The sequence below is a fragment of the Sorex fumeus genome, unplaced genomic scaffold (assembly GCF_029834395.1).
Source record: "Sorex fumeus unplaced genomic scaffold, SorFum_2.1 ptg000063l, whole genome shotgun sequence".
NCBI classification, from domain to species: Eukaryota; Metazoa; Chordata; class Mammalia; order Eulipotyphla; family Soricidae; genus Sorex; species Sorex fumeus.
Genome location: NW_026606120.1, coordinates 4,630,042 through 4,774,220, shown reverse-complemented (window position 1 = coordinate 4,774,220; position 144,179 = coordinate 4,630,042). Strand labels below are relative to the sequence as shown.

Sequence of the window (144,179 nt, the reverse complement as noted above, 5' to 3'; positions counted from 1 at the left end):
CCAATTCGAGTAGGCTTGGAGGTCTCGGCCCCGGAACCCGCGTGGCTTTGTCCCTCTGCCAGTACCTTCAGGTGTGCGGAGAGTGGTCTCAGCATGGTGGTGGCTGGTCCTGGAGGTCTCCGGCTGCCGTAGCCCTGGCAGGGGCGGGGAGGAAAGCTCAACCCGCTCCCCTCCAAGGGACTCCGGGAAGGAACACCGAGGCGCGGGGGCAGAGACTGCACTGCTCTCGTCCGGGATCTGGATTTTATAGTCTCTGAGTCTTGGCCGCTGATGGGATTACACGGCGCCAGGGGGCCCGGTGGTGGGTGTGACCCCCGCCTACTGGAATTTGGAGGATCTGGGTGGAAGATGCTCGACTCCAATTCGAGTAGGCTTGGAGGTCTCGGCCCCGGAACCCGCGTGGCTTTGTCCCTCTGCCAGTACCTTCAGGTGTGCGGAGAGTGGTCTCAGCATGGTGGTGGCTGGTCCTGGAGGTCTCCGGCTGCCGTAGCCCTGGCAGGGGCGGGGAGGAAAGCTCAACCCGCTCCCCTCCAAGGGACTCCGGGAAGGAACACCGAGGCGCGGGGGCAGAGACTGCACTGCTCTCGTCCGGGATCTGGATTTTATAGTCTCTGAGTCTTGGCCGCTGATGGGATTACACGGCGCCAGGGGGCCCGGTGGTGGGTGTGACCCCCGCCTACTGGAATTTGGAGGATCTGGGTGGAAGATGCTCGACTCCAATTCGAGTAGGCTTGGAGGTCTCGGCCCCGGAACCCGCGTGGCTTTGTCCCTCTGCCAGTACCTTCAGGTGTGCGGAGAGTGGTCTCAGCATGGTGGTGGCTGGTCCTGGAGGTCTCCGGCTGCCGTAGCCCTGGCAGGGGCGGGGAGGAAAGCTCAACCCGCTCCCCTCCAAGGGACTCCGGGAAGGAACACCGAGGCGCGGGGGCAGAGACTGCACTGCTCTCGTCCGGGATCTGGATTTTATAGTCTCTGAGTCTTGGCCGCTGATGGGATTACACGGCGCCAGGGGGCCCGGTGGTGGGTGTGACCCCCGCCTACTGGAATTTGGAGGATCTGGGTGGAAGATGCTCGACTCCAATTCGAGTAGGCTTGGAGGTCTCGGCCCCGGAACCCGCGTGGCTTTGTCCCTCTGCCAGTACCTTCAGGTGTGCGGAGAGTGGTCTCAGCATGGTGGTGGCTGGTCCTGGAGGTCTCCGGCTGCCGTAGCCCTGGCAGGGGCGGGGAGGAAAGCTCAACCCGCTCCCCTCCAAGGGACTCCGGGAAGGAACACCGAGGCGCGGGGGCAGAGACTGCACTGCTCTCGTCCGGGATCTGGATTTTATAGTCTCTGAGTCTTGGCCGCTGATGGGATTACACGGCGCCAGGGGGCCCGGTGGTGGGTGTGACCCCCGCCTACTGGAATTTGGAGGATCTGGGTGGAAGATGCTCGACTCCAATTCGAGTAGGCTTGGAGGTCTCGGCCCCGGAACCCGCGTGGCTTTGTCCCTCTGCCAGTACCTTCAGGTGTGCGGAGAGTGGTCTCAGCATGGTGGTGGCTGGTCCTGGAGGTCTCCGGCTGCCGTAGCCCTGGCAGGGGCGGGGAGGAAAGCTCAACCCGCTCCCCTCCAAGGGACTCCGGGAAGGAACACCGAGGCGCGGGGGCAGAGACTGCACTGCTCTCGTCCGGGATCTGGATTTTATAGTCTCTGAGTCTTGGCCGCTGATGGGATTACACGGCGCCAGGGGGCCAGGTGGTGGGTGTGACCCCCGCCTACTGGAATTTGGAGGATCTGGGTGGAAGATGCTCGACTCCAATTCGAGTAGGCTTGGAGGTCTCGGCCCCGGAACCCGCGTGGCTTTGTCCCTCTGCCAGTACCTTCAGGTGTGCGGAGAGTGGTCTCAGCATGGTGGTGGCTGGTCCTGGAGGTCTCCGGCTGCCGTAGCCCTGGCAGGGGCGGGGAGGAAAGCTCAACCCGCTCCCCTCCAAGGGACTCCGGGAAGGAACACCGAGGCGCGGGGGCAGAGACTGCACTGCTCTCGTCCGGGATCTGGATTTTATAGTCTCTGAGTCTTGGCCGCTGATGGGATTACACGGCGCCAGGGGGCCCGGTGGTGGGTGTGACCCCCGCCTACTGGAATTTGGAGGATCTGGGTGGAAGATGCTCGACTCCAATTCGAGTAGGCTTGGAGGTCTCGGCCCCGGAACCCGCGTGGCTTTGTCCCTCTGCCAGTACCTTCAGGTGTGCGGAGAGTGGTCTCAGCATGGTGGTGGCTGGTCCTGGAGGTCTCCGGCTGCCGTAGCCCTGGCAGGGGCGGGGAGGAAAGCTCAACCCGCTCCCCTCCAAGGGACTCCGGGAAGGAACACCGAGGCGCGGGGGCAGAGACTGCACTGCTCTCGTCCGGGATCTGGATTTTATAGTCTCTGAGTCTTGGCCGCTGATGGGATTACACGGCGCCAGGGGGCCAGGTGGTGGGTGTGACCCCCGCCTACTGGAATTTGGAGGATCTGGGTGGAAGATGCTCGACTCCAATTCGAGTAGGCTTGGAGGTCTCGGCCCCGGAACCCGCGTGGCTTTGTCCCTCTGCCAGTACCTTCAGGTGTGCGGAGAGTGGTCTCAGCATGGTGGTGGCTGGTCCTGGAGGTCTCCGGCTGCCGTAGCCCTGGCAGGGGCGGGGAGGAAAGCTCAACCCGCTCCCCTCCAAGGGACTCCGGGAAGGAACACCGAGGCGCGGGGGCAGAGACTGCACTGCTCTCGTCCGGGATCTGGATTTTATAGTCTCTGAGTCTTGGCCGCTGATGGGATTACACGGCGCCAGGGGGCCCGGTGGTGGGTGTGACCCCCGCCTACTGGAATTTGGAGGATCTGGGTGGAAGATGCTCGACTCCAATTCGAGTAGGCTTGGAGGTCTCGGCCCCGGAACCCGCGTGGCTTTGTCCCTCTGCCAGTACCTTCAGGTGTGCGGAGAGTGGTCTCAGCATGGTGGTGGCTGGTCCTGGAGGTCTCCGGCTGCCGTAGCCCTGGCAGGGGCGGGGAGGAAAGCTCAACCCGCTCCCCTCCAAGGGACTCCGGGAAGGAACACCGAGGCGCGGGGGCAGAGACTGCACTGCTCTCGTCCGGGATCTGGATTTTATAGTCTCTGAGTCTTGGCCGCTGATGGGATTACACGGCGCCAGGGGGCCAGGTGGTGGGTGTGACCCCCGCCTACTGGAATTTGGAGGATCTGGGTGGAAGATGCTCGACTCCAATTCGAGTAGGCTTGGAGGTCTCGGCCCCGGAACCCGCGTGGCTTTGTCCCTCTGCCAGTACCTTCAGGTGTGCGGAGAGTGGTCTCAGCATGGTGGTGGCTGGTCCTGGAGGTCTCCGGCTGCCGTAGCCCTGGCAGGGGCGGGGAGGAAAGCTCAACCCGCTCCCCTCCAAGGGACTCCGGGAAGGAACACCGAGGCGCGGGGGCAGAGACTGCACTGCTCTCGTCCGGGATCTGGATTTTATAGTCTCTGAGTCTTGGCCGCTGATGGGATTACACGGCGCCAGGGGGCCCGGTGGTGGGTGTGACCCCCGCCTACTGGAATTTGGAGGATCTGGGTGGAAGATGCTCGACTCCAATTCGAGTAGGCTTGGAGGTCTCGGCCCCGGAACCCGCGTGGCTTTGTCCCTCTGCCAGTACCTTCAGGTGTGCGGAGAGTGGTCTCAGCATGGTGGTGGCTGGTCCTGGAGGTCTCCGGCTGCCGTAGCCCTGGCAGGGGCGGGGAGGAAAGCTCAACCCGCTCCCCTCCAAGGGACTCCGGGAAGGAACACCGAGGCGCGGGGGCAGAGACTGCACTGCTCTCGTCCGGGATCTGGATTTTATAGTCTCTGAGTCTTGGCCGCTGATGGGATTACACGGCGCCAGGGGGCCCGGTGGTGGGTGTGACCCCCGCCTACTGGAATTTGGAGGATCTGGGTGGAAGATGCTCGACTCCAATTCGAGTAGGCTTGGAGGTCTCGGCCCCGGAACCCGCGTGGCTTTGTCCCTCTGCCAGTACCTTCAGGTGTGCGGAGAGTGGTCTCAGCATGGTGGTGGCTGGTCCTGGAGGTCTCCGGCTGCCGTAGCCCTGGCAGGGGCGGGGAGGAAAGCTCAACCCGCTCCCCTCCAAGGGACTCCGGGAAGGAACACCGAGGCGCGGGGGCAGAGACTGCACTGCTCTCGTCCGGGATCTGGATTTTATAGTCTCTGAGTCTTGGCCGCTGATGGGATTACACGGCGCCAGGGGGCCAGGTGGTGGGTGTGACCCCCGCCTACTGGAATTTGGAGGATCTGGGTGGAAGATGCTCGACTCCAATTCGAGTAGGCTTGGAGGTCTCGGCCCCGGAACCCGCGTGGCTTTGTCCCTCTGCCAGTACCTTCAGGTGTGCGGAGAGTGGTCTCAGCATGGTGGTGGCTGGTCCTGGAGGTCTCCGGCTGCCGTAGCCCTGGCAGGGGCGGGGAGGAAAGCTCAACCCGCTCCCCTCCAAGGGACTCCGGGAAGGAACACCGAGGCGCGGGGGCAGAGACTGCACTGCTCTCGTCCGGGATCTGGATTTTATAGTCTCTGAGTCTTGGCCGCTGATGGGATTACACGGCGCCAGGGGGCCCGGTGGTGGGTGTGACCCCCGCCTACTGGAATTTGGAGGATCTGGGTGGAAGATGCTCGACTCCAATTCGAGTAGGCTTGGAGGTCTCGGCCCCGGAACCCGCGTGGCTTTGTCCCTCTGCCAGTACCTTCAGGTGTGCGGAGAGTGGTCTCAGCATGGTGGTGGCTGGTCCTGGAGGTCTCCGGCTGCCGTAGCCCTGGCAGGGGCGGGGAGGAAAGCTCAACCCGCTCCCCTCCAAGGGACTCCGGGAAGGAACACCGAGGCGCGGGGGCAGAGACTGCACTGCTCTCGTCCGGGATCTGGATTTTATAGTCTCTGAGTCTTGGCCGCTGATGGGATTACACGGCGCCAGGGGGCCCGGTGGTGGGTGTGACCCCCGCCTACTGGAATTTGGAGGATCTGGGTGGAAGATGCTCGACTCCAATTCGAGTAGGCTTGGAGGTCTCGGCCCCGGAACCCGCGTGGCTTTGTCCCTCTGCCAGTACCTTCAGGTGTGCGGAGAGTGGTCTCAGCATGGTGGTGGCTGGTCCTGGAGGTCTCCGGCTGCCGTAGCCCTGGCAGGGGCGGGGAGGAAAGCTCAACCCGCTCCCCTCCAAGGGACTCCGGGAAGGAACACCGAGGCGCGGGGGCAGAGACTGCACTGCTCTCGTCCGGGATCTGGATTTTATAGTCTCTGAGTCTTGGCCGCTGATGGGATTACACGGCGCCAGGGGGCCAGGTGGTGGGTGTGACCCCCGCCTACTGGAATTTGGAGGATCTGGGTGGAAGATGCTCGACTCCAATTCGAGTAGGCTTGGAGGTCTCGGCCCCGGAACCCGCGTGGCTTTGTCCCTCTGCCAGTACCTTCAGGTGTGCGGAGAGTGGTCTCAGCATGGTGGTGGCTGGTCCTGGAGGTCTCCGGCTGCCGTAGCCCTGGCAGGGGCGGGGAGGAAAGCTCAACCCGCTCCCCTCCAAGGGACTCCGGGAAGGAACACCGAGGCGCGGGGGCAGAGACTGCACTGCTCTCGTCCGGGATCTGGATTTTATAGTCTCTGAGTCTTGGCCGCTGATGGGATTACACGGCGCCAGGGGGCCAGGTGGTGGGTGTGACCCCCGCCTACTGGAATTTGGAGGATCTGGGTGGAAGATGCTCGACTCCAATTCGAGTAGGCTTGGAGGTCTCGGCCCCGGAACCCGCGTGGCTTTGTCCCTCTGCCAGTACCTTCAGGTGTGCGGAGAGTGGTCTCAGCATGGTGGTGGCTGGTCCTGGAGGTCTCCGGCTGCCGTAGCCCTGGCAGGGGCGGGGAGGAAAGCTCAACCCGCTCCCCTCCAAGGGACTCCGGGAAGGAACACCGAGGCGCGGGGGCAGAGACTGCACTGCTCTCGTCCGGGATCTGGATTTTATAGTCTCTGAGTCTTGGCCGCTGATGGGATTACACGGCGCCAGGGGGCCAGGTGGTGGGTGTGACCCCCGCCTACTGGAATTTGGAGGATCTGGGTGGAAGATGCTCGACTCCAATTCGAGTAGGCTTGGAGGTCTCGGCCCCGGAACCCGCGTGGCTTTGTCCCTCTGCCAGTACCTTCAGGTGTGCGGAGAGTGGTCTCAGCATGGTGGTGGCTGGTCCTGGAGGTCTCCGGCTGCCGTAGCCCTGGCAGGGGCGGGGAGGAAAGCTCAACCCGCTCCCCTCCAAGGGACTCCGGGAAGGAACACCGAGGCGCGGGGGCAGAGACTGCACTGCTCTCGTCCGGGATCTGGATTTTATAGTCTCTGAGTCTTGGCCGCTGATGGGATTACACGGCGCCAGGGGGCCAGGTGGTGGGTGTGACCCCCGCCTACTGGAATTTGGAGGATCTGGGTGGAAGATGCTCGACTCCAATTCGAGTAGGCTTGGAGGTCTCGGCCCCGGAACCCGCGTGGCTTTGTCCCTCTGCCAGTACCTTCAGGTGTGCGGAGAGTGGTCTCAGCATGGTGGTGGCTGGTCCTGGAGGTCTCCGGCTGCCGTAGCCCTGGCAGGGGCGGGGAGGAAAGCTCAACCCGCTCCCCTCCAAGGGACTCCGGGAAGGAACACCGAGGCGCGGGGGCAGAGACTGCACTGCTCTCGTCCGGGATCTGGATTTTATAGTCTCTGAGTCTTGGCCGCTGATGGGATTACACGGCGCCAGGGGGCCAGGTGGTGGGTGTGACCCCCGCCTACTGGAATTTGGAGGATCTGGGTGGAAGATGCTCGACTCCAATTCGAGTAGGCTTGGAGGTCTCGGCCCCGGAACCCGCGTGGCTTTGTCCCTCTGCCAGTACCTTCAGGTGTGCGGAGAGTGGTCTCAGCATGGTGGTGGCTGGTCCTGGAGGTCTCCGGCTGCCGTAGCCCTGGCAGGGGCGGGGAGGAAAGCTCAACCCGCTCCCCTCCAAGGGACTCCGGGAAGGAACACCGAGGCGCGGGGGCAGAGACTGCACTGCTCTCGTCCGGGATCTGGATTTTATAGTCTCTGAGTCTTGGCCGCTGATGGGATTACACGGCGCCAGGGGGCCAGGTGGTGGGTGTGACCCCCGCCTACTGGAATTTGGAGGATCTGGGTGGAAGATGCTCGACTCCAATTCGAGTAGGCTTGGAGGTCTCGGCCCCGGAACCCGCGTGGCTTTGTCCCTCTGCCAGTACCTTCAGGTGTGCGGAGAGTGGTCTCAGCATGGTGGTGGCTGGTCCTGGAGGTCTCCGGCTGCCGTAGCCCTGGCAGGGGCGGGGAGGAAAGCTCAACCCGCTCCCCTCCAAGGGACTCCGGGAAGGAACACCGAGGCGCGGGGGCAGAGACTGCACTGCTCTCGTCCGGGATCTGGATTTTATAGTCTCTGAGTCTTGGCCGCTGATGGGATTACACGGCGCCAGGGGGCCCGGTGGTGGGTGTGACCCCCGCCTACTGGAATTTGGAGGATCTGGGTGGAAGATGCTCGACTCCAATTCGAGTAGGCTTGGAGGTCTCGGCCCCGGAACCCGCGTGGCTTTGTCCCTCTGCCAGTACCTTCAGGTGTGCGGAGAGTGGTCTCAGCATGGTGGTGGCTGGTCCTGGAGGTCTCCGGCTGCCGTAGCCCTGGCAGGGGCGGGGAGGAAAGCTCAACCCGCTCCCCTCCAAGGGACTCCGGGAAGGAACACCGAGGCGCGGGGGCAGAGACTGCACTGCTCTCGTCCGGGATCTGGATTTTATAGTCTCTGAGTCTTGGCCGCTGATGGGATTACACGGCGCCAGGGGGCCAGGTGGTGGGTGTGACCCCCGCCTACTGGAATTTGGAGGATCTGGGTGGAAGATGCTCGACTCCAATTCGAGTAGGCTTGGAGGTCTCGGCCCCGGAACCCGCGTGGCTTTGTCCCTCTGCCAGTACCTTCAGGTGTGCGGAGAGTGGTCTCAGCATGGTGGTGGCTGGTCCTGGAGGTCTCCGGCTGCCGTAGCCCTGGCAGGGGCGGGGAGGAAAGCTCAACCCGCTCCCCTCCAAGGGACTCCGGGAAGGAACACCGAGGCGCGGGGGCAGAGACTGCACTGCTCTCGTCCGGGATCTGGATTTTATAGTCTCTGAGTCTTGGCCGCTGATGGGATTACACGGCGCCAGGGGGCCAGGTGGTGGGTGTGACCCCCGCCTACTGGAATTTGGAGGATCTGGGTGGAAGATGCTCGACTCCAATTCGAGTAGGCTTGGAGGTCTCGGCCCCGGAACCCGCGTGGCTTTGTCCCTCTGCCAGTACCTTCAGGTGTGCGGAGAGTGGTCTCAGCATGGTGGTGGCTGGTCCTGGAGGTCTCCGGCTGCCGTAGCCCTGGCAGGGGCGGGGAGGAAAGCTCAACCCGCTCCCCTCCAAGGGACTCCGGGAAGGAACACCGAGGCGCGGGGGCAGAGACTGCACTGCTCTCGTCCGGGATCTGGATTTTATAGTCTCTGAGTCTTGGCCGCTGATGGGATTACACGGCGCCAGGGGGCCCGGTGGTGGGTGTGACCCCCGCCTACTGGAATTTGGAGGATCTGGGTGGAAGATGCTCGACTCCAATTCGAGTAGGCTTGGAGGTCTCGGCCCCGGAACCCGCGTGGCTTTGTCCCTCTGCCAGTACCTTCAGGTGTGCGGAGAGTGGTCTCAGCATGGTGGTGGCTGGTCCTGGAGGTCTCCGGCTGCCGTAGCCCTGGCAGGGGCGGGGAGGAAAGCTCAACCCGCTCCCCTCCAAGGGACTCCGGGAAGGAACACCAAGGCGCGGGGGCAGAGACTGCACTGCTCTCGTCCGGGATCTGGATTTTATAGTCTCTGAGTCTTGGCCGCTGATGGGATTACACGGCGCCAGGGGGCCAGGTGGTGGGTGTGACCCCACCTACAGAGTTAAAGCCTGAAAATTATTTCAATTGGAATAATATGAACAACAAATTAATGCTAACAGGAAATCCTTTTTTGGTCAGGGGTCATACCCAGTGTTGCTCACTGGCTCTGTACTCTGGAATCACTCCTGGCAGTGCTCAGGGGAATATATGGGATGCAGGCAATAGAACCCCTTTCTGGCAAGGGGCAAGGCAAGTACCTTACCTGCTATACTATCTCACCGGCCCCTAGAAAGTCTTTTGAAGAAAAATCAAATTAGATTTTTGCCAAGGATCAGCCCCAGCTGATCAGACCTGAACCAGGGACGCCATGAGGACTAAAAAGAGACCGAAATAGGCGTAAAAAACATACAGTGAGGGGCTCACAGTCTATGCACTGAGCCCTGACTCTTCTCCATGAATCATATTTATTACTTAGAATCCATAATCATCAGAACATTTTTCAGGCAAATACCTTTTGAATTCAAAATCATCAGTACAACATTTTTAGGGCAAATACCTACAACCTTAATCTATGCAAGATTGACTTTTACACATCCAAGGAACTTGGTTCATTTGGGAAAAACATCTTTGTAATGGGATTTCTCAAGGGAAGATTCCTCCAGGAGAGGAAGCAGAGATAGAGCAAATACAGGAACCCCACTCCCCCCCTTTGAAAGTTCCCAAAAAAGACCTATCTTTTCCATCTCCTTTATTTATCTAGTACCCAACAGTTTTTTGGTCTTTAGCATAGAAATGGCCCAGTTCTTTGAGTAATCTTTTTTTCTTTTTCTTTTTTAATATTTATTATTTATTTATTTATTTATTGTATTAGTGAATCACTGTGAGGTACTATTACATACTTACAAACGTTTGTGTTTGCGTTTCAGTCATACAATGACCAATCCCTCCACCAGTGCCCATTCTCCACCGCCAATGATCAAAGTATCCATCCCACCCCCTCACGCCCCCCTCCCCACCCCAACTCTGTGGCAGGGCATTCCCTTTTGTTCTCTCTCTCCTTTTGGGTATTATGGTTTGCAATAGAGGTTTGAGTGGCCATCATGTTCTGTCTATAGTTTATTTTTGGCAGCTCCCAACCCTAATGGGTCCTCCCAGCACCCTTTACTTGATGTTCCCTTCTCTGTCTGAGCTGCCTTTTCCTCCAGCATGTGAGGCCAGCTATCAGGTCGTGGGGCAAACCTCCTGGTCTTTATCTCTACTATTCTTGGGTGTTAGTCTCCTATTCTGTTACTTTACATTCCACAGATAAGTGCAATCTTTCTATGTCTGTCCCTCTCTCTCTGACTCATTTCACTTAACATGATACTTTCCATGTTGATCCATTTATATGCAAATTTCATGACTTCATCTTTTCTAACAGCTGCATAGTATTCCATTGTGTAGATGTATCAGAGTTTCTTCAACCAGTCATCTGATCTTGGACATGCGGGTTTTTCCCAGATTTTGGATATCGTGAACAGTGAAGCAATGAACATACAAGTGCAGATCTCATTTCTTTTTTTTTTTATTTTTATTAGTGAAACTGCACAGCGGGTAGGGTGTTTGCCTTGCACGCTGCTGACCCAGGTTCGATTCCTCTGCCCCTCTCAGAGAGCCTGGCAAGCTACCAAGAGCATTTTGGCCACACGAGAAAGCCTGGCTAGCTACCCGTGACATATTCGATATACCAAAAACAGTAACAACAATCTCACAATTTGTTGTGAGACATTACTGGTGCCTGCTCGAACAAATCGATGAACAATGGGAGGACAGTGCTACAGTGAAAGACCATGAGGTAGTGTTGTAGATTTACAAATTTTTGTGCTTGGGTTTTAATTAGACAATGATCAACCAGTGCTATCTCTTCACCAGTGCCCATTTTCCACCACCACTGATCCCAGTATCCCTCCCACCACCCCACCCCCCATCCCACTCTGCCTCTGTGGCAGGGCATTCCCTTTTGTTCTCTCTCTCCTTATTGGTGCTGTGGTTTGCAAAAGAGGAATTGAGTGGCAATCATGTTTAGTCTATAGTCTACTTTCAGCATGCATCTCCCATCCTGGGAGGATCCTCCCAACACCATTTATTTGGTGTTCCCTTCTCTATCTGAGCTGCTTTTACCCCTAGCATGTGCGGCTGGCCTCCAAACCATGAAGTGAAACTCCTGGTACTTATCTCGACTATTTCTGGGTGTTAGTCTCCTATTTTGTTACTTTTTGTTCCCCAGATAAACGCAATCTTTCTGTGTCTGTCCTTCTCTTTCTGACTCATTTCGCTTAGCATGATACTTTCCATGTAGTACCACTTGTATGTAAATTTCATGACTTCATCTTTTCTAATAGCTACATAGTACTACATTGTGTAGATGTTCAAAGTTTCTTTAACCAGTCAGCAGATGTCATTTCTACTATACTTTTTTGCCTCTCCCGGGTATATTCCCAGAAGTGGTATTGCTCAGTCAAATGGGAGATCAATTTCTAATTTTTATGAGAAGGAACTATACTGTTTTCCAAAAACGGCTGAACCAGTCAGCATTCCCACCAGCAGTGAAGAGTCCCTTTTTCCCCACATCTGCGCCAAAATTGGTTGCTTTTGTTCTTTTGGATGTGGGCCAGCCTCTGTGGTGTGAGATGATATCTCTTTGAGCAATCTTGTAAAGATGTCAAGCTGCTAAATCTTCCATGCAGACCAGTCAGAGCTGAGTACTCTGGGCCCTCCTCAGAATGGGCTTGGGCAGTTTCCCCAAACACCCCAGCCACCCTCCCCTGCCAGGGGCCAACAGCTCCCACCCATACCCAAAATTGCAGGCATAGAAATGGTCCAGCTCCACAACTGAACCTCATCAAGCTGCCAAGCCACCAAATGGTTCCAACTTCTGGACAGATAGCACATTTCATACTTTGAGCCACTTGCTCCCAGCCAGTAGGAAAACAGCAGATTCGATTAAAAAAATTGTATAGAATATTGCAAACTACAATGCCTGAGAGAGAGAGAGCTAGAGAGACATGAGTGAGATAGAGAGCGAGAGAGAGAGAAAGAGAGAGAGAGAGAGAGAGAGAGAGAGAGAGAGAGAGAGAGAAGTAAAGTGTCTGCTATAGAGGCAGGAAGGGGATGAGGGGTAGGGAATGATGGGAGGGAACCTGGGGTCACTAGTGCTGGGAAATGTACACTGGTAAAGGGATGGGTGTTGAAATACTGTACAACTGAAATCCATTCATGAACAGCTTTGTAATTGTCTATCACACAGTGATTCAATAAAAGCACTAAAAAATTATAATGTTGGAAGCCCAACAATCTCAGTGAGCAAAAATAGTAGCACGGAAGGCTCAGTAGCAGAGAACAGTCCAGTAAACCATCAGACAGTGGCTTTAGTAACACCATTGTGAGATAGAACAATGATCACAGATTGATTTCTATTGATATTGATATTCTATTTCCCAACACTTCCCTATTGTAACAAGCAATATAAAGTAAATTATTTTGTGCCCACTAGGGGGTCAGGCTTGTGGGTGGGGAGGAAGTGCCAGTGTGTGCAACCAAAGTAATGATCAGTGCAGCCAAGTGTGTCGACACCACAGCTGACATGTGCAACCTCAGAGAGTCAGTCGACCTGTGTGATCTCAGAGAATTAGAGCGCATGTGTCACCCGGTTCATCCCAGCCAAAACTGTCGCTACAAAGGAAATTAATGCAGGAATAATTTATCTTTTAGCATGTGTTGCAACAAGCAATAGGAACTAAATTTCTTTGTACCTGCTAAGGGGGCAGGCTGAGAGGGTGGGTGGGAAACTAAGGACTTTGGTGAAGGGAAAGTCACACCGATAGTGGAACTGGCGTTGGAGCATGGACTTCCTGAAATAATTATATAATGAACAACTTGTAAATCATGCTAGTTACACAAACTCTTCTCTCAAAAAAGGTGTTTCAGGAGTTAAGAGGCACATGCAGTTGAGTTCTGTGTGGCACACATAGGCCTCAGAGAATCACAAGTGTTGTGCTGGAGACCCTAGAGCTCGCTCAAAGGTCTCCTGAGCACTGCTCAAGAGTCCCCCCCCCAAATAAGAGGGAAAAAGGACAAAACTAATTAATAACATTAATGATGTTCTGGAAGAGTGAATCCTTTACATTGTATGTATTCAAAGTGTTTTCTCTGTCTCATCAGAACTAGCTGTATTTTCATATTTTCTTTTGACTTGAATCTGTAGTTTTTATATGATGCATATGGAAAAATTAAGCTTTATACACATATGGAATGGTATTTTTGGTAATTCTGTCACGTAAATTTGGACAGTCAATTGGAGAACAATGAGAGTCACCTAAAAGGGAAAGCACTGGTTGCTTCAGGAAATGGGGAACATGAATATTGGGGACGTCAGTCTTAACAGATGTATAAGGCTTCTGAAACATGTTTTATATCCGTTTGTAAAAATAAAAAATGTCAATTTGGTAGGAAGATATGAACTCAAATGGGTTGTGTTAGTGAGGATCATAGGTGGATGTGGTCAGCGGGGATCCAGGCTCCCATAGGTGAGCCCTGGGCTCCCTCTTGGCACCCATATGGGAGACAAGAGACAGCAGATAGGAGAGGACATGGGGCTGACAGTGGGATAATTTGGAAGCTTTAAAAAATGTTTTTTTATTTAGTATCTTTTCCAGGCCCCAATCCTGTCCCAAGCTGAGGGGGCCCTTGGACAGGGTAAGACCATTGCTGTCCTGCCTCTTGCTGGGGGAAAAGAGCATCCAGGTCCTGATGAGAGAGTGGGGAGATGATGGAGCTGTTCTCTCCTCAGACTCTGTTTATACGGGGTGAAAGTGATATAGGGACCAGACAGACTGAATAAGGTGATTGCCTTGTTCAACACTGACCAAGGTTCTATCCTGAATCACATGGTCACCTGAACCCCACCAGGAGTGCTCCCTGATTACAGCGAAGAACCAGGAGTAATCTCTGAGTACCTCCAGGTGTGACCAAAACACTAAAACAGTGAATAGAATATCAGATAAACTCATCACTGAGCATGGCAATGGGGAGGAAACTGACTGGTTGGCAGACGGAGGAGGAAGTGGGGCAGCCCTGAGGAGGGGAGAGAGTGACCTGACTGGAAAATGGCCTGTGGGAGAGCAGGACTGGACTCTGCTGGGTTTAGAGACTCACATGGGGCAGCAGGAAAGGACATGTAATAGACCAGTGGAAAGTGCAACAAAGTGGGCAGAGGTGCTAGGGTGCAGTTACTGTCAGTAAGGACACACAGACCTTTCCCCCCTGTCTCAGGAGCTGTTATCTGTGGAGCTCCTGCAGGGTCTCTCCCTGTCTTGGTATCTGCTCATTTGGTGCAGTGTGGGGAACTACACCCTGCTATGCTCAGGATTATTCCAGGGTCTGTGCTGGGGGGCTGCTCCCAGGGCTGCTCAGGGGACCTCGCAGTCTGGGTGAGCCTGGGCTTGCTGCACCACAGACTAGGCCCCAGCCCTTTGAGCTAAGGTGTCTCACTGGCTCCTGGGTTTGGGTCATTATCTTGTAAGATCTGATGTTTGTAAGAAGGTGGTTTAAAAGATCTTTATTGCTGATTTATTTTGGTCCCTTTCCTTCCCTTTGTTGTCACTGCTTTTGGTGCCTTCACTAGTGCTCAAACACTCGGTTGTGGTGCTTGCTGGGGGTCACATACTTGCTCACAGTGCTCACACAATGTTCAGTTGTAATATAATTTCAGTAACATCATTTAGTTGTGGAGCTCCTGCACACTTGGTTGTAGTGTCAAAGACAGAACTATTTTTGTTGTGGGGCTGGGGATCACACAAGACAGCATCACCAGGATCACACGAGGCATGGGGGATGGTGCCAGGGGTCAAACTCATGCTCTCATATGTTCAGGGCAGATAGTCCACACTGAAAAACATTTCCAGGCATTCAATCTAGCCTCCTCTTTTAGTCAGGAAACCTAAGCTTGGTCAATGAGGTTGGGGATAAGGCTAGTGGTAGGGTACAGGCCTTCCACATAGGAAGGCAGGGGTCCATACTGGCTGTGCAGAAACAAGTAATACTTTAGTTCAGTGAGAAAATATTGGTCATAGACTAGAATGGAATTTTATATTTGGAGCATGATCTGACAAATATTTTATCAGTGTCATAAGGTTTAAAGTATTTAAAGTGGGGCTGGAGAGATAGCACAGCGGGTAGGGCGTTTGCCTTGCACGCAGCCAACCCGGGTTCGATTCCCAGCATCCCATATGGTCCCCTGAGCACCGCCAGGAGTAACTCCTGAGTGCAGAGCCAGGAGTAATCCCTGTGCATTGCCAGGTGTGACCCAAAAAGCAAAAAAAAAAATTTTTTTTAATTTTTAAAAAAATAAAGTATTTAAAGTAATGTTTTAAAGCTATTCACATCTGAAAAATTAAAAATATTCTTAAGGATAAGGCCAGAGTACAACAGGGAGGGTGCTTACCTTGTATGCAGCTGACTCAGGTTCAATCCCCGGCACCACATATGGTCTCCTGAGTCCCCCTAGGAGTTCCCCTGAGTACTGCCAGATGAGACCCAAAAATAAACAAAATTGAATTTTTCATACAACCTGAAGAGCAGTTCTTAGTGTGAGCATTACAGAGGGATTCATTCTAAAGAAATAATGTGAGAGCCCGACTCCACCATTTCAGGACAGACTTCACCATGATATAATCTGCTGAAAATCCTGGAGTGTGGGTTTTGTGAATGAAATCGCCAGGCTTTTTTTAGAGTCGGGATGGGCTACCTACCCCCTCTCCCCTGTATATTCGGAAGCCTCAGCAGTCACATCCACAACCCAAAGTGGCCACCCAATTTCAAAGCTACTCCAGCCTAACTGTCCTGATAAAAACACTGAATGCCCTGAACAAACACCCTGACCTCTTAGCATCCATATTGTAAACTATAATGCACAAAACGAAAAGGAGACAGACAGAGAGAGAGGGAGGGATAGAGAGAGAGAGAGAGCAAGAAGGAAAGTGCCTCCCATAGAGAGAGGCTGGGGGTAAGAATTGGTGAGTGTGGGGATGGTGGTAGGGAAACAGGAGACATTAGTGGTGGGAAATGTACGCTGGTCGAGGGATGGGTACTGGATCATTGTATGACTGAAACCCAATTATGAGCAGATTTGTAATGGTCTATCCCACGTATATCTGGCCCTCCCGTTGATCATCGATTTGCTCGAGCGGGCCCAGTAACATCTCCATTGGAGACTTTGTTGTTACTGTGTTTGGCATATCGAATACGTCTCGGGGAGCTTGCCAGGCTCTGCCGTGCGGGCGAGATACTCTCGGTAGCTTGCCAGGCTCTCCGAGAGGGGCGGAGGAATCGAACTCCAGTTGGCCATGTTGGCTACGTGCAAGGCAAACGCCCTACCCGCTGTGCTATCACTCCAGCCTGTATATCTAATTTTAAAAATTTTAAAATATGGAGTGTGGAGTTCATGACCAATTCGATCAGCTTAATCAATGACTGAATAAGTAGCAGTATTTATACATAAAAAAGAAAACTCCCAAAGTGTAGCATTTTCTGATAGTAAGTATTACAGTCTTGTTATCCTAAGTGAAACATGATATTCTTAGAAGTAGAATATTAGTGGAAAAATTGGTGACGTCCAAACAAAACTTGTAGTTTACAGCTTTGTATAAAATAACTTATACAAAGCTGGAGTGATAGCACAGCGGTAGGGTGTTTGCCTTGCAAGCAGCCAACATGGCCGACCCGAGTTCGATTCCTCCGCCCCTCTCGGAGAGCCCGGCAAGCTACCGAGAGTATCTCGCCCACACGGCAGAGCCTGGCAAGCTCCCCGTGATGTATTCGATATGCCAAACACAGTAACAACAAAAGTGTCCAATGGAGACGTTACTGGGCCCGCTTAAGCAACTCGATGAACAATGGGAGGACAGTGATACAGTGATACAATTTATTATTTTAAAATATATATCATGATTTTATGAGATATTAACATAGAAGAAACTTGGCAAAGGGTATATGGGAACTCTGCTATTTCCACACTCTTCTTTAAACTTAAAGTTATTTCAAAATAGAATGTTAAAATAATGTACATCTACACAAGTCGAAATAATATGAATACTACCTGTCAAAATAATTACCCTGAAGGACGAGGAATAGTACAATCGCAGAGGAGCACAAAGAGACTTGAAGTATTGACAATTTGCTGGGAGGTTTTTATATTTTACACTTGTTAAACCATATGTATTTTTTTTAATAAGTGTCATATTGCTGAATAAAAAAACTTAGAAAATATGTCATTTTTATTTAATAGAATTGCATATCAGTAGGTGAAAATATGTGTTCTCAATGCCTTCTATGCCTTAATTTAGATTTTGTAAACAATATTTTTTTGAAGTGGCAAATAGGTCTTAGCTATAAAATGCTGTGTCTCAGTTATGCTTTTGTGTAGTTTTTTAGAAAAAAAATAGTATGGGAAAGAGAACAAGAAAATATGTACTCCTTGGGAGTGGGTTAGGTGAATGAATAGAATTAATGTTAATAATATAAGTAACATAAGGACATGGTGGATGGTATTAGACACTTTAGTTGTGGTGAGGTGTAGAAACTACATCAACACTGTACATGTCAATTTAATTACAACAATAGATATATTTGTATGTATAAAATAAAACAAATGTCTTCAAAGGGATAAACTGAGGAATGTGTCTCATTTGGGGGTGAAGGTTACTATCATCAGTGATGACCAAGTGGCTCCTTCAGTCCCTGAAATGCAGCTGAGAGTGACACTGTGTGCCTTTGGGCTTCCCACACCTCAGCCTTGTCCACCACACCCAAACTGAGGTGCTTTCTCCGATGTATAGCAAAGCATCCTCCTTAAAATGCCACATATCCAAGATAAGGGGAGTCTGAGACCCGACTCAGTCGGAGGTGCCTTTGGCAGACATGACTGGGACTTCACTTGGGGTGCATGATCCTGGGGTAGGATCCTAGGAGAAAAAAGAAAACAGTAACATCCATATATAGTGTGGAATTTCGTGATACTGTCCTGACATGGATTTATTAGCTATGCAAATGTGGTAGTGATAAAAGATGAAGAATGTTCCTAAAAAAAGGAACAGGGAGTGAAAGGAAAGTTACCTTGTAGTTTCTAGGTTTGACATCAAGAGGTTCTGGGGACATGACGAAACCTCAGACACAGCACAAAATCCCAGAAGTTTCCCTTCTGCAACTCTCTGCCCGGCTCCAGATCCTGAACCCAGGACTACTCTGAAGACACCTTCATCCCATGGATGTCCTCCTCCAGGTCAGCCTCTCATCCTAAATCAGACCCCCTGCCACTTCAAAGTAGCACCGAGCAGAGCAGAGGCGCTCCCATGTGGCCATAGCGCTGAAAGACAACTCAGTCTGAATTGTGCTTCCTATCAAGGAACTCTCTCTTGATCACTTGATCTCTTGACATCCCATTACATTTCTAGTTGCTCGAGTGGGCGCCAGTAACGTCTTCATTCGTCCCTGTCACTTGCTAGTGTAGCCCAGTGGCATCTGCTCGCTCCAGGGAGATGAAGAGCCTCAAACCGATCATCAGGGTCTTGATGAAGAAGTCTGACCATCTCGTAGGTGGGCGGTCACGTGACCTTTTGACGTCCTGTGGAATCCAGTCAGTAACAGCCTTAGGCCAGCGGTCGTCTCCAAATCTCTATGTGTCCAGCCAATCTGATTTTTGACGCCTTGGCAAATGAGACAGCGTCCCTGATTCCTTTTTTTTTTTTTGTCGTGGTAATATAACATTTTCTTTTCTTTTCTTAGTTTTTATTACTGAAACACCATGTGAGCCACATCTATTCAAATGTAAACGTCCAATTCGGGTTGTTAGGCATTCGAATAAAACAATGCTCTTGGCCAAGTTTGTGTTGACAAGGACACCGACGCCTCCAACACCTCTTTTATCACATGTTCCGAGGAACAATTCTTCTCCAGTGTCGAAAACGGCATAGTGAGATTCGTGCCTTCTTGTCTCGGTCAGACCAATGATGTCGTACTTGATCATTCGCGCTTGTACCATCAGGTCCTCAATGGATGCTTCTGATGCTAGCGTACGTGCATTGAAAGCACAGACGATCATTTTTGTCTTCCTTCGTTGTGGCAGCCTAGGTCGGCCTTGAGATTTTGCCGGCCTCTCCTTTCTCATCCTTCTCAGTGCTGCCATGTCAGTGATGCCTTCAGGGTCAGGTGAATGAGACCAGTTGTAGTTACTGGTTTTGGCATATCGAATACACAACGGATAGCTTGCCAGGCTCTTCCATGCGGGCGGAATACTCTCGGTAGCTTGACAGTCTTTCTGAGAGGGATAGAGGCTTTTGGGGCGACCTCTAATCACCCTTGTAGGTGTTACCATATTTGAACCCTATCAAATACGATATGACAATTCCGGAAAATGGGTATTTAATGTCTTATGATGTGTCGCGCGGCTGCTTTGCGGCCACGCGGGTCCAGAAAGCATCCTGGAGTGTGGCGACGGCTGGGTAGTGGGAGTAGTGTCGATAGTGGAAGTCTGCCAGTGGGGTATTTATCTGGGTAGGGTGGGTCTCCTGTGCACAATTCGATCCCTGGGTGGTTGATGGAAGCAGACAGGGCAGGGTAGGGTGGGGCTTCTGATTAGAATCCCTTTCTCACCTGTGGTTGGTGGGAGCAAGCAGAGAAGCTCTGTTCCTGGGTCCGCCAAGCCTGGAGTCCAAGGTCTCAGAGAGTTCCGCTTATCTTGTTCTGTGGGTCTTCAGTCGTGCGTGGGTCTCGGCCGGAGCTGCCACGCGGGTCCGGAAAGCGTCCTGGAGTGTGGCGACGGCTGGGTAGTGGGAGTAGTGCCTGCAGTTTCTATCTTCGTTGTCTACGCACCAACATCTCATTATGATGAAGGAGAAATCGAGAAGTTCTACATGGAGCTAGAGAAGTTCTATAAAGAAGACCACACCTTCTACAAGATCATTGTGGGTGATTTTAATGCCAAGATAGGACCTAGAAGATCGGCTGAAGAACTTCACATTGGGACCCATGGCCTAGGATGGAACGAACAGGGTGAGAGACTGTCTGAGTTCATCATGTCGACCAAGACCATTCGTGGTAACTCACAGTTCCAGAAGGCAGAATCTAAACGATGGACATGGGAGTCTCCCGGTGGACGATTCCACAACGAAATAGACCACATCATATTCAATCGACGGTTTTGCCTGACTGATGTCGCTGTTGTCCCAAAATTTCGAACGGGACCGGACCACCGTCTCCTTCGTGCAAAATTCTACTTCACAGAGCGGGGAGAAAGGGCTGCAAAGTTGAAAAAAGAGAACTCCCAGAATGACCACCAACTGGGAACTCTTTGGTACTATTGCGGCAACATGGGAAGATGCCATTGTTGACAACATTGACGAGGAATACAATCGACTGGTTCAGCACCTCCATGAATGTGCGAGGAACGCCAAGAGAGAGATAGCCACAAAAAATTGCCTATCTTTGAAAACTCTTGAGCTAATTCGCCAGCGTGGTTTGGCGCATGCCTCAGGCAACCGCAAGCTAACGTCCGAGCTCACAAAGCAGTGCAGAGATGCGATCAAGGAAGACCTCAAAGAGAGAAGAGCAGAAGTACTGGTAGATGCGGCAGAAGCCGGGAAAAGTATTCGGAACGCCCGACTGTCCTTCGCCAACTACAAGACAAAGATGACTGCCCTCCGACATCCTGATGGATCCATCACATCCCCCAGAAAGGCAATGGAGAAGATTATCCATGACTTCTACTCAAATCTCTTCGATAGCCATGTCCACTTGCCGACATACCAAATTCCACAGGATGGATATGTCGTTCCCAACATTCTCCCTTCCGAAATCCGACACGCCATTTCGTCGGTAAAGAAACAAACAGCACCCGGCCCAGACAAGGTCAGACCTGAACACCTGAAGAACCTGCCGTCAGTACTCATCAATACACTGGCTCGGCTCTTCACACGCTACCTGTCTGAATGCAAGGTTCCGTCCCAATGGAAAACCAGCAGGACCGTACTACTGTTCAAGAAGGGAGACATCCATGACATTGGCAACTATCGCCTGATCTGCCTATTGTCTGTCATCTACAAGTTGTTCACTCGAGTCATCCTAAACAGGATTGGCAGAACACTAGATGAAGGACGACCATGCGAGCAAGCAGGGTTCCGCAAAGGATTCAGCACCATCGACCATATCCACACGATAACCAGGCTCAGTGAGGTTTCTCGGGAGTTCAAGATGCCACTCTGTTTAACGTTCATTGATTTAAAGAAGGCCTTTGATTCTGTTGAGACAGAAGCGGTCATTGAAGCCCTAGCCAATCAGAGCATTCAAGCCCAATACATCAGGATCCTCCGTGAGCTGTATTGCGGATTCACTACCAGGATCTCACCATTCTACAAAGAAGTGATCGTTGATGTCAAGAGAGGGGTGCGGCAGGGTGATACCATTTCACCGAAACTCTTCAGTGCCACCCTCGAGAACATCATGCGACGACTAGAATGGGAAGGAATGGGAGTGAAGATAGATGGTCGGCAATTACACCACCTCCGCTTTGCTGATGACATTGTTTTAATAACACCAAACATCAGTCAAGCGGCACAAATGCTGGCCGACTTTGACCTGAGTGTGGAAAGGTAGGACTACAGCTGAATCTTACGAAGACAATGTTTATGAGAAACAGCCTCGTTCCTGACGCCCCATTCGCTCTCAATGGAACGACCATCTCCGAATGCAACAGCTATGTGTACCTAGGTCGAGAGGTCAATATGACAAATGACCTGGCACCCGAGCTGCACAGGAGGAAGAGAGCGGCTTGGAACGCCTTCAAGAACGTCGAAGAAATAGCTAAGAGGACGAAGAACCTCCGGCTCTGGGCACATCTCTTTGATTCCACTGTTCTTCCTGCATTAACATATGCCTCAGAGACCTGGGCCCTACGCAAACAAGATGAGAACACTATTCAAGTCTCCCAAAGAAGAATAGAAAGAGCTATGCTTGGAATATCACGTTTCACTCAAATGAGAGAAAGAATCCGGAGTTCTGACATCCGTTGACGATCAAGAATCAGGGATGCTGTCTCATTTGCCAAGGTGTCAAAAATCAGATGGGCTGGTCACGTAATGAGATTTAAAGACGACCGCTGGACTAGAGCCATTACCGACTGGATTCCACGGGACATCAAAAGACCGCATGGCCGCCCACCTACCAGATGGTCAGACTTCTTCATCAAGATCATGAACGATCGGTTTGAGGCTCTTCATGTTCCCTTGAGCGAACAGACGCCATTGGGCTACATTAGCACGCGATAGGGACAAATGGAGACGTTACTGGCGCCCACTCGAGCAAATCAACGATTAACGGGAAGTCAAGTGATCAATAATTGCTAAATCGAAAAAGAAAAGTTCCAGGAACAGGTAGTGAGACCCAGTTACCATCAATTGCCTCTTCTCCGCTGACAGGCGCACGGACAGCCTCAGCCCATGTCCTCACCGCCTCTCTCATACATACTCCACCACCTACCTGACGCTATGGCCACCTCAGTCTCTCCTTTCCTTCTTGTCTCAGTCACCCCAGACCCCCCCAGATATCCTGCACTCTCACCTCAACCAGCTCTGCTCACCCCATTCTGTCTCCTCTCACCCCTCCCCACCTCCTAAAGCTTCCCCTGAGCCCCCCAGACCCTAAGTTTGTGGTTCACACAACTGACTCAGTAGACTGCACACCTCCAAGCTCTGAAAAGACCCAATTGAGGCTCCTCTGAAGTCCTTCCTCAGGATGCTGAACCCCTGAACCTAGAGGTGGGGTGCAGCCTCACCACTCCCTTCTCCCCCATTCCCATTCCCACTAATCACCTTGTTTCCTACTTCCATGAGGAAAGAGAAGGACATTGGAGACACACACATGCCTACCCTTACCTTCCCTTGTTAGCTCCTGTGGCCTCAGGAGGAGTCTAAGTCCCGGCTCAGTCAGCAAGTCACTGTCCCCCACGGCCATAGACCCTGACCCTCTTCTGCTGCACCTCCCCTTACAGTCCCTCCCAGCAGGGATGTCATATCCTTCTTTATGAACATTTTTCTCTCAGTCAGATTAATTTGGGGATCCTGAAAATAACTGCATCAGATGCTCCCGTTTAGGGTATAATTCCTGTGCACAGATGTGTCTCACCACTGGCCTGGACCCAAGTTTCCATGGACTTCTTCCAGGTACTGCCCAAGAATACAGAGAAGCCGGAGCAGTCAGTAACCCTTGCAGACTGCAGGGGACCCTGATACACTTGACCCCCTTTTACTCTGTGCTGGTGTAGGATGATCTGAGCGCTTTCCTTTCTGGTCTCCTTATACACACTCAGATTTTCCTTTACTTTGGTGGATCTTCCAACCTTGTCCTGCTCACTGCCCATTCTATTATAAATCTCTGTGCAAGTTATTATAAATTACAACTATTGCTCTTGTTAATTATTTGCACACTTAATTTGCCAGTTTTCTTTCTTCCTTATGATGCTGTGGTCGTCATGCCTGAAGGGTCACACACAGGCTTGGCTGTGACACCTGCCCCTGTCGCTGTGCTCTGGGATCGCACTCCTGACCAAGGGGCCTGACAGCTTTTGTGGTGTTGCTCACACACTCCTGGCCACAGAACTCCCAGGAGGGCAACTCTGTGTGGCTCTGGACTCCAAAGAACACAGTTGCAAGGACCGTGCTTGAGCTCTGGTGAAGACTCGGGATGAAACTCACAGCCTCACATTAGCACAGCAGGTGCATTTTGCCTCTTTAATACTGTGCTGGCGTCCACTCTTCATGGTTGTCAGGAGAGGCCCAAATACAGGGCAAGGGTGGGGTTTAAAACTAGTTGACCCTCCGCCTGGCACATCTGGAGAGTGCTAGCCAGGTTAGTAGGGGGCCAGCAACTGAAATGTCACCAGTATCACTGGGCGTCACCTGAGTCACGACCCTGGATAGGGAAGAAGCTGTGGGAAGTGCGATGTTGATGATTTGAATATGGTGCCAGGAATGGGTGCCTGCAAAGACAGTAGATTTCCTTGTGACTGACAGGAATCATGTCTGGAGAAGGATTCTGTAACCTGAGAGTTGTTCACAGTAGACTGTGGCTAAGGTTGAGACCCTGGGCAGTATTTCCTGGGGACTTACCCAGCAGTGCTCAGTGGTCCCGGGTTATTCCCTAGCAGTGCAGGTCTAACCATTCAGAGCTTGGGCCCAACGATGAGAGACTGATTGGGCCTTAGGGGTTCTGGTTGGCCACCGGTCCTACCCCTGCTCTTGCATTATGCAGTTCTGGGGAAGAAAGTTTGAGGCTGCCATTGTGCATGCAAAACATGATCTCCAGCCTTTGCACCATCTCTCTCAGCAGAACTGTACAGAGAGAAGCTCTTTAGGGGAAGGCAGAGAGAGTAAGTTGGCAGCTGAACACCAAATTATGAAGGTTACAAAACAGCAGAGATGTTTGGACACTCAGCTAACAAGCAGTTATGGGCAAGATAGAGCGACAGTGGGAAATGTGAGGTTCTGTGAACTAGGGCAGGTTATTCCAATGGATGCCCCCCTCCATCCTCTGAGCATATAGAAGCTTCATTCTTCTCTAGTTTTCTCTTCATGGGAGCTGTGCGAGCTTTCCAGAGTGCTCAGGGGTTAGCCTGGGGGCACTTCTGATACTTCACCTACTGGAGCAGATTGTTCCACACTTAGGTTTAAAGTTCAGGGTAGATGGGCACTAGTAGCCCTGGCAATGAGTTTTCTAGAAGTAATATAGTTGAGATGGTATTTTTTTCTTTATTTTTAATTAGATGATGATTTACAAAGTTGTGATATTTGACTTAACCAAAAGCCCAACACTCAGAGCACCACCACTTTCCCCATTATAATGGGGTTGACAGTGGGACTCCTGTTCCATAAGTCTATCTTGACTACCCCAGTCTCTGCTGTGTAATTGTCGTTGCTACTTCTGGCAGCTGACATGATGCTACATGGTTCTCAGTCTGTAGAGGAAGGGTCTCACTGTGCTCAAGACCGAAGGAAAAACCTGTAAAACTGCTTATCTCATGCCAGATCAGAGGTTCTGTGACCCAGGAACATGTGTTGTGGAGATGATGCCAACCTGTAGTTGGCATCACCCCCACCTGTTGTGTTGGCATCACCATGAGGACCAGATGAATTAGGTGGTACCTTCATTTAGTTCAGTGCTATAACCCCCTTGAGACATAACAGAGCCTGAGAGTGCAAGGTATTATTTCTGATTAACCAATACAATCCTGCCTGTTGCTGCTAAACTGATGTGCTGTCAATGCAGGCGCAGTTCATAAGGCCCAGGCATATGGCTTGTGGCTGTTAATTTGAGGAGGGCATTCTTTTTACTCTCGGTAGAAACTGGAGGTGGTGTGATTAATGTGCATATGGAGGAATCACAGGGCTTGTTTGTAGTATGTGTCTATTGATTTAACACTCTACTCTCTATAATAGTCTTCCCTCCCACCCCACTTCTGAAATTCATGTGGTTCCATCATTTTTCTCCATAGTCTAAAATATAAATGACCCGAAGTCAGAGATTTATTTAAAGCAACTAATGTTTTATCCTTTTTAGATGTCTACTTTTTCTTTTTTAACACCTTCCTCCCATTTTAAATTTCCCTACCTCCACTTCCTCCCATAATCTTAATTCTAAAATGACATTAGATTCACTGCTTTGTTTTTCTATGTTTTGTCTGCCTATCAAAGTTTTTCATCCTTACGTGTGTAAAGGGAATTATCCAACACCTGTATTTTTTTCTATGACTTACTTTGCATAAAAAAATTCTCTTAATTTTCTGTCCTTTCGGCCAGAACCACCAATGTCCAGTAAATCGCAAAAATGACCAACACAAAGGGAAAGCAGAGGGGCACCCACTATATGTTCCCAGACCTTTCAGAAAACATGGAGTTGTTCCTCTGGCCACATACATGCGTATATACAAGAAAGGTGATATCGTAGACATAAAGAGCATGGGCACTATCCAAAAAGGAATGCCCCACAAATGTTATCATGGCAAAACTGGAAGAGTCTACAATGTTACCCAGCATGCTATTGGCATTGTTGTTAACAAACAGGTCAAGGGCAAGATTCTTGCCAAGAGAATTAATGTCCGCATTGAGCATATTAAGCAAAAGTCGAGACAGCTTCCTGAAGGAAGCCAAAGAGAAAGGAAATTGGGTTCAACTGAAGGTCCAGCCTGCTCCACCCAGAGAAGCACACTTTGTAAAAACCAATGGAAAAGAGCCTGAGCTGCTGGAGCCCATTCCCTATGAGTTCATGGCATGAGAAGTGTTTGTTTAAAATTTAAGAGACTTCTGGACTATAAAAAATGGTTCTCTTCAATACAAGTGTCATGTCTTTCCCACCCTCCAGCGCCCCAAATTATTTGAAGCAAACTTTGAGTAGTGTCCTAAAAAAATTCTCTTAATTTACTCCTATTTCATAGAGATTATTATAACAGGTGCACTGGGTTTTTATTCTACTCAATTCCAAATCTCTGAAATGGGGAGAGAGGTGAGTTTGGAAATTCATTTCTAATAAAATATAGAAGCAATCACAAAATCCTAATGATATAAATGTATCAATATAATTGGATTTTGTATAAAGTTAATAAGTTGTCCATAGGGCAAATGACTCAGGTTTTTCTTCTAGTACCTCCAGATCTCTCTTTTCATAAAGATGTTGGTTTGTTAAGACTTGCTACCTGTCTCCCTCTGAGGGCAAGTGAGGCTTATGGTTTAACCATCTTCCCCAAACTGCCCTTTTCTTCCCTGAGAACCCTGCCGCTCAGACCAGGCTAGAACTCAGAGTCTTCACTGGTCCTCTTGACAGCTTAGGCAAACTTCCCCCACTGGGTGTTTGCTGTAAATGTTCTCTATCAAATGCACCTCTTCTTACACCAAGCCACTGAGATTCTGGAGTCCAGATAATTGACTTTGGAAGTGTCCAAGGCAATTTGTTTATTGTCTTCTTGATTTGTGACCTGAACTTCAGCCTTCATCAATTGTGCCTCCAGTCTCTACACATGCTTCTTCTCTGACTCTACCACCTTCTAGGTCTTTGCATCCTTCATGACCTGGGCATCCGCCATTGAATACTTCAGATCTCTCTGGGCATCTGCTAGCTGTTCTTTCTTAACATAGATCATAACAAATTCATCATGGACTTCTCAAAAGATTTATGTGGTGCCTCTGATGCTTACAAAAAATTTTAACAGCTCAAATGGCTCAGTTCTAAGAAAGGTGCTTTGCTGGGATGTTCCCATTTGGAGCTGTAAGTTCTTTTAGTTACTACTGTAGCTCCACAGAGGCATTGTATATACAAACACCTTGACTGTTAAGCCCTCCATGAGATCCTGAAGATTCTTATTTATAATACCAGTATTGAGTCTATCAAAAAAGATTATTCTCACGCTGTTTGCTCTCCATAAATAGTTATAAGTTCTTAAAAACTCTTTTCTTCATTTATAACAAAGAAAAATTTTTATAGTATTTAACAGATTCCTTCACAAGGAAGTCAAATTATGCCACATATTCACATCCAAATCTTCCCACTAAAAAAAATGGGCCCAAGAGGCAGAGCCTTGCTCCCTTGAGTCACTCCTGCCAACATAATGTAGTTTGTTTGATCATCCTACACTGACACAGAGTCTTCCCATTCTTCTGTCACTGCCTCTACTGACACTTTGCCCCACCTCCTGACAGACACATTCAGTGTTACTGTGTCTGGGTGGTGGGGCTACTTGGTCTGCTTTTCTCTTTCCTAATTTCCTGATTTCTAGGAGCTGTTGTGTGGCAGAGGGTCCAGAGTGAGGCATCCCAGTTCCAGTCGTGCCTCAGTCAGAAAGTGCCTTACTGAGCTGGTTCTGCATTATTAATCCAGGAGCCATGACAGGAGGTATAAATACAATGCTATTTATTTTTTATAAGAACCCAATTCACAAACTTGGCCAAGAGCATTGATTCATTCGAATGCCTAACAACCCGAATCGGACGTTTACATTTGAATAGATGTGGCTCACTGCCTGCAGTTTCTATCTTCGTTGTCTATGCACCAACATCTCATTATGATGAAAGAGAAATCGAGAAGTTCTACATGGAGCTAGAGAAGTTCTATAAAGAAGACCACACCTTCTACAAGATCATTGTGGGTGATTTTAATGCCAAGATAGGACCGAGAAGATCAGCTGAAGAACTTCACATCGGGACCCATGGCCTAGAATGGAACGAACAGGGTGAGAGACTGTCTGAGTTCATCCTGTCGACCAAGACCATTCATGGTAACTCACAGTTCCAGAAGGCAGAATCTAAACGATGGACATGGGAGTCTCCCGGTGGACGATTCCACAACGAAATAGACCACATCATATTCAATCGACGGTTTTGCCTGACTGATGTCGCTGTTGTCCCAAAATTTCGAACGGGATCGGACCACCGTCTCCTTCGTGCAAAATTCTACTTCACAGAGCGGGGAGAAAGGGCTGCAAAGTTCAAAAAGAGAACTCCCAGAACGACCACCAACTGGGAACTCTTTGGTACTATTGCGGCAACATGGGAAGATGCCATTGTTGACAACATTGACGAGGAATACGATCGACTGGTTCAGCACCTCCATGAATGTGCGAGGAACGCCAAGAGAGAGATAGCCACAAAAAGTCGCCTATCTTCGAAAACTCTTGAGCTAATTCACCAGCGTGGTTTGGCGCATGCCTCAGGCAACCGCAAGCTAACGTCCGAGCTTGCAAAGCAGTGCAGAGATGCGATCAAGGAAGACCTCAAAGAGAGAAGAGCAGAAGTACTGGTAGATGCGGCAGAAGCCAGGAAAAGTATTCGTAACGCCCGCCTGTCCTTCGCCAACTATAAGACCAAGATGACTGCCCTCCGACGTCCTGATGGATCCATCACATCCTCCAGAACGGCAATGGAGAAGATTATCCATGACTTCTACTCAAATCTCTTCGATAGCCATGTCCACTTGCCGACATACCAAATTCCACAGGATGGGTATGTCGTTCCCAACGTTCTCCCTTCCGAAATCCAACACGCCATTTCGTCAGTAAAGAAGCAAACAGCACCCGGCCCAGACAAGGTCAGACCTGAACACCTGAAGAACCTGCCGTCAGTACTCATCAATACACTGGCTCGGCTCTTCACTCGCTACCTGTCTGAATGCAAGGTTCCATCTCAATGGAAAACCAGCAGGACCGTACTACTGTTCAAGAAGGGAGACATCCATGACATTGGCAACTATCGCCCGATCTGCCTATTGTCTGTCATCTACAAGTTGTTCACTCGAGTCATCCTGAATAGGATTGGCAGAACACTAGATGAAGGACAACCATGTGAGCAAGCAGGGTTCCGCAAAGGATTCAGCACCATCGACCATATCCACACGATAACCAAACTCATTGAGGTTTCTCGGGAGTTCAAGATGCCGCTCTGCTTAACGTTCATTGATTTAAAGAAGGCCTTTGATTCTGTTGAGACGGAAGTGGTCATTGAAGCCCTAGCCAATCAGGGCATTCAAGCCCAATACATCAGGATCCTCCGTGAGCTGTATTGCGGATTCACTACCAGGATCTCACCATTCTACAAAGAAGTGATCGTTGATGTCAAGAGAGGGGTGCGGCAGGGTGATACCATTTCACCAAAACTCTTCAGTGCCACCCTCGAGAACATCATGCGACGACTAGAATGGGAAGGAATGGGAGTGAAGATAGATGGTCGGCAACTACACCACCTCCGCTTTGCTGATGACATTGTTTTAATAACACCAAACATCAGCCAAGCGGCACAAATGCTGGCCGACTTTGACCGTGAGTGTGGAAAGGTAGGACTACAGCTGAATCTTATGAAGACAATGTTTATGAGAAACAGCCTTGTTCCTGACGCCCCATTCGCTCTCAATGGAACGACCATCTCCGAATGCAACAGCTATGTCTACCTAGGTCGAGAGGTCAACATGACAAATGACCTGGCACCCGAGCTGCGCAGGAGGAAGAGAGCGGCTTGGAACGCCTTCAAGAACGTCGAAGAAATAGCTAAGAGGACGAAGAACCTCCGGCTCCGGGCACATCTCTTTGATTCCACTGTTCTTCCTGCATTAACATATGCCTCAGAGACCTGGGCCCTACGCAAACAAGATGAGAACGCCATTCAGGTCTCCCAAAGAAGAATAGAAAGAGCTATGCTTGGAATATCACGTTTCACTCAAATGAGAGAACGAATCTGGAGTTCTGACATCCGTCGACGATCAAGGATCAGGGACGCTGTCTCATTTGCCAAGGTGTCGAAAATCAGATGGGCTGGTCACGTAATGAGATTTAAAGACGACCGTTGGACTAGAGCTGTTACTGATTGGATTCCACGGGATGTCAAGAGACCGCGTGGCCGCCCACCTACCAGATGGTCAGACTTCTTTGTCAAGGTCATGAACGATCGGTTTGAGGCCCTCCATGTTCCCGGAGCGAAGAGATGCCATTGGGCTACACTAGCACGCGACAGGGACAAATGGAGACGTTACTGGCGCCCGCTCGAGCAAATCGACGACTAACGGGAAGTTAAGTGATTAAGTGATTAAGTGAAGAACCCAATTCATTGAATTAAAAATGCCTACAATGGTAGTTACAGAGTTTTATTCAAAACTCACTTTGAATATTATGTTCCTTTTTACAAACTTCCTGTATCTCAAACAAATGTTTTTTCTTGTTTGTAGTATTTGCATCTTTCAGCACTTACCACAAATGATTTTGTTGTCTATATTTTCAGGTGTCCTGAAGCTCCAAATCTCATGGGTTGTTAGACCACATCCAGGAACAATGTCAAAACTGCCACACCACTCACCAGTTTACTCTGGGGCCATGTGTGGTTAAAAAGAAAGAGAAGTTATGGGCAGGATATGTGCCTGGACATAGGGACCCACCCTGCAGAGGCTGTTGAAGTCCCAACTGCAGATACCTCAGGTAGATGCAAGTGGTCTCCACCTGACCCTGGGAAGAGCTGAACCCCACTGACTGGAAGAGAGAGGCCTGGGAGCCATGAGCAGCAGAAGCTCCACCCTGCAGATAATGAAGTACTTGGAGCAATGGGGGAGGAGGCAGGAGAGAGAGAGAGAGAGAGAGAGAGAGAGAGAGAGAGAGAGAGATTCAGCTGTATCAAAGGATGACAACAAAATTCAGTAAGATCCTAAACTCTTTGAACCACTTGGAATAGACTGAAAACCATTCTCTTGACATTTAATGATCTGAAAAACAACAATTAAACAGAGAATCAATAACTTATTTTGCTTTGTTCTTTAGGACTCACTTGGCTGTTCTCAAGGCTTACTCTTGGCCTTGTGCTCAGGGATCACCCCAGGTGATGCTCAAGAGGCCATATGGGATCCCCCAGGTCAGTCTTAATTCGAACCCAGGACTTCGCTCTCGCTTTGTAAGCACCCCAGGCATCCTCTGGGCCACCCACCATCCCTGAGCCTCTTCATATTCCTCTTCCTCTTCCTGTCCCCAATGCTGCACCTGATCTCTCCATCCCTCAGGTCAGTCTTTATTTGAACCCAGGACTTCCCTCAGGTGTCCTCTAGGACCCTGGGCCACCCGCCACCCCTGAGCCTCTTCCTGTTCATCCCCAACGCTGTGCCTGATCTCTCCATCCCTCAGGTTGTACCCCCCACACACAACAGGTACCCGTAGGGGGCGTGGCCTCTGCAAAAGTGGGCGTGGCCTATATTGGGCGGGTGGTCGCTCACACAGCCACAGATAAATTATTCATACCCAGCAATTTCGTGTAACTCTCGGTCTCTATACCACCACACCAACGTGAAGGAACAGTGCAAATCCCCACCATGAGGAGAAGAGACAATGAAAAGAGTCCAGAAGACTCATTAGGTGTTACTCACCTAAGGGACCTCTCTTGTAAAGAATTCAGATATGAAGTAACTAAGATGTTCAATGAACTCAAAGAAACAGTGACACAGTTATCAAACAAATTAAAGGAGGACATGAAGAAACAATAGATCAGACAATCGAGAAATTACAGGAAGAAATGAGAGCAGAAATTGAAAAGCTATGCACAGAAGTGTCACGAATAAAGGATTCAGTAGATGAAATAAAAAAACCTCAGTCTGTGCCCTCAACAGTAGAATGGCTACAGCTGAAGACAGAATCAGTGAGCTGGAAGATCAGCTGCATCAAGCCTAAAGGCAACAACAAAAAATGGCAAGATACCTCAAAATAGCTCTAGAGCGAAACAGAGTCCTAGGAGATGATTCCAAGAGTAACAACTTTAGAATCATTAGAAGGTCAGGGAAACAATCCCAATGAAAAAGCCACGGTTAAAACAAATCATTGCTGAAAAATTCCCAGAGCTGGACAATGAAGCCATTCAGGTTCAAGGAGCCTGAAGGATGCCAGCTAAAAGACACTGTAACAAAAACACTCCAAGACATATCATAGTCAGAATGATCGATGCTGCTGATAAAAACACAATACTGCAGGCAGCAAGGTCAAAGAAGGAAATCACATACAAAGGAGCACCCCTTAGATTCACAGCAGACCTATCAGTGGAAACCTTTCAAGCCCGAAGGCAATGGTGGGATATAATGAAAAAACTCACTGAAATGAACGTTTCACCAAGAATACTCTATCCGGCTAAATTCTCACTCAAACTCGAAGGAATGGTACACTATTTTCTGCATAAACAACAGCTCAGGAACTTCAGAGACTCAAAACCAAACCTAAAAGAAGGACAAAAGGGGCTACTGTAAGACAAGACAAACCCTACAAGCACAACAAACCCTTACAGAAGATGACACAAAACCCCATAACAATAATCTCTCAGCGTCAGTGGTCTAAAGTCACCAATTAAGAGACACAGAGTGGCAAAATGGATTCAGAGACAGAACCCAACATTCTGCTGCCTACAAGAAACTCATCTTAACAATCAGAGAAAACACAGACTCAAAGTTAAAGGATGGAAAACAATCCTGCAATCAAACAGCTCCCTCAAAAAAGCTGGTGTGGCCATAATAGTATCTGACAACATACACTTCAGGTTGAAAAAGATTAGAAGGGACAGCGAAGGCCATTTTCTATTCATCAAGTGATACGTACAACAGGAAGAAATCACACTCTTAAATGTATACACACCTAATGAAGGAATAGCTAAATATTTAAAACAACTGCTAACGGATTTTAAGGAGGACATTGCTGGCTGTTGGAGTACAAGGAGCTTAGGTTTATCAGGTTGCACCCATCACAGTGCTCCCAAGTCACTCCCATTCCTTTGTCTGTAACCCACTTCTATGCTCTCTTCCCCAACCAATTTGTAAGGCCTCATCCTTCTTAGACACTGAAGCTGTACTGTAAGCTACAGTACAGCCTTTCTCCTCTCCTTCTGTCTTTTGAGCAGTTTACTTTAATGCAATGTCTTTTGTATAGATACAGGAAGACAATTAATTATTATGCTTTATAACAGGATTTAATTGGCCTTGAATATTATTCACTCCCAGGCATCTGCTTTCTCAACTTAAGCCTCAGTTGCCCTCACTTCCTAGCACCCCAAGGGCAGGGACTCGACATGGGACTGGATGGAACCAGGGCAAGCCGGTAAGTTATGTGCTATCCTGGCATTGAGATGGGCCAAGCCAAGGTGCCACGATTCTTTTTTTTTTTGTAGGAGTACTGCTATTTATTCAGCCACTGATTAGCTGATTGAATTGTGCATGAACTCCACCTTACTTTTTTTTCCATTTTTTATAATTTTATTTATTGCATCCCCGTGAGAGCAGTTACAAAGCTTTTGGGTCTAAGTCTCAGTCATACAATGAAACACCCGTACCTTCACCAGTGCCCATTCTCCACCACCAAAAATCCCAGTATACCCCATCCCACACCCTCCCCCTGCCTGTGGGGCAGATGATTTCCACATTACTCTCTCTCTACTTTGATCACATTCACTATTTCGACACCAGACCCACCATTATTTGAGATTTTACCCCAACACTCAGATCTGCTGAAAAGGCAACAATAGACCATTTGTGTTCTATTGCTGCTTATGAATAACATATGATGTCGTGTGGCTGCAGTAGGGCCATGTGGTTTTGAAATTCCGAAATTTTAACACTTAAATCTGGAGGGATTTCTGCCAAAAGCCTCTGGGTTTAGAGATCTGCTCCTGAGTCTCTGGGATCATGGCCGTTGAGCAGCTTGATGAGGAGCCAGAGAGGCTGTTCGTGGGCGATGACTTGGGGTCTCGTTGGGGTGGGGAGGACAGGCCCGGCTCCCCCCCCCATCCCGTGAGGCCCAACAAGGTTCATCACTGCGGGCCCAAGCCTGACTGTCCAATGGCCTCTGGAGGATGACAGCCACCAAGTCGCCAAGAGGGAGCAGGCGGAGGGACAGCACCCATTCCCCCCTGGGATGGCCCGGCGACAGTAATCTACTGCGGGGTCTGGACACATTTCTGCCAAAAGCTGCTGGGTTTCGAGATTTGTTTCTGAGTCTCTGTGATCAAGGCCGTTGAGCAGGTTGATGAGGAGCCAGAGAGGCCGTTCGTGGGCAATGACTTGGGTTCTCGTTGGGGTGGGGAGGACAAGCCCGGCTCCACCCCCATCCTGTGAGATCCTGTGTGTCTCGTCACTGGGGGCCCAAATGTGACTATCCAGTGGCCTCAGACAGATGGCCAAGGCACGAAACCTATTCCCACCTGGGTTGACCCAGCACCAGTAGCCTGCTGCAGAGACCAGACGCATTTCTACCTAAAGCCACTGGGTTCCGAGATTCGTTTCTGAGTCTCTGGGAACATGTCCATTAAGCAGTTCAATCAGGAACCAAAGAGGCCCTGCCTCCAATTCTATAGCTGAGCCGGTTGGTTTGTGGGTGTGTTTCCCACATACCTAACTTTTGGCTGTTTGCTTTCTTGGTAAACTTTGCCCCAAGTTTTTGGGGTGTGGCCAAAGGCACAGCAGCAATTTTGGGGTATCTGGAAGTCTGAAGGCGCCATGAGGCTGCTGATGCACTCGCCTCACAGGTACAGATTGACCTGCTGGTGGCACCATACCCCCCAGGTGCCACGATTCTTAACTATAGGTTAAGAGTTTGATCATAGGCACATGCTGTCATGATCCAAAAGTAACGACGAGACTAGGACCCTGCTGCTAGGAATAGGAAAGATATCTGACCTGAGCACTGCAGTCTGAGATTGAGATGACCCTAGGAGAGCAATTCTATAAGCTCAAAGTATTTCTTACTGTGTCCATACAAAATGATTTATATTATGTATGCTTATATGTTGGTCGGACAAGGAGAGGAGAAACACATCCAGAGAAATCTGTTCTAGGGTGGGTTAATCTGCTAAATGAAAGTCTGTCCTAGAAGCTGTTTTCCTGTGTGTCCTAACTAGTTTGGATAAGACTGAACCTTTCGGAAGAGAAGGACAACATGGAGGGCGGGATCCACAGATCCCGAAGGAAAAAAAAAAAAACAGGTTCCAAAAAGAGCCGAGATCATCGGGAAGTCCCAGATGGGGTAGGTACCGCATCCCGCCTCCCCCAGATGGAACCCCGGTGACCAGAAACCTCTACAAGCACAGCTCGAGTATGCGGGAACTAGGACTTTTCCTCAAAAATGCCGGGACTACACCTCCCAGGTAACCTCAGATTCCGGAAGTCACGCCCACAGCCCGCCCCCCAGCGCCATCTTGACAGCATTTAGCCGAAGAGAAGGACAACATGGAGGGCGGGATCCACAGATCCCGAAGGAAAAAAAAAAAAAACAGGTTCCAAAAAGAGCCGAGATCATCGGGAAGTCCCAGATGGGGTAGGTACCGCATCCCGCCTCCCCCAGATGGAACCCCGGTGACCAGAAACCTCTACAAGCACAGCTCGAGTATGCGGGAACTAGGACTTTTCCTCAAAACCGCGCAGCCGCTTATGCGGCCGTGCGACATCTCTCTATATACAAAGTGATCCATGGGAAGTAAACCACCTAACGTTTCTCTCTGAAAATCATAGTTAAGCTTTGAGCACGGCCACAGCCCCAGAAACACAAGTACTTAATGCATAACCCAGCAGCTTGGAGCAGAAAAGTGAACGGGTTATGTGTTAACCCAGGCCATCAAGTCTGCCAGAGGGGAAAAGGTGTTGGTCCCTTCCGCCCTCCCCCCTCTGGAAAGAAAGGTGGCGGCCACATGGGAGCCTTGTGGACAGCAGGTATGAGCCGGGGGTGTGGGGGCGACTAAAACCTCATGGGAAGGGGGGCGTTCCGGTCCGTCCTTCACGCCCTACCGAGGCCACCAGTTGCCCCCCACGAGCGGCTCTCCAGCACGCCCACAGCCCCAGAAGCACAAGGACTTAATGCAGAACCCAACAGCTTGGAGCAGAAAAGTGAACGGACTATGCGTTAATCCAGGCCATCAAATCTGCTGGAGGGGAAAGGGTGTTGCCCCATTCGCCCTCTCCTCTCTGGAAAGAAAGATGGCGGCCACATGGGAGCCTTGTGGACAGCAGGCATGAGCCGGGGGAGCGGGGGCGACTAGAACCTCATGGGAAGGGGGGCGTTCCGGTCCGCCCTTCACGCCCTACCGAGGCCACCAGTTGCCCCCCACGAGCGGCTCTCCAGCACGGCCACAGCCCCAGAAGCACAAGGACTTAATGCAGAACCCAACAGCTTGGAGCAGAAAAGTGAACGGACTATGCGTTAATCCAGGCCATCAAATCTGCTGGAGGGGAAAGGGTGTTGCCCCATTCGCCCTCTCCTCTCTGGAAAGAAAGATGGCGGCCACATGGGAGCCTTGTGGACAGCAGGCATGAGCCGGGGGAGCGGGGGCGACTAGAACCTCATGGGAAGGGGGGCGTTCCGGTCCGTCCTTCACGCCCTACCGAGGCCACCAGTTGCCCCCCACGAGCGGCTCTCCAGCACGGCCACAGCCCCAGAAGCACAAGGACTTAATGCAGAACCCAGCAGCTTGGAGCAGAAAAGTGAAAGGACTATGCGTTAATCCAGGCCATCATGTCTGCCCGGAGGGGAAAGGGTGTTGGTCCCTTCCGCCCTCCTCCCTCTGGAAAGAAAGGTGGCGGCCACATGGGAGCCTTGTGGACAGCAGGTATGAGCCGGGGGTGTGGGGGCGACTAAAACCTCATGGGAAAGGGGGCGTTCCGGTCCGTCCTTCACGCCCTACCGAGGCCACCAGTTGCCCCCCACGAGTGGCTCTCCAGCACGGCCGCAGCCCCAGAAACACAAGGATTTAATGCAGAACCCAAAAGCTTGGAGCAGAAAAGTGAACGGACTATGCGTTAATCCAGGCCATCAAATCTGCTGGAGGGGAAAGGGTGTTGCCCCATTCGCCCTCTCTTCTCTGGAAAGAAGGATGGCGGCCGCATGGGAGCCTTGTGGACAGCAGGTATGAGCCGGGGGTGTGGGGGCGACTAAACCCTCATGGGAAGGGGGGGCGTTCCGGTCCGTCCTTCACGCCCTACCGAGGTCACCAGTTGCCCCCCACGAACGGCTCTCCAGCACGGCCACAGCCCCAGAAGCACAAGGACTTAATGCAGAACCCAGCAGCTTGGAGCAGAAAAGTGAAAGGACTATGCGTTAATCCAGGCCATCATGTCTGCCCGGAGGGGAAAGGGTGTTGGTCCCTTCCGCCCTCCTCCCTCTGGAAAGAAAGGTGGCGGCCACATGGGAGCCTTGTGGACAGCAGGTATGAGCCGGGGGTGTGGGGGCGACTAAAACCTCATGGGAAGGGGGGCGTTCCGGTCCGTCCTTCACGCCCTACCGAGGTCACCAGTTGCCCCCCGCGAGCGGCTCTCCAGCACGGCCACAGCCCCAGAAGCACAGGGACTTAATGCAGAACCCGGCAGCTTGGAGCAGAAAAGTGAAAGGACTATGCGTTAATCCAGGCCATCATGTCTGTCCAGAGGGGAAAGGGTGTTGCCCAGTCGCCTTCTCCTCTCTGGAAAGAAAGATGGCGGCCGCATGGGAGCCTTGTGGACAGCAGGTATGAGCCGGGGGAGTGGGGGGCGACTAAAAACTCATGGGAAGGGGGCGTTTCGGTCCGCCCTTCACGCCCTACCGAGGCCACCAGTTGCCCCCCACTAGCGGCTCTCCAGCACGGCCACGACTCCAGAGCACAGAAACCAATTTCTTAACTATCTGACTTTCAGTATAAATACTTCCAGGGTCAATAAGTAAAATAGCAGAAATCCAAAACCAACATTTAATTCTTGAACCCAGCTGTAGAAAGCAAATCACGTCACAATGCTTTTTCAGCATGTCTGATTTGGGGGGGGGGGGTAAACTCTAAATAATAGTGGTGAATCTTTTATTGAAACAATGAATCTAATCAAAGCAGATAGAGTGTTAACTAGAATTCATCTGCCCCACAGGGACTGGGAGGGGTGGGGGGTGGGATTTTATTGGGGTTCTTCATGGTAAAAAAAAAGTATATGTAAGGGAAATGTGTTTGATATTTGCATGACTGAGACCTAAACCTGAAAGCTTTGTAACCTTTCCCAAGGTGATTCAATAAATAAAAAAAAATTTAAAAAAAAAAAAAAAGACTGAACCTTTCTCCCCTTCAAATTGCCTTCAGTAAATGATTTCAGTATATTGAGGAAGTTTCCCTTATCTCACAGGAATGTAGCTGGTCTTAGGTATGCAGATCCCAGGTGCTAAGCCAGGCCTGATCTTGGGGATGTAGATGCCTGGCTCCAGGCATGCTGATCTTTGAGATGTAGGCTCCAAGCTCTAGCAGACTGGTCTTTGATGTGTTAATCCAAGTAGCTTGTAAAAGGTGAGGCCAAAATAACTGGCCTGCAGATGTAAAGAAACAACGTGGATGTAAAGAAACTATGTATGTTTTGCTGCCTCAATGTTCTTTCTGAAACTCCTTTTGATGACATCACTATATTGGCCCTTTAGGGGTACCATGATGTATTATAAGGGGATTTTCGGGGTTCTCTGGGGGTGCTCTCTCGGGGTGCACGTGCTTGAGGACTCCTGAGGCCTCCATGACATACATTTCTTGCATGTAATAAACTGCTGCTAAGACCAACCAGCTTAGCCCTCATTTCTTTCCTTCGCCTGACCTTCGCCATCAACCTTCGTGGAGTGGGGAAACGGCCTGAGACTACCGAACGCGGTTCCCCTTGCCTGTCCTTTTTTGTGTATTTACACAGCTGGCAATACAATAGTAGGTGGAGATTTCAGTATTGCCTTATCACCTCTGGATAGATCAACAAGAGCAAAACTCAGCAAGGAAACATTGGCTTTGAAGGAAGAAATAGAAGAGAGAGGACTTATAGACCTACACAGTGCTTTATAACCCCAAAAGAAAGAATACACATTTTTCTCCAGTGCACACGGAACATTTTCCAAAATAGACCACGTGCTAGGCCACAAAATATACCTCAATAGAATCAGGAAGATAGAAATAGTATCAACAATTTTTTCAGACCACGATGCACTGAAGATAGAGGCGAATCACACACAGACACAAAAAACCAAATCAAACACCTGTAAATTATACAACTCAATGTTGAACAATGAGTGGGTCAGGAAGGAAGTCAAGGAAGAAATCAAAAGATACCTGGAAAACAAATGAGAATGAAGACATGAACTACCAGAACCTATGGGACACAGCTAAAGCTGTGTTAAGGGGAAAATTTATAGCTCTGCAATCAAAGGGCCCATATAAACAACTTGGCTTCACAGATCAAGATCTTAGAAAAGGACCAACAAAAGAAGTCCAAACCAGGCAAGAAGGAAAGAGATTATAAAACTTAGAGCAGAAATCAACGACATGGAAATCCAAAAAACAATCCGAAAGATCAATGAAATCAAAAGCTGGTTCTTCGAGAAAATAAACAAGATAGATAAATCACTAGCAAGACTCACAAGAGAGAGAGAGAACCCTAATAAAGCGAATCAGAAATGAGAAGGGGAATAAGTGGCAGGCTATAAAATCAATACCCAAAAATCCATGGCTTTCCTATATGCAAATAATAAGAGAGAAGAAAGTGACATGAAAAAACAATCCCGATCACAATTGTGCCCCCAGAAAATCAAGTACCTAGGAATCAACTTAAGTAAGGAAGTAAAAGACCTGCACAAAAAACTACAAAATGCTACTTCAGGAAATAAAAGAGGACAAGAGGAAATGGAAAGATATCCCCTGCTCATGGATCGGGAGAATTAACATTGTCAAAATGGCAATATTCCCCAAAGCATTGTACAAATTTAATGTGATCCCTATAACGATACCCATTTCTTTCTTCAAAGAAATGGAGCAAACACTCCTGAAATTCATATGGAACAAAAAGCACCCACGTATAGCTAAAGCAATTCTTGGGAAAAAGAAAATGGGAGGAATCAACCTCCCCATCTTCAAACTCTACTACAAAGCAGCAATAATTAAAACAGCATGGCACTGTAACAAAGGCAGAACCATAGACCAAGGGAACAGGGTTGAATATACTGACATCTCTCCCCAAACATATGAACATCTAATCTTTGATAAGGGAGCAAGAAATGTGAAGTGGAGCAAGGAAAGCCTCTTTAACAAATTGTGCTGGCAAGACTGGACAGCTACGTGCAAATATACGGGCTCAGATCTCTACTTAACACCATGTACAAAAGTAAGATCAAAATAGATTAAGGACCTCAACATCAGACCAGAATCCATAAGGTACATTGAAGACAAGGTTGGCAAAACCCACCATGACATTGAAGCTAATGGTATCTTCAAAGATGACATGCCACTGGCCAAGCAAGTGAAAACAGAGATAAACAAATGGGACTATCTTAAACTAAGAAGTTTCTGCACCTCAAAAGAAACAGTGACCAAAATACAAAGACAGTCTATGAAATGGTAAAGGATATTCGCCCAATACCCATCCAACAAGACGTTGATATCAAGGATATACAAAGCACTGGTTGAACTCTACAAGAAGAAAACATCCAACCCCACCAAAAGATGGGGGCATGAAATGAACAGAAACTTTCTCAAAGAAGAAATCCAAATGGCAAAAAGGCACATGAGAAAATGCTCTACATCACTAATCATCAGGGAGATGCAGATCAAAACAACAATGAGATACCATCTCACACCACAGAGACTGGCCCACGTGCAAAAGAACAAAAGCAACCGGTGTTGGCACAGATGTGGCGAGAAAGGGACCCTCCTTCACTGCTGGTGGGAATGCCGACTGCTTCAGCCCTTTTGGAAAACAATATGGACGGTTCTGAAAAAATTAGAAATTGAGCTCCCATTTAATCCAGCAATACCACTCCTGGGAATATATCTCAGAAAGGAAAAAAGTACAGTCAAAATGACATCTGCACTTCTATGTTCATTGCTGCACTGTTCACAGTAGCTGAAATTTGGAAAAAACCCGAGTGCCCAAGAACAGATGACTGGTTAAAGAAACTTTGGTACATCTTCACAATGAAATTCTATGCAGCTGTTAGAAAAGATGAAGTCATGAAATTTACATATAAGTGGACAAGTGGTACTACATGGAAAGTATCATGCTAAGTGAAATGAGTCAGAAAGGGAGGGACAGACATAGAAATATTGCATTCATCTGGGAAATATAAAGTAACAAAATAGGAGACTAACATCCAAGAATAGTCGAGGTAAGTACCAGGCGGTTCACTCCATGGCTTGAAGACCAGACTAACATGCTAGGAGAAAAGGCAGCTCAGGTAGAGAAAGGAACACCAAGTAAAGGGTGTTGGGAGGATCCTTCCAGGATGTGAGAGGCATGCTGAAAGTAGACCTTAGACCGAACATGATTGCCACTCAATGCCTCTTTTGCAAATCACAGCACCCAAAAGGAGAGAGAGAACAAAAGGGAATGCCCCACCACAGAAGCGGGATGGTATGGGGGAATGGGGAATGGGAGGTATACTGGGATTATTGGTGGTGTAGAATGGGCACTGGTGGAGGGATGGGTACTCAATCATTGTATAACTGAAACCCAAGCACAAAAACTTGTACATCTACAACTGTACCTCATGGTGTTTCACTAATAAAATTTTTAAAATAAAAAAGAGGCCATATGGAATGTCAGTGATCAAATTTAGGGTAGGTTGTGTGCAAGCAAGAGCTCTGTCCACTCTCCCACTATTTCTCTGGCCCCTATGACTCCCCCCAAAACTATAATGTTTATTCATCAAAAATGATATCAAGTACCATGAGACACCACAGTCTACAGCAGGAGCCCAGGAGTACTGTTCTGGGGGATCCCTGAGAGGGAAAGAGAAGATGCAGGAACTGCACCACATTCTCCAAGAAACCATTATCACCTCCTCCCAGTCCTGTGCATCTGCTGCCACAGACATGGACAGCCTGTTTGATTCTGATGCTTCTCCCTCAAGCAGGGATTCCATCTTCCTCCAAGTCGCACAGCCCATGGCCAAGATCTTCACCTGGATCTATCAGTGTCACCAATAGGCAGATTTTCTTGCTAGGAATTGGAGGGATGATCAAATGTGGGGGTAGGGTGTGGCTGCATGCATGACAAGTACTACCTCTCCAGTAACATGTTCTTTTTTTTAATGCATCAATTTTAAGACATTCTACTGCGCTCTCTCCCTACACAAACAAAATGTGGAGATGTAGCTTCATCAAGAGGAATTTTGGTCACTGACAGAGAAATGTTTAAAAATCAACTGTCATGTCTGTGCATTACACTCAGAGATTCTTCATCTATGTTCTATCGTCTATCATCTATGTTCATCTATTATTCTCTCTTTTCATTCAGTCACAGTGAAATTACAAAGTTACTTATGATTTGGTTTCAGGCATACGATATTCCAACACTGATCCCTTCATCTCTGCCAACACCCCCTGCCCTCCAGTCAATTTGCCTCCTACTCACCAGTCTGTGTTATGAAGGGAAGTTTTGCCAAGGGTTCTTTTTTTTCTTTTGCTTTTTGGCCAGAGTTACTCCTGGCTTTGCACTCTGGAATTACTCATGGAAGTGCTCAGAGAATCATCTGTGATATCTGGGCTCAAACTCTGGTCAGTTGCATGCAAGTAAAAATGTCCTACCTGCTGTACTAACACTCCGGGCGCAACATTTTTTTAAAGTTTTGCCCTGTTGTTTACAGTGTTGTTACTGATAGGTCTTCATAAACAACACAGTGCTGCCTTTCATAATGCTAGATTTTTAAAAATTCATCTCTCCAGCAAAAGTTTCCTGGTATCAATGCCATAGAATACAGATGTCGCTCTCACATACTGTGGAAATCTGGAAACTCAAAAATTAGTGCCCAGATTACTTATTATGTGTATTTTAAAATAATGTATATTTAAGACTCTGCATAACACATTGTCAGACAAAGGTATTTGTATTAAAATGTATTAAAGGTATTTGACTTAAAATGGAAAAAAAAAGAATTAGTGCCCAGGGCTGATGCCTCTAAATTACATGGACTTAGGTCCCCGTCTCTGGGTCCTTTCATTCTCCCACCAGCGTTAAAAGGTCTTATTCTAGATGGAAAAAAATCCTTAATACGTTTCTTCCTCTTTCCTTCCCTCCTGTTTCCTTCTCTTGCCTTCCCTCCCCTTCTCTAGTCTTCCCTTCTCTTTCCTACCTTTTCCTTTCCTAACCTTCTCTTCCCTTCCCCTATTCTCTACTCTTCCCTGAGTGTTACAGTTATGTCATACTTCAAAGTATGGAGAATTGCCTGAAAGCTAACTGTAGTTTACCAGTCAATTACAAGCTAACACCTGCTCTAATATTATCTTCCAGGTGACAAACACACTCTATTACCCAAGCACTTCCTTCCTCACCCACAGAGAACCCATCCCTCCCCCGCAGGTGCCCACTAGTTGGCCCTTCCCTGTCCCTTTCCTCTGCTTCTGCCCTCTCCACATTATTTAGCCGCCATTTACTAAAGTCACTATTTTTAAAAATTTATTTATTGAATCACCGTGAGAACAGTTTCAAAGCTTTCAGGTTTAAGTCTCGGTCTTACAGTGATCAAACACCCATTCCTTCACCAGTGCATATTTTCCAACACCAAAACCCCCACTGTACCCCCCATCCCACCTCTCCCCATTCCTGTGAGGCAGATGATTTCCACTTAACTCTCTCACTACTTTGATTACATTCATTATTTTGACAAAAGATGCAACATTATTATTTGGAATTTTATCCCAACAATCAGACCTGTTGAAAAGGAATCATGAAATAATTTGTTTTCTATTGCTGGTCATGAAGACCATATGATATCTGGATTTTGGATTTCTGATATTTTACTAATTAAGTCTGGAGGGATTTCTGCCCAAAGTCACATAGTTCCGAGGTTGGTTTGTGTGCCTCTGGGTCCATGGACATGCCGGAGAGCCACTCGTGGGGGGTCAACTCGTGGTCTGGGTGGGGCGGGAAGGACATGCCAGTTCTGCCCCCCATCCCATGAGGCTGCAGTTGCCCCGTCACTGCCAGCTCATACCTGTCTGCCCAATAAGCTCTGAGGCAGTGGCCACCATGCCGCTGGGGGAGAAAAAGGTGGAAGAGACAGACACCCTTTCCCTCCCGGGGCGGGGGGGTTGGGGGGGCACAGCACCATAGCTTAATGCATAGTCCATTCACATTTCTGCCAAAAGCTGCTGGGTTCCGAATTAGGTCCGTGGGCCTCTGGGGCTGTGGCCATGCCAGAGAGCTGCTCGTGGGGGGCAACTCGTGGTCTCGGTAGGGTGGAAAGACTAAAGTCACTATTACCTCCCTATTTCACTTGTTCATGAGATTCCCTGCCCCCCTTGGGTCATATTCCTGGTTGAGAGCATCGGGGCTTTTTCTTCCTTCCTGCAACCCCTTCTAGGGATGGAAACTTTAAAGTTGATTCTGATGGAATCAGCAACAGGAGTAAGTGACAGAGACGGGGGACAATATCTTATCTCAGCTCAGTGAGGGTTCCAGTATGCTTGTGGGCTCGGTCTGTCTCTGGGTAGCAGCAATCATGGCCTGGAGTAGTTCATGTTTATTTTTTATTTTTAAAAATGTTGTTGATTAAATTGGGGGGTTTATAATACTATTAACAAGAGTTTCTCATGTACTTGTTGTTTAATCAAACTGGGAGCTAGTGCTCATGGTTATGAATGAGGAGGAGCCTCTATGTTAGTATGTGTTAAGGGAAGCTATTCAGACACATCTTCCAAGATTACTGTACCATATTTAATAGGGTTCAAATATGGTTTGAACCATGGGAACACCTGCAAGGGCAATTAGAGGCCGCCCTAAAAGCCTCCATCCCTCTCGGAGAGCCTGGCAAGCTACTGAGAGTATCCCGCCCACACAGTAGAGTCTGGCAAGCTATCCGTGGCTTATTCTATATACCAAAATCAGTAAATACAATGGGTCTCATTCCCCTGATCCTGAAAGAGCCACCAGTACGGCAGCATTATGAAGGATGTGGAAGGAGAGGCTGATAAAATCTCAAGACCAAACTAGGCTGCCAAAACGAAGGACTAAAATGACTGTCTGTACTTTCAAGTCACGTATGCTGGCATCGGATACATCCATCGAGGACCTGATGGTGCAAGCGCGAAAGATCAAGTACGACATCATTGGTCTGACCAAGATGAGAAGGCATCAACCACATCACGCCATTTTCGACACTGGAAAAGAACTGTTCCTTGGAACATGCAACAAAAGAGGCATCGGTGGTGTCAGTGTCCTTGTCAACACAAACCTGTCCATGAGCATTGATTCATTTAAATGCCTAACAACCCTAATAGACGATTACACTTGAATAGATGTGGCTCTATGCCGTTTCTATTTTCGTTTTATAAGCACCAACATCCAATTATGACGAAGAAGAAATTGAGAAATTCTACATGGAGCTAGAGAAGTTCTATAAAGAAGACCACACCTTCTACAAGATCATTGTGGGTGATTTTAATGCCAAGATAGGACCGAGAAGATCAGTCTAAGAACTCCACATTGGGACCTATGGCCTAGAATGGAATGAACAGGGTGAGAGACTAAGTTCATCATGTCGACCAACACCATTAATGGCAATTCACAGTTCCAGAAGGCCGAACCTAAACGTTGGACATGGGAGTCTCCTGGTGGACGGTTCCACAATGAAATTGACCACATCATATTCAATTGACAGTTTTGCCTGACCGATGTTGCGGTTGTTCCAAAATTCCAAACGGGATCGAACCACTGTCTTCTTCATGCAAAATCCCACTTCACAGAGCAGGGACAAAGGGCTGCAAAGTTTAAGAAGAGAACTCCCAGAAAGACCACCAACTAGGAGCTCTTTGGCACTATTGTGGCAACATGTGAAGATGCTATCATTGAAAATATTGAAGAAGAATATGATCGACTGGTTCAGCACCTCCATGATTGTGCCAGGAGCACCAAGAAAGAGATAGCCACAAAAGAACACCTATCTTCGAAAATTCTCGAGCTCATTTGCCAATGTGACTTGGCGTGAGCCTCAGGCAACCTCAAGCAAACGTCTGAGCTCACAAAGCAGTGCAGAGAAGCAATAAAGGAAGACCTCAGAAAGAGAAGAGCAGCAGTGCTGGCCGATGCAGCAGAAGCTGGGAAAAGCATTCGTAATGCCTGCCTGTCCTTCACCAACTACAAGACCAAAATGGCTGCCCTCCGACATCCTGATGGATCTATCACATCTTCCAGAATGGCAATGGAGAAGATTATCCATGACTTCTACTCGGATCTCTTCGATAGCCACGTCCATCTGCCCACATAGAAAATTCCGCAGGATGGATATGTCATTCCCAACGTTCTCCCTTCCGAAATCCGACATGCCATTTCGTTGGTAAAGAACAGCACCCGACCAAGACAAGGTCAGACCCAAACACCTGAAGAACCTACCATCAGTACTCATCAATACACTGGCTCAGCTCTTCACACGCTACCTGTCTGAATGCAAGGTTCCGTCCCAATGGAAAACCAGCAGGACTATACTACTGTACAAGAAGGAAGACATACACGGCATTGGCAACTATCACCCAATCTGCCTATTTTCTGTCATCTACAAGCTGTTCACTCGAGTCATCCTGAATAGGATTGGCAGAACACTAGATGAAGGACAACCATGCGAGCAAGTCAGGTTCCGCAAAGGATTCAGCATATCGACCATATCCACATGGTAACCAGGCTCATTGAGTTTTCTCAGGAGTTCAAGATGCCACTCTGTCTAACATTCATTGATTTAAAGAAAGCCTTTGATTCTGTTGAGACTGAAGCGGTCATCAAAGTCCTAGCCAAACAGGGCATTCAAACTCAATACATCAGGATCCTCCGTGAGCTATATTACGGACTCACTACCAGGATCTCACCATTCTACAAGGAAGTGGTCATCCACGTCAAGAGAGGGGTTTGACTGGGCAACACCATTTCACCAAACCTTTTCAGTGCCACACTCAAGAACGTTATGGGATGACTAGAATGGGAAGGAATGGGAGTGAAGATAGACGTTCGGAAACTACACCACCTCCACTTTGCTGATGACATCGTTCTAATAACACCAAACATTAGCAAAGTGGCACAAATGCTGGCTGACTTCAACCTTGAGTGTAGAAAGGTCAGACTACAGCTGAATATCACAAAGACAATGTTTATGAGAAACGAACTCGTTCCTGACATTCCATTCACTCTCAAAGGAACGAACATTTCCGAATGCAACAGTTATGTGTACCTAGGTCGAGAAGTCAACATGATGAATGACCTGGCACCTGAGTTGCATAGGAGGAAGAGAGTGGCTTGGAATGCTTTCAAGAGCGTCAAAGAAATAACTACGAGGATGAAGAACCCCCGGTTCCGGGCACGTCTCTTCGATTCCACCGTTCTTCCTGCATTAACATACATCTCAGAGATATGGGCCCTAGGAAAACAGGATGAGAATGCTATTCGGGTCTCCCAAAGAGGAATTGAAAGAGCTATGCTTCGAGTATCACACTTCACTCAAGTGAGAGAAAGAATCCAGAGTTCCGATCTCCGTCGATGATCAAGAATCAGAGACACTATCTCATTTGCCAAGGTGTCGGAAATCAGATCGACTGGACACATAAAAAGATTTGGAGACAACCGCTGGAGTAGAGCTGTTACCGACTGGATTCCACAGGACGTCAAAAGATCACGTGGCTGCCCACCTACGAGATGGTCAGACTTCTTCGTCAAGACCCTGATGGTCGATCTGAGGCTCTTCATCTTCCTGAAGCGAGCAGATGCCATTGGGCTACACTAGCACGCAACAGGGACAGAAAGAGATGTTACTGGCGCCCACTCGAGCAAGTAAATGTGTAATGGGATGTCAAGAGACAGGAGTGATCAAGTGAGAGTTCCCTGTTAGGAAGCACAATTCAGACTGAGTTGTCTTTCAGTGTTATGGTCACACGAGGGCGCCGCTGCTCTGCTCGCTGCTACTTTGCAGTGGCAGAGGTCTGACTCAGGCTGAGAGGCTGACCTGGGAGGAGGACATGTATGGGATGAAGGTGTATTCTGAGTAGTCCTGGGTTCAGGATCTGGAGCTGGGCGGAGAGTTGCGGAAGGGAAACTTCTGGGGTTTTGTGCTGTGTCTGAGGTTTCGTCATGTCCCCAGAACCTCTTGATGCCAAACTAGAAACTACAAGGTAACTTTCCTTTCACTCCCTGTTCCTTTTCTTAGGAACATTCTTCATCTTTTATCACTACCACATTTGCATAGCTAATAAATCCATGTCAGGACAGTATCACGAAATTCCACACTATATATGGATGCTACTGTTTTCTTTTTTCTCCTAGGATCCCACCCCAGGATCATGCACCCCAAGTGAAGTCCCAGTCATGTCTCCCAAAGGCGCCTCCGACTGAGTCAGGTCTCAGACTTCCCTTATCTTGGATATGTGGCATTTTAAGGAGGATGCTTTGCTATACATCGGAGAAAGCACCTCAGTTTGGGTGTGGTGGACAAGGCTAGAGGTGTGGGAAGCCCACGGGCACACAGTGTCACTCTCAACTGAATTTCAGGGAGTGAAAGAGCCACTTGGTCATCACTGATGATAGTCACCCTCACCCCCTAATGAGAAACATTCCTCAGTTTATCCCTTTGAAGACATGTGTTTTATTTTATACATACAAATATATCTATTGTTGTAATTAAATTGTACAGTGTTGATGTAGTTTCTACATCTCACCACCACCAAAGTGTCTAATACCATCCACCATGTCCTTAGGTTACTTATATTATTAACATTAATTCTCTTCATTCACCTAACCCACTCCCAAGGAGTACATATTTTCTTGTTCTCTTTCCCATACTATTGTTTTTCTAAAAAATTACACAAAAGCATAACTGAGACACAGCATTTTATAGCTAAGACCTATTTGCCACTTCAAAAAAATATTATTTATAAAATCTAAATTACGGCATAGAAGGCATTGATAACACATTTTCACCTACTGATATGCAATTCTATTAAATAAAAGTGACATGTATTTTCCAACTTTTTTATTCTGCAATATGACACTTATTAAGAAAAATACATATGGTTTAACAAGTGTAAAAAATAATCACCTCCCAGCAAATTGTCAATACTTCAAGTCTCTTTGTGCTCCTCTCCAATTGTACTATTCCTTGCCCTTCAGGGTAATTATTTTGACAGGTAGTATTCATATCATTTCAACTTGTGTACATGTACATTATTTTAATATTCTATTTTGAAATAACTTTAAGTTTAAAGAAGAGTGTGGAAATAGCAGAGTTCCCATATACCCTTTGCCAAGTTTCTTCTATGTTAATATCTCATAAAATCATGATATATATTTAAAAATAATAAATTATTTTATACAAAGCTATAAACTACAGGTTTTGTTTGGACATCACCAATTTTTCCACTAATGTTCTACTTCTGAGAATATTATATTTCACTTAGGATAACAAGACTGTAATACTTACTATCAGAAAATGCTACACTTTGGGGATTTTTTTTATGAATAAATATTGCTACTTATTCAGTCATTGATTAAGCTGATTGAATTGGTTCTGAACTCCACACTCCATATTTTAAAATTTTTCAATTGAATATCCGTGGGATAGACCTTTACAAATCTGTTCCTAATTGGGTTTCAGTCATACAATGATCCAGTTCCCATCCCTCGACCAGTGTGCATTTCCCACCACCAATGTGTCCCCTGTTTCCCTACCACCATCCCCACACTCACCAACTCCTACCCCCAGCCTCTCTCTATGGGAAGCACTTTCCTTCTTGCTCTCTCTCTCTCTTTCTCTCTCTCTCCCTCTGTCTCCTTTTCCTTTTGTGCATTATAGTTTACAATATGGGTGCTAAGAGGTCAGGGTGTTTGTTCAGGGCATTCCGTGTTTTTATCGGGACAGTTAGGCTGGAGTAGCTTTGAAATAGGGTGGCCACTTTGGGTTGTGGATGTGACTGCTGAGGCTTCCGAATATACAGGGGAGAGGGGGTAGGTAGCCCATCCTGACTCTAAAAAAAGCCTGGCGATTTCATTCACAAAACCCACACTCGAGGATTTTTAGCAGATTATATCATGGTGAAGTCTGTCCTGAAATGGTGGAGTCGGGCTCTCACATTATTTCTTTAGAATGAATCCCTCTGTAATGCTCACACTAAGAACTGCTCTTCAGGTTGTATGAAAAATTCAATTTTGTTTATTTTTGGGTCTCATCTGGCAGTGCTCAGGGAAACTCCTAGGGGGACTCAGGAGACCATATGTGGTGCCAGGGATTGAACCTGAGTCAGATGCATACAAGGTAAGCATCCTCCCTGTTGTACTCTGGCCTTGTCCTTGAGAATATTTTTAGTGTTTCAGATGTGAGCAGTTTTAAAACATTACTTTAAATACTTTAAACCTTATGACACTGATAAAATATTTGTCAGATCATACTCAAAATATAAAATTCCATCCTAGTCTATGACTAATATTTTGTCACTGAACTAAACTATTACTTGTTTCTGCACAGCCAGGATGGACCCCTGCCTTCCTACCACTAGCCTTATCCCCAACCTCACTGAACTAGCTTAGGTTTCCTGACTAGTAGAGGAAGCTAGATTGAATGCCTGGGAATGTTTTTCAATGTGGACTATCTGCCCTGAAGAAATAAGAGCATGAGTTTGACTCCTGGCACCATCACCCATGCCTCATGTGATCCTGGTGATGCTGTCTTGTGTGATCCCCAGTCCCACAACAAAAATAGTTGTCTTTGACACTACAACCAAGTGTGCAGGAGCTCCACAACTAAATGATGTTAGCTAAATTATGTTACAATTGAACAGTGTGTGAGCACTGTGAGCAAGTGTGTGACCCCGGCAAGCACCACAACCAAGTGTTTGAGCACTAGTGAAGGCACCAACAGCAGTGACAACAAAGAGAAGGAAAGGGACCGAAATAAATCAGCAATAAAAGATCTTTTAAACCACTTTCTTACAAACATCAGATCTTACAAGATCTGATGACCCAAACCAGGGGCTAGTGAGACACCTTAGCTCAAAGGGTTGAAGCCTAGGCTGTGGTGCAGCAAGCCCAGGCTCACCCAGACTGTGAGGTCCCCTGACCAGCCCTGGGAGCAGCCCCCAAGCACAGAGCCTGGAATAATCCTGAGCATAGCGGGGTATAGTTCCCCCACCCTGTACCAAATGAGCAGATATAAAGAAAGGGAGAGATCCTGTAGGAGAACCACAGACAACCGCTCCTGAAATGGGGGGAAAGGTCTGTGTGTCCTTATTGACAGTAACTGCATCCTCACACCTCTGCCTACTTTGTTGCATTTTCACTGGTCTGTTACATGCCCTCTCCTGCTGCCCCATGTGGGTCTCTAAGCCCACCAGAGTTCAGCCCTGCTCTCCCACAGGCCATTTCCCAGTCAGGTCACTCTCTTCCCTCCTCGAAGCTGCCTCACTTCCTCCTCCCTCTGCCAACCAGTCAGGTCCCTCCCCATCGCCATGCTCAGTGATGAGTTTATCTGATATTCTATTCACTGTTTTGGTTTTTTGGTCACACCTAAATGTACTCAGGGATTACTCCTGGCTCTGTGCTGTACTCAGGGATCACTCCTGGTGGGGTTCAGGTGACCATGTGGGCTGTCAGGGATAGAACCCTGATCAGTGATGAACAAGGCAATCACCTTATTTAGTCTGTCTGGTCCCTATATCACTTTCACCCCGTATAAACAGTCTGAGGAGAGAACGGCTCCATCATCTCCCCACTCTCTCATCAGGACCTGGGTGCTCTTTCCCCCCAGGGAGGGGCAGGACAGCAATGGTCCTACCCTGCCCAAGGCCCCTCTCAACTTGGGACAGGATTGGGGCCTGGAAAAGATACTAAATAAAAAAACATTTTTTAAAGCTTCCAAATTACTCCAATGTCAGCCCCATGTCCTCTCCTACCTGCTGTCTCTTGTCTCCCATACGGGTGCCAAGAGGGAGCCCAGGGCTCACCCATGGGAGCCTAGGTCCCCACTGACCACATTCACCTATGATCCTCATTAACACAACACATTTGAGTTCATATCTTCCTACCAAATTGACATTTATTTTCACAAATGTATATAAAACATGTTTCAGAAGCCTAATAGATCTGTTAAGACTGACGTCCCCAATATTCATGTTCCCCATTTCCTGAAGCAACCAGTGCTTTCCTTTTTTAGGTGACTCTCATTGTTCTACAATTGACTGTCCAAATTTACGTAACAGAATTATCAGAAATACCATTTCCATATGTGTATAAAGCTTAATTTTTCCATATGCATCATATAAAACTACAGATTAAAGTCTGAAGAAAATATGAAAATCCAGCTAGTTCTGATAAGACAGAGAAGACACTTTGAACACATACAATGTAAAGGATTCACTCTTCCACAACATCATTTATCTTCTTAATTAGTTTTGTCCTTTTTCCCTTTTATTTAGGGAAGGGGCTCTCGAGCAGTGCTCAGGAGGCCTCTGGGCAAGCTCTAGGGTCTCGAGTACAACACCAGTGATTCTCTGAGGCCCATGTGTGCCGCACAGAACTCAACTGCATGCGCCTTTTAATCCCTGAAACACTTTTTTGAGAGAAGAGTTTGTGTAACCAACATGATTTACAAGTTGTTCATTATACAATTATTTCAGGAAATCCATGCTCCAATGCCAATTCCACGACCAGTGTGACTTTCCCTTCACCAAAGTCCTAGTTTCCCATCCACTCCCTCAGCCTGCCCCCTTAGCAGGCACAGAGAAATTCAATTCCTATTGCTTGTTGCAACACATGCTAAAAGATAAATTATTTCTGCATTAAATAATTTCCTTTGTAATGGAGGTTCTTGCTGGGATGAACGGGGTGACACATGCACTCTAATTCTCTGAGGTCACACAGGTGGACTGGCTCTCTGAGGTTTCACACACGCTCTGGCTCTGAAATTGCACATGTCAGCTGTGGTGTCGGCACCCTTGGCTGCACTGATCATTACTTTGGTCTCACACATTGGCATTTCCTCCCCATCCACAAGCCTGGCCCCCTAGTGGACACAAAATAATTTACTTTATATTGCTTGTTACAACAGGAACTGTCACTGTCACTGTCCTCTCGTTGTTCATCGATTTGCTCGAGCGAGCCCAGTAACGTCTTCACTGTGACAATTGTTACTGTGTTTGGCATTTCGAATACGTCACGGGGAGCTTGCCAGGCTTTGCCGTGCAGGCGAGATACTCTCGGTAGCTTGCCGTGTTCTCCGAGAGGGGCAGAGGAATCGAACTCAGGTCTGCCATGTTGGCTGCATGAAAGGCAAATGCCCTACCCGCTGTGCTATCGCTCCAGCCCTACAATAGGAAAGTGTTGGGAAATAGAATATCAATATCAATAGAAATCAATCTGTGATCATTGTTCTACCTCACAATGGTGTTACTAAAGCCACTGTCTAACGGTTTACTGGACTGTTCTCTGCAACTGAGCCTTCTGTGCTACTATTTTTGCTCACTGGGCTTGTTGGGCTTCCAACAACATTATAATTTTTTAGTGTTTTTATTGAATCACTGTATGGCAGACAATTACAAAGCTGTTCATGAATGAATTTCAGTCATACAGTATTCCAACACCCATCCCTCCACCATCCCATCCATCTCAGCACTAGTGACCCCAGGTTCCCTCCCATCACTCCCTACCCTTCATCCCCTTCCTGCCTCTATAGCAGACACTTCACTTTTCTCTCTCTCTCTCTTGCTCACCCTCCCTAGTCTCTCTCTCTCTCTCTAGCTCTCTCTCAGGCATTGTAGTTTGCAGTATTCTATACAACTTTTTATCAAATCTGCTGTTTTTCTACTGGATGGAATCAAGTAGCTCAAACTACTTTGAAATGTGCTATCGTTCCAGAAGATGGAACCATTTGGTGGCTTGGTAGCTTGATGAGGTTCAGTTGTTGACCTGGGCCATTTCTATGCCTGAAGTTTTGGGTGTGGGTGGGAGCTGTTGGCCTCAGTGCAGGGGAGGGTGGCTGGGGTGTTTGGGGAATCTGCCCAAGCCCATTCTGAGGAGGGCCCAGAGTACTCAGCACTGACTGGTCTACATGAAAGATTGAGCAGTTTGGCATTCTTTATAAGATTACTCAAAGAGATACCATCTGACACCACAGAGGCTGGCCCACATCCAAAAGAACAAAAGCAACCGGTGTTGGCGCAGATGTGGGGAAAAGGGGACTCTCCTTCACTGCTGGTGGGAATGCTGACTGGTTCAGCCCTTTTGGAAAACAGTATGGTCGCTTCTCAAAAAATTAGAAATTGATCTTCCTTTTGACCGAGCCATACCCCTTCTGGGAATATACCCCAGAGAGGGGAAAAAAGTATAGTAGAAATGACATCTGCACTTGTATGTTCATGGCTGCACTGTTTACAATAGCCAAAATCTGGGAAAAACCCGAATACCTAAGAGCAGACAACTGGTTGAAGAAACTCTGGTATATTTACACAATGGAATACTATGCAGCTGTTAGAAAAGATGAAGTCATGAAATTTGCATATAAGTGGATCAACATGGAAAGTATCATGCCAAGAGAAATGAGTCAGAAAGAGAGGGACAGACACAGAAAGACTGCACTTATCTGTGGAATGTAAAGGAACAGAATAGGAGACTAACACCCAAGAATAGTAGAGATAAAGACCAGGAGGTTTGCCCCACGGCCTGGAAGCCAGCTTCACATGCTGGAGGAAAAGGCAGCTCAGATAGTGAAGGAAACACTAAGTAAAGGGTGCTGTGAGGACCCTTTCTGGATGGGAGCTGCTGAAAATAGACTATTGACAGAACATGATGGTCACTCAAACCTCTATTGCAAACCACAATACCCAAAAGGAGAGAGAGAACAAAAGGGAATGCCCTGCCACAGAGTTCGGGTGGGGATGGGAAGAAAGTGGGGGGTGGGAGGGATACTGAGATCATTGGTGGTGGAGAATGGGCACTGGTGGAGGGGTGGGTAACCGATCATTGTATGACTGAAATGCAAACACGAACGTTTGTAAGTATGTAATAGTACCTCACAGTGATTCACTAATAAATAAATAATAAAAATTTTAAAAAGAAAAAGAAAAAAAGGATTACTCAAAGAACTGGACCATTTCTATGCTGAAGATATAAAAACTGTTGGGAACTAGATAATAAAGGATATGGACAAGATAGGTCCTTTATGGGAACTTTCAACCCAGAATGGTGGTGCTAGAAGTGGACTAATGCCCCAGTAGGGAAGGGGTGTAAATGTATTTGCTCTATCTCTGCTTCCTCTCCTGAAGGAATCTCCCCTTGAGAAAGCCCATTACAAAGATGTTTTTCCCCATGAACCAATTAATCACTTAATCACTTAACTTCCCGTTAGTCGTCGATTTGCTCGAGCGGGCGCCAGTAAAGTCTCCATTTGTCCCTGTCGCGTGCTAATGTAGCCCAATGGCATCTGTTCGCTCTGGGAACATGAGGAGCCTCAAACCGATCGTTCATGATCTTGATGAAGAAGTCTGACCATCTGGTAGGTGGGCGGCCACGCGGTCTTTTGACATCCCGTGGAATCCAGTCGGTAACAGCTCTAGTCCAGCGGTCGTCTTTAAATCTCATTACGTGACCAGCCCATCTGATTTTTGACACCTTGGCAAACGAGACAGCGTCCCTGATTCTTGATCGTCGACGGATGTCCGAACTCCGGATTCTTTCTCTCATTTGAGTGAAACGTGATATTCCAAGCATAGCTCTTTCAATGCTTCTTTGGGAGACCCGAAGAGCATTCTCATCCTGTTTGCGTAGGGCCCAGGTCTCAGAGGCATATGTTAATGCAGGAAGAATAGTGGAATCAAAGAGATGTGCCCAGAGCTGGAGGTTCTTCGTCCTCTTAGCTATTTCTTCAACGTTCTTGAAAGCGTTCCAAGCCGCTCTCTTCCTCCTGCGCAGCTCGGGTGCCAGGTCATTTGTCATGTTGACTTCTCGACCTAGGTACACATAGCTGTTGCATTTGGAGATGGTCGTTCCATTGAGAGCGAATAGGGCGTCAGGAACGAGGCTGTTTCTCATAAACATTGTCTTCGTAAGATTCAGCTGTAGTCCTACCTTTCCACACTCACGGTCAAAGTCGGCCAGCATTTGTGCCGCTTGGCTGATGTTTGGTGTTATTAAAACAATGTCATCAGCAAAGCGGAGGTGGTGTAGTTGTCGACCATCTATCTTCACTCCCATTCCTTCCCATTCCAGTCATCGCATGATGTTCTCGAGGGTGGCATTGAAGAGTTTTGGTGAAATGGTATCACCCTGCCGAACCCGTCTCTTGACATCAATGATTACTTCTTTGTAGAATGGTGAGATCCTGGTAGTGAATCCGCAATACAGCTCATGGAGGATCTTGATGTATTGGGCTTGAATGTCCTGATTGGCTAGGGCTTCAATGACCACTTCCGTCTCGACAGAATCAAAGGCCTTCTTTAAATCAATGAACGTTAGACAGAGCGGCATCTTGAACTCCCGAGAAACCTCAATGAGCTTGGTTATGGTGTGGATATGGTCGATGGTGCTGAATCCTTTGCGGAACCTGGCTTGCTCGCATGGTTGTCCTTCATCTAGTGTTCTGCCAATCCTATTTAGGATGACTCGAGTGAACAACTTGTAGATGACAGACAATAGGCAGATCAGGCGATAGTTGCCAATGTCATGGATGTCTCCCTTCTTGAACAGTAGTACAGTCCTGCTGGTTTTCCATTGGGATGGAAACTTGCATTCAGACAGGTAGCGTGTGAAGAGCCGAGTCAGCATATTGATGAGTACTGAAGGCAGGTTCTTCAGGTGTTCAGGTCTGATCTTGTCTGGGCCAGGTGCTGTTTGTTTTTTTTTTACTGATGAAATGGCGTGTCGGATTTCGGAAGGGAGAACGTTGGGAACGACATATCCATCCTGTGGAATTTGGTATGTCGGCAAGTGGACATGGCTATCGAAGAGATCTGAGTAGAAGTCATGGATAATCTCCTCCATTGCCATTCTGGAGGACGTGATGGATCCATCAGGACGTTGGAGGTCAGTCATCTTGGTCTTGTAGTTGGCGAAGGACAGGCGGGCGTTACGAATACTTTTCCCGGCTTCTGCCGCATCTACCAGCACTTCTGCTCTTCTCTCTTTGAGGTCTTCCTTGATCACATCAAGATGAACCAATTAAACCCCAAATTATAAAAGCATAATATTAACTGTCTTCCTGTATCTATACAAAAAGGACATTGCTTTAAAGTAAACTATTCAAAGACATAAGGAGAAAAGAAAGGCAATATTTCATTCATACGTATAAAATCAGATCTCTGAGGAATCTGACCTTACAAGTTAACAGAGTCTGATTAGGGGGAAAAGCTGATTAACTGATTGGGGAGGAGAGTGTAGGGAAGAGTTTACAGAAAAAACACAATGGAATAGAAGTGCCTCAGGAGCACTGTGATAAACCTGAGTTCCTTGTGGCAAGGGAAACAAGACATACCAATCTCATCCTAAAATGTTTAGAGCTACATTCCAATAAACACAGAGGAATGGAGGTGCTTCAGGAGCACTGTGATGGGTATCACCCTAAAAACCTGAGTTCCCTGTGACAGAGGAGAGTAGGCATACCACTGTTATCCTACAAGGGAGTAGGTGTGAGAGCAAAGTCCCAGGTCCCTGTTGCTCCCAGAGTCCCCAGGGTGGTGTGTTTGGGGCCTGATCAGGCCTATTCTCAGTTTCACTTTTACCTCAACAACCTGTGTCAGAGCCTTCTGCCCGGATACTCGTGACGTGTCCCCAGTCCTCACTCCCATTGGGTGTCGCTGTGTAGCCATCAGCGAAACTGATGGGGGATCTCAAACAGTATGAACTTTGGACTATGAGGGAGCCTCGACCCCTCCTGCTGCTGCTCTTGGGGGCCCTGACCCTGACCCAGACCTGGGCGGGTGAGTTCGGGGTCGGGAGGGGAGTTCGTTGAGGAGGGGGAAGGGCGGGGACTGCCAAGCATTGATGAGCAGGACCCCCGAGAAGGAGTTTCTCCGATTTCCTGCCCGGTTTGTCCCGGCCAAATGTATCTCCTTGTCCACCAAACCTTCAGCTACTCACACGTCCCTAAGTGTCGCCCTTCTCGGTCCCTCCCCCGCTTTACCGTCTCCCGAGCCCTGACCCTGACCCGGATCGTGCGCGGCTGCGGGTCTGGCAGGGTCTCACCCCTTCCCCTCCCCCAGGCCCCCACTCCCTGCGGTATTTCCAAACCGCCGTGTTCCGGCCCGGCCACGAGGAGCCCCGCGTCATCATTGTTGGCTATGTGGACGACACGCAGTTCGTGTGCTTCGACAGCGACTCGGCGAGTTCGAGGATGGAGCCGCGAGCGCCGTGGGTGGAGCACGAGGGACCCGAGTACTGGGAGGAGGAGACGCGGGTCGCCAAGATCAATGCGAAGAATTACCGAGTGAGCCTGAGCAACCTGCTCGGCTACTACAACCAGAGCGACGTGGGTGAGCGCAGCCGGGCAGGGACGAGCCAACACAGGGACGGGACGGGTCAGCCTGACGCGGGTCCGAGCGTCCCCGAGGCTGAGGGACCCGCCCCGGACCCTGGACCTGGAGGCGCCTGCGGGGACCGGGCTTAGTTTCGGTTTCGGTTCAGGATTAATCTGTGCGGGACGGGTCAGACTCTCACACCCTCCAGAGCTTGTACGGCTGCGACGTGGGGTCCAACGGGCGCCTCCTGCGCGGGTACTACCAATCCGCCTACGACGGCGCCGACTACCTCGCCCTGAACGAGGACCTGCGCTCCTGGACGGCGGCGGAGGGCACGCAGGCTTGGCGAACCCAGCAAAAGTGGGAGCAGGCGGGTCAGGCTGAGCACTGGAGTAGCTATGTGGAGGACACATGCGTGCAGGAGCTCCGCAGATACCTGGAGAACGGGAAGGACGCGCTGCTGCGCCCAGGTACCGGGTCCCCAGAGAGTGAGGAATCCTGGCCTGGGCGGGGGGGGGGGGGGGGTGGGGGGGGGTCGATTTCCCACAGGGGGTAAGATACTGGCGTTCACTGTCAGAACGCCCCCCCCTTCTTCAGTCAGGAGAGGGATGAATCCCCCTGGTTTCCATGTTCGGTACCATAGAGGCCCACCCTCCCGGCAGGCCCACCCTGTGTGCTCAGAAACAAGAGAGACCCCAGTGTCCCTGGGGGAGGGTCGACCTTCTCTGAAATAACGAATGTGGATTCCCAGGGACCCGACAGCCATCTATGAACTTTCTCAGATCTTAACTCTGACTCCTGCTTCTCTCAGTCACTCACCCTCCACCCAGGGCAGGAACAGAGTCAGGTCTCTTGAGAGACCTGAGCTTCCTACCCAAACCCTGTTGGAGAATTTTCTGAGGAATAGCATTTTATCCAGTTTCTCCAGCCAAGCTTGTCTACGGATTTTTGCCTCCTATTCCAAACCAATTATCTTGTTCAAGCTCATTGTGAAGTGACCCAAAGTGTGAATTTTCTCATTTTTTCTCCTCAGAAGCCCCCAGAAGACACATAACCCACCACCCCTTCTCTGACCATGAGGTCATCCTAAAGTGCTGGGCCCTGGGCTTCTACCCTGCCGAGATCACCATGACCTGGCAGCGTGATGGGGAGGACCTGACCCAGGACACAGAGCTGATGGATACAAGGCCTTCAGGGGATGGAACCTTCCAGAAGTGGGCGGCTGTGGTGGTTCCTTCTGGAGAGGAGCAGAGATACACGTGCCGTGTGCAGCACCAGGGGCTGCCAGAGCCTGTCACCCTGAGATGGGGTAAGGAGGGGGATGGGGCATAGAGCCTGTTCTCAGGGGAATCAAGGTTGGCCCCTTTGGGGAACTATTTATGAGGCTGGGGGTCAGACCCTCTCCTTCCTTCCTTCCCAGCACCCCCTTCTCAGTTCACCATCCTCATTGTGGGCATCATTGTTGGCCTGGCTCTCTTCGAGGCTGTGGTCATTGGAGCTATAGTGGCATTTGTGATCAACAGGAAGAAGCGCTTAGGTAAGATGGGGAAAACGGATGGTGGAAATCTGTTCAAGTCTTGAATCTTGTCCCACTTCGGGGGTCCCCCCGTATTAGTTCTTCTGCCTCATTAGCAAGAGCACCACCCGCCACTGTGCTGCTGCTCACACTCCCCCTGTGTGTGCCGCTCTCAGGTTTGCTCATGAAAGACACTTTCACCTCCATAAACTGGGGATCATCCTGGTTCTCAGGATCCCAGGTCACAGGGACTGTCCCTGCTGAGCACAGACCACCAGGAGGAGGCTGGTCAGTCAGGAGCTTCTCCTTCCTGCATGTTTTCTGGTCCTGCCCTCAGTCTTCAGAGTTCTGATGCTTCCCTGGAGTCCGGGCCTAGAGAGCTGCTCTGTGGCCTCAGGACCCAGTGCTCTCCCTGACCTTCCCTGGATGTTTCCTTCCCGCAGGTGAGAAAGAAAAACAGTACATTCAGGCTGCAAGTAAGTGTGGGCAGGGCTGGGGTCCTCGAATTCTGGGGACAGAGATCGGAGCCCCTGAGGAGCTCTCACACCCCTGGTACCTCCTCTAATCCCACCCCTGGGGCTCTGACTTGTCCTGTTTGTTCTTCCTCATAGATCGACAGTTCCCAGGGCTCTGAGGAGTCTCTCATGAACCCTAGAGGTGAGACTCTGGAGGCTGGAGTGGGCGGGATTGGACAGAGGGGACAGGACTGGGTTTGGGCGTTCTTGGAGAGGAATGCTGGGCGCTTGCTCAGGATGTCACCACATTTACGACTCACCTGAGTCTCTTTATTCTTTTCTCTCACAGAGCGAGACAGCTGCCCCTCTGGGTTTCCTCACATCTCAGTGTTGTGACTCAAGAACAGCTGATTCTCTTTCTGCCACGGGATCTGTACATGACTGTGTCTTCACATACTGTGAGGGGGGCAGCTAGTCACCCCTGCCCACCGGGCCTTCCCCAAACTGACCTGTGTTCTCTTCCCTGATGCTATTGGCTGTGCCAGCAGAGACAGGACTCAGCTGTCTCCCTCTGTGTTAGCTTCTTGTTTTCCTGAAAAAGTTTCTCCCTTACTGAAATCAGCATCTGATTTGCATTTTTCTAATCCCTGTTTTGTAGGATTGAGGGGTTAATAAAGGAAATCCCTGAAATTTGAGAAGGAACAAATAAAAATCCTGAGACCTTTCATGTGTTTTCTGTTTTGATTTGAGTCTGTCCCTGATGTGACAGGAGAGGCTGTGAGGGGATGGGCAGGGACAGACCTGTGCCCTGTCTGTCTCTCTCAGTCACTGTGGGCTTTGATGTGGTCACTCATCGGTCTGGGTCATTTCTCCTTCTCCTTGTCCTGGTCCCTCAGTAGCACCTCGTCCCACAGGCCCTTGCGCACAGAGACTCAATCACATCACACACAGCCTCATCCTGTCCCAGGACCATGGGCAGCGAGGGCTTCTGTGCTGGTCAGTCTAGGCTCAGGCCTGGGTCTGCTCCTCAGCCCCATCTGGGTGTTTCTTTGTTGCTTCTGTGCAGGAGGCTGCCTGTTCTCTTGTCCATACATTCATAGCTCATTCTCTCAGTGTGTGTCCCCATCTCTGAGCCTCAGGAGGCATTTGCCTGTCACTGTCTCCTCAAGGCCCAGCAGGACCACTGCACACAGGAGTCTCTGGTATCGAAATATGAGTGTTCATATGATCATAGAAAATGTGATCTGTGAGCCAAAGTTGCTCTCCTTTGGAGAAAGAAAGTGCTGTGTGCTGTGGGATGCCAGTGTGGGAGGGAAGTAAAGTGAGGGTGAGAAGCATTTGTGAGGAAAATGGAGGTGACATTGATGTGACTTGGAGTAGACATTGTAGCTGCCACAGCACAGCATGTCGGTTGAGGTTGCATGAATAAGTCAGTGTCTCTACTATGGTCTACACTGATTATCTACCCACTGTGCCAGATATGGGGATGATCAAAGAACAGAGAATGAAAATCAGGCGAAACTTACCAGCCTTGGAGATTTAGTAGGAAGGAACAGACTTACACTGAAAATATAATAATCAAGGCAAGTGTTCTGGTTTGAAATTGGTAATCTCTGGGTAAACAGGACCCACTTATAAGTGTGTGGGGACTGGGACAGTGACTGTTTTCCTTGCCCAGTCAGTATAGCTCCACGGGAAGGTGATGTTTGAGGAAATATGGAAGGATGTGAGGGACTATTTGTATAGGTGTCCAGTGTCAGGCAGGAAATCTCAGTTCAAATGCCAGGGCAGGCATGAGTCTGTCAGGGAAGAGGAGGCAGTGGTGTGGCTGGAGCAGTCACTGAGGTGAGGTCCTGGTGCCCACAGGTCACGAGGCTCCCATGACTCTGGAAGATTTGACTTTTATCTTAGAGGGGCAGCTCCAGACAGGTTTGAATGAAAGTTCAGACTGGTGCAATTGTGTCTGGGTCATTATTCTGGCTGCTGTGCAGATGGACAGGTGAGGGGAGAGTGAGCAGCAGGGAACTGGGAAACTGGTGCAGGTTCCAGGGTAGAGACTTTGGGGGCTTTGGGGTGTGAACAGGTGAAATAATGGAAGTGACTGGATTCTGCAGGCATTTGAAGTTGGACTTTACAGCATTTCCTAATATATGGAATCGAGGTTAGGAGACAGGAGTCAGAGAGAAACCTCAAATGTCAGGCTGTGCAAGTAGAAGTATGGGTGCTTTCACTGGACTAGAGAAAGATTCTGGAAGAAGCTCACTGAGGCAATGACACCAGAGGGTCCAGTCAGGAGGGTGACAACTGAGACCTGTCAGAAAGGCAGGAGAGGTGGGCACCTGTACAGACAAGTCTAGATTCAGGTAGGGTGTCTGGGCTGGGATAACTGTCTCCAACAGTGATATTTAAACCTTGGAGAGGCTGGAGAGATAGCATAGCGGGTAGGGCGTTTGCCTTGCACACGGCCGACCGGGGTTCTATTCCCAGCATCCCATATGGTCCCCTGAGCACCACCAGGAGTAATTCCTGAGTGCAGAACCAGGAGAAACCCCTGTGCATCGCCGGGTGTGACCCAAAAAGCAAAAAAAAAAAAAAAAAAAAAAAACTTGGAGAATGTATGAGGACACCGCAAGAATGATGACTAAAAAACAACAACAAAGATCAAATCCTGAACCCCCAGAGCTAGGCGATCTGACCAGACCTCACAGATGTGACACCGTGTGGAAGGTACAGAGATACGGAGCCACAAATGCCAGTGAGCTGATTGGTTTCTTAAATCTCAGATACTCTGACATGGAGGAAATTCTGTGTTTTAATATGTTTGGAGACTCAAATGAATCTCAGAACCAAGTAGTTCCATGAAGAGACTTTGGAGAGGCCTGAGTATTCAACAAGCCCAAAGCAGTCCTGAGGTTCAGGTATTTGGGGAACCCCTGAATCATTCACTAAAGAGCAGTGTGGGTCAGTGATGCTTAAACTCAGTGTTTCTGGGGCCCTTAGGTACCTCAGACCACTGGGATCACCTTGGGTACTACCAAGGCTACATCCTGGGCTCAGGGAACCAAGAGCTGCTGGGATTTAACCTGGTCCCAAGTGCAAAGCATGGACCTCTAACTCCTTTGTTGCTTTGGAGGGAGGGGGGCGTATGACTCTACAATCACAGATCACTCCTGGCATCCTCAGGAAACCATATGGGGATCAAATCCAGGTTGACCACATGCAAGGTAAGCGTCTCCCCTTGTCCTGTCCCTCAAGCTCCCTCTAACTCCTGTGTTATCTACCTGCTCCCCACATGCCATTTCCCAGTCAGGTCACTCTCTCACCTGTAGGGGCTGTCTCACTCCCTCTTCTCTGTGCCAACCAGTAAGGTACCTCCCCATTCCCCACATTCATGAGATGAGTTTATTTCATTTTTTATTTACTTTCTTGGTTTTTTGGCCACACCTGGCTGTGCTCAGGGATCACTCCTGGTGAGGCTCAGGTGACTATATGGAGTATCAGGGAAGGGATAGGTAAGTGGTGTGCAAGGCAAGTGCCTTACCTGTTTTCCTAACTGTCTGATCCCTGTATTTCACCAAGAATAAACTGTCTCTCAGGAAAGAACAGCTTCATCATCTCCCCACTCTCCACATCAGGACCTGGATGTTCTTTCTCCCCAACGATGTGGTAGGACTGTAGTCCTGCCCATCTACGGCACATCTCAGCTTGGGACAGAACTGGGACCTAATAAATAAACTAAGTAAGTCAAGGGCTGGAGTGATAGCACAGCGGTAGGGCGTTTGCCTTGCACGCAGCCAACATGGCCGACTCGAGTTCGATTCCTCCGCCCCTCTCGGAGAGCCCAACAAGCTACCAAGAGTATCTCGCAGAGAGCCTGGCAAGCTACCCATGACATATTCGATATGCCAAACACAGTAACAACAAAGTCTCCAATGGAGATGTTACTGGGCCCACTCGAGCAAATCGACAAACAACGGGAGGACAGTGACAGTGACAGTGACAAGTAAGTCAAAAGCTTCCAAGATACACCACTGTCAATCCATGTCCTCTTTCACCTGCTGTCTCATGTCTCCCATACTGGTGCCCAGATGGACCCCAGGGCCCACCTGTGAGAGCCAGGATCCTACTGTCCACCGTGCTATTCTCCTGAGACAGCCAGTTTTTAGTCCATCTCTCACTTACTTGACTTCTGATTTTTTCCAAAGTATGTAAAAAATGCTTTTAAAAGCCTAATACATCCACAAAGCTTGAGGTTCCAAATATTCATACACACTCCTCATTTCTTGAAACAGCCAGTTTTTTCCTTTTATGAGATCTCTCATTGTTATCCAAGTTGACTATTTACAATTATATGACACAATTATTAAAAATACCATTCATACATATTTTTCCTGTATATATCAAAACAAAAGATTAAAGGCAGAAGAAAGTATGAAAATCCTGCTAGTTTCTGATGAGACAGAGAAGGAAGATAGTTGGAAAATGTAGCATGGGGGGTATGGTGCCGCCTGCAGGTCAATCTGTAACTGTGAGGCGAGTGCATCAGCAGACTGATGGCACCATCAGACTTTCAGATACCCCAAAATTGCTGCTGTGCCTTTGGCCAGACCCAAAAAAGTTGGGGCAAAGTTTACCAAGAAAGTAAGTGGCCAAAAGTTAGGTATGTGGGAGACACACCCACAAACCGCCTCTGGCTCAGCTATATAATTGGAAGCATGGTCTTTCTGATTCCTGATCAAACTGCTTAATGGGGGGCTGGAGCAATAGTATAGCGGGTAGGGCGTTTGCCTTGCACGCAGCCAACATGGCCAACACAGGTTCGATTCCCAGCACCCCATATGGTCCCCTGAGCACCGCCAGGAGCAATTCCTGAGTGCATGAGCCAGGAGTAACCCCTGAGCATTGCCAGGTGTGACCCAAAATGCAAAAAAAAAAAAAAAAAAAAAAAAAAAAACTGCTTAATGGCCATGATCCCAGAGGCTCAGAAACGAATCTCGGAACCCAAAGGCTTTTGGCAGAAATGCTTCCTGTTTCTGCAATAGGTTACTGACACTGGGCCACTCCAGGTGGGAAGAGGTTTCATGCCTTGGCCTATTCTCCCTGGCGGCCTGGTGACCACCATCCTCCAGAGACCACTGGACAGTCAGGTTTGGGCCTGCAGTGACGAGACACACAGGGCCTCACCAGATGGGGGTGGAACTGGCCCTTTCCTCCCCATCCCAACGAGACCCCGAGCCACTGCCTATAAACGGCCTCTCTGGCTCCTGATCAAGCTGATTAATGGCCATGATGCGGAGACTGAGAAACAAATCTCTAAACCCAGCGGCTTTTGGCAGAAATGCATCTGGACCGCATACAAGATGGCCGCTGCCTCAGATTTTATAGGAAAGCCAGGTATGAGCCGGCAGTGACAGGGCAACTGCAGTCTCATGGGAAGCGGGGGCAGTACCGGTTCGTCCTTCACGCCCTACCAAGGTCACGAGTTGCCCCCCCACAAGTGGCTCTTCAGCACAGCCATAGCTCCAGAGGCAAAAGGACTTAATCCAGAATGCTGCAGGTTGCAGCAGAAAAGTGAATGGACCATGAGTTAAACTACGGCGCCATGCCTCCCTTCCGCCTTCCCCCCCCCCCCCCCCCAGCAGCAGGGTGGCCACCACCTCAGAGCTTATTGGAAAGCCAGGTATGAGCTGGTGGTGATGGGGCAACTGCAGTCTCATGGGAAGGGGGATGGTACCAGCTCGTCCTTCAAGCCCTACCGAGGTCACAAGTTGCCCCCCAACAAGTGGCTCTATGGCATAGCCATAACACAAGACACACAGAAACCAATCCCATAATTATCTGGCTCTTTGCAGAAATCCAAAATCATTATATGATTCCCATAACCAGCTATAGAAAACAAAGTATTTCACAATGCCTTTTCAGCAATTCTGATTGTTGGGGGGGAAATTCTAAACAATAATGGTGCATCTTTTGTCGAAATAATGAATGTAATCAATGTAGAGAAGAGTTAAGTAGAAATCATCTGCCTCACAGGCATTGGGAGGGGTGGGAGGGGGGTATATTGGGGATCTTGGTGGTGAAAAATGAGTATTGGTGAAGGGAAAGGTGTTTGATCATTGTATGACCAAGACTTGAACCTGAAAGCTTTGTAACTTTTCCCACAGTGATTCAATAAATAAAAAAATATAAAAAAATAATAATTCCCTTTGTAGTGGCAGTTCTTGCTGGGATTAACATGGTGGCTCTAGATCTCTGAGATTGCACACAGGTAGGACTGGCTCTCTGAGGTCACACATACTCTCTGGCTCTGAGGTTCCACATGTCAGCTGTGGTGTCAGCACACTTGATTGCACTGCTCATTACTCTAGTTGCACACACAGACATTTCCTCCCGACTCAGAAGCCTGACCCCCTAGTGGGCACAAAATAACTTACTTGATATTGCCGTTGCACGGCAGAGTCTGGTAAGCTCCCCGTGGAGTATTCGATATGCCAAAACCATAAACAACAAGTCTCACGATGGAGACGTTGCTGGTGCCCACTAGAGCAAATCGATGAACAATGGAGGACAGTGCTACGGTGCTACATATTGCTTATTACACTAAGAAAGTATCAGGGCACAAACCAATAGAAGTCAACCTGTGATCACTGTTCTTTCACACAATGATGTTACTAAACCACTGTCTGAGGGTTTGCTGGACAGTTTTGTGCCTCTGAGCCTTCTATGTTACTATTTTTGCTCACTGATCTTGATGGGCTTCTACACATTTTTTAAAAACTTTTTTATTGAATCACTGTGAGATAGACCATTACAAAGCTGTTAACAATTGGATTTCAGTCGTACAGTATTCCAACACCCATTTCTCTGCCAGTGTACATTTCCAGCACCAGTCCCCAGGTTCCCTTCCATCACCCCCGACCCCCTAGACCCCTGCATGCCTCTATGCCAGGTGCTTTTCTTCTCTCTCTCTCTCTCTCTCTCTCTCTCTCTCTCACACACACACACACACACACACACACTCACGCTCTCTCTCCCTGTCCCTTTGGGCATTGTTGTTTGCAATATTCTACAGAATATTTTATCAAATCTGCTGTTTTCCTACTGGGCTGGGGTCAGGTGACTCAAACCACTATGGAATGTGGTGTCGCTCCAGAAACTGGAACCATCTGGTGGCTTGGCAGCTTCATGAACTATCTGGTGGTTTGACAGTTCGGTTGTGGAGTTGGCCATTTCTATGCATGAAAATTTGGGGTGTAGTTGGGAGCTGTTGGCCCCTGGACAGGGGAGGATGCCTGGGGTGTTCCGGAAATCTACCAACCTCATTCTGAGGAGGGCCCAGAGCTCAGCCCTGACTGGTTTACATGGAAGATTTAGCAGCTTGGTGTTCTTCTCAAGATTACTCAAACAACTGGGCCATTGCTATACTTAAAAAAACAAAAACCAAGCCAAAAAATACTGTGGGTGACTAGATAAATAAATAAAAGAGATGGACAAGATAGGTCCTTTATGGGACCTTTCAACTCGGAATGCTGATGCTAGAGGTGGAATATTGCACAGGCAGGGGTGAGGGGGTGTTGGGGGGTTTCCTGTATCTTCTCTATCTCTGCTTCCTCTCCTGAAAGAATCCCCCCCTGAGAAAGCCCATTACAAAGATGTTTTACCCCATGAACCAAGGTCCTTGGATGTGTAAATATTTACCTTGGATAGATTAAAGTTATTAGGTATTTGCCCGAAAAATGTTGTTCTGATGATTATGGATTCTAAGTAATAAATATGATTCACGGAGAACAGTCAGGGCTCAATCCACAGGCTGTGAGCCCCTCACCGCATGCTTTTCTCTCCCATTTCTGCCTCTTTCTTAGTCCTCATGGCATCTGTGGTTCAGGCCTGCTCAGCTGGGACTGATCCACGGCAAAAATCTAATATGGTTTTTCTGCAAAAGACTTTCTAGGGTCTGGTGAGATAGAATAATAGGTAAGGAGCTTGCCTTGCCAGAAACAGGTTCTATTGTCCGCATTCCATATGTTCCCTTGAGCACTGCCAGGAGCAATTCTAGAGTACAGAACCAGTGAGCCTCCCCACCAAAAGACTTCCTGTTAGCATTAATTTGTTGCATATACTATTCCAGTTGAAGTCATTTTCAGGCTTTAACTCTGCAGGAGAGACATTACAGAAGGCAAGGCACTTGCTTTGCATGTGGCCAACAAAGGTTTGATCCGGGGCACCACATATAGTCCCATGAACCTGCCAGAAGTAATCCCTGAGCACTGAGCCAGAAGTTTCCTGAGCACTGACTGGTATGACCAAAAGCCAAAAAAAAAAAAAATCGTCACCACCAACAATAAAAGGCTTTAACTCAGATTCCTCACACGGCAAACACTGATAGGCATAACCTGAATGCACAGAAGCCTCTCTGGGCATCTCACGAACTTGTAAGATTGTAGTGAGATACTGAAATGAAAACCATGGAAAATTCTGAGTCAGTCTCACCCCTGGACACGGGGAGACAGTGTGATAAAGATGCGGGGAGCGAGCAGATGAGAGGGCGAAGTCCGAGGTCCCAGGTGTGGCTCCCAGGGTATGGTGCCGCCAGCAGGTCAATCTGTACCTGTTAGGTGAGTGCATCAGCAGCCTGATGGTACCGTCAGGCCTACAGATACCCCAAAATTGCTGCTGTGCCTTTGGCCAGACCCAAAAAACTTGGGGCAAAGTTTACAAAGAAAGTAAACAGCCAAAAGTTAGGTATGTGGGAGACACACCCGCAAACCACCTCTGGCTCATCTATATAATTGGAGGCATGGCCTCTCTGGTTCCTGATCGAGCTGCTTAACGGCCATGATCCCAGAGGCTCAGAAACGAATCTTGGAACCCAAAAGTTTTTGGCAGAAATGCGTCCTGTTCCTGCAGTAGGTTACTGGCGCTGAGCCACTCCACGTGGGAATAGGTTTCGTGCCTTGGCCTGTTCCCCTTGGCAGCCTGGTGACTGTCATCCTCCAGAGGCCACAGGACAGTAAGGTTTGGCCCTGCAGTGATGAGACACGCAGGGCCTCACCAGATGGGGGTGGAACCGGCCCTTTCCTCCCCATCCCAACGAGACCCCGAGTCACTGCCTACAAACAGCCTCTCTGTCTCCTGATCAAGCTGCTTAATGGCCATGATCCCAGAGACTCAGAAACAAAACTCTAAACCCAGCACTTTTGGCAGTAATGTATCTGGACAGCATACACGGCCATGGCTCCAGAGGCAAAAGGACTTAATCCAGAGCCCAACAGCTTGCAGCAGAAAAGTGAATGGACCATGTGTTAAACTATGGCACCAAGCCTCCCTGGGAGGGAAAGGGTGTTGCTCCATTCTGCTTCCCCAGGAGGGAAAAGGTGTTACTCCATTCTGTCTCGCCCCCACCCCCACCCCACCAGCCGCAAGGTGGCCGCCTCAGAGCTTATTTTCCAATAAGCCAGGTATGAGCCAGCGGTGACAGGGCAACTGCAGTCTCATGGGAAAGGGGACTGTACCGGCTCGTCCTTCATGCCCTATCGAGGTCACAAGTTGCCCCCCACAAGCGGCTCTTCGGCCCGGCCATGGCTCCGGAAGCAAAAGGACTTAATCCAGAGCCAACAGCTTGAGGCAGAAAAATGAATGGACCATGCATTAAACTACAGCGCCTTGCCTCCCCAGGAGGGAAAGGGTGTTGCTCCCGTTCCACCTTTCTCCCCCACCGGCAGCAAGGTGACCGCCGCCTCAGACTTTACTGGAAAGCCAGGTGTGGCTCCCAGTGTCTCCAGGGTGGTGCTAAGGGCAGGAGATCAGGCTGGAGATTCTGGCATCCCCAGAGTTTCACTTCTCTTTCTGTAACCTGTGTCAGCGCCTTCCGCCTGGATACTCCTGACGCCAGCCCTCACTCCCATTGGGCAGAGCTGTCCAGAGCAGCCAATTAGCGTCCACTCGGCTCCGGGTTATATACTGATTGGACTATAGAGAACTCAGAACCCTGATTCCTTCAGTATGTGGGAGCCGCGACCAGTCCTGCTGCTGCTCTCTGGGGCCCTGACCCTGACCCAGACCTGGGCGGGTGAGTGAGGGGCCGGGAGGGGAGTTCGTTGCGGGGTAAGGGTGGGAACTGCAAGGCATTGATGTGCAGGACCCCTGAGAAGGAGTTTCTCCGGTTACCTGCCGGCTCCATCACCACCAAAGTTCCTCCTTGTTCCTCCTTGTTCCTCCAAACTTCAACTCTTCCCGCGCCCCTAAGTCTTGCACTTCTCGGTCCCTCCCGCCTTTCCCGTTTCCCGAGCTCCCTCCCTTTTCCTCACCCTGGACCCGGGGCGCTCCGGGCGGCGGGGAAGGCAGGGTCTCACCCCTTCCCCTCCCCCAGACCCCCACTCCCTGCGGTATTTCCACACCGCCGTGTCTGGCCCGGCGGCGGGGAGCCCCGCTTCATCGACGTTGGCTACGTGGACGACTCGCAGTTCGTGCCCTTCGACAGCGACTCCGTGAGTCCGAGGGCGGAGCTGGAGCAGGAGGGACCCGAGCACTGGGAGCGGGAGACGCGGGTCGCCAAGAACAACGCAAAGAATTACCGAGTGGGCTTGAGCAACCTGCGCGGCTACTACAACCAGAGCGAAGCGGGTGAGCGTGGCCGGGCAGGGACGAGCCAACACAGGGACGGGCCGGGTCGCCCCGAGGCGAGTCCGAGCGTCCCCGAGGCTGAGGGACCCGACCCGGACCCTTGACCCGGAGGAGCCGCGGGGACCGGGCCCAGGTTTCCTTTTCGGTTCGGGGTTATTCTGTGAGGGTCAGACTCTCACACCCTGCAGTTGATGTCCGGCTGCGAAGTGGGGTACGACGGGCTCCTCCTGCGCAGGTACCATCAATCCGCCTACGACGGCGCCAACTACATCGCCCTGAACCCTGAACTAGGACCTGTGCTCCTGGACGGCGGCGGCGGGCACGCAGGCTTGGCGAACCCAGCAAAAGTGGAAGCAGGGGGTGCTGCTGAGTACAACAGGAACTACCTGGAGGACACCTGCCTGCCTTGGCTCCTCAGACACCTGGAAAATAGGAAGGACACGCTGCTACACGCAGGTACCGGGTCCCCAATGGTGAGGACCGTTGACCTCCCCGGGCGGGGCCACTCCCCACAGGGGGTGATATAATGGGGTTCAGTGTCGAAACAGCTTCCTTTCTTCTGTCAAGAGAGGGAGGACGGACATGCCTGGCTTCCATGGTCTGTACCACAGAGACCCAGCCTCCCCTCAGACCCACACTGTGTCCACAGGACCATGAAGGAACTCTGTGCAGAGGGTGGTGGGGAGGGACGACCTTCTCTGAAATAACGAATGTGGGTTCCCTGGGACCTGGCAGCCATCTGTGAACTCTCTCAGATCTTAGCTCTGACTCCTGCTTCTCTCAGTCACTCACCCTCCACCCAGGGCAAGACCAGAGTCAGTGTGTCCTGAGAGACCTGAGCTTCCAACCCAAAAACCTGGTCTAGAACTTCCCAAGAATAGGATTTTATCCAGTTTCTCCAGCCAAGTTTGTGTCTGGATTTTTACCTCCTATTCCAAACCAATTATCCTGTTCAGCCTCATTGTGGAAGTGACCCAAAGTGTGAATTTTCTCATTTTTCCTCCTCAGAAGCCCCCAGAAGACACATAACCCACTGCACATTCTCTGACCGGGAGGTCACCCTGAGGTGCTGGGCCCTGGGCTTCCACCCTGACGAGATCTTCCTGACCTGGCAGTGTGATAGGGAGGACCTGACCCAGGACATAGATAGAGCTGGTGGAGACCAGGCCTTCAGGGGATGGAACCTTCCAGAAGTGGGTGGCTGTGGTGGTACCTTCTGGAGAGGAGCAGAGATACACATGCCGTGTGCAGCACCAGGGGTTGCCAGAGCTTGTCACCCTGAGATGGGGATCACATTTTCTATGATCACATGAACACTCATATCTCGATACCAGAGACTCCTGTGTGCAGTGGTCATGCTGGGCCTTGAGGAGACAGTAAAGGCAAATGCCTCCTGAGGCTCAGAGATGGGGACACACATTGAGAGAATGAGCTATGAATGTGTGGACAAGAGAACAGGTAGCCTCTTGCACAGAAGCAACAAAGAAACACCCAGATGGGGCTGATGAGCAGACCCAGGCTTGAGCCTAGACTGACCAGCACAGAAGCCCTCGCTGCCCATGGTCCTGGGACAGGATGAGGCCATGTGTGAACCTGAGTCCCTGTGAGCAAGGGCCTGTGGGACGAGGTGCTACTGAGGGACCAGGACAATGAGCAGGAGAAATGACCAGACCGATCAGTGACCACATCAAAGCCCACAATGACTGAGACAGAGGCAGACTGGGCACAGGTCTGCTCCCCCCCTCCACCTCCATCCCCTCACAGCCTCTCCTGTCACATCTGGGACAGATTCAAATCAAAACAGAAAACACATGGAAGGAAGATCTCAGGATTTCCATTTGTGCCATCTCAAATTTCAGGGATTTCCTTTATTAACCCCTCAATCCCACAAAACAGGAATTAGAAAAATGCAAATCAGATGCTGATTTGAGTAAGGGCGAAACATTATTCAGGAAAACAGGAAGCTAACACAGATGGAGACAACTGAGTCCTCTCTCTGCTGACACAGCCAAGAGCATCAGAGAAGAAAACGCAGGTCAGTTTGGGGAAAGCCTGGTGGCAGGGGTGGCTAGTTGCCTCCCTCACAGTATGTGACAGGACACAGACAGGCTCAGATCCTGTGGCAGAAAGATAGTCAGCAGTTCTTTGTTTTTTTTTTTTGCTTTTTTTGGGGGGTTACACATGGCGATGCACAGGGGTCACTCCTGGCTCTCCACTCAGGAACTACACATGGCAGTGCTCAGGGGACCATATGGAATGCTGGGAATCGAACTCGGGTCGGCCGCGTGCAAGGCAAACGTCCTACCCGCTGTGCTATTGCTCCAGTCCAAGAATCAGTTCTTAAGTCATACATTGGGATGTGAGGAAACCCAGAGGGGCAGCTGTCTCACACTGTGAGAGAAAAGAATGAAGAGACTCAGGTGACTCAGAGAAGTGGTGACATCCTGAGCAAGCGTCCAGCATCCCTCTCAATGAACCCCCAAATCCAGTCCTGTCCCCTCTGCCCAATCCCGCCCACTCCAGCCTCCAGAGTCTCCCCTCTAGGGTTCCTGAGAGACTCATCAGAGCCCTGGGAACTGTCACTGTCTGGGGAAGAACAAACAGAACAGGGTCAGGGCCGCAGGGGTGGGACTAGAGGAGGAACCATGGGTGTGGGTGTTCCCCAGGGGCTCCAATCTCTGTCCCCAGAATTTCAGGGCCCCAACACTGCCCATACTTACTTGCAGCCTGAGTGTACTTTCCTCCTTTCTCACCTGCGGGAAGAAAACATCCTAGGGAAGGTCGGGGAGAGCACTGGGTCCTGAGGCCACAGAGCAGTTCTCCAGGCCTGGACTCCAGGGAAGCATCAGAACTCTGAAGACTGAAGGCTGGGCCAGGAAACATGCAGGACGGAGACGCTCCTGAGTGACCAGCCTCCTCCTGGCGGTCTGTGCTCAGCAGGGACAGTCCCTGTGACCTGGGATCCTGAGAACCAGGATGATCCCCAGTTTATGGAGGTGAAAGTGTCTTTTATGAGCAAACCTGAGAGCGGCACACACAGGGGAGTGTGAGCAGCAGCACAGGGGCGGGTGGTGCTCTTGCTAATGAGGCAGAAGAACTAATACGGGGGGACCCCCAAAGTGGGACAAGATTCAAGACTTGAACAGATTTCCACCACCCATTTTCCCCATCTTACCTAGCGCTTCTTCCTGTTGATCACAAATGCTATCACAGCTCCAATGACCACAACCCCGAGGAGAGCCAGGCCAACAATGATGCCCACAATGAGGATGGTGAACTGAGAAGGGGGTGCTGGGAAGGAAGGAAGGAGAGGGTCTGAACCCCAGCCTCAGCCTGACCCTCAGCAGTTCCCCAGAGGGGCCAACCCTGATTCTCCTGAGAATAGGCTCTGTGCCCCGTCCCCCTCCTTACCCCATCTCAGGGTGACAGGCTCTGGCAGGCCTTGGTGCTGCACATGGCACGTGTATCTCTGCTCCTCTCCAGAAGGAACCACCACAGCCGCCCACTTCTGGAAGGTTCCATCTCCTGAAGGCCTGGTTTCCACCAGCTCTGTGTCCTGGATCAGGTCCTCCCCATCACGCTGCCAGGTCAGGGTGATCTCGGCAGGGTAGAAGCCCAGGGCCCAGCACCTCAGGGCGACCTCATGGTTAGAGAAGGGGTGGCGGGTTATGTGTCTCCTGGGGGGTTCTGAGGAGAAAAAATGAGAAAATTTACTGTTTGGGTCACTTCCATAATGAGGTTGTACAGGATAATTGGTTTGGAATAGGAGGTAAAAATCCAGACACAAACTTGGCTGGAGAAACTGGATAAAATTCTATTCTTGGAAAGTTCTAGACCAGGTTTTTGGGTTGGAAGCTCAGGTCTCTCAGGACACACTGACTCTGGTCTTGCTCTGGGTGGAGGGTGAGTGACTGAGAGAAGCAGGAGTCAGAGCTAAGATCTGAGAGAGTTCACAGATGGCTGCCAGGTCCCAGGGAACCCACATTTGTTATTTCAGAGACGATCTTCCCTCCCACAGGAACACTGGGGTCCCTCTTGTTTCTGAGCACACAGGGTGCACCTGACGGGAGGGTGGGCCTCTATGGTACAGAACATGGAAACCAGGCGGGTCCATCCCTCTCCTGACTGAAGAAGGGAGGGGGTTCTGACAATGAACCCTGTCTTACCCCCTGTGGGAAGTCGACCTCCTTGCCCCTCACCAGGCGGCCAGGATTCCTCACTCTCTGGGGACCCGGTACCTGCGCGCGGCAGCGTGTCCTTCCCGTTCTCCAGGTATCTGAGGAGCCAAGGCACGCAGGTGTTCTCCAGGTAGTTCCTGTAATGATCAGCATCACCCCCCTGCTCCCACTTGCGCTGGGTTCGCCAAGCCTGCGTGCCCGCCGCCGCCGTCCAGGAACGCAGGTCCTCGTTCAGGGCGAGGTAGTCGGCGCCGTCGTAGGCGGATTGGTAAAACCCGCGCAGGAGGCGCCCGTCGGACCCCACGTCGCAGCCGTACAAGCTCTGGAGGCTGTGAGAGTCTGACCCGTCCCGCACAGATTAATCCTGAACCGAAACCGAAACTAAGCCCGGTCCCCGCGGGCGCCTCCAGGTCCAGGGTCTGGGGCGGGTCCCTCAGCCTCGGGGACGCTCGGACCCGCGTCAGGCTGACCCGTCCCGTCCCTGTGTTGGCTCGTCCCTGCCCGGCCGCGCTCACCCGCGTCGCTCTGGTTGTAGTAGCCGCGCAGGTTGCTCAGGCTCAATCGGTAATTCTGTGAGAAGCCCTTGGCATTCCGCGTCTCCCGCTCCCAGTACTCGGGTCCCTCCTGCTCCGCCCACGGCGCCCGCGGCTCGATCCTCGGACTCGCCGAGTCGCTGTCGTAGCGCACAAACTGCGTGTCGTCCACGTAGCCGACCATGATGAAGTGGGGCTCGGCACCGCCAGGCCGGGACACGGCGGTGAGGAAATACCGCAGGGAGTGGGGGCCTGGGGGAGAGAAAGCGGTGAGACCCTGCCAGACCCACCGCCCCGCGCGCCCCGGGTCCAGAGTGAGGGAAAGGGAGGGGGCTCGGGAGACGGGAAAGGCGGGAGGGACCGAGAAGGGCGACACTTAGGGGCGCGTGAGTAGTTGAAGTTTTGGGGAACAAGGAGGAACATTTGGGCGCGACAAACAGGACAGGAAAACGGAGAAACTCCTTCTCAAGAGTCCTGCTCATCAATGCTTGGCAGTCCCCGCCCTTCCCCCTCCTCAACGAACTCCCCTCCCGACCCCGCACTCACCCGCCCAGGTCTGGGTCAGGGTCAGGGCCCCAGAGAGAAGCAGCAAGAAGGGTCGCGGCTCCCTCATAGTCAGAGGTTCAGAGTCTGTGGAGATCCCCATCAGTTTCGCTGATTGGCTGCTCTAGACTGCGACACCCAATGGGAGTGAGGACTGGGGACACGTCACGAGTATCCGGGCGGAAGGCTCTGATACAGGTAAGGTAAGGTAAGGTAAAGGCCCTCCCGTTGATCATCGATTTGCTCGAGCGGGCCCAGTAACATCTCCATTGGAGACTTTGTTGTTACTGTGTCTGGCATATCGAATACTCTCAGTAGCTTGCCAGGCTCTCCGAGAGGGGCGGAGGAATCGAACTCGGGTCGGCCGCGTGTAAGGCAAACGCCCTACCCGCTGTGCTATCGCTCCAGCACAGGTTGTTGAGAAAAAGTTGAAACTGAGAATAGGCCTGATCAGGCCCCAAACACCACCCTGGGGACTCTGGGAGCCACAGGGACCTGGGACTTAGCCCTCTCACCTGCTCCCTGTAGGATAACAATGGTATGCCCATTCTCCTCTGCCACAGGGAGCTCAGGTTTGTAGGGTGATACCCATCACAGTGCTCCTGAAGCACCTCCATTCCTCTGTGTTTATTGGAATGTAACTCTAAACATTTTAGGATGATATTGGTATGTCCTGTTTCCCTTGCCACAAGGTACTCAGGTTTATCACAGTGCTCCTGAGGCACTTCCATTCCATTGTGTTTTTCTGTAAACTCTTCCCTATGCTCTCTTCCCCAGTCAGTTAATCAGCTTTTCCCCCTATTCAGACTCTGTTAACTTGTAAGGTCAGATTCCTTAGAGATCTATGATTTATATGTATGAGTGAAATATTGCCTTTCTCTTCTCCTTATGTCTTTTGAATAGTTTACTTTAAAGCAATGTCCTTTTTGTATAGATACAGGAAGACAGTTAATATGCTTTTGGGGGCTGGAGCAATAGCACAGCGGGTAGGGCGTTTGCCTTTCATGCGGCCAACCCGGGTTCGATTCCCAGCATCCCATATGGTCCCCTGAGCACTGCCAGGGGTAATTCCTGAGTGCAGAGCCAGGAGGAACCCCTGTGCAATGCTGGGTGTGACCCAAAAAGCAAAAATATATATATATTATATAACTTTTGTAACTTGGGGTTTAATTTAAACCCCAAGGAGCTTTGAATATAATTCACTCCCAGGCATCTGCTTTCTTTACTTAAGCCTCAGTTGCCCTTAGTTCCTAGCACCCCAAAAGCAGGGGCCTGATGAGGGACTGAATGGACCCAGGGCAAGCTGTGAGCTATCCTCGCATCGAAATGGACCAAACCAAAGCGCCATGATTCTTAAATGTAAGTTAAGAACTTGATCATGGACAAATGCTGTCATGATCCAAAAGTAACAATGAGACTAGGACCCTTCTAGGGGTAGGAAAGACTAATCTGGCCTGAGCACTATAGTCTGAGATCGAGATGGCCCTAGGAGAGCGATTCTATAAGCTTAATGAATCCCTTACTGTGTCCATACAATATGATTAATATTATGAATGCTTATATGTTTGTTGGACAAGGAGAGGAGAAACACAACCATGGGATTCCATTCTTGAGTGGGTCATCCTTCTGTCCTAGAAGAAGTACCCCCTGAGGGAAAGAACTTTACCCCTATTGATTGTGACCACACCTAGGTGTAAGCCCCAACCCCTCATGTGTTGGGATTTAACTAGACTGTAAGAGTGGGCTGGGGGATCCAGATTCCAGAGCCAGAAGGGGAATGAAGGGGGATCGAGGAGGAGAATGAAGTAGCATGGGGGAGGAAGAAGCAGGAGGAGACTCAGAGAAGAATGGAGAAGAAAGTGAAATAAACTGCAACTGACACCAACCAGCCTGGCCCTCGTTTCCCTCCTTCGCCTGCCCATTACCATCGACCTCCCTGGGGTGGGGGAAGCAGCCCGAGACAACCGAATGGGGGCGGCAGGAGAGATAGAGCCACTGCCCCCCTTTTTGTGTTCACACACTCCCTCACCTGATCTTTGTCACACTGTCTCCCCATGTCCAGGGCTGACACTGACTCAATGATTTTCCATAGTTTTCATTTCAGGATCTTGCTACAATTTTTTTTTGGGCTTTTGGGTCACACCTGGCAATGCACAGGGGTTACTCCTGACTCTGCACTCAGGAATTGCTCCTGGCAGTGCTCAGGGGACTATATGGGATGCTGGGAATCGAACCCAGGTTGGCTGTGTGCAAGGCAAATGTCCTACCCGCTGTGCTATCGCTCCAGCCCCTCTTGCTACAATCTTACAAGCTCATGAGGACCCCAGAGATGTTTCTGTGCATTCAGGTTATGCCTATTATTGTTTTCCCTATGAAGAATCTCAGTTAAAGCCCCATTATTGTTAGTGGTGGTGATTTTGTTTTGTTTTTGTCTTTTGGCCACACCAGGCAGTGCTCAGGAGTAACTTCTGGCTCTGTGCTCAGGGATCACTCCTGGCAGGTTCATGGGACCCTATGTGGTGCCAGGGATCAAACTGTGTTGGCACAAGTAGGGCAAGCGCCTAACCTTCTGTACAATCTCTCCTACAGAGTTAAAGCCTGAAAATTATTTCAATTGGAATAATATGAACAACAAATTAATGCTAACAGGAAATCCTTTTTGGGGTCAGGGGTCATACCCAGTGTTGCTCACTGGCTCTGTACTCTGGAATCACTCCTGGCAGTGCTCAGGGGAACATATGGGATGCAGGCAATAGAACCCCTTTCTGGCAAGGGGCAAGGCAAGTACCTTACCTGCTATACTATCTCACCGGCCCCTAGAAAGTCTTTTGAAGAAAAACCAAATTAGATTTTTGCCAAGGATCAGCCCCAGCTGATCAGACCTGAACCAGGGACGCCATGAGGACTAAAAAGAGACCGAAATAGGCGTAAAAAACATACAGTGAGGGGCTCACAGTCTATGCACTGAGCCCTGACTCTTCTCCATGAATCATATTTATTACTTAGAATCCATAATCATCAGAACATTTTTCAGGCAAATACCTTTTGAATTCAAAATCATCAGTACAACATTTTTAGGGCAAATACCTACAACCTTAATCTATGCAAGATTGACTTTTACACATCCAAGGAACTTGGTTCATTTGGGAAAAATATCTTTGTAATGGGATTTCTCAAGGGAAGATTCCTCCAGGAGAGGAAGCAGAGATAGAGCAAATACAGGAACCCCACCCCCCCCCTTGGAAGTTCCCAAAAAGGACCTATCTTGTCCATCTCCTTTATTTATCTAATACCCAACAGTTTTTTATCTTTAGCATAGAAATGGCCCAGTTCTTTGAGTAATCTTTTTTCTTTTTCTTTTTTAATATTTATTATTTATTTATTTATTAGTGAATCACTGTGAGGTACTATTACATACTTACAAACGTTTGTGTTTGCGTTTCAGTCATACAATGACCAATCCCTCCACCAGTGCCCATTCTCCACCACCAATGATCTCAGTATCCATCCCACCCCCTCACGCCCCCCTCCCAACTCCAACTCTGTGGCAGGGCATTCCCTTTTGTTCTCTCTCTCCTTTTGGGTATTATGGTTTGCAATAGAGGTTTGAGTGGCCATCATGTTCTGTCTATAGTTTATTTTTGGCAGCTCCCAACCCTAATGGGTCCTCCCAGCACCCTTTACTTGATGTTCCCTTCTCTGTCTGAGCTGCCTTTTCCTCCAGCATGTGAGGCCAGCTATCAGGTCGTGGGGCAAACCTCCTGGTCTTTATCTCTACTATTCTTGGGTGTTAGTCTCCTATTCTGTTACTTTACATTCCACAGATAAGTGCAATCTTTCTATGTCTGTCCCTCTCTTTCTGACTCATTTCACTTAACATGATACTTTCCATGTTGATCCATTTATATGCAAATTTCATGACTTCATCTTTTCTAACAGCTGCATAGTATTCCACTGTGTAGATGTATCAGAGTTTCTTCAACCAGTCATCTGATCTTGGACATGCGGGTTTTTCCCAGATTTTGGATATCGTAAACAGTGAAGCAATGAACATACAAGTGCAGATCTCATTTCTTTTTTTTATTTTTATTAGTGAAACTGGAGCAATAGCACAGCGGGTAGGGTGTTTGCCTTGCACGCTGCTGACCCAGGTTCGATTCCTCTGCCCCTCTCAGAGAGCCTGGCAAGCTACTGAGAGCATTTTGGCCACACGAGAAAGCCTGGCAAGCTACCCGTGACATATTCGATATACCAAAAACAGTAACAACAATCTCACAATTTGTTGTGAGACGTTACTGGTGCCTGCTCGAACAAATCGATGAACAACAGGAGGACAGTGCTACAGTGAAAGACCATGAGGTAGTGTAGATTTACAAATTTTTGTGCTTGGGTTTTAATTAGACAATGATCAACCAGTGCCATCTCTCCACCAGTGCCCATTTTCCACCACCACTGATCTCAATATCCCTCCCACCACCCCCACCCCCCATCCCACTCTGCCTCTGTGGCAGGGCATTCCCTTTTGTTCTCTCTCTCCTTTTGGTACTGTGGTTTGCAAAAGAGGAATTGAGTGGCAATCATGTTTGGTCTATAGTCTACTTTCAGCATGCATCTCCCCTCCTGGGAGGATCCTCCAAACACCCTTTATTTGGTGTTCCCTTCTCTATCTGAGCTGCACTTTCCTCTAGAATGCCCGATTGGCCACTAAGCTATGGAGTAATCCTCCTGGTGCTGATTTCAGCTATTCTTGGGTATTAATCTCCTATTTTGTTACTTTATATCCCCCACATGAATGCAATCTTTCTATGTCTGTCCCTCTCTTTCTGACTCATTTCGCTTAGCATACTTTCCATGTAGTACCACTTGTATGTAAATTTCATGACTTCATCTTTTCTAATAGCTACATAGTACTCCATTGTGTAGATGTTCAAAGTTTCTTTAACCAGTCAGCAGATGTCATTTCTACTATACTTTTTTGCCTCTCCCGGGTATATTCCCAGAAGTGGTATTGCTCGGTCAAATGGGAGATCAATTTCTAATTTTTTTGAGAAGGAACTATACTGTTTTCCAAAACGGCTGAACCAGTCAGCATTCCCACCAGCAGTGAAGAGTCCCTTTTTCCCCACATCTGCGCCAACATTGGTTGCTTTTGTTCTTTTGGATGTGGGCCAGCCTCTGTGGTGTGAGATGGTATCTCTTTGAGTAATCTTGTAAAGATGCCAAGCTGCTAAATCTTCCATGTAGACCAGTCAGAGCTGAGTACTCTGGGCCCTCCTCAGAATGGGCTTGGGCAGTTTCCCCAAACACCCCAGCCACCCTCCCCTGCCAGGGGCCAACAGCTCCCACCCATACCCAAAATTGCAGGCATAGAAATGGTCCAGCTCCACAACTGAACCTCATCAAGCTGCCAAGCCACCAAATGGTTCCAACTTCTGGACAGATAGCACATTTCATACTTTGAGCCACTTGCTCCCAGCCAGTAGGAAAACAGCAGATTTGATTTAAAAAATTGTATAGAATATTGCAAACTACAATGCCTGAGAGAGAGAGAGCTAGAGAGACATGAGTGAGATAGAGAGCGAGAGAGAGAGAAAGAGAGAGAGAGAGAGAGAGAGAGAGAGAAGTAAAGTGTCTGCTATAGAGGCAGGAAGGGGATGAGGGGTAGGGAATGATGGGAGGGAACCTGGGGTCACTAGTGCTGGGAAATGTACACTGGTAAAGGGATGGGTATTGAAATACTGTACAACTGAAATCCATTCATGAACAGCTTTGTAATTGTCTATCACACAGTGATTCAATAAAAACACTAAAAAATTATAATGTTGGAAGCCCAACAATCTCAATGAGCAAAAATAGTAGCACGGAAGGCTCAGTAGCAGAGAACAGTCCAGTAAACCATCAGACAGTGGCTTTAGTAACACCATTGTGAGATAGAACAATGATCACAGATTGATTTCTATTGATATTGATATTCTATTTCCCAACACTTCCCTATTGTAACAAGCAATATAAAGTAAATTATTTTGTGCCCACTAGGGGGTCAGGCTTATGGGTGGGGAGGAAGTGCCAGTGTGTGCAACCAAAGTAATGATCAGTGCAGCCAAGTGTGTCGACACCACAGCTGACATGTGCAACCTCAGAGAGTCAGTCGACCTGTGTGATCTCAGAGAATTAGAGCGCATGTGTCACCCGGTTCATCCCAGCCAAAACTGTCGCTACAAAGGAAATTAATGCAGGAATAATTTATCTTTTAGCATGTGTTGCAACAAGCAATAGGAACTAAATTTCTTTGTACCTGCTAAGGGGGCAGGCTGAGAGGGTGGGTGGGAAACTAAGGACTTTGGTGAAGGGAAAGTCACACCGATAGTGGAACTGGCGTTGGAGCATGGACTTCCTGAAATAATTATATAATGAACAACTTGTAAATCATGCTAGTTACACAAACTCTTCTCTCAAAAAAGGTGTTTCAGGAGTTAAGAGGCACATGCAGTTGAGTTCTGTGTGGCACACATGGGCCTCAGAGAATCACAAGTGTTATGCTGGAGACCCTAGAGCTCGCTCAAAGGTCTCCTGAGCACTGCTCAAGAGTCCCCCCCCCAAAATAAGAGGGAAAAAGGACAAAACTAATTAAGAACATTAATGATGTTCTGGAAGAGTGAATCCTTTACATTGTATGTATTCAAAGTGTTTTCTCTGTCTCATCAGAACTAGCTGTATTTTCATATTTTCTTTTGACTTGAATCTGTAGTTTTTATATGATGCATATGGAAAAATTAAGCTTTATACACATATGGAATAGTATTTTTGATAATTCTGTCACGTAAATTTGGACAGTCAATTGGAGAACAATGAGAGTCACCTAAAAGGGAAAGCACTGATTGCTTCAGGAAATGGGGAACATGAATATTGGGGACGTCAGTCTTAACAGATGTATAAGGCTTCTGAAACATGTTTTATATCCGTTTGTAAAAATAAAAAATGTCAATTTGGTAGGAAGATATGAACTCAAATGGGTTGTGTTAGTGAGGATCATAGGTGGATGTGGTCAGCGGGGATCCAGGCTCCCATAGGTGAGCCCTGGGCTCCCTCTTGGCACCCATATGGGAGACAAGAGACAGCAGATAGGAGAGGACATGGGGCTGACAGTGGGGTAATTTGGAAGCTTTAAAAAATGTTTTTTTATTTAGTATCTTTTCCAGGCCCCAATCTTGTCCCAAGCTGAGGGGGCCCTTGGACAGGGTAAGACCATTGCTGTCCTGCCTCTTCCTGGGGGAAAAGAGCATCCAGGTCCTGATGAGAGAGTGGGGAGATGATGGAGCAGTTCTCTCCTCAGACTCTGTTTATACGGGGTGAAAGTGATATAGGGACCAGACAGACTGAATAAGGTGATTGCCACGCCGTCAACGGTGTCGCCCGCGTAGCAACCTGCTAAGGTGACCTGGGCCTGGCCCAGGTCCCGCGGGAAAGGGAGGTTCGCGACCTTTGGGTCTATGCCTCCGGCGCCCCCTTTTTCTTATCCTGCTTTGTGTGCTTCTGTGGCACTTTGGTATGTGGCTCTTCTGCATCCCGGATGGAGTTTATAATGGTTGCCTGCCAATTTTACTTATAAGTTAGGTATTTAGAATTAATAGGTAGAAGCTTTGTAGTTATAGTTTGCTTTTAATCATTGTGAAATCTGTAGGAAACTAAGGAGATGTTAGGTTCGACAAAGGTCAGGAGTCATAGTGAAACCAAACAATAACAGGAGCCAGAAAAACCGCCAAATATTGTGGCTAAAACAATTAGATTCTTAGCATACAGTACAGCCCTTAATTTCAAGCAAGGGTGCCTAACATAAAAGAAAACAATAAGTTACCGTATGAGAGAATGAGGGACATTGTGAAACCTCTATCCCCCCATACAAAAACTGGTCTAAGCACATACATCCTGGAGTTTATTAACAGAAAAACAAAGTGTTGCAAACCAATATATGGGAAGGTCCGAGACCCTTCCTGGATTGTGATGTGTGGTTAAGACCCTGTCAGATGAAAACAAAAGTTGCTGAAGAAAAACAATGATAAAGAACTCTGTAGAAAGGGGAACCATGGTTAGACATTAAATCCTGTGTAATCACTGTAAAGAATTCATAGGTAAATGTTTTGTCCTAATTTGAAGCAGGAAGTGTATTAAGAAAGTGTTTTTGTCCCTCGATATTTTTTGGAATATGTCACCAATAAGTAACCACGATATGATGTAATGTCCTATTGTATTCTGGCCCTTTGTTCTATGATTTTGCCTTGACTGTATAAAAAAGGAACTCTGTGCTCAGTAAAATCGCAGCAGCACTCAACCTCACTTGTGTTGGTGTCTGTCTGTCATCGCCGAATCTCCTGCTTTCCTGTAAACCTTCTCCCACGTCCCTCAGCCTGGTGGTTCCCGACCGAGCCAGTCTGCGGCAGGTGATTGCCTTGTTCAACACTGACCAAGGTTCTATCCTGAACCACATGGTCACCTGAACCCCACCAGGAGTGCTCCCTGATTACAGCGAAGAGCCAGGAGTAATCTCTGAGTACCTCCAGGTGTGACCAAAAAACTAAAACAGTGAATAGAATATCAGATAAACTCATCACTGAGCATGGCAATGGGGAGGAAACTGACTGGTTGGCAGACGGAGGAGGAAGTGGGGCAGCCCTGAGGAGGGGAGAGAGTGACCTGACTGGAAAATGGCCTGTGGGAGAGCAGGACTGGACTCTGCTGGGCTTAGAGACTCACATGGGGCAGCAGGAGAGGACATGTAATAGACCAGTGGAAAGTGCAACAAAGTGGGCAGAGGTGCTAGGGTGCAGTTACTGTCAGTAAGGACACACAGACCTTTCCCCCCTGTCTCAGGAGCTGTTATCTGTGGAGCTCCTACAGGGTCTCTCCCTTTCTTGGTATCTGCTCATTTGGTGCAGTGTGGGGAACTACACCCTGCTATGCTCAGGATTATTCCAGGGTCTGTGCTGGGGGGCTGCTCCCAGGGCTGCTCAGGGGACCTCGCAGTCTGGGTGAGCCTGGGCTTGCTGCACCACAGACTAGGCCCCAGGCCTTTGAGCTAAGGTGTCTCACTGGCTCCTGGGTTTGGGTCATTATCTTGTAAGATCTGATGTTTGTAAGAAGGTGGTTTAAAAGATCTTTATTGCTGATTTATTTTGGTCCCTTTCCTTCCCTTTGTTGTCACTGCTTTTGGTGCCTTCACTAGTGCTCAAACACTCGGTTGTGGTGCTTGCTGGGGGTCACATACTTGCTCACAGTGCTCACACAATGTTCAGTTGTAATATAATTTCGGTAACATCATTTAGTTGTGGAGCTCCTGCACACTTGGTTCTAGTGTCAAAGACAGAACTATTTTTGTTGTGGGGCTGGGGATCGCACAAGACAGCATCACCAGGATCACACGAGGCATGGGGGATGGTGCCAGGGGTCAAACTCATGCTCTCATATGTTCAGGGCAGATAGTCCACACTGAAAAACATTCCCAGGCATTCAATCTAGCCTCCTCTTTTAGTCAGGAAACCTAAGCTAGGTCAATGAGGTTGGGGATAAGGCTAGTGGTAGGGTACAGGCCTTCCACATAGGAAGGCAGGGGTCCATACTGGCTGTGCAGAAACAAGTAATACTTTAGTTCAGTGAGAAAATATTGGTCATAGACTAGAATGGAATTTTATATTTTGAGCATGATCTGACAAATATTTTATCAGTGTCATAAGGTTTAAAGTATTTAAAGTGGGGCTGGAGAGATAGCACAGCGGGTAGGGCGTTTGCCTTGCATGCAGCCAACCCGGGTTCGATTCCCAGCATCCCATATGGTCCCCTGAGCACCGCCAGGAGTAACTCCTGAGTGCAGAGCCAGGAGTAACCCCTGTGCATTGCCAGGTGTGACCCAAAAAGCAAAAAAAAATTTTTTTTAATTTTTTAAAAAATAAAGTATTTAAAGTAATGTTTTAAAGCTATTCACATCTGAAAAATTAAAAATATTCTTAAGGATAAGGCCAGAGTACAACAGGGAGGGTGCTTACCTTGTATGCAGCTGACTCAGGTTCAATCCCCGGCACCACATATGGTCTCCTGAGTCCCCCTAGGAGTTCCCCTGAGTACTGCCAGATGAGAACCAAAAATAAACAAAATTGAATTTTTCATACAACCTGAAGAGCAGTTCTTAGTGTGAGCATTACAGAGGGATTCATTCTAAAGAAATAATGTGAGAGCCCGACTCCACCATTTCAGGACAGACTTCACCATGATATAATCTGCTGAAAATCCTGGAGTGTGGGTTTTGTGAATGAAATCGCCAGGCTTTTTTTAGAGTCGGGATGGGCTACCTACTCCCTCTCCCCTGTATATTCGGAAGCCTCAGCAGTCACATCCACAACCCAAAGTGGCCACCCAATTTCAAAGCTACTCCAGCCTAACTGTCCCGATAAAAACACGGAATGCCCTGAACAAACACCCTGACCTCTTAGCACCCATATTGTAAACTATAATGCACAAAAGGAAAAGGAGACAGACAGAGAGAGAGAGAGAGAGAGAGAGAGAGAGATAGAGAGAGAGAGAGCAAGAAGGAAAGTGCCTCCCATAGAGAGAGGCTGGGGGTAAGAATTGGTGAGTGTGGGGATGGTGGTAGGGAAACAGGAGACATTAGTGGTGGGAAATGTACGCTGGTCGAGGGATGGGTACTGGATCATTGTATGACTGAAACCCAATTATGAGCAGATTTGTAATGGTCTATCCCACGTATACCTGGCCCTCCCGTTGATCATCGATTTGCTCGAGCGGGCCCAGTAACGTCTCCATTGGAGACTTTGTTGTTACTGTGTTTGGCATATCGAATACGTCACGGGGAGCTTGCCAGGCTCTGCCGTGCGGGCGAGATACTCTCGGTAGCTTGCCGGGCTCTCCGAGAGGGGCGGAGGAATCGAACTCCAGTTGGCCATGTTGGCTACGTGCAAGGCAAACGCCCTACCCGCTGTGCTATCACTCCAGCCCGTATATCTAATTTAAAAAATTTTTAAATATGGAGTGTGGAGTTCATGACCAATTCGATCAGCTTAATCAATGACTGAATAAGTAGCAGTATTTATACATAAAAAAGAAAACTCCCAAAGTGTAGCATTTTCTGATAGTATTACAGTCTTGTTATCCTAAGTGAAACATGATATTCTTAGAAGTAGAATATTAGTGGAAAAATTGGTGACGTCCAAACAAAACTTGTAGTTTACAGCTTTGTATAAAATAATTTATACAAAGCTGGAGTGATAGCACAGCGGTAGGGCGTTTGCCTTGCAAGCAGCCAACATGGCCGACCCGAGTTCGATTCCTCCGCCCCTCTCGGAGATCCTGGCAAGCTACCGAGAGTATCTCGCCCGCACGGCAGAGCCTGGCAAGCTACCCGTGATGTATTCGATATGCCAAACACAGTAACAACAAAAGTCTCCAATGGAGACGTTACTGGGCCCGCTTAAGCAAATCGATGAACAATGGGAGGACAGTGATACAGTGATACAATTTATTATTTTAAAATATATATCATGATTTTATGAGATATTAACATAGAAGAAACTTGGCAAAGGGTATATGGGAACTCTGCTATTTCCACACTCTTCTTTAAACTTAAAGTTATTTCAAAATAGAATGTTAAAATAATGTACATCTACACAAGTCGAAATAATATGAATGCTACCTGTCAAAATAATTACCCTGAAGGACGAGGAATAGTACAATCGCAGAGGAGCACAAAGAGACTTGAAGTATTGACAATTTGCTGGGAGGTTTTTATATTTTACACTTGTTAAACCATATGTATTTTTCTTAATAAGTGTCATATTGCAGAATAAAAAAACTTAGAAAATGTGTGATTTTATTTAATAGAATTGCATATCAGTAGGTGAAAATATGTGTTCTCAATGCCTTCTATGCCTTAATTTAGATTTTGTAAACAATATTTTTTTTGAAGTGGCAAATAGGTCTTAGCTATAAAATGCTGTGTCTCAGTTATACTTTTGTGTAGTTTTTTAGAAAAACAATAGTATGGGAAAGAGAACAAGAAAATATGTACTCCTTGGGAGTGGGTTAGGTGAATGAATAGAATTAATGTTAATAATATAAGTAACATAAGGACATGGTGGATGGTATTAGACACTTTAGTTGTGGTGAGGTGTAGAAACTACATCAACACTGTACATGTCAATTTAATTACGACAATAGATATATTTGTATGTATAAAATAAAACAAATGTCTTCAAAGGGATAAACTGAGGAATGTGTCTCATTTGGGGGTGAAGGTTACTATCATCAGTGATGACCAAGTGGCTCCTTCAGTCCCTGAAATGCAGCTGAGAGTGACACTGTGCCTTTGGGCTTCCCACACCTCAGCCTTGTCCACCACACCCAAACTGAGGTGCTTTCTCCGATGTATAGCAAAGCATCCTCCTTAAAATGCCACATATCCAAGATAAGGGGAGTCTGAGACCCGACTCAGTCGGAGGTGCCTTTGGCAGACATGACTGGGACTTCACTTGGGGTGCATGATCCTGGGGTAGGATCCTAGGAGAAAAAAGAAAACAGTAACATCCATATATAGTGTGGAATTTCGTGATACTGTCCTGACATGGATTTATTAGCTATGCAAATGTGGTAGTGATAAAAGATGAAGAATGTTCCTAAGAAAAGGAACAGGGAGTGAAAGGAAAGTTACCTTGTAGTTTCTAGGTTTGACATCAAGAGGTTCTGGGGACATGACGAAACCTCAGACACAGAACAAAATCCCAGAAGTTTCCCTTCTGCAACTCTCTACCCGGCTCCAGATCCTGAACCCAGGACTACTCTGAAGACACCTTCATCCCATGGATATCCTCCTCCAGGTCAGCCTCTCATCCTAAATCAGACCCCCTGCCACTTCAAAGTAGCACCAAGCAGAGCAGAGCCACCCCCATGTGGCCATAGCGCTGAAAGACAACTCAGTCTGAATTGTGCTTCCTATCAAGGAACTCTCTCTTGATCACTTGATCTCTTGACATCCCATTACATTTCTAGTTGCTCGAGTGGTCGCCAGTAACGTCTTCATTCGTCCCTGTCACTTTCTAGTGTAGCCCAGTGGCATCTGCTCGCTCCAGGGAGATGAAGAGCCTCAAACCGGTCATCAGGGTCTTGATGAAGAAGTCTGACCATCTCGTAGGTGGGCGGATCTTTTGACGTCCTGTGGAATCCAGTCAGTAGCAGCCTTAGGCCAGCGGTCGTCTCCAAATCTCTATGTGTCCAGCCAATCTGATTTTTGACGCCTTGGCAAATGAGACAGCGTCCCTGGTTCCTTTTTTTTTTTTTGTCGTGGTAATATAACATTTTCTTTTCTTTTCTTAATTTTTATTACTGAAACACCATGTGAGCCACATCTATTCAAATGTAAACGTCCAATACGGGTTGTTAGGCATTCGAATGAATCAATGCTCTTGACCAAGTTTGTGTTGACAAGGACACCGACGCCTCCAACACCTCTTTTATCGCATGTTCCGGGGAAAAATTCTTCTCCAGTATCGAAAACGGCATGGTGAGATTCGTGCCTTCTTGTCTCGGTCAGACCAATGATGTCGTACTTGATCATTCGCGCTTGTACCATCAGGTCCTCAATGGATGCATCTGATGCTAGCGTACGTGCATTGAAAGTACAGACGATCATTTTTGTCTTCCTTCGTTGTGGCAGCCTAGGTCGACCTTCCTCTCCTTTCTCATCTTTCTCAGTGCTGCCATGTCGGTGAAGCCTTCAGGGTCAGGTGAATGAGACCAGTTGTAGTTACTGGTTTTGGCATATCGAATACACAACGGATAGCTTGCCAGGCTCTTCCGTGCGGGTGGAATACTCTCGGTAGCTTGACAGTCTTTCCGAGAGGGATAGAGGCTTTTGGGGAGACCTCTAATTACCCTTGTAGGTGTTACCATATTTGAACCCTATCAAATACAGTATGACAATTCCGGAAAATGGGTATTTAATGTCTTATGATGTGTCGCGTGGCTGCTTTGCGGCCGCGCGGGTCCAGAAAGCGTCCTGGAGTGTGGCGACAGCTGGGTAGTGGGAGTAGTGGAAGTCTGCCAGTGGGGTATTTATCTGGGTAGGGTGGGTCTCCTGTGCGCAATTCGATCCCTGGGTGGTTGATGGAAGCAGACAGGGCAGGGTAGGGTGGGGCTCCTGATTAGAATCCCTTTGTCACCTGTGGTTGGCGGGAGCAAGCAGAGAAGCTCTGTCCCTGGGTCCGCCGAGCCTGGAGTCCAAGGTCTCAGAGAGTTCCACTTAGCTTGTTCTGTGGGTCTTCAGTCGTGCGTGGGTCTCGGCCGGAGTTGCCACACGGGTCCGGAAAGCGTCCTAGAGTGTGGCGACGGCTGGGTAGTGGGAGTAATGCCTGCAGTTTCTATCTTCGTTGTCTACACACCAACATCTCATTATGATGAAGGAGAAATCGAGAAGTTCTACATGGAGCTAGAGAAGTTCTATAAAGAAGACCACACCTTCTACAAGATCATTGTGGGTGATTTTAATGCCAAGATAGGACCTAGAAGATCAGCTGAAGAACTTCACATCGGGACCCATGGCCTAGAATGGAACGAACAGGGTGAGAGACTGTCTGAGTTCATCATGTCGACCAAGACCATTCTTGGTAACTCATAGTTCCAGAAGGCAGAATCTAAACGATGGACATGGGAGTCACCCGGTGGACGATTCCACAACGAAATAGACCACATCATATTCAATCGACGGTTTTGCCTGACTGATGTCGCTGTTGTCCCAAAATTTCGAAAGGGATCGGACCACCGTCTCCTTTGTGCAAAATTCTACTTCACAGAGCGGGGAGAAAGGGCTGCAAAGTTCAAAAAGAGAACTCCCAGAATGACCACCAACTGGGAACTCTTTGGTACTATTGCGGCAACATGGGAAGTTGCCATTGTTGACAACATTGACGAGGAATACGATCGACTGGTTCAGCACCTCCATGAATGTGCGAGGAACGCCAAGAGAGAGATAGCCACAAAAAATCGCCTATCTTCGAAAACTCTTGAGCTAATTCGCCAGCGTGGTTTGGCGCATGCCTCAGGCAACCACAATCTAACGTCCGAGCTCGCAAAGCAGTACAGAGATGCGATCAAGGAAGACCTCAAAGAGAGAAGAGTAGAAGTACTGGTAGATGCGGCAGAAGCCGGGAAAAGTATTCGGAACGCCCGCCTGTCCTTCGCCAACTACAAGACCAAGATGACTGCCCTCCGACGTCCTGATGGATCCATCACATCCTCCAGAACGGCAATGGAGAAGATTATCCATGACTTCTACTCAAATCTCTTCGATAGCCATGTCCACTTGCCGACATACCAAATTCCACAGGATGGATATGTCGTTCCCAACGTTCTCCCTTCCGAAATCCGACACGCCATTTCATCGGTAAAGAAACAAACAGCACCCGGCCCAGACAAGGTCAGACCTGAACACCTGAAGAACCTGCCATCAGTACTCATCAATACACTGGCTCGGCTCTTCACTCGCCACCTGTCTGAATGCAAGGTTCCGTCCCAATGGAAAACCAGCAGGACTGTACTACTGTTCAAGAAGGGAGACATCCATGACATTGGCAACTATCGCCCGATCTGCCTATTGTCTGTCATCTACAAGTTGTTCACTCGAGTCATCCTAAATAGGATTGGCAGAACACTAGATGAAGGACAAACATGCGAGCAAGCCGGGTTCCACAAAGGATTCAGCACCATCGACCATATCCACACGATAACCAAGCTCATTGAGGTTTCTCAGGAGTTCAAGATGCCGCTCTGCTTAACGTTCATTGATTTAAAGAAGGCCTTTGATTCTGTTGAGATGGAAGCGGTCATTGAAGCCCTAGCCAATCAGGGCATTCAAGCCCAATACATCAGGATCCTCCGTGAGCTGTATTGCGGATTCACTACCAGGATCTCACCATTCTACAAAGAAGTGATCGTTGATGTCAAGAGAGGGGTTCGGCAGGGTGATACCATTTCACTGAAACTCTTCAGTGCCACCCTCGAGAACGTCATGCGACGACTGGAATGGGAAGGAATGGGAGTGAAGATAGATGGTTGGCAACTACACCACCTCCGCTTTGCTGATGACATTGTTTTAATAACACCAAACATCAGCCAAGCGGCACAAATGCTGGCCGACTTTGACCGTGAGTGTGGAAAGGTAGGACTACAGCTGAATCTTACGAAGACAATGTTTGTGAGAAACAGCCTCGTTCCTGACACCCCATTCGCTCTCAATGGAACGACCATCTCCGAATGCAACAGCTATGTGTACCTAGGTCGAGAGGTCAATATGACAAATGACCTGGCACCCGAGCTGCACAGGAGGAAGAGAGAGGCTTGGAACGCCTTCAAGAATGTCGAAGAAATAGCTAAGAGGACGAAGAACCTCTGGCTCCGGGCACATCTCTTTGATTCCACTGTTCTTCCTGCATTAACATATGCCTCAGAGACCTGGGCCCTAAGCAAACAGGATGAGAATGCTCTTCGGGTCTCCCAAAGAAGCATTGAAAGAGCTATGCTTGGAATATCACGTTTCACTCAAATGAGAGAAAGAATCCGGAGTTTCGACATCCGTCGACGATCAAGAATCAGGGACGCTGTCTCGTTTGCCAAGGTGTCAAAAATCAGATGGGCTGGTCACGTAATGAGATTTAAAGACGACCGCTGGACTAGAGCTGTTACCGACTGGATTACACGGGATGTCAAAAGACCACGTGGCCGCCCACCTACCAGATGGTCAGACTTCTTCATCAAGATCATGAACGATCGGTTTGAGGCCCTTCATGTTCCCAGAGCGAACAGATGCCACTGGGCTACACTAGCACGCGACAGGGACAAATGGAGACGTTACTGGCTCCCGCTCAAGCAAATCGACGACTAACGGGAAGTTAAGTGATTAAGTGATTAAGTGAAACACCATGAGGTACAGTAGCACCCAAAAGGAGAGAGAGAACAAAAGGGAATGTCCTGCATCCCTGATTCTTGATCATCAATGGAGGTCAGAACTCCGGATTCTTTCTTTCACTTGAGTGAAGAGTGATACTCTAAGCATAGCTCTTTTGATTCCTCTTTGGGAGACCCAAATAGCGTTCTCATCCTGTTTTTGTAGGGCCCAGGTCTCTGAGGTGTATGTTAATGCAGGAAGAATGGTGGGATCGAAGAGACGTGCCTGGAACCGGAGGTTCTTCGTCCTCTTAGCTATTTCTTTGGCACTCTTGAAGGCCTTCCAAGCCACTCTCTTCCTCCTGTGCAACTCAGGTGCCAGGTCATTCGTCGTGTTGAGTTCTTAACCTAGGTACACATAACTATTGCATTCAGAGATGTTCGTTCATTTGAGAGCGAATGGAATGTCAGAAACGAGTCCATTTCTCATAAATAGTGTCTTTGTGAGATTCAGCTATAGTCCGACCTTTCCATCTTTTCATCTGGGGAATATAAAGTAACAAAATGGGAGACTAACACCCAAGAATAGCTGAGATAAGTACCAGGAGGTTCACTCCACGACTTGGAGACCAACTCCACATGCTGGGGGAGAAGGCAGCTCAGATAGAGAGGAGACGACCAAGTAAAAGGTGTTGGGAGGATCCTCCCAGGATGAGAGATGCATGCTGAAAGTAGACTATAGACCTAACATGATTGCCACTCAATTCCTCTTTTGCAAACCACAGCACCCAAAAGGAGAGAGAGAACAAAAGAAAATGCCCTGCCACAGGAGTGGGGTGGGATGGGGGTGGGGGGTTGGGAAGGATGCTGGGAGCATTAGAGGTGGGGAACGGGCACTAAGGAGGGATGGGTACTCAATCATTGTATAACTGAGACCCAAGCACAAAAATTTCTAAGTCTACAACTGTACCTCATGGTGTTTCACTAATAAAAATTAAAAAAAAAAAACCATAGAAAATTGATGCATGTCCTGGGAGCGGGACATGGGAAAACAATGTGACAGTCTGGTGCAGATGCTACTGGAGAGGGTGATGTCCCAGGTTAACTCTCAGCGTCTCAGTCCCCAAGAAGATGTTGGGGGGCAGAAGTTCAAGGCTGGCGATTTCCAGTCTCTCCTAAGCTTCACTTTACCCACCACAATGTATCCGCCCTGATCGGATACTCATGACGCATAATAACCCTCACTCCCATTGGGTGTTGTTGTGTAGAGCAGCCAGTCAGCGTGTCCCCCGCATCCCGGTAGTGAGAACTCTTGAGACCCTGAAAATGTTGCTCTTGGGGCTCCTAACCATCCCCCTGGTGCTGGCTCTGAAACAGACGGGTGAGTGCGGGGTCGGAGAGAAGTTTGTTGCGGGGAGTGTGGATGGCCGGGCGGAGACTCTGACCCCTAGGAGGAGCTTCTCCGTGACTCCCGGCAGATGTGCCCCTTCCCGCCCTGTCCCCGCAACCTAAGTCTCGCCCGTCTTGGTCCCTCTGCCCCGGAGCGCGCGGGGCGGCGGGTTGGGCCGAGTCTCACCCCTGCCCCAGGCCCCCACTCCCTGCGATATTTCCTCACCGTCGTTTCCCGGCCCGGTCGCGGGGACCCCCGCTCCATCGCCGTTGGCTACGTGAACGACACGCAGTTCATGCGCTTCAACAGCGACTCGGCGAGTCCGAGGGCCGAGCCGCGGGCGCCGTGGGTGGAGCAGGAGGGACCTGACTACTGGGAGGGGCAGAAGCGGATCGCCAAGGGCGCCGCAAAGAATTACCGAGGGAGCCTGAGCAACCTGCGCGGCTACTACAACCAGAGCGAGGCGGGTGAGCGCGGCCCGACAGGGACGAGCCAACACAGGGACGGGCCGGGTCGCCCCGAGGCGGGTCCGAGCATCCCCGAGGCTGAGGCACCGCCACGGACCCTTAATCGGGAGGCGCCGCGGGGACCGGGCCCCGGTTTTGTTTTCGGTTTGGGATTAATCTTGAGGGGCGGGTCAGGCTCTCACACATACCAGAGCATGTCCGGCTGCGAAGTGGGGTCCGACGAGCTCCTCCTGCGCGGGTACCATCAATCCGCCTACGACGGCGCCGACTACATCGCCGTGAACGAGGACCTGAGCTCCTGGACGGTGGCGGCGGGCACGCAGGCTTGGGTCACCCAGCGCAAATGGGAGCAGGCGGGTGAGACTGAGTACCACAGGAACTACCTAGAGAACACCTGTGTGCCTTCGCTCCTCAGATACCTGAAGAAAGGGAAGGACACGCTGCTGCGCGCAGGTACCCGGTCCCCGGATGGTGAGGACCCCTGAACGCCCTTGGGCGGGGCCGACTCCCCACAAGGGGGAAGATAACAAGGAGTTAGTGTCCAAACAGTCCCCTCCTCTGGCCAGGAAAGGAAGGGGCTCTCCTGGTTTCAATGTCCGGTGCTACAAAGAGACTTGCCTGCAGGCCTACCTGTCGCCAAAAGAACGTGAAGGACCCTGATCTCCCTGCTGGGAGGGGAGACCTTCTCTGAAATAGATCTTCTCAAAAACAGATCTTGGTTTCCTTGGGTTCCCAGCTTTCTTAGATATTTTTCTCACCACCTTAGAGATCTGACTTTTTCTCAGACATTCATCCTCCACCCAGGTCAGGATCAGAGTCATTTTTCTCCTGAGAGACCTGAGTCTCCAACCCAAACCCTATTCTAGAATTTTGGAATAGGATTTTATCAATTTCTTGATAAAAACCCAGAAAGTCTGGGTTTTCTGCCTCCTTCTTCCAAACCAATTACCCTGTTCATCCTCACTATGGAAGTGACCCAAAGTGTGAATTTTCTCGTTCTTCCTCCTCAGAACCCCCCCCCCCCCCAAATACACATAGCCCACCATCCCTTCTCTGACCATGAGGTCACCCTGAGGTGCTGGGCTCTGGGTTTCTACCCTGCCGAGATCACCCTGACCTGGCATCGTGATGGGGAGGACCTGACCCAGGACACAGAACTGGTGGAGACCAGGCCTTCAGGGGAAGGAAACTTCCAGAAGTGGGCAGATGTGGTGGTTCCTTCTGGAGAGAAGCAAAGATACTCTTGCCATGTGCAGCGCCAGGGGCTACCAGAGCCTGTCACTCTGAGATGGGGTAAGGAGGGGAATGGGACACAGATCCTGTTCTCACAGGAATCAAGAGAGTCTTCTGGGGAGCTTTAGAGGGTTAGAGTTGAGTCCCGGGACTCAGACCCTTTCCTTCCTTCCTTCCTTCCTTCCTTCCTTCCTTCCTTCCCAGAGCCCCTTTCTCAGTCCATCATCCCCATCGTGAGCATCGTTATTGGCCTGATTCTCATTGGAGCTGTGATGGAAGCTGTTATCTGCAGGAGGAAGCGCTCAGCTAAGATGGTGGCAGGGGAAAACCTGTCCAATAAGGCAAGTCTTGAGCCTTGTCCCACTCTGGGGGTCTCCCTCCTGTATTAATTCTTCTGCCTCATTAGCGGGAGCACCACCCGCCCCTGTGTTGTTGTTCACACTCCCTCTGTGTGTGCCACTCAGATTTGCTCATGAAAGATACTTTCACCTCCATATGCTGACTGGTTCAGCCTCTTGGAAAACAGTATGGACGATTCTCAAAAAATTAGAAATTGATGTCCCAATTTGACCCAGCAATACCACTCCTGGGAATATATCCCAGAGAGGCAAAAAGTACAGTTGAAATGACATCAGCACTTCTATGTTCATTGCTGCACTGTTCACAATAGCCAAAATTTGGAAAAAAAAAACCCGAGGGCCCGAGAACAGATGACTGGTTAAAGAAACTTTGGTACATCTACACAATGGAATACTATGCAGCTGTTAGAAAAGATGAAGTCATGAAATTTATACACAAGTGGATCTACATGGAAAGTATCATGCTAAGTGAAAATGAGCCAGAAAGAGAGAGACAGACATAGAAAGACTGCACTCATCTGGAGAATATAAAGAAACAGTATGGGAGACAAACACCCAAGAATAGTTGATAAGTACCAAGAGGTCTCCTCCATGGCTTGGAAGCCGGCAGCACATGCTGGGGGAAAAGGCAACTCAGATAGAGAAGGGAACACCAAGAAAAGGATGTTTGGAGGATTCCTCAGGATGCAAGATGTGTGCTGAAAGTAGACTATAGACCGAATATGATGGCCACTCAATAGCTCGATTGCAAACCACAATACCCTAAAGGAAAGAGAGAGCAAAAGAAATGCCCTGCCACAGAGGCAGGGCGGGGTGGGGGGATGGTGTGGGAGGGTGAGAGGGCTACTGGGATCATTGGTGGTGGAGGATGGGCACTGGTGGAGGGATGGGTACTTGATCATTGTATTACTGAAACCCAAGCACGAAAGTTTGTAAGTCTACAACTGTACCTCATGGTGTTTCACTAAAAAAAATAACAATAATAATTTAAAAATTTTTTAAAAACTAAAAAAAAAGACACTTTCACCTCCATAAGCTGGGGACAAACCTGGTTCCCAGGGTCCCAGGTCACAGGGACTCTCCCTGCTGAGCACAGACCACCAGGAGAAGCTGGTCAGTCCAGGAGCGTTTCCTTTCTGCGTGTTTCCTGGTCCTATCCTCAGTCTTCAGAGTTCTGAGGCTTACCTGGGGTCCGGGCCTAGAGAGCTGCTCTGTGGCCTCAGGACCCAGTGCTCTCCCCAACCTTCCCTGAGATGTTTCCTTACCATAAGTGAGAAATGAGGAAAGTACACTCAGGCTGCAAGTAAGTGTGGGCAGGGCTGGGGCCCTGGAGCCCTGGATAGAGATCGAGCTCCCACACCCCAGGTTCCTCTTCTAGTCCCACCCCCCCCTCCCCAGGGGCTCTGACTTTGGCCTATTTGTTCCTTCTCAGATAGCCACAGTTCCCAGGGCTCTGATGAGTCTCTCAGGAGCCCTAGAGGTGAGACTCTGGAGGCTGGAGTGGGCGGGATTGGGCAGAGGACACAGGACTGGGTTTGGGGTTCTTTGAGAGGGCTGCTGGGAGCTTGCTCAGGATGTCGCCACTTCTGTCACTCACCTGAGTTTCCTCATTCTTTTCTCTTGCAGTGTGAAACAACTGCTCTGTATGAGGTTGAGGAATGCAAAATTTCCTCACAGGTAGGGCATTTGCCTTGCACACGGCCGACCCAGGTTCAATGCCTCTGCCCCTCTCAGAGAGCCCAGCAAGCTACTGAGAGTATCCTGCCCGCATGGCAAGCTACCCGTGACATATTCGATATGCCAAAATTAGTAACAAGTCTCACAATGGAGACATTACTGGATCCCGCTTGAGCAAATTGATGAATAACAGGAGGACAGTACTACAGACTCAATAATTTCAGATATCCTCAAGCCATGAGACTTGACTGTGTCCGTGTACTATCACATGCTGTGAGGCTACTAGGCTACTAGGCCTCCTCACGGTTACCTGTGTTCTCCACCCTGATGCTCCAGCCTGTTCAAGCAGAGGTGGGACTTGGCCATCTCCATCTGGGTTGGCTTCCTGTTTTCCTGAATAATATTTCTCCCTTTTATAAATGAATAAAGAATTTGCAGGGTTTTTTTACTAATTCTTATTTTATGGAATTGAGAGGTTAATAAAGGATATCCCTAAAATTTGAGAGGGAATAATGGAAATTCTGAGACCTTCCCAAGATACATGTATGTTATTTGTTTGAGTCTGTCATAGGTGGGACAGGAGAGGCTGTGAGGTGAGTGGGGACAGAACCTGTGCCCAGTCTGTCTCAGTCATTGCGGGCTTTGATGTCATCACTCAGTCTGAGTCATTTTTTCTCTTCCTTTTCCTGGTCCCTCAGTAGCACCTTCTCCTATCAGGACCTTTATCATACAGACTCAGGTCACACCTGGGCCTCATCCTGTCCCAGGACTGTGAGCAGTGAGGGCTTCTGTGCTGGTCAGTGTAAGTGGTCGCGGAGTTCTCCTAAGCCCCATCTTTTTATTTGTTACTTCTGTGGAGGAGGTTGCCTGTTTTCTTGAACACACATTCACATCTCATTTTTCCTGTGTGTCTCCATCTCTGAACCTCAGGAGTCATTTGCCTCTCACTGTCCTCTCAAGCTACAGCACATCTGCTGCACACAGGATGTGGTGTCAAGAGGTGAATTTTCATCTGAAAGATTAGTGAAACCAAGAGTTGGTTTTTTGGTAAAAATAAAGTAAACCACTGTCAAGACTCAAAACAAAAGAGAAAGAACCTTAATAAACTGAATCAGAAATGGAAGGAAGGACATCACAACAGAACCAGAGACATTCAAAGGATCATCAGAGTTTACTTTGAGAATCTTTATGCCACAGAATGAGACAACCTAGAAGAAATGGAGAACCTCCCAAAATTGAACCAAGGTTATTTGGAACACCTGAACAGACCTATCACTCTATCAAAGAAATTCAAATGGTAATCAAAAGTCTTCTGAAAAGCAAAACTCCAGGCCCAGGTGGATTCACCATTTTCAAACTTTTAAAGAGAACCTACTAATTTGGTTATAAATAGATGAACATGAAATATGTCATGCTGAGTGAAATGATCAGAAGGAGAGGGACAGACATAAAATGATTGCACTCATTTGTGGGATATAAAGAAAATGGCATGAGATGCATACCCAAAGACAGTAGGAACAGGGCCAGGAAGGATGATCCACTATTAGAAACTTGTCACAAGGTGTGTGGTGGGGGTGGGAGACCCAGAGCTGGAGCCACAAGCCTGACCACAGAGGGACCTCCCAAGAGTGACACAGTGAGTTTTTATTAGTACACCTCCCAGGGTGGAAAGTTTGAGAAAAATTAGTCACAGATTGATAAATAGATGATAAACATGGTGGGTTTCTCCTATAAAACAGTGAGGGTAGCAGAAATTGATGTGACATATTCAACATTACAATTTAAAAAAAAAAAAACTTTCAACAATGCCCTGGAGAAAGCAGCCAGGTGTCCAGAGCTGTAAGCTGCAGCTCAGACCCCGTGCAGAGTCCTGCTGCAGACTCCAGAATTGGCAGCTGCAGCCAGGCTCGTCCCTGCAGGGTGCGCAGGCTTTGCTCTCCTCTTTTTTGGGTTCCTTTCATGTTGCTCCATCTAGCATTGGGGAATGAAGGGGGATGTCTGACTTCTGGCAGAATTGCAGCCCCTAATCAATTGCCCCCATCTCCTTCCATTCATCTACATTATCATTCATCTACACACTCCTTCATCTACACTATCACTGAAACTACAGAAAATAACTATAATTTATACTTTCCATCACCTCTGTGATGACCTCCCAGGTGACAGAGAGACTCTCCTGCTCTCCAGCCAGAGCCCCTGTGCTCCCCATCAAAGTCCACTCCCCTTCTTAGGCACCCACTAAGCTGCTGACACTTCCCTGCCCTTTTCTCTCCACCTTCAGGCTCCATCCCATTACATCCCTATTTCCTTCCTCACTTCACTTCTCCAGCTGCCACCCTCACCCATCTCACTCATCTCAGCCAGAACCCTGGGGACTCTCCTGACCCTCCACTCACACTAGGGATGAAGAATCAAGGTGATTCCCAGGAGGAGGTTTCCAATTCCTGTAAAGTAGCAGCAGGAACAGGGATCTGAGAGCATCCCCTACATTTGGAATAGGCAACTCCAAACTTGGGAGCCAGCTCCCTTTTTTTTTCTTTTTGGGTCACACCCGGCAATGCACAGGGGTTATTCCTGGCTCTGCACTCAGGAACTATCCCTGGCGGCGCTCAGGGGACCATATGGGATGCTGGGAATCGACCTGGGAACTCAGGTCTGCCGCGTGCAAGGCAAACGCCCTACCCGCTGTGCTATTGCTCCAGCCCACCAGCTCCCTTTTTAAAACAAAAGAAAACAAACAACAAAAAAAGAAGAACTGAGATTTACAAAGTTATTGATAGTGGAGTTTGGGTCATATAATATTTCAACACCAATCCCATCACCAGTGTTAACTTCCCTTCACCAGTGTTCCCATATTCCATTCTCCACCCCGACCCCCATCCCATCCCCACATGTCAATTTGACAGGTACATTACAAGTTCCAGTGGTTGCAGCTTAGATCTCATGTGCTCAGTGTTGTTGAGTCTGTGTTTTGGATACATGGCTACTCTCCTATATCAGCGGTGTAACTGAAGCCCTGGTGTCTGTTTACCCACAGGAAGTTATTGGATGCCAGCTCTTAGGACAGATACTTTGCTCTGCCCTGAGACCTGAGTGCAGTGGGCACCAGATGGGGTGGAGACGTTTACAGGCCCCTAACCGGACAAGGCCCTCCCCACTGTGCCTAAGACCCCTCTTTCCTCTCTCCAGCCCTGCCCCCACCACAACCTCCCCACAAATAAGCTCAGTTATAGAGACCCACTCTCCACTTCTATAGGCCTTGACAGGAAGACTATGCATGAAATAACCTTTTTTTAAAAAAAATTTCAAGTACTGTTAGACTTACAGACTTGAAGAGGTGACACAGAGTTCCTATATATCCCATGAAATTTCCACTTAAATTTTTTCTTACATTATTGTGGACATCTTAATGGCCAATGAAGCATTATTGATGCACTTACTACACTCCGTGCTCTTTTTGGATTTCTTTAGTTTCCATCACCTACTTTTAATGTTCAAGGATCTCATCCAGGGTACTACAATAAATCCCAGTAAGAAGCATCTCCCAGATTTTCCTTATTTTGATGACATTGACAAAGGTTTGTTTGTTTGTTTTCTGTTTTTTTTTTTTTTTGAGGTGTGCAACCAGTTCTGTGGAAAATCCCACAGGTTGAGAGCAGGACTAGATTTCAGGGAGAAGATCACAGGGCTGCCGGGTCGCTTCCATTCACCCTATCAAATGCACACAACATCAACTTGACTAATTACTAATGATGTGAACCTTCATCTGGCTAAGAGAGTTAGTTGTCAGCTTTCTTTCAGAAAGCTTCTTTTTCTTTTTCCTCATTTCTTTCAATACTATAGTCTTTGAAAGGGAGCCACAAAATACAGTCCACACATACATTATTCTATTATAAATATTATTTTTTGCTTTTTGGGCCACACCCAGCAATGCTCAGGGGTTACTCCTGGTTCTGCACTCAGAAATTACTCCTGGCGGTGCTTGGGGGACCATATGGCATGCTTGGGATCAAACCCTGGTTGGCTGTGTGCAAGGTAAACACCCTAACCACTGTACTATCTCTCCGGCCCATGTTCTGCTATAAATATTGACATACATGCAGGTTTTGTGCAAATATAAGTTTTCAAATTAATTGGGCAAATAGCCAGACAATGATGAATTTGTTGTATTATAAATTTATGTTTAGCTTCAGACTGTGGAAACTCTTCCACAGTCTCCCTACTGACTGTGCCATTGGCATTCCTGCCAAAGTGAGTTGAGGGTTCCTGTTGCACATAGCCAGTTTTGGGCATTTTCTGTGTTTGGATCTGACAGCCTAATAATTGTGTAGTGGTAAAGAATTTTTGTTGGACTGGAGCAATAGTATAGCAGGCAGGGCATTTGCCTTGCACACGGATGACCCAGGTTTGATCCCTGGCATCCCTCTGAGTGCAGAGCCAGAGTAATACTGAGCATTGCTGGGTGTGACACCACCACCACCCCCCAAAAAAAAAAGAATTTTGTTTTTTTATTTTGGCTTCCCTAATTAACCAAGAAAATTGACCATCTATACTCAGGCTTCTTTGCAATCTGCGTATCTTTGTGTTTTGTTGGGGGAGGAATATCTTTATAAATTGGGTTATTTCTTTGCTTATCGAGCTCTTTAAAAGGTATTTATATAGTCTATTCAGAAACTTTTTGTCAGATAATGATTTATAAGTCTTTTCTCCTGCCCTACGGCATAAGCTCTACTGATAGGACAACATACACAACATAAGTTTTATTTGCTCACCAAGAAGTGAGCAATTAATAAGTGTCATTTTTTGCCTGATGATCTTATGACTGGGTTCAGGGGGTAGATCCTGATTATCTATATAAGTTCTTATTACTTAAATTTTCATATACATGCATGAAATAATCATTCAAAATAAAATCAGATACAGATCCCTTAAACTTGTAAAACATTTCACAAATTAGAACTAAATTAAAGGTTAAGGCTTAGACTCTGTTATATTAAGAAAGCCACTAGTTTTCTTAAGTCTCTGTTTTGTTCTGGGTTTTTAATAAAGATTTTAAATTAAGTTTACTTGATTTTTTACAAAGCTGTTCATAATAGAGTTGTTTCAGGCATACAATGTTTCAATATCAGTCCCACCACCAATGTCCCCTTCCCTCCACCAGTATCCCCAGGTTCCCTGCCATACCCAGCCTTTCCCCCTTGGCAGGCATATAACAAATTTATTTCATTCAATTTGATTCAGCACAACTTAAAAACTGACAAATATAATTATCAAAAAATAAACCAACAAAAGTCAGTTTGTAGTGATTCATTGACATATGACTTTAACCTACGCAAATCATGAAATTTAAGTCATTTAATACAATGTAGTATAATACCTATTCTCATTTACATAACTTAATTTTCAGTTCTCGCATCTAAAATATGTTTCAAAAAATAAACAAAATATATTGCATTAAGCATTATATATATATATATTGCATTAAATTGGGCTGGAGCGATAGCACAGCGGGTAGGGCATTTGCCTTGCAAGTGGCCAATATGGCCAACCCGAGTTCGATTCCTCCACCCCTCTCGGAGAGCCCGGCAAGCTACCAAGAGTATCTTGCCCACACGAAAAAGCCTGGCAAGCTCCCCATGACATATCCCATATGCCAAACACAGTAACAAGTGTCACAATGGAGCCGTTACTGGGCCCGCTCGAGCAAAATCGATGAACGACGGGAGGACAGTGACCGTGCATTAAATTTGGGCTGGAGCGATAGCACAGAGGGTAGGGTGTTTGCCTTGCACGCAGCCCACCCAGATTGGACGTCCGGGTTCAATTCTTCCATCCACCTCAGAGAGCATGGCTAACTACCAAGACTATCCCATCAGCATGGCAAAGCCTGGCAAGCTACCCATGACTTATTCGATATGCCAAACACAGTAACAAGTCTTACAATAGAGACGTTACTGGTGCCCGCTCGAGCAAATCGATAAACAATGGGATAACAGTGCTGACAGTGCAGTGCTACAGGTTAACATACTCATCTGTGGTATATTGAGAAACATAAAAAGGAATTAGATAGTATAATGGTAATAGCCTCTTGGCCATGAATTATAAACCAAGAGTACCAAGGGCTGGAGTGATAGCACAGTGGGTAGGGCATTTGCCTTGCTCTCGGCCAACCCGGCTGACCCGAGTTTGATTCCTCCGCCCCTCTCGAAGAGCCCGGCAAGCTATCGAGAGGATCTCACCTACACGGCAAAGCCTGGCAAGCTACCCGTGACGTATTCGATATGCCAAACGCAGTAACAACAAGTCTCACAATGGAGACGTTACTGGGCCCGCTCGAGCAAAATCGATGAACAACGGGAGGACAGTGCTACGGTGCTACCAAACAGTGAGGGAATAGGTGGGAGGAATAGTGAAGAGGACCAGAAGTAAATTAGGAGACTAATGGATGGTATTTGGTATTCTGGTGGTGGTAAGGTACAGTACCGATACACATCAAGATCACAAACATTAATGATATTGTGAACACGTTGCCTAAACTATTGTTATAAGATTTAAAAATAACACGGGGTCCCTCCCACACAGGTACAGTGGTGGCGGGGACATGACCTCCAGGGTGGTGCTCATGAAGCTGCCAGTTAATTTCCCCTCTCATAATGCTTTGGATGCATAGCTCAATCTCCATTACCTAATACTTAGAGGGCAGCCTGGCTATCCCAACCACATTAGTCCAGTAGTCCACTAGCCTATTCCAATCAAAATACTTCCCAAACTCACCAAAATAATGGTGAACACAAGAATCTGAACAAGCCTATTCTAAAAGAACACATCCCCTGAAACTGCATTAAAGGCCCCATGAAGTCACACAGGAGCACCAAAGAGGAAGGTAGTATCCTTGAAGAGGAAAGAGGAAACCACCATCCACCAAGCCCATGCAGAATTCTCCCTGGCAGCAAGAGGGGGATACAGATAGTGAATTGGAGGGATCTACCTCTATACTACTACAGCAACATGAGGAAACAGCACAAATCCTCACCATGAAGAGAGGATGAAGAAAAGAGCACTGAAGTCTCAGCAGGGAATACCCACATATGCAATCTCTCTGATAAAGAATCCAGAGATGAAATGTTGAGGATGTTCAGTGAGTTTGAAGAAATGGTGGAATGGACATCCAGTAAATTGAAGGAGGATATGAAAGAAACAGTGGAACTGACAGCCAATAAAATACAGGAAGAAATGAGAGCAGAAATCAGAAAGCTACAAAGAGAAGTGTCACTAATAAAGAATGTGTTAGATGAAATTAAAAACTCAGTGGATGACCCAGCAATACCACTCCTGGGAATATATCCCAAAGAGGCAAAAAGGTATAGTCAAAGTGATATCTGCACTTGTTTGTTAATTGCAGCACTCTTCACAATAGCTAGATCCTGAAGAAACCTGAGTGCCCGAGAACAGATGACTGATTAAAGGAACTTTGGTACATCTACACAATGGAGTACTATGTACCTCTTAGAAAGGATGAAGAAGTCATGAAATTTACATACAAGTGGTACTACATGGAAAGTATCATGCTAAGCGAAATGAGTCAGAAAGAGAGGGATAGACATAAAAAGATCACATTCATCTGGGGGACATAAAGTAACAAAATAGGAGATTAATACCCAAGAATAGCCGAGATTAGTACCAGGAGGATTATTCCATGGCTTAGAGGCCAGCTGGGCATTCTAGGGGAAAGGGCAGCTCAGATAAAGAAGGGAGCACCAAATAAAGGGTGTTTGGAGGATCCTTCCAGGATGGGAGATGCATGTTGAAAGTAGACTATGGATCGAACATGATTGCCACTCAATGCCTCTTTTCCAGACCACAACACCCAAAAGGAGAGAGGAACAAAAGGAAATGCCCTGCCACAGAGGCAGGGTGGGATGGGGGGGAATGGGGATGGGAGGGATACTGGGATCCATGGTGGTGGAAAATGGGCACTGGTGGAGGGATGGGTATTTGATCATTGTAAAATCGAAACCCCAGCACAAAAATTTGTAAGTCTACAACTGTACCTCATGGTGTTTCACTAATAAAAATTAATTTTAAAAAAAGTCAAAAAATAAATAAATAAAAATAAAATACCTTTTCAATTGTAGATATTCTTTAAAGTGGAAAACATTCTAAATATAGTTTTCCATGGAAGAGTTATATAATCCAAGTACCTCATAGTACCTCATAGTTTTATAAGTAGGCTTATTAGCCTATTAGCTTAAATATTTATCATATTTATCTGAAATATTATTTATATAATTCAAATTTTAAAACATAGCAGACACAGGAGAACAAAAAGACAAGTCACAGACTGGGAGAAAATATTTTCAAAAGACATAATGGACCAGTTATCCAAAACACATACACTGAATACATGAAAATTCAGTAAAAAAACAATTTAAAATGACCCAAAGCGAGCACCAAGTAAAGGGTGTTGGATGCATCTCTCATCACCTCCCAGAATGAGAGATGCATGCTGAAAATAGACCATAGACCGAACATGATAGCTACTCAATGCCTCTTTTGCAAACCACAGCACCCAAAAGTAGAGAGAGACCAAAAGGGAATGCCCTGCCACAGGGTAGGGTGAGATGGGGGTGTGGGGAGGTGGGAGAGATACTGGGAGCATTGGAGGTGGGGAGTGGGCACCAGTGGAGGGATGGGTACTCAATCATTGTATAACTGAAACCCAAACACAAAAATTTGTAAGTCTACAAATGAACCTCATGGTGTTTCACTAATAAAAAGTTTTATAAAGAAAGAAAGAACCCAAAGCGGTTCTGTGGCAAACCTCGGTCACCCAGTCATCCTCTGGGATCCCAGCATGTGGCCTGCAGAGGGGGCAGCAGCATGTCAGCGGAGGTCTCGGAGGCGGCATCCGTCGTCCATCGAGGAGCAGAAGGAAATGGAAGATAAAGTGACTGACTAGACCAGAGGAAGCTGAAGAAGCAAAATTAAAAGCAAGATACCTTCATATAGGGCAAAAACCTGGAGGTTCAGATTTCTTAAGGTAATGACTACAGAAAGGGCAAAAAAAGTTTTCATTCTGAGGATTATAACATGGCTAAGGCAAAAATGAAGAACAAGCAACTTCCTGCTGCAACCCCGGATAAGACAGAGGTCACTGGTGACCACATCTCCAACTCCAAAGTACCTTTCTCGGTGGAAACCATCTCTTGTTGCTAGCAAGCTGGCTGGCTGATTAAAAGAGCTCAACTGCATGAACCTCACTCTATTGTTTCTTTTTTGATGGCCCTTCTCTTTTTCTTTCCTTTTATTCACGAAGTCATTTGAGAGTGACAGTTTCATAGGTAGTGATAGTATGTGTGCTGCTATATAAGGGAATATACACATGTCAAGTTTTAATTAGTTTAACAGTGCACTGGTGGAAAAGGGTATGTTAACAACGTGAAGTAAGCTACTGGAAAGTAATTGTATATATTCCCTAACTCCCAGTCTAGGCCTGGTTTCAACAAATAACAAGCAAGCTTTGCAGTCCTAATGTTTTATTTACACTCTTGGACTTGTAGAATAAACCAAACTCAAATCCGCTCGATCTTCTGTGGACACACTTTCTTATTTGTTACTGATGCCCATGATATTCAGTGGCCTTGTGCAAATGGTATATGTTGCGTAGGCATATCTTTTGTCTTTGCAGAACATCTCATTTTAACTTTAATAAAAATTTCAATTCATGTAATTTAATGTATAACTTTCTAAATGTAAAATCTTTTACTTTCACAGTCAATTATTGGGACACAGAATAAAGAGCTTCAAGATTCTGCCTCCTGACAGCCGCAGAGAAGAAAGGCCACGTGGGGTGCTGGCTCCACAGCTCCCGGAGAAGACACCAGGTTCCAAAAAGAGTGAAGATCACCGGGAAGTCCCAGATGGGGTAGGTGCCGCATCCCGCCTCCCTCAGATGGAACCCGGGTGACCAGAAGCCTCTACAAGCATAGCTCGAGTATGCGGGAAGTAGGACTTTTCCTCCAAACCTTCGTATATACAAAGTGATCAATGGGAAGTAAATCATCCAACGTTTCTCCCTGAAAATCAGGCTTAAGCTTGGAGCAGAAAAGTGAACGGACTATGCGTCAATCCAGGCCATCATGTCTGCCCGGAGGGGAAAGGGTGTTGCTCCCTTTCGCCCTCCCCCCTCTGGAAAGAAAGATGGCGGCCTCATGGGAGCCTTGTGGAGAGCAGGTATGAGCCGGGGGTGTGGGGGCGACTAAAACCTCATGGGAAGGGGGGCATTCCAGTCCGTTCTTCACGTCCTACCGAGGTCACCAGTTGCCCCCCACGAGCAGCTCTCCGGCACGGCCACGACTCCAGAGCACAGAAACCAATCTCTTAATTATCTGACTCTTAGTAGAAATACTTCCAGGGTTAATAAGTAAAATAGCAGAAATCCAAAACTGCGCGGCCGCGGCCGTGCAACATCATTTAATTCTTGAACCCAGTTGTAGAAAGCAAATCATTTCACAATGCTTTTTCAGCACATATGATTGGGGGGGGGGTAAACTCTAAATAATAATGGTGCATCTTTTATCGAAACAATGAATGTAATCAAAGTAGAGTGTTAACTAGAATTCATCTGCCTCACAGGCATTGGGGGGGTGGAGTTTTATTGGGGTTCTTCGTGGTAAAAAATAAGTATTGGTAAAGGGAAATGTGTTTGCTATTTGCATGACTGAGACCTAAACCTGAAAGCTTTGTAACTTTTCCCACAGTGATTCAATAAATAAATAAATTATATAAAAAAAAAGATTCTGCCTCCTGTGATCCCCTCAAAAAAATAAAAAATTAAAAAATGAAATGAAATAAAATAAAATGACCCCAAAACCTAAACATATAGCTCACCAAAGAAAATATAAAACTGGCAAATAAGTATATGAATGAGGTTCCACATTATAAATCATCAGGATGGAGCAAATTAGAACAATGACAAAACACTACAACGTATTAGATGACCAAAATACAGGACTCTAAAACATGCAACTTCATGATGCTGTAGTGTATCAGGAATATCATTAATCTCATTCCATATCAACAAAAAGTAAATCCATATTGTAAGACAGTCTGGTGTTCTATGAAAAACAAAACAAAAAACATACCTAACATAATCCAATAATTGTACTTTCTGCTATATACTTGAAGCCTCCTTCAAGTATAAAAAACTAGCATCCACACAAAAACCTGCACACAAATGCCATTTATTCTGCTGTGAACTACTATATCATTTTCAGAATTTCCTTTTCCTTTATAATGTCAGCACTCAAGAGTGGAATTTACTTTTTGTTGATATTCCCTAAGTTTAGTATACACACACAGCCTTGTCAGAGAAAATTGCACATAATTAACTGAATATTAAACTGCTCCCATCACTTAATCACTTAACTTCCTGTTAATCATCGATTTGCTCGAGCAGGTGCCAGTAACGTCTCCATTTGTCCCTGTCACGTGCTGGTGAATGAGACCAGTTGTAATTACTGGTTTTGGCATATCGAGTACACAACGGATAGCTTGCCAGGCTCTGCCATGCGAGCAGAATAATCTCGGTAGCTTGCCAGTCTTTCCGAGAGGGATAGAGGCATTTGGGGCGACCTCTAATTGCCCTGGTAGGTGTTACCATATTTGAACCCTATCAAATATGGTACGGCAATTCCGGAAGATGGGTATTTAGTGTCTTATGATATGTCCTGGAGTGTGGCGGTGGCTGGGTAGTGGAGGTAGTGTCGCAAACTGCTCCCATATATATGTATATATGCACATATATATATTTGGATTTGGAAGTCAATTTCGTGTGTGTGTCTGTGTCTGTGTGTGTGTCTGTGTGTGTTTAGGGGTCATGTCTCACAGTGAGTGCTTAGGACTATGCCAAGCATAGTGCCTGGGAGATCATATAGTGTTGGGATCAAATCCAGGTCTCCCTTTTGGGTCATTTCCCTTCCCCATTAATTTAACATATTTTATCAGAAAACAAAGTGAATGACCAGAAGAATACTGCATGACTTATAGTTCCTGCCTTGCACAAGTATGAACATGAGTTCAAATCCCTCTGTCCTATAAGCGCCAAGGGAAATCCTGATCCTGGAAGTTTTGCTGTCTGTGATCCCCTGTGGCTCAAGTGACTTTTAGTCACACAGTCAAACGTAAGAACCACAAAAAGGGCTGCAATCCCTAGCATGCACTACAAGTAGATGTGTAAACATCGTGGCCTAGAAGTTTGACCTCTGGCAAGCATGTACAGTTAACCCCAGCAAGCACCACAACAATTACTTATCTGCCCCAACAGAGACTGTGAGCCCCTGTCACCAGGAGAATGTATGTAAGTACCACAGCTAAGAGAGTGGGCATCAAAACCAAGTATGTGAACATTGTGAGCTGATATGTGATCCCCAGGTAAACATCACAGCAAAAAATGTGCATCACCTGATCATCATATCAACAAAACCGAAAGGAAGTGTGGGAATGGTAAAAAGAATTTTTCTGGGGGTGCAGTGCCATTTCTGATACCCCAAAATCGCTGCTGTTCCTTTGATCAAAAAACTTGGCCCCAAGTTTCCTGAGAAATTAAACAGCCGAAAGTTAGGTATGTGGGAGTCACACACCCACAAACCACCTCTGGCTCAGCTATAGAAGCTCATTTATCAACCTTGTTTAAAAGCAGCAGTTAATCTTGAACCACGAAAGGCTAAACAGACCAGGTAGATCAGAGAGGGTGGATCAGCCTGGTTCCCACCCAAGCAGAGGCCCTGGCAGCGGCTTGCTCCCACAATCCAAAATAGCTGCCATTCTCCCTGCTGGATTCCAACATCTCGGACAGATCTCACCAAGATATAATCTGCTGAAAATTTGGGTATATGGGGTTTTGTGACTAAAATCTTCATACTGTCTTAGGGTCAGGATGAGTTACCTACCCCCACCTCCCTGTACTTCCAGAAGCCTCAGAAGCCTCAGCAGTCAAGTCCACATCCCAAAGCTACTACCCAGTTAAATAATCTACTCTAGCCTTACCCTCCTAATAAAAACACTATTCACCCTGAACAAACAGCCCTGAACAAGCATGATGACCTCTTAGTACCTGTATTGCAAACCATAATGCACAAAAGGAGAACGAAAAAGAAGGAAAGTGCCTGCCTTAGAGGCAGACTGGGGAAAGGGGGTTGGAGAGCACTGGGGATTGGGAGATGGTGGGAGAGAAATGGGAGCCTTTGCTGGTGGGAGGGAAATGCACACTGGTGGAGGGATGGGTGTTGGATCACTGTATGACTGAAACCCAATCATCAACAGTTTTGTAATGGTTTATCTCATGGATATTGTCACTGTCCTCCCGTTGTTCATCGATTTTCTTGAGCGGGCCCAGTAACATCTCCAGTGTGAGACTTTGTTGTTACTGTGTTTGGCATATTGAATACGTCACTGGGAGCTTGCCAGGCTTTGCCGTGCAGGCGAGATACTCTCGGTAGCTTGCCGGGCTCTCTGAGAGGGGCAGAGGAATCGAACTCGGGTCGGCCATGTTGGCTGCGTGCAAGGCAAACGCCCTACCTGCTGTACTATTGCTTCAGCCCCTCTCATGAATATTAATTTTTTTAATTTAAAAAAGAATTTTTCTAAGTACAGTAGATATTTTAATTTTAAAAAATAAAATACAGGGATGGACCCCGGCAGCAAGGTGGCCACCACCTCAGAACTTATAGGAAAGCCAAGTATGAGCCGGCAGCTTGTAATGATCTGGCTCTTTGCAGAAATCCAAAATCATTATATGACATTATATGATTCTCATAACAGCTATAGAAAACAAAGTATTTCACAATGCCTTTTCAGCAATTCTGATTGTTGGGGGGAAAATTCTAAACAATAATGGTGCATCTTTTGTCGAAATAATGAATGTAATCAATGTAGAGAAGGGTTAAATAGAAATCATCTGCCTCACAGTCATTGGGAGGGGTGGTGGAGTATATTGGGGTTCTTGGTGGTGAAAAATGAGTACTGGTGAAGGGAAAGGTGTTTGATCATTGTATGACCGAGACTTAAACCTGAAAGCTTTGTAACTTTTCCCACAGTGATTCAATAAATAAATACAAGAAGAAAAAGAAGAAAATATAGGGATGGAGAGATAGTGCAAGGGTAAGACACTTGCTTTGCACACGGTTAATCCTGGGTTAGTCCCCAGCACCACATATAGTTCCTTGAGCACCACTAAGAGTAGTGACTGAGCACAGAGCCTGAAATAAGCCCTGAGCATCACTATTACACTGTCACTGTCACTGTCCTCCTGTTGTTCATCGATTTGCTCAAGCGGACCCAGTAACATAGTGAGACTTGTTATTGTGTTTGGCATATCGAATACATCACGGGTAGCTTGCCAGATTTTGCCGTGAGGGCGAGATACTCTTGGAGAGTTTGCCAGGCTCTCCAAGAGGGGCAGAGGAATTGAACTCGGGTCAGCCATGTTGGCCGAAGGCAAGGCAAACGCCCTACCTGCTGTGCTATTGTTCCAGCCCAACTATGACACAAAATCTATAAATAGATCACTTGATCACTTGATACCCTGTTACTCATCCATTTGCTCGAGCAGGCGCCAGTAATGTCTCCATTCATCCCTGTTGCGTGCTAATGTAGCCCAGTGGCATCTGCTCGTTCTAGGAACATGAAGAGCCTCAAACAAATCATTCAGGGTCTTGACGCAGAAGTCCGACCATCTCGTAGGTGGGTGTCCACGCGATCTTTTGACATCCCATGGAATCTAGTCAGTAACGGCTCTAGTCCAGCAGTCATCTCTAAATCTCATTGCATGTCCAGTCCATCTGATTTTCGATGCCTTGGCAAATGAGACAGTGTCCCTGATTCTTGAGCGTTGATGGAGGTCGGAACTCTGGATTCTATCTCTAATTTGAGTGAAACGTGATACTCCAAGCATAACTCTTTCGATTCCTCTTTGAGAGACCAGAATAGCATTCTCATCCTGTTTTCGTAGGGCCCAGGTCTCTGAGGCATATGTTAATGCAGGAAGAACAGTGGAATCGAAGAGATGTGCTCAGAGCTTGAGGTTCTTTGTCCTCTTAGTTATTTTGTCGACACTCTTGAAGGCATTCCAAGCCACTCTCTTTCTTCTGCGTAACTCAGATGCCAGGTCATTCGTCATGTTGACTTCTCGACCTAGGTATATATAACTGTTGCATTTGAAGATGGTCGTTCTGTTGAGAGTAAATGGAACGTCAGGAACAGGACTGTTTCTCATGAACATTGTCTTTGTGAGATTCAGTTGTAATCCGACCTTTCCACACTCAAGGTCGAAGTCAGTCAGTATTTGTGCCTCTTGGCTGATCTTTGGTGTTATTAGTACGATGTCATCAGCAAAGTGAAGGTGGTGTAGTTGCCGACCATCTATCTTCACTCCCATTCCTTCCCAATCCAGTTGTCACATGATGTTCTCAAGGGTGGCACTGAAGACTTTTGGTGAAATGGTCTGCCAAACCCCTTTCTTGACATGGATGATCACTTCTTTGTAGAATGGTGAAATCCTGGTAGTGAATTCATAATACAGCTCATGGAGAATCCTGATGTACTGAGTTTGAACGCCCTGATTGGCTAGGGCTTTGATGATTGCTTCTGTCTCAACAGAATCAAAGGCCTTCTTTAAATCAATGAATGTTAGACAGAGCGGCACCTTGAACTCCTGAGGAACCTCAATGAGCTTGGTTATCGTGTGGATATGGTTGATCATGCTGAATCCTTTTCGGAATCTGCCTTGCTCGCATCTACAACTAGATAAATAAGATAAGTAAAAATTAAAAGAATGTTGTCAATCTAATATACAATATCACCATCCTTTGGTGACCAGGTCCCCTGGTGTGTTTGGGACCAATAGAGGTCCCCCCAGTTGGTGGATGAAAAAAACAGGTCACAGGCTGATGGCTGACAACATTTTTATTGAAATCAGAGAGGTTTCTAAAGGAAAAGCATAAGGGTTGGGGAACAGGGATTAACATGAGTTTGGTTGAACATAAACATAAACATGGATTTGATTAACATAAACAGATATAAAGCACTTGCTTTGGATCTGGAGCAATAGTACATGGGGTAGGCATTTGCCTTACACGTGGCCGACCTAGGTTCAATTCCCAGCATCCCATATGGTTCCCTCAGCACCGCCGGAGTAATTCCTGAGTGCAAAAGCCAGGAGTAACCCCTGTGCATCGCCAGGTGTTACCCAAAAAGCCAAAAAAAAAAAAGCACTTGCTTTAGGGGAAGTTCTTCTCGGCAATCCACCCATGTCGGCACTCCATCTCTGGAGCTCCAGCATTCTGGATTCTAGTCCCCAATAATACAATTCCAAATGGCAATAGTTAAAATAGGAATCAGTGAGGCACTTTAAAAATGTCTTATGAAATGTTTTATAAAATTTAAATTAAACATATAACATGTCTTATAAAATTAACATGTTTTATAATTTTTTAAAACAGATCATTCAGACTTTTTTCCCTCTAGAGAAGCCCATGTTCTCTCTTGCACATGTATCTCTCTCTTGTTCTCTTTTTCGCTCTTCACATTTCTCTTAAAGTAAATTTCTTTAAAAATATTTTGCTTCACTTTGAAAACACATTGTAGAGGCCTGGAAAGATAGTATCGTGGGGAAAGTGTTTGCCTTGCATGCAGCTGAAGCAGGTTTAATCCCTGGCATCCTATATGGACCCCTGAGCACCTCCAGGAGTTATTCTTGAACCAGGAGTAATCCCTGAGCATTACTGGGTGTGACCAAAAAGGACAAAAAAAAACTGACATACAAAGAACTACACATATTAAATAAGTTCCAATTTGATACATTTAAACATATAATACAAAGAATAAAAATGCTGGGAAGGATGACTGGGAGGGTGGAGGAAAGCAGACACCCTGGGGATGGGTGTGGTTTGAAATGATATAAGTACAAAAAGTATATTTAACAGCATTATAAATACCAGAACCTTAATAAAAAGGTAAAAATAATAAAATATATAAATAAAAATAAACATATGACACATATATGATACCATCACACAATAATGTGGGGTGATTGAGCATGTCTCCCCACCTCCTTACTGTATGCTAATGTAAGACACAGACACATTCAGACACCCTGACTCTTCAGGAAGAAATGTCAGGAGATCTTAAAGTCACAAAGCGAGGCTTGAAGAAATCTTGCACCACTCATTTGCCACAAGGAACTCTCTCACACTGTAGAAGAAAATAACCAAGAACAAATTTAGTCAGTTGCTATTAAGTGGTAATATTCTGATAACCTTCCATTCTCTGTCTAAAATCAAAGAACCCCCAAAATCCAGTCCTGTCCCCTTTATCCCCCTCCCTTTGTACTTCAGACTCCATGATCTCACCATTATGATCTATAACAGTCATAACAGAGTCCTGGCACTGCCACCTCCTGAGGTAGAAGAAACACATCTGGGTGAGAACCCACAGATGAGATTCAGGGAGAAACTCTGAGGAGAGAAGGCTCCATGGGCTCCAGTCTACACTGTCTCAAGTATCTCAGGGATCACCACATCCATACTTACTGGCACCCTAAATATAGTTCCATTTTTTCCCATCTGTGGAAAGAAAACATCACATGAGCTTCCAGCAGAAGGCACAGCCAGGCAGTTCTATTAGACTGGGACCATAGGAAATTTTGAGGACTGTGACCCAGGGCAGGATCAGGAAACACCCAAGGGGGAAGGATCTGTGGAAACTGCACAAACTGTCTTCTGGAAGATCAACCTCAAGGAAGACTGTTCCCTTTGACCTACAACTCTGGGGAATCTGTCATTAGCATGAAAAATTTAACCCTTTCCACACAAGTCTTTGGAAAAAGTTAACCCTTTCCACAGAGACTGGGGGAAGCCACATACATAGAGTGGTTCCTTGTATTGAAGCAAAAGATTGGGAATTTTCTACCTGCTGGAAACTCCCTAGTGGGGCAAAAGCACAGCACAAAAGCTCATCCCCTTCCCTACCTGAGGGCTTCTTCCTGCATCTCACAGCTACAGCAATCACAACTCCAAGGACAACCAGCCCAGCGATGGTTCCCACAAAGGGGGTGATCAGCTGAGAAGGGGACTCTGGGAGGGGAGAAAACGATTAAACCCCACAAGGCTCAGTCCCTACCTGATGAAGCTCCCCAGAAAGGCCACTGATCCCCCTGAGAACAGGCTCCGTCCCCCTCCTTACCCCATCTCAGGGTGACAGGCTCCGGCAGCCCCTGGTGCTGCACATGGCATGTGTATCTCTGCTCCTCTCCAGAAGGCACCACCACAGCTGCCCACTTCTGGAAGGTTCCATCCCCTGAAGGCCTGGTCTCCACCAGTTCTGTGTCGTGGATCAGGTCCTCCCCATCACGCTGCCAGGTCAAGGTGATCTCAGCAGGGTAGAATCCCCGGGCCCAGCACCTCAGGGTGACCTCATGGTGAGAGGTAGGGTGGCGGGTCACATGTGACTTTGGGGGAGCTGAAGAAAAGGTGAGAAAACTCAGGAACTTTGCATTATGTCCATTATACCACTGAAAATGGAAAGGACAATTGGAATTAGAGGAAGTACACAGTCCAGATTCTAGGATCTGGGAGAAGGTTCTATTCCTTGGAAAGTTCTAAAATATAACAAGACAGCCCAGGATAGGAAACTCCAGGTATTTGATTGGGCCAATAGGTACTTTTGGTCCTGATCTGGGTGGAGTGAGTGATTCCAGTGAAACTGGATATGGGGCAGTGAAAGAGAACTTCCAGGTTCAAAGAAATCTACTATATTTTTTCCTTTTGGGGTCACACCTGGCAATGCACAGGGGTTACTCCTGGCTCATGCACTCAGGAATTACTCCCGATGGTGCTTGGGGGACCATATGGAATGCTGGGAACCAAACACGGGTCAGCCGGTGCAAGGCAAAAGCCCTACCCACTGTGCTATCTCTCCAGTCCAAAGAAATCTACTATGAAGTTATTTCAGAGATCTTCCTCTCCATCTTGGAGGATCTGCATCCCTACACGCCCTGAGGAAGAATGGTTCCTCTGGGCAAGACATTTTGGTAAAGGCTATGAAAACCCAGGAGAGCTCAAGACAGGGGACATAGGGAAGAATTCCCGTGTCAATTCCATTTTTCTCCCCCTTTGCACGCAAAAGGGGTTTTGCACCAGCCCGGGAAGTCAGGAGGTCCCTTGGTCTCTGGTACCTGCGCGCTCCAGGGTCTCCTTGCCATTCTTCAGGTATCTGAGGAGCCACTCCACGCACTCCCCCTCCAGGTATACCCTGTAGTGGTCTGCAGCTCTGGCCTCCTCCCACTTGCGCCGGGTGATCTCCGCAGGATGGTCCGCCGCGGTCCAGGAGCGCAGGTCCTCGTTTAAGGAGATGTAATCTTCTCCATCATAGGCGAACTGCTCGTAGCCGCGGAGGAAGTGCCCATCGGGTCCCACGTCGCAGCCAGACAGCCACTGGAAGGTGTGAGACCCTGCCCCGCCCTCAGTGTCAGCCCCGCCCCCTGGATCTCGCAACCGCTCCCCAGCTCAGTGATGATTGGTCAGGACCCGTTTCCGCTTAAAGTGACAATCAAGTGTAAGTGAATCCCAGCGGGTTTTTCCCGGGTGTCCGGGCTGGAAGGTTCTCTCAAATTTCCGGATGAAACTCCGGCCCAGACACTCGAGGAGACCCCGGCTCGTCCAACGGGGATGCAGGGACTCGTGACTTGCACTCCGGGCCCAGGGTCACTTACCCGACTCGCTTTGGTTGTAGTAGCCAAGCGCAGTAACCAGATTCGAGCGGCAAGTCTGTGCATGTACTTTGGCAATATCCGTCTGCACTTCCCAGAACTGTGGCCCCTCCTGTCCTACCCACGGCGCCCGCGGTTCCACCCGCGGATTCGCCGAGTCACTGTCGAACCGCAGGAACAGCGTGTCGTCCACGTAGCCCACCGACACGTACCGCGCCTCTCCACGGCCGGGTCGCGACACCGCCGTGTGCAAATACCTCAGGGAGTGGGGACCTGGAGGGGGCGAGGGTGAGTGAGGGTGAAGCACCGAGACCCCGCCCGACCCTCCTCCCCAGGACGCGGACCCCAGTGCACGGGGGTGACTGGGACGCGCGCGAGATACTAGGGGGCTCGAGAGCGGGAAGGGGGAAGCGGAAGATCGAGAACTTAAGGATAAAGGAAGGTCAGGATCGGGGCGACCGTGGGAGAGCGGTGCTCTGCGTCCGCCTGGACGGAGCAGCATTCCCGAGGATCCTCTCGGCACCCTCTGAGTTTATCTCCCGGCCCCCACCCCCATCCCCACGGCCGTTCTTCTCTGACCCCGCACTCACCCTCGGAGATCGGGATCAAGGACAGCGCCCAGAAGAGCAGCGGGGCGAGCGACCCAGGACTCATGACCCTAAACTGGTCCAGGGGGGAAGACTACCAGGGTGGATGAACTGGCTAAAACGGGATCCTCGGGCGCTGATTGGTGTCTCCGGGGGCCAATGGGAGTGCGAACCGAGGTGGCGTAGCCTGTGTCCGGGAAGAATGCGCTCTACCGGGTTGAGAAGTGAAACTGCGCTGATGGGAAAGCCCCAACCGTCACTTGCCCTACATCACACACCCGCTTGAGATCCGAAGATCGAAACTCTCCCGGGATCGCGAACGTTGCCAGGAGTCCGCTCCTGACACTGTCGCTGTGTCTCTTCCCGAGTTCTGGCCCGGGGACTATCAGAAAACCGGGAGGAATCCCTGAGCGGGCGCAGCCGGTTTCTTCCCCTTCCCTTTCTGCATTCCCTCTACCTGAACCTGTGTTCTTCTCCTACTCCCCCCCCTCCCCCCGGATTCTTGGTTTTGGTTTTGTTTGGGGGACCACACCTGGCGGTTCTACGGAACAGCTACAGAACACTTCCGTGCTCGCTCTGTGCTCGTGCTTCTCCCTGTGCTTGCTCCCTGCGCTGCTGAGGGGATCGGGCGGTGCCTCAGCCAGAATCCACTCTCCTCCGGTACTCACGCTATCTCTCTGCACCTCCTTCTGCCACCCTCTTCTAGAGAAAAACTCACTCCTATGTAGTGAGTGGCCGTCAGGAAGTTGGTGAAGAAACAGTGACTTCCTCTGGGAAAAGTACAAGTGGAAACTCCCACAGAGGTGGGGTTTGTTATGTTTTATTTCGTCTTTGTTAACTATAATGGTAACATCCTCTTAAAATCCCGGAATAGGGCCCAGAGGGATAGTACAGCGGATAAAGTGTTTGCCTTGCAATCTCAATCCCCGGCATCTCATATGGTGCCCCAAGCAATGCCAGGAGGAGTTCTGAGTGCAGAGCTAGGAGTGACCCCTGAGCATTGCCAGGTATGACCCTAAAAGCCAAGAAAGAAAGAAAGAAAAAAAAATAAGAACAGAATATCAGGTGTCTTTTGTTTTTGTTTTTGGGCCACAGCCAGTGGTTCTTATGAGCTTATTCCTGTCTCTGTACTGAAGGAACCATGCGGTGCCAGGGGTTGAACCAGGTTGGCCAAAGCAGCTGCATGTAAGGCAAGCACCTCGCCTCCTGTACTATATCTCCAGTTCCCAGAACATTAGAAATTTTAACTGTAAACATACTGATTTCACTCTATGCCTGTGACTAGAACACTCTCACATGGTTGATTTAAAGACCAAGCTTTTGGGGCCACTGCAATGTCTTTTAAACAGTCAGCAACTAACTACCTTTCATTTGCAATTTTTCAGTTTGTACAGAAAATATGGTTTAAATCTTTATTTAAGACATTCGCCATTTTCTGGGGCCAGAGAGATAGTACAGCAGGTAGGGCACTTCTTGTTTTGCACGTGGCCAACCTGAGTTTGACCCAGTTTTAATATCTGGTACCCCAGTTGGTCCCCCAAGCCTGCCAGGAGTGATTCCTGAGTACAAAACCAGGAGTAACACCTGAGCACTGTTGGGTGTGAGAAAACAAAAACAAAAAAAAAACACAAAGATAAGTAAATAAAGCATTAATAATTTCAGTCCCATCTGCATATAATTGACTGCATGGTTTGGTGCACTTATTTGTCAAACTATGAATATATGTAGAGAATCATTTATGTATATAGAGATAATAGTCAAATATCCTGAGACTAGATGAAACTAAAGCATTCTAGTAAAGGGAGCTGGCAAAGGAGACTGAGAAGTGCTGCAGTAGAAAACTAGAACTGCACACAAAAGTTTTAATGAAGGAGGAAGGAACATAAATTATCTGATGCCAGCACTTTTTTTTTCTTTTTGGGTCACACCCAGCGATGCACAGGGGTTACTCCTGGCTCTGCTCAGGGGACCACATGGGATGCTGGGGATCGAACCCAGGTTGGCCGCATGCAAGGCAAACTCCCTACCTGCTGTGCTATCACTCTAGCCCCTGGTGCCAGCACTTCTGAGAACCACTGGCATCAGATAGCATCATAAAGGTATGCAGTAATTCCACACCTACATATATATCTTAGGAGAACTCATGCAAGGAACCATTTCTATCATGTCCATGATAGAAACAATGTAAAGGTTTGTAGAAAAGAATGAGATATCACTCAACATATTTCAATGATTTCTCTTTAGCAATGAAAATTAACCATTTGTATAAACATGGATTTATCTCACATACAACTTTAACTGAAAAAAAACCAGAAAAAAGATGAGTTTAGCAAGAAATAATTTGTACAAGCTCTTAAAACGTGCCAAGAGCATTGAAAATTTAGCAAAAATTCAAATGTATACCACCAAATTCAAGATAGATACACCACACCACAGGCAGTTCTTTGTGGGAACTGTCTGCATACATTTACTTGATAGGCTACAGATAGTACAAAGACATAAAAACATTACAATTTACAGCACTGTAATATATCTCCATCAAATTTTCTGATAGCACAGCGGGTAGGGCGTTCGCCTTACAAGCGGCCAACATGGCCGACCCGAGTTCGATTCCTCCGCCCCTCTCGGAGAGCCTGGCAAGCTACCGAGAGTATTCGATATGCCAGACACAGTAACAACAAAGTCTCCAATGGAGATGTTACTGGGCCCGCTCGAGCAAATCGACGATCAACGGGAGGGCCTTTTTTCTTCAGTTATAACTACTTTTTTATTTTTTAATGAATCACCATGGGGTACAGTTACAGACTTACAAACTTTCATGATTACATTTCAGTCATACAACGATCAAGTACCTATCCCTCCATCAGTGCCCATTCACCACCAATGTCCCTCCCGCCACCCTATAACTACTTTACAATAAAATATGATCAAAAGAACTGAAAATACTAAAGGGAAGAGTAGTATCAGTGTGAGAAGGCTGTGAGAGGCAAAGCAGTCTAACAATAGCCAGAATCTGGAAACAACCCAAATAACTGAAAACAGATGAGTGGATGGTATATCTATACAATGGAATACAATGCAGTCATTAGAAAAAAATTAGGCCATGAAATTTGTTTATATATGGATATATATGAAGAGAATTATGCTGAGTGAAATGAGTCAGAGGGAGAGAGACAGACATAGAATGATCACACTCACTTGTGGGATATTAAAAAAAAAAAGTAGTATGAGAATAATACTCAAAGACAATAGAAATGAGAACCAGGAAGACTGGTCCATGGTAAGAAGCTTACTACAGTGTGGGGAGGGGGAAGCATAGTTAGGACAGAGAAGTTATAACAATGATAGTTGGAAATTATCACTCTGGACAAGAACTGAGTGCTGAAAGAAAATAAAGTGATATTCATGATAACCCTTCAGTAACAGTATTGAAAACCACAGTGTCTAAAAGGAAAATGGGAAAAACAGGAAAAGGACAGAGAGAGACAGAAAAAAGAGAGAGAGAGAGAGAGAGAGAGAGAGACAGAGAGAGAGAGAGAGAAGTATCTGCCATAGAGGCAGACTACAGTGTGGGAGGGAAACTGGGGTAAGTATACTGGTAAAGAGATGGGTGTAGAGGAACATTGTATAACTGAAACTCAATCATGAACAAAGATGTAAATGTGCATCTCACAGTGATTCCATTTTTAAAGGGGGGGGAGGAAGTACAAATAGCCAAAAGGCATATGGAAAAATGCTCTGTATCACTAATCATCAGGAAAATGCAAATCAAAACAATGAGATACCACCTCATACCAGAGAGACTGGCACTCATTAAAAAAAAAAGTATGTAAGTGGGGGATGTGGGGGTAAAAGGGACCTTCATTCACTGATTGTGAGAATGTTGACTAATCAACCTTTTTGGATGTCAATATAATCATTTCTAAAAAAAATTAAAAAACCTAGCAATTGAGCATCCAGCAATCCCTCTCATTGGAATATACCCTGAGGGCCCAAAAGCACAATGCAGAAAAGACATCAGCACTCTTATGTACATTGCAGCACTATTCACAATAGCCAAAATCTGGAAACAACCCAAGCCTCCAAGATTAAAGTTAAAGTGACTGGATAGAAAAACTATGATACATATACACAGTGAAATACTACTCATTCATAAGAAAACATAGACAGAATCTCCTGACCCCGCTCCTGGCTGTCTTCATTGGGGCACTTCAGATAGGGGTGGATTGAGTTTCCCTCCCTGCCCCAAGCAGAACCCCAGCAGCAGAAAACCTCCAGAACCCAGCCACAGCCATGCTCAAGGCCACTCTCCACATGCTCAGACAAGCCTCACCCATGAAGGAACCGGCAGAAGAATCCAGGTATGTGGGACCCGTGGCTGAGATCTCCAAGCCTGCTCGAATCGGGACTAGGCCTACTCCACCCAGCTCCCCAGTTTTCCAGTAGCTTGGCAGTCACACACACAAACTGCCCCCGGCGCCATGTAATTTCATCACCAGTGAAGATTCAAAGACTATAAAATAAAGGTCCCGGAAGAGAGCAATGCAGCATTTCCTGGAGCACACGGCCGCATTAGCGGCCAAGCAACCTCTTACACTCCAGTCCACCAATGTACCTAAAGTAGCACTCATTTGTTTGGTTTTAATATACTTGCTTGTATTCTTTTACATATGGGCTTAAATGACTCCAGAATGAAATACAACCACCTCCACACACTTCCCTCTTGTTGTGGTGATAAGATGCTTATTATTAAGATGGGTATTTGAATATTATCTGTAATGAACTAGTGTGAGCTACTTAATGAAAATAAAATGTATAAAAAATCACAAAAAAAGAAAATATGAACTAATACAATTGTTGATATATAAATAAATCCGGAGAGTATCATGCTGAGTGAAATGAGTGAGAAGATGAGATGATCTCACTCACATGAGGAATATAAAGAAACACAGTTAAGAAATAACAAATGCCGAAGGTATGGTGCCGCCAGCAGGTCAATTTGTACCTGTGAGGCGAGTGCATCAGCAGCCTGATGGCACCGTCAGACTTTCAGATACCCCAAAATTGCTGCTGTGCCTTTGGCCAGACCCCAAAAACTTGGGGCAAAGTTTACCAAGAAAGTAAACGGCCAAAAGTTAGGTATGTGGGAGACACACCCACAAACCACCTCTGGCTCAGCTATAGAATTGGAGGCAAGGCCTCTCTGGTTCCTGATCGAACTGCTTAACGGCAATGATCCCAGAGACTCAGAGACAAATCTCGGCACCCAGCGGCTTTTGGCAGAGATGTGACCGGTCCCCGCAATGGGTTACCGGCACCAGCCCACCCCAGGGGGAAAGGGTGTTGTCCCTCTGCCTGCTCCTGCGTGGTGGCTTGGTGGCCGCCATCTTCCAGAGGACATTGGACTGTCAGGTTTGGGCCCACAGTGACGAGCCACGCAGGGCCTCATTGGATGGGGGTGGAGTCAACCCTTTCCTCCCTGCCCCAACGAGATCCTGAGTCACGAACCACGAACAGCCTCTCTGGCTTCTGATCAAGCTGCTTAACAGCCATGATCCCAGAGACTCAGAACCAAATATTGGAACCCAACGGCTTTTGGCAGAAATGCGTCCAGGCCCCGCAGTAGGTTACTGTCACCAGGCCACCCCAGGGATTAAAGGGTGCTGTCCCTCCGCCTACTCCCCTTGGCAGCTCAGTGGCTGCCATCCTCCAGAGGTCATTGGACAGTCAGGATTGGGCCCGCAGTGATGAGACATGTGGGGCCTCGTGGGATGGAGGTGGAGCCCGACCCTTTCCTCCCTGCCCCAGTGAGATCCTGAGTCACTGCCCATGAATGGCCTCTCTGGCTCCTGGTCAAGCTGCTTAATGGCCATGATCCAAAAGACTCAGAAACAAATCTTGGAACCCAGCAGGTTTTGGCAGAAATCCTTCCATATTTAATTGTTAAAATTTGGAATCCCAAAATCTCGTGGCCATTACTGCGGCCACACAACATCATATGTTATTCATAACCAACAATAGAAAACAAATTGTCTACTGTCGCCTTTTCAGCAGATCTGAGTGTTGGGGTAAAATCCCAAATAATAATGGTGGGTCTGGTGTCGAAATAATTGAATGTAATCAAAGTAGAGAGAGAGTAATGTGGAAATCATCTGCCACACAGGTAGGGGGAGGGTGTGGGATGGGGGTATACTGTGGTTTTAGGTGGTGGAGGATGAGCACTGGTGAAGGGATGGGTGTTTCATTGTATGACCGAGACTTAAACCCGAAAGCTTTGTAACTGCTCTCACGGTGATTCAGCAAATAAAATTATAAAAAAGGGGGGGGGGGGAAGTAAGGTGGAGTTCATGTCCAATTCAACAGCCTAACCAATGGCTGAATAAATAGCAATACTCCTACATTAAAAAAAAAAGAAAAGAAAAGAAAATAACAAATGCCCAAAACAATAGAAAGGAAGAGCAGAACTGGTCCTTAGTAGGAAGTTTGACAGTGGTGGGGAGGAAACGATTAGGAAAGAGACCGCTACAACAGTAATAGAGGGAAGTGGTCACCCTGGGCAGAGACTAGGTACTAAGAAGAAGGGAAGGAGATGTGCATGGTTTCCTGTCAACAGCAGTATTGTAAACCACAGTGCCTGAGGGGGAAGGGAGAAAAAAGAAAAAGAAAAAGTGTCTGCTATAGAGGCTGGCTGAGGCAGCCTGAGGAAAATGGGGAACATCGGTTGAGGGAAGTGGACATTGAGGGGATTGGCATTGGAACACTGTATATCTGAAATTCTATAATTCATGGTGATTCAATTAAAATGTTTTAAATAGAAATACATTATATTTAATCTACAAATAAAGTAAGTTATGTGGATTTGGTTTACCATGAGGTTTACCAAAATATTGAACATATTTTAAAATACTTAGTTTAATTAAATATTCAAATATTTTACACAAATTCTTTGAAAGACCTGAAAGCATCTGAAAAGCATGCAAATGTTTGAAGACTGTGTGTGGTAAATTCAGACCTTTTGCAAGTGTCACACTTGTTTGATGAAGAAAAACAAGGACATCTTTGCAGAGGAACTTGCGTGTGGCAATCGGTTTGTTTGGTACTACATCGCCACCTAGTGGTTAGTGCAGGGTAACAAACAAGTTGGAAGGAACAAGAAGGAACAAGACCTATCCATGGGCTGGAACAAACAATCTTTAGAATTCCCAGACACCACAGGATTTTGATGGCACCTTCTACTTTACACCTCTCTTCCCTCCTAACTTACCAGAAGCTTCCCAATCTTCTAATATTTCACAAGAGTAAGAACATAAACCTACGTTCTGTGCTTTCTGACTGACTTTGCTCACATAGCAGGCACTTTTCTGATTTCCCTTCGACTATAATCTCTCCACAAATCTCCCTTGGAGCACCATGGCCAGGCTCCTCTTGCAGCTCAGTTCCCCTCCTGAGAAAATTATATGTCTGGACCAGCTTTTATGACCAACCAACAGCATCTCTTTTTTTTTTTTTTTTTGCTTGTTCAGGAAGCCTCTATAGGATTTGAACTTGATCATATAAGCAGATTTTGCTGTTGTTCTATTGCTCTCCTCCTGGGGAGTGGGAGCAAGCAGGAGTTAGGGTGCAAGGACACTCTTGGGAGACGCAGCAAGGACAGGATACAAGCACTAGTCACTAGAGCCCAGGACCCTGGAAGGAAGCATCACCTCTGCCCTGGAGTCCACTGCTCTGAGATCTCAGCTGTGTAGGGTAGAAAGAGGATCTTGCTGTACCCAGAGAATCATGAGGACTAATGTCAAAAAAGTCAACAGCAAAATGCTTTTCATTATCTTCTTCCCTTCATCCTGAGTTTGTCTGCATTCAAAACATAGACTCAGTACAAAGTAATCCATGGGAGCTGTTTGTGACAATATATTTCAGCCAGAAGAATATACAACTCTAAGCTGCAAGTATTCAGTGCACACAATATGCCCTTCACTGATGACATGTAGCCTTTTCCTTTTTCAGTGTAAACCCAGGGCCTTACTTCTGTGTGCCAGACAAGCATATTCCTGGCTTATCCACTACCTACTTTTTGTAATTGGTTTGGCTTTGCGGGTGTTTTGAAGGGAAGAGATAGGGAAGGATGAACATCTTGCATTGTTTAGGGACCACTCCTGACTCTGTAGTCAGATGTCACCCTGGAAGTGTTGTGGGGGGCCAGACAGTATCAGAGATCAAATCTGGGGTTCCAGCATGTAAAACATGTGCTCCAGCTCTTTAAACTATCCCCACTGATGGATCATTTTATACATCCTATTTTGTATTGCAATATAACAGATCATCCTCCTGACCTCATTTACATAAAGGTATATGAGAACAATTTTACAAACACCAATAATGGCATACATAATTTATTGGTCATACAATAATACCCCTATGCCTTCATTTGTCTTTAGATTGGTTTTTCTTATAGAATGATCTCATAGGGCATAAATAAGAAAGTAAAAGGTAAAAGGTAAAGGCCCTCCCGTTGATCGTCGATTTGCTCGAGCGGGCCCAGTAACGTCTCCATTGGAGACTTTGTTGTTACTGTGTCTGGCATATCGAATACTCTCGGTAGCTTGCCGGGCTCTCCGAGAGGGGCAGAGGAATCGAACTCGGGTCGGCCATGTTGGCCGCGTATAAGGCAAACGCCCTACCGCTGTGCTATCGCTCCAGCCCAAATAAGAAAGTATAATAAATAATTAAAGGGCAGAGATATGTAATGGACATAACCCCAAGTCACTGTTTAGTGGGAGATAGGGATGAAAGAAAAGACGTAGGGCCAGAGAGATAGTACAATAGCTAAGTGTTTACCTTGAATGCAGTCAACCTGGGTTCCATCCCTGGCCTTCCAAGAACCACCAGGAATGATCCCTGAGAACAGAGCCAGGAGTAAGCCCTGAACACAGCCAGGTGTGGCCAAAACTTCCCCTGCATACACACACCCCAAACAGAAGCACAACAACAAGAAAAAGAAAAGAGAGAAGAGACACTGTGGTTTAGAAGGAGGAGGATAAGTGAGGAGAACGGGCAGTGAGAGGAGGAAGAGAAGGAAGAGAGACAGCTATGGGGATTGGTCTCCAAGATACAGAGATTTCTGTTCCTAGGGTTGCTGCAGCCAATAAAAATGTATCTAGCTGAGCTGTTAAACTAAGAACATTAAAAGAGCTTAACACAAAAGTCCTGTGAGGACTGGTGTGCTAATCTTACATGTTGTCCACAAGAACCCAGAACTAGTCCATATCCCCTCTAACACAGGGTCATGTTTTCCCTATCACGCTACCAGGTCACAGTGATATCTGAAGGCCAGGACCCAGCACCTCAGTGTGACCCCACAGACAGAGAAAAAGTTGTGGATCTTGTGTGTTTGGGGGCGTCAGGGTCTGAGAAGAAGGGTAAGAAAATTCCGGAACTTTACATATAGGGTGACTGAAGAGCTCATGTGTCCAGTCTGAGAATAGGAAGGAAAGGACAATTAAGGTGGAGGGAAGAGAAAATGCAGAATTGGGCTGGAAACAGGCCTCTGGGATTCTCTTACTGTTGGGAAATTCCTAGAATAAAAAAATTCCTAGAAATTCCTAGGGGGTATGGTGCCACCAGCAGGTCAATCTGTACCTGTGAGGCGAGTGCATCAGCAGCCTGATGGTGGTTTCAGACTCCCAGATACCCCAAAATTGCTGCAGTGCCTTTGGCCAGACTCCAAAAACTTGTTTACCAAGAAAGTAAACAGCCAAAAGTTAGGTATGTGGGAGACACACCCATGAACCACCTCCAGTTCAGCTATATAATTGGAGGCATGACCTCTCTGGTTCCTGATCAAGCTGCTTAATGGCCATGATCCCAGAGCCTCAGAAACAAATCTCGAAATCCAATGGCTTTAGGCAGAAATGCGTTCGGTTCCTGTAGTAGGTTACCTGTGCCGGGCCACCCCAGGTGGGAATAGGTTTCGTGCTTTGGCCTGTTCCTCCTGACAACCTGCTGGCTGTCATCCTCCAGAGGCCACTGGACAGTCAGGTTTGGGCCTGCAGTAACGAGACACGTGGGGCCTCACGGGATGGGCATGGAGCCGGCCCTTTCCTCCCCGTCCCAAAGAGACCCCGAGTCGCCGCCCATGAACAGCCTCTCTGGCTCCTGATCAAGCTGCTTAATGGCCATGATCCCAGAGACTCAGAAACAAATCTCGGAACCCAGTGGCTTTTGGCAGAAATGTGTCCGGACTTGCAGTAGGTTACTGTCGCCGGGCCACCCCAGGGGGAAAAGGGTGCTGTCCCTCTGCCTGCTCCTCCTAGGCGGCTCAGTGGCCGCCATCCTCCAGAAGCCATTGGGCAGTCAGGTTTAGGCCCTTAGTGACAAGACACATGGGGCCTCATGGGATGGGGGTGGAGCCGGCCCTTTCCTCCCCGTCCCAATGAGATCCCAAGTCGCCACCCATGAATGGCCTTTCTGGCTCCTGACCAAGCTGCTTAATGGTCATGATCCCAGAGACTTAGGAACAAATCTTGGAACCCAGCAGGTTTTGGCAGAAATCCCTCCATATTTAAGTATTAAAATTTCAAAATTTCAAAATTTCAAAATCTAGCGGCCACTACTGCAGCCACGTGACAATAATATGTTAATCATAACCAGCAATAGAAAACAAATTGTCTACTGTTGCCTTTTCAGCAGATCTGAGTGTTGGGGTAAAATCCCAAATAATAATTGTGGGTCTGGTGTCAAAATATTGAATGTAATCAAAGTAGAAGTAATGTGGAAATCATCTGCCCCACAGGAGGGTGTGGGATGGGGGCATACTGGGGGTTTTGGTGCTGGAGAACGTGCACTGGTGAAGGTATGAGTGTTTCATTGTATTACTGAGACTTAAACCCGAAGGCTTTGTAATTTCTCTCACAGTGATTCAATAAATAAAATTATAAAAAAATGAAAAAAAAATGAGATAGCTCAGAATAGAAATCAAGTTCTGAGAAAGAAAAAAAGGCCTGCTGATCCTGACCAGGGTGGAGGCATCAAACACATTGGATATGAAACCAAAACAGGCCTGAGAACGTCCCCCATATCACCAGGGCAGCTGCTCAGGCCCGAAAACAATGCTCATCAGTGTTTTTAGGGGCCCTGCCACCTTAGTCCCTGAAGGGGCTGGATCATCTGCCCTCTGGGCCAAACCCTCTCAGGGGCGGGATCTGAAGCCCTTGGTGGACCCAGTCTCCGTGCCCATGTGGCAGGACATGTTCAGTGTTAGATCCTGTTTTTTCCTCTCCCTGTATCAATCCCCGGCTTGGCTGAGGTCAGGACACCGGCAGGCCCTCCTACCTGCGTGCCCTCTGCAGGTACCTGAGCATCCTCTGTGCTCACTTCCGGTCAGGTAGTGTCCGGGGTAGTCTGCTGGTGCCACCTCTGAGAGATCTGAGCAGCAGACTCCGCTGTTGTCCAGGAGCACAGCTACCCATTAGGATGAGGTTATCAGCGACACACCACCATAGATAAAACTGCTGACACCCGCGGAAGGGACTCAGGTCGGATCCCACGCGGAGGTCACACATCCTCTGGAGTGCGTGAAGTCTGGCCCCGACCCTGCTCTCAGCCTGGCCACTTAGCTACCCACGGTGATACAAACCTAAGCGGAAATTGAAGCTGAGTCAAAGTCCTTACAGGGCTGGGAGGGTCCTGAAACCTTGTTTTGATGCTCAACTAAGATGCTGGAAGACCCTGGCCAGTACCTGCTGCTGGAGGTCATGCCCTGGACCCCGCAGTGCACATCGGCCTCTGTTCTAAATACCACTAGGTGTGTTCTGGTACACTGGGTAAATCTCTCTTCTGACGCTTCTCACCTCCAACTCACAATACTCAGGTTCTCCTGCTCCAGCCACAGTTCCCCCAGCTCCATCCACTCCCCAGGGCACAGCGGTCAAATCTCACAAACTGCCTGAAGTTCATGTAGACAAAAGAGATGACTCCGGGCTCCCCAGGGGGAAAATGCCGCATCAAAATACCTCCTGGAGGGTGTGACAGTCACAGAGAAATCATTCAATTAAAAAAGAACAACAGGGAGTCAGAGAGATAGTACATCAGGTAGGGCGTTTGCCTTGCACCCCATATGGTATCCTGAGATCCACCAGGAGTAATTCCTGAGTGCAGTCCTGAACACGGAGTTACCCCTAAATATGGCCAGGTGTGACCTGAAAATCAAAAACAAACAAACAAATAAGAACACCTGGCAGAGAGATAGCTCCGCGGGCCAAAACACATGTCCTACATGTGGGAGGCCTGGTTTCAAGCCCTGGAGCTGCCCTCAACCGGGAGTGACCCCCAAGCCCTGAGCACAATAGAGAATGTCCAAAAAATGAAGGACTAGAAAAACAGTACAGGGATTAAGGTGTTTGCTTGCCTTTCATATCGCTAGTAGCACGTATGGCTCCAGCAATAGTTGTGGGCCCTGAACAGCATGGAAAGTGTGGCCCAAAAACAAGTTTGGAAAAAAAAAAACAGAATTTTAATTGTTTTTCTTAGATGTTTCCATTTTAGTTTATTGCAAGTGTGAAAAAGATTGGCTAACGTGCCAGTTTTCTTACTCAACATTAGGCAAAAAGTATTTGCCCAATGAAACTGGGAAATTTTCTAGCTGAATTTTTCTAGCTGAAATCAGCTAGAAAAAAAATGTGAATGGCATAACTTAGTCTATAGTTTACATCATATAGAAACCTAGCTTAATATCATAACTGTTTTAGTGAGATGAAGGCAAAATGGTTAACTCTGGTCTAGGAATAAAGTTTTGGAAACACAAATTTTTCCAGAACTGACTATTCAGTTGACATCCCTGGCAAACTTTCACTGGCTTTAAGAACAAGATTTAGTTGAAGTGATTTAGACTTCACTATAATTATAAAAATGTCTTTTAATATATTCCTTTAAAGATTTTTTTTGTAGGAGTACTGCTATTTATTCAGCCACTGAATTGAATTGGGCATGAACTCCACCTTAATTTTTTTAATTATTTTTTATATTTATTTATTGAATCACTGTGGGAAAAGTTACAAAGCTTTCAGGTTTAAGTCTCGGTCATACAATGATCAAACACCCCTCTCTTCACAGTACTCATTTTCCACCACCAAGAACCCCAGTATACCCCCACTCCCACCCCTCCAAATGCCTGTGTGGCAGATGATTTCTACTTAATTCTTCTCTACATTGATTACATTCATTATTTCGACAAAAAATGCACCATTATTGTTTAGAATTTCCCCCCAAACAATCAGAATTGCTGAAAAGGCATTGTGAAATATTTTGTTTTCTATAGCTGGTTATGAGAATCATATAATGTCACGCGGCCACAATTTTGGATTTCTACAAAGAGTCAGATAATTACGAGATTGGTTTCTGTGTGTCTGGTATTATGGCCGTAAAGATTTTTTTAAAAGAAGCTCCAGGAATGAGCTCCAGGAGATTGGTTTCTGGGCTGAAAACTCTGAAGATTTCTCTCGTTTCAGAGAAGCACAGAAGCCGCCACAGCCAACCTCCTCTGACATATAAATGGCCCTAGTCACAGCTCCTTAAGCTTGCAGGCTGCATATGCTGCCACAAAACATTTCTTCCAGGGCTGGAGTGATAGCACAGTGGGTAGGGTGTTTGCCTTGCACACAGCCAACCCAAGTTCAACTCCCAGCATCCCATATGGTCCCCCCGAGCACCGCCAGGAGTGATTCCTGAGTGCAGAGCCAGGAGTAACCCCTGAATGGTTTTTGAGGATGTGACTCAAAAAAGCATAAAAAAAAATTCTTCTTTATTTCACAGCAGGAGCACAGCAAATTTGATGGGAAAGTTGCATAGAAGCCCACTAAACCTCCTGAGTAAACACAGGAAGCTCAACCAGCACCAGCCAGCTCAGTAATTCCTCAATGACTTAAGTAACACCATTGTGAGATATAACAATTATCACAAATTGACTTTTATTTATATGTTTTCTGATTCTTCCACTTGCCATTTATTCCACTTGCCATTTTTGTTGTAACAAGCAATATGAAGTAAATTTGTTTGTGCCTTCTAAGGAGGTAGGTATGGGGGTGAGGGGAAACTGGAGAGATTGATGGAGGGAAAATCACACAAGTCGTGAAACTGGTGTTGGAACATTGAGTGCCTAAATGTCTGAAACAACTTTATCAAGAAAAACATTTTATCATGGGGTTTAAATTTTTTTAAAAAATGAAAAAGAAAAAGAAAAACCTTTTAAATCTACAATTTTGTTTAAAGAATCTCTATTGTATTTTCCATTGATAATTCCTCTCACACTGGTATCACTTTATCATTATAGTTTAATGATATCATTAAACTCGTGTCATTATAGTTTTTAATGGCATTATGTTTATATATATCATTTTTAATAATATATGCTTAATAATATATATTATATATAATGATAACAACATAGCAATAGCACAGCGGATAATGTTTATATATAGTTTATAGTGGTATATGGTTTAAACTAGTATCATTATAGTTTAATTCACCTACAACAATATGCTTTTCAATTATTTTTTTTAAATCTTTTTATTGAATTTTATTCTGTGATACAGACCCTTACAAAGCTGTTCGTGATTAAGTTTCAGTCATACAGTGTTCCAATACCCATCCCTCCACCAGTGTACAATTCCCAGCACCAGTACCAGTGTCCCCAGTTTCCCTCCCATCACCCACCCTCCAGCCTGCCTCTATGGCAGGCACTTTTCTTCTCTCTCTCTCTCTCTCTCTCTCTCTCTCTCTCTTTATTTATTTTGCTTTTGGGGTCACACCCGGCATTGCACAGGGTTTATTCCTAGCTCATGCACTCAGGAATTACTCATGGTGGTTCTCGGGGGACCATATGGGATGCTGGGAATCGAACCCGGGTCAGCCGTGGGCAAGGCAAACTACCCGCTGTGCTATCGCTCCAGCTCCTTTCTCTCTCTCTTTAAATAAGATAGGAGTACTGCTGTTTGTTCAGCCATTGATTAAGCTGATTGAATGATTGAATTGGGCATGAACTCCACATTTTTTTTAATTATATCACAGTGAGACAGAGTTACAAAGCTTTTACATTTGAGATTCAGCCATACAATGATGGAACATCCCTCCATCAGTGCATATTTTCCACCACCCACATCCTAGTCCTCACCCTGACCTGTATGGCAGACTATTTCCCTTATACTCTCTAATTTTGGGCATTATGTTTTGCTCGAAATTTTCCACCACCATTCAAGCCTACCTGCCAGGGGCAGACGTTAGATAATTTATTTCCCATTGCTCATTTTGAATATCATGAGAACTCTCACGACTGCTATTATAAATGTAAATTTCTAGACTGTCAATGGTTGGGTTCCAGAGGCATCTCTGTATGGTACTAATCCATTTTGGGATTCAATTGGGAGTCTCTGGGCCAGGGCTATTTGTGCTCTAAGATGGCACCTCGGGGGCAAATTGTGGGCGTGACAACCAGTCTGCTGGATGGGCACAGCCTGGGTCCTCTGCCACCATGCAACCTGGAGATTTAGTCCTGGAACCCGCATACCTGGGCCTTGCTTGTGGAAGCTTTTAGTCACCAGGATTCCATCTGGAGTAGGCTGGGAAAGAGCATCTGCTCCACCTGGGGTGCCCTGGTGAAATTGGCTCAGTATGGGGCCCGGAGAGATCTTCGGCGCTGTGGTGTCTTCCGGGACTTGTTGCTGTGTCTCTGGGCCAGGGGTGATGGTGCATGGAGATGGTGCCTGGAGGCAAATTGTGGATGTGACAACCAGTCTGCTGGGCAGACGGGGACCTGGGGAGGGAAAGCCCGGGTCCTCTGCCACCTTGCAGCCTGGAGATTCAGTCCTGGAACCCGTATACCTGGGCCTTGCTTGTGGAAGCTCTTCTCTCTCTCTCTCTCTCTCTCTCTCTCTCTCTCTCTCTCTCTCTCTCTCTCTCTCTCTCTCCTCTCTCCCTCTGTCTCTGTCTCTTGTGCTTTGCCTTGCATGCGGCAGACCTGGGTTCAATTCCCAGCATCCCATTTGGTCCCCTGAGCACCATCAGGAGTAATTCCTAATTCCTGAGTGCATGAGCCAGGAGTAACCTCTGTGCATCGCCGGGTATGACCCAAAAAGAAAAATATCCTTCATAAGACAGAATTTACTTGTACATCAAATTGACATTATATTCCAGAAAATCTGTAGTTATGCCAATCAGCAAAAGATCGAATGACTTATTTGACCAGTGTTAGTGGGGGGGAGGGGGATACAACCTGGAAATACCATTCTATGTGTACTGGGGTTGGTTCTGACAGTGCTCAGGGGGTCCTGTAGTGTTGGGGATCAAACCCAGACCTTTCGAATGTAATAGATGTGCTCAGCCATAGAACTATCTCTCTGGCCCAGTCGGGGCTAGCTAATTTTTATAGCATCCCAGCCCCTTTCTCATCTGGTTCATAATAACTGGCTGTAATTTTGTTCTTATGGCTGACAACCCTGGCAACTTTGATATTTTCTTTCCTATTTAGCTTTTTCAATAATTAGAAATGGTTTATCAGCAGAAGTTGAAAAGTATCCATTTGAGGAGTTATGATTATAAGCTTGACTTATAAAAAACCTTGACTTATAAAAAACCTTCAGAGAAACTCAAGACTGAGGCTAGAACTTACATTTGGGGACTAAGATTCACAGTGTGGTGCTCCTAATGGCTTCCCGGGCTGTTTCTTATACTAGTGGTGGGTGCCCGGGTATTTATGTCATAACTTTGCAAGTTGGTACTTCTAGGTTGGTGAACACACAAAGGTGACAGTGGCTGGAAACGCCATACCCTATCTCACAGCCCTCACCATATTCATCTCTCCCATCGGCATGGTCTCCTGTATCCTTCAGCACAAACTTTCATGTGAAACTCATAAACATCAGTAAATGTTTCCCTGAGTTCTGTCAACCATTCTATCAAATTAATGCAACCCAATGAGGGGGCCTTTGGAACCTTTGATCTTTACCCTGTTGGCCAGAAGCCCAGGGCTCTGACTGGCCTCTGGAACATAGAAGAGATGGGGGAGGTTGGGGCCAGTCTTATGGGACTGAACTCTCACCTGCAAAATCTGATATTAGGTGGGGAAATTCCAGTACACAGTGTCAAGTTTAATTAAATAATAGGACACAGATGGTGAGGCAGAAAACTGTGGCAAAGGGAAATCCAGTCTTTATTCTGTTTTGTATGTTTAACTTTCTGTACATTGAACTCATACTGAACATTCTTTTGTGATTTAATATTCCATACCAGAGCATATCTGACTGGTATGAGAATGTCGTTCACTCACTTTTAACCATTAAGTGTTGCCTTTTGTGATTATACCACAATTTTGCTATTTTCCTATTGGCAAATATGAGATCATTCCAGTTCTGGGAGTGAACATTAGCACAAAACTGTATGATCAAGAGTAGGATCGCTGGATACTAGGGTATGTTCTTCAGCCATACAAGCTGATGATAATTTGACTTTTAAGTGCCAGTACCAACTTCATAATTTACCAGGAATATATAAGAGTTTGTGTTATTGAGGGTGGAAAGAGAGCACAGAGGATAGTGTGCTTGCCTCACATGTGACCATCATAGGTTCAATCCTCGGTATCCCATGTGTTCTCTCGCACACCGCCAGAAGTAATTCCTGAGTGCAGGGCCAGGAGTAAGCCCTGAGCACCACCAAGTGTGGCCCCAGAACAAAACAAAACAAAAAGAGAGCTCGTGTTCCTCGTGTGAGAGTTCTAAAAATTAAAAACTGAGCTGAAGAGGAGGAATTAAGAGCTGACAGTCGAGACCAGAGTGATAATACAGTGGGTAGGGCATTTGCCTTGCATGCAGCCGACCCAGATTTGATCCCTGGCACTCCACACAGTCGCCCAAGTCCTGCCAGGAGTGATCACTGTGCATTGTCTGGTGTATACCAGAAAGAGAAAGAAAGAAAGAAAGAAAGAAAGAAAGAAAGAAAGAAAGAAAGAAAGAAAGAAAGAAAGAAGAGGGAGGGAGGGAGGGAGGGAGGGAGGGAGGGAGGGAGGGAGGAAGGAAGGAAGGAAGGAAGGAAGGAAGGAAGGAAAAGGAAAAAGAGTTGACAGTCACTGAGTAGGCTACAAATTCACCCAGGCTTTTGTTTGTTTGTGGGTATTTTCTGCTTTGTGTTTTCATATTCTATTGCTAACATTCTTCATTTACTATTTTACTGGGGCACTGCGGTCAGGGGACCTGGGCCCACTTCCCAAGTGCTCTGCCCAGAGACACAGGTCTGTTTACTCTGCTCCAGTTGCTGCTGCGTTGCTTGGCCTGGTGTGTTTGGGGGTTATGTGGTGCTAGGAACCAACTCTGGGCTCTGCACATTAGCAAGTGATCTACCAACTGAGCTCTATCCCCAACACTTTTTATTTACTTTTATTCCATATAGAATACAGGTTGAGATAACTTTTTTTTAACATACACTTACAGTGTTATTTTGTGTTTGCGTTCTTCCATTATAAAAAAGGTAAGGGGAGAGAGGAAAGAAAGAGAGAGGAAAACAGGAAGGATTGTGAGAACAAATAAAGAAATTGTAAATAGTGATTGTAGATAATATTTTGCAAGTGTAAAGGTATTAAAAGTGACTTGGGGAGGCTGGAAAAATAGTATATAGTAAGGATACAGAGATAGTAAGGCACTTGTTATACATGCTATACATGCTGGAGGCCCAGGTTCAATCCAAGCACATGAAAACCCCTGAGCACAGAGTCAGGTACAACCCTGAGAATTGCTGGTGTGGTCCCCTTAAAAAAATAGTGCAATGCTAGTGAGCTTTATTAGCTAGCTACTGCTGTGCAACAAACTACCCTAAAATTTAGTGACTTAAAACAACTAATGCCAGCCCAGAAAGATAACACAGCCTTGCACGTAGCCAAGTCAGCACTCCAGAAGTGATCCCTGTGATCCTGTGATCCCTGAGCACAAAACCAGAAGTAAGCTCTGGGAACTGACAGGTGTGACCCAAAAACTAAACAAAATGCCTATTAGCTCAAAGAAATAATACAAAGATCAATAAAAGCAGCAATTTGTGGTAGATAATTTTGGATCATTTGGGGCCAGAGAGATAGTATAGAGGTTAAGACGTTTGCTTTGCGATCCATTAGCCCAGTTCAATTTCCAGTATCACATATGATCCCCCAGCACTGCCAGGAGTCACTCCTCAGTACAGAGCCAGGAATAGCCCCAGAGCATAGCTAGATGTGGAGAGAAATTGAGGAGACTGAGAGAGAGAGAGAGAGAGAGAGAGAGAGAGAGAGAGAGAGAGAGGGAGAATAGAGAAGCAGATACCAAGATGTGGTTGAGCTCAGCAGTATTTTTTTTTAATGTAGGAGTACTGCTATTTATTCAGCCACTGTCAGCAGTATTTTTTAAAAGATTTTTTTAATTGAATCACTGTGAAATAGACCCTTACGAAGTTGTTCATGATTAGATTTCAGTCATAAAGTATTCCAACACCCATTCCTCCAACAGTGTACGTTTCCCAGCACCAGGGTCCCCAGGTTCCCTCCTATCACCCACCTCCCCATCCCCAGCCTGCCTCTATGGCAGGCACTTTTCTTCTCTCTCTCTGTCTCTCTCTCTCCCCCCCACCTTTTAGGCATTTTGGTTTGCAATACAGATACTAAAAGATTATCAGGTTTATCCCTTTACCAACTTCTAACACTCAGTTCTTGTCCAGCCTAATTATTTCCAGCTATTATTTTCATACTGATCCCTTCTCTATCTTACTTACCCTCTGTCCCACACACACTTGTGGTTGATTCCAAATATTGACCAGTCCTCCTAGCCCCTGTTTTCCCTGACCATGAATATTAGTCTTCTGCTATATATATTTTTGTATATACCACAGATGAATGTAGTCATTCTATATCAGTCCCTCTCTTTCTGATTCATTTCACTCAGCATAATACTCTCCATGCTCATCCTTTTATAGGAAAATTTCATGACTCCATTTTTCCTAACAGCTGCATAGTATTCCATTGTATGGATGTACCATAGTTTCTTTACCCATTTGTCTGTTCTCGGGCACTCAGGTTGTTTCCAGATTCTGACTATTATGAATAGTGCTCAGCATTATTTTTGTAAAAGCACCTTGCAGATGATACCATGGGGACCAGAAAACACTGCAGAAGCCAACAGAATATGGGACAGGTCTGATCCCAAATGATGTTCAGGAGAGAAGTTTTACTGACCTTCTAGATCAGATAATGATCTATGTGAGGCTGAGCATTGCCATAGGAATCCTTGTCACAGTCTGCCCTCGGGGAAGCCCCTTATCCCTGGAATGGCCTGCTTGTGTCCCTCTGTGAACAGCTATTGATTGGGAACAGTCCCTGGGAAGCAAGGGTCTCTGCAGGAGAGGGATCCTGTGGCTTCCCTGGCACTGTGACCTAAAGGGGCCTGAGTCCCGAAACTTCTCTCAGTTGCTGTGTCCATTCACAGTGTCACATGGGGAGTAGGGTGACTCAGCCAGGCTGAATCCATTCCCTCGGTCCCTCTTGCCCAGTCCTGTGAAACAACCCCACACTGCCACACCACCCCCTTGTGGGCCAGTTACTACTCATCTCACGTGCCATTTTCTGGACATGTGGAGATCAATATCCCTAAGGACAATTGTAATGGACATGTCAAAGGGACCCTTGTTGAATTCCCCTTGTAGGAGTGCCCCCTCCCCGCCACTTAAGGAAGCAAGACCCCCACTCCTGAAGAACCCAGAATTGGGGAGAGAGAAGATGCAAAATCAATCCCTGAGTGGATAACTAAAAGTGAGAGTAAGGGGAGTTAAGCTGCTTCCCCACTTGGTCCTGAGCCCAGGCATGCTTCCTACTAGCTTCAAAGGAAACTGTCACCACTCTGATAAAAACTCAGCTGCTAGGAGAAGAGAACTTTATTTCTGAGGCTGTTTAGAGTGTCATGGACGACCTAGACTTGAGGAGGAAGCCAGTAGTGATGAGTGATGCTCCCCTTTCAAAATTGAGATTTGTTCTCAGTTATCTAAGTAGTTTGAGTGGACTGAAAGAAAGAATACCAAATCGCTATGTAACAGGAAAAGGGGCCACCTGAGGCGGGGGATCACTCAAAGGGCTGGAACGCATGTTTTTGCATTAGAGCCCTGGGGTTTAATCCCCAGCACTGCATTAATTAATTAATTAGCCCCTGAGCACCACCCGGAGTGACCCACCCCCACCCCTGCAGGAAAAAAAAAAAAACTAAACCCAGAATCCCCTTGCATTGCTGAGTATAACCTCCCAAAAAAGGAGAAAAAGGAGCCACCTGGCTAATTTCTAACATTTTCAGTTAATGATAAAGGAAGTTGATTTCTAATATCCTTGGTTAATCTTAATGGAGGACTGCTGTGACAGCTTTAATATGGTCCCCTGAGTTACACGGGCGATCTTGTTAGACAACTGTGTGCGAAACGGGATACCGATGAAAGTTCTTCAGTCTGTAAAGCTGTGTGGTCAAGCTCGTCTCCCCATTTTTCCTCCCAGCAAGTCACAAGTGTGTCCCAGGGGCTTAGCAGGGGCTGCTCCCTGGGTGAGTCCTTGCTGCAGAGCAACGCAGTAGAACAATCTGTTTCTGCTGACGCCAGCCCTCTGCAGCACTACAGTGCCTCACTCTGGAAGTCTTCCTAACAGACTGTCAGAACATTGCTAACTCAATCAGAGTCCTGTAGACGTGACCCCATCATCGGAACATTTCCCTAAATTGCTTCAGTGGCACTTTCAGAAGACCTGTTTGACTACAGAGACTGGTCAAAAAGATCAAAAAGAACAAAAACAACCAGTGCTGGTGCGGATGTGGGGAGAAAGCAACTCTCATTGTTGGTGGGAATGCCGACTGCTCCAGCCTTTTTGGAAAAAAATATGGGCATTCCGTAAAAAAAAAAAAACTAGAAATTGAACCTCTGTATGACCCAGCAATGCCACTTCTGGGAATATATCCCAAGGGTGCAAAAAAAGCACAGTAGAAATGACATCTGCACCTGTATGTTCATTGCAGCACTGTTCACAATAGCCAGAATCTGGAAACAACCCAAGTGCCCGAGAACAGATGACTGGTTAAACAAACTTTGGTACATCTACGCAATAGAATACTATGCAGCTATTAGGAAAAATAAAATAATTAAATTTGCTTATAAGTGGATGGTCATGGAGAGTATAATGCTAAGTGAAATAAGCCAGAAAGAGAGCGACAGATATAGAATGACTGCACTCATTTGTGGAATAGAAAATAACATAATATGAGACTGACACCCCAGGAGAATAGACACAAGGGCAGGAATATTGCCATAGTTGGAAGCCTGCCTCAGGAGCTGGGGGAGAAGGGATCACTAAGTCAAGGATGGCTGGAGGGATCATTTGGGATGGGAGGTGTGTGCTGAAAGTAGATAAAGGACCAAACATGACAGCCTCTCAATATCTATATTGCAAACCATAATGCCCAAAAGTAGAGAGAGAGTATGGGGGAAATTGTCTGCCATAGAGGCAGGGGGAGGGTTGGGATGGGGGTGGGGGATACTGGGGACATTAGCACTGTAGCACTGTTGTTCATCAATTTGCTCAAGTGGGCACCAGTAACATCTCCATTATAAGACTTGTTACTGTTTTTGACATATAGAATACGCCACAGGTAGCTTGCCAGGCTCTGCCATGCAGGCAGGATACTCTCAGTAGCTTGCCGGACTCTCCGTGAGGGACAAAAGAATCAAACTTGGGTCGGCTGCATGCAAGGCAAACGTCCCACCCGCTGTACTATCCTCCAGTACACTGGGGACATTAGTGGTGGAAAATGTGCACCGGAGGAGGGATGGGTGTTTGATCACTGCATGACTGAAACTCAAACATGAAAGCTTTGTAACCGTATCTCATGGTGGATTCAATTAAAAAAAAAAGTGTCTGATGCTTCTTTGGCTGGCAGCCTCCAGATAGATAGTGAATAGTGTGTAAGAACAGCCCGAACCAGCTAATGTCCCATCTGCACCTCCTTCATTGTGAACTGTGACCCCCCCAAACATTATGGCATCTCAAGATTTCCCAATTAATGTTGCTGCTGTAGTTCTGCGAACAGAAAGGAAAACACGAATTTGGAATAGGCACCCATTTTTGTGAAGATGGACCTCAGGGCTCCTTCCGTGGAAGAGGCTCACTGGAGTCAATGTGACTGCTCACTGGAGTGGAATGACAAATTGAATGGCGCTACAATGTCCAGTATGGTCTCATTCTGGCAACTGGAACAGCAGAGACATAGCCATGGCTGGTGGGAGTCAGTCCTTTGGGCCATCTATAGCCTCAAGTCTGTCATCACTGCCAACACACTTCTTTCTGTACCCATCCTGCCTGGTCTGGTATGACCAATGCTGAAGGCTTGCTGAGGACAATTTGTGTGGTCGGTTACTTGGTGCCTCTTTGGAGATGAGTGTCAACATATTGATGTTGTTGGGCCCCACTGGAGACTTGTGTGAAGCAGGGAGGAGGAAGATGGCCACTTTCTCCTTATCCACCTCCGCCACCTGAGTCCCGCTGGGAAGATTAGGACTGATAAAGTCTGTGATGAGGCCCTGCTCAGCACAGGCTTGAGCCCTGCCAGCCCCACCAGGTGGCCATCAGGCCGCACCTGAAGCCCAGTTGGTCTCCCAGGCAAGGGAGTTGATCCCCACCACCCAATTTCTCCGGGAGCCACAAACTCAGGCTAGGCTGAGGATTTGCTCTTTGCAGGAAAGACCAGTCCCAGGCCTTGCCCAAGATTTTATTTGGAAGTTTTGAAGGGGAAGAGAGAGAGAGAGAGAGAGAGAGAGAGAGAGAGAGAGAGAGAGAGAGAGAGAGAAACGCACTCAGGGGAGAGTGCAGGTTTCCCCAAAGGTGGAGAAGCCTTGAAATGACTTTTAAGACTGGTTTTTATTGCTCAATAGTTGGAAGTCTGCCTCAGGAGCAGGCAGAGAGAAGGCAGCTGGAATAGAGAAGGGATCACTAAGGAAATAATGGGAGGAATCAGTCGGGATGGGAGATGTGTGACGAAAGTAGATAAAGGACCAAACACGATAACCTCTCAGTATCTGCAATGCAAACCATAATGCCGAAAAGTAGAGAGAGGGTATGGGGAACACTGTCTTCCATGGAGGCAGTGGGAGGGTGGGAAAAGTGGGGGTATACCAGGGTATTGGTGGTGGGGAATGTGCACTGGTGGAGAGATGAGTGTTTGATCATTGTGTGACTGTAACTCAAACATGAAAGCTTGTAACTATATCTCATGGTGAATCAATAAAATAAAAATAAAATTTAAAAAAAAGACTGGTTTGGGACTGGAGAGATAGCACAATGGGTAGGGTGTTTGCCTTGCACGTGGCTGACCCGGGTTCGATTCCCAGCATCCCATATGGTCCCCTGAGCACCGCCAGGAGTAACTCCTGAGTGCAGAGCCAGGAGTAGCCCCTGTGTATCGCCAGGTGTGACCCAAAAAGAAAAAAAAAAAAAAGACAGGTTTCTATATGCGTATTCTTAAGGATGCCTTAGTTTAGAGTTTTCTGACAGAGATAGGGATTGGTCAGGTGTCAAAGGAACAGCTTTGGAGTTTCTGATGAGTCTCTTTCAGGCCCTTAATTCGTCTCTATCTCTGCTACTGTCATCTAATGTCAATCTAATCTAATTTACTGCCATTGCCTTGGGAGGGGGCCTTCCCTATCTGCCTGCCTGCCTACATCAATATGATTCAGGCTTACAGCCAGAGAGTTAGTACAGCAAGTATGGCATTTGCTTTGCATGCAACAGTCCTGGGTTCAATCTCTAGCATCCCTTATGGTCCCCCAAGTACTTGCAGGAGTTAACTCCTGAGTGCAGAGCCAGGAGTAACCCCTTAGTATCACCGGGTAGGACCCCGAAACAAAAAACAAACCAAAATATTAAAGGGACCAGAGCAGGGGGCAGGAGAGAAACTAGGGACACTGGTAGAGGGAAATGTACACTGGTTAAGGGACCAGTGTTGGAACATTATATGACTGAAACCCAATCATGAACAACTT

At 47.6% G+C, this 144,179-nt stretch overlaps 2 protein-coding genes and 3 pseudogenes across 4 annotated transcripts; 4 read left to right on the top strand and 1 right to left on the bottom strand.

Moving 5' to 3' along the window:
* Nucleotides 1-58,227: 58,227 nt before the first annotated feature.
* LOC130035464 (patr class I histocompatibility antigen, A-2 alpha chain-like) lies at nt 58,228-61,552 on the top strand. Its single transcript, XM_056127189.1, has 8 exons — nt 58,228-58,319; nt 58,602-58,871; nt 59,048-59,326; nt 59,890-60,165; nt 60,277-60,393; nt 60,816-60,848; nt 60,984-61,029; nt 61,177-61,552. The coding sequence occupies exons 1-7, from the start codon at nt 58,253-58,255 to the stop codon at nt 61,004-61,006; spliced, it is 1,065 nt and encodes a 354-aa protein (XP_055983164.1). The 5' UTR covers nt 58,228-58,252; the 3' UTR covers nt 61,007-61,029; nt 61,177-61,552.
* Nucleotides 61,553-67,345: 5,793 nt separating this feature from the next.
* Nucleotides 67,346-72,755, top strand: LOC130036041 (class I histocompatibility antigen, Gogo-B*0201 alpha chain-like; annotated as a pseudogene).
* Nucleotides 72,756-74,608: 1,853 nt separating this feature from the next.
* On the bottom strand, nt 74,609-119,225 carry LOC130035468 (patr class I histocompatibility antigen, A-2 alpha chain-like). 3 transcript variants are annotated; one of them, XR_008794237.1, is made up of 8 exons: nt 119,124-119,225; nt 118,537-118,806; nt 118,000-118,275; nt 117,009-117,284; nt 116,795-116,899; nt 116,357-116,389; nt 116,177-116,223; nt 114,743-116,018 (listed from the first exon to the last, which is right to left on the bottom strand). XR_008794237.1 is itself a non-coding variant. In XM_056127191.1 (5 exons), the coding sequence occupies exons 1-5, from the start codon at nt 76,772-76,774 to the stop codon at nt 74,626-74,628; spliced, it is 1,008 nt and encodes a 335-aa protein (XP_055983166.1). In that variant the 5' UTR covers nt 76,775-76,790; the 3' UTR covers nt 74,609-74,625. The 3 variants fall into 3 exon arrangements, 2 of the variants coding, with proteins under 2 accessions (XP_055983166.1, XP_055983167.1); XM_056127191.1 differs by lacking the exons at nt 114,743-116,018; nt 116,177-116,223; nt 116,357-116,389; ... (3 more) ...; nt 118,537-118,806; nt 119,124-119,225 and adding exons at nt 74,609-74,741; nt 74,862-75,137; nt 75,689-75,967; nt 76,144-76,413; nt 76,708-76,790; XM_056127192.1 differs by lacking the exons at nt 114,743-116,018; nt 116,177-116,223; nt 116,357-116,389; nt 116,795-116,899 and adding an exon at nt 74,611-74,741.
* LOC130035810 (patr class I histocompatibility antigen, B-2 alpha chain-like) lies at nt 90,449-98,722 on the top strand (annotated as a pseudogene).
* Nucleotides 107,649-108,269, top strand: LOC130035471 (cAMP-regulated phosphoprotein 19-like; annotated as a pseudogene).
* Nucleotides 119,226-144,179: the final 24,954 nt, after the last annotated feature.

What these genes read in the sequence shown, in the direction of transcription:
- LOC130035464 (XM_056127189.1), top strand. Translation starts at nt 58,253, where the DNA reads ATGAGGGAGCCTCGACCCCTCCTGCTGCTGCTCTTGGGGGCCCTGACC. An exon ending in GGACGCGCTGCTGCGCCCAG is followed by an intron (nt 59,327 to 59,889) that starts GTACCGGGTCCC and finishes TTTTCTCCTCAG; the next exon opens with AAGCCCCCAGAAGACACATA. An exon ending in ACAGTACATTCAGGCTGCAA is followed by an intron (nt 60,849 to 60,983) that starts GTAAGTGTGGGC and finishes TCTTCCTCATAG; the next exon opens with ATCGACAGTTCCCAGGGCTC.
- LOC130035468 (XM_056127191.1), bottom strand. Translation starts at nt 76,774, where the DNA reads ATGAGGGAGCCGCGACCCTTCTTGCTGCTTCTCTCTGGGGCCCTGACC. An exon ending in CTACAACCAGAGCGACGCGG is followed by an intron (nt 75,968 to 76,143) that starts GTGAGCGCGGCC and finishes GGGACGGGTCAG; the next exon opens with ACTCTCACAGCCTCCAGAGC. An exon ending in GCCTGTCACCCTGAGATGGG is followed by an intron (nt 74,742 to 74,861) that starts GTAAGGAGGGGG and finishes CTTCCTTCCCAG; the next exon opens with CACCCCCTTCTCAGTTCACC.